Source organism: Silene latifolia, chromosome 3 (assembly GCF_048544455.1).
Source record: "Silene latifolia isolate original U9 population chromosome 3, ASM4854445v1, whole genome shotgun sequence".
Taxonomy (NCBI): Eukaryota; Viridiplantae; Streptophyta; class Magnoliopsida; order Caryophyllales; family Caryophyllaceae; genus Silene; species Silene latifolia.
In genome coordinates, this window is record NC_133528.1 from 149610599 (window position 1) to 149721922 (window position 111324).

At 38.1% G+C, this 111324-nt stretch overlaps 9 protein-coding genes across 18 annotated transcripts in view; 7 read left to right on the forward strand and 2 right to left on the reverse strand.

The window, feature by feature from the left end:
* Positions 1–4230, forward strand: part of LOC141648445 (putative acetyltransferase At3g50280) — a 4688-nt gene extending 458 nt beyond the window's left edge. The window contains exons 1-2 of the mRNA XM_074457107.1: positions 1–78; positions 3021–4230. The exon at positions 1–78 is cut by the window's left edge and continues 458 nt beyond it. Coding sequence (XP_074313208.1) covers positions 1–78; positions 3021–3932 — 990 coding nt within the window. The 3' untranslated portion in view covers positions 3933–4230. The remainder of the gene's footprint in view (positions 79–3020) is intronic.
* A 16576-nt stretch (positions 4231–20806) lies between these two features.
* On the reverse strand, positions 20807–64731 carry LOC141648448 (uncharacterized). 10 transcript variants are annotated; one of them, XM_074457117.1, is made up of 15 exons: positions 64643–64731; positions 60443–60500; positions 57930–58019; positions 45923–46012; positions 43071–43160; positions 40710–40799; positions 36762–36851; positions 33875–33964; positions 32194–32268; positions 31782–31894; positions 30124–30238; positions 27756–27839; positions 25661–25745; positions 24609–24686; positions 20807–21155 (listed from the first exon to the last, which is right to left on the reverse strand). In XM_074457117.1, the coding sequence occupies exons 3-9, from the start codon at positions 57994–57996 to the stop codon at positions 32258–32260; spliced, it is 528 nt and encodes a 175-aa protein (XP_074313218.1). In that variant the 5' UTR covers positions 57997–58019; positions 60443–60500; positions 64643–64731; the 3' UTR covers positions 20807–21155; positions 24609–24686; positions 25661–25745; positions 27756–27839; positions 30124–30238; positions 31782–31894; positions 32194–32257. The 10 variants fall into 10 exon arrangements, with proteins under 10 accessions (XP_074313218.1, XP_074313220.1, XP_074313219.1 ...); XM_074457119.1 differs by lacking the exon at positions 31782–31894; XM_074457118.1 differs by lacking the exon at positions 31782–31894 and having other exon boundaries at positions 32181–32268.
* Positions 25344–26083, forward strand: LOC141648453 (auxin-responsive protein SAUR20-like). The gene has a single exon (XM_074457125.1). It carries the CDS (start codon positions 25502–25504, stop codon positions 25790–25792), a length of 291 nt encoding a protein of 96 aa, XP_074313226.1. The 5' UTR covers positions 25344–25501; the 3' UTR covers positions 25793–26083.
* Positions 64556–65125, forward strand: LOC141649963 (auxin-responsive protein SAUR21-like). Its single transcript, XM_074458627.1, has one exon. It carries the CDS (start codon positions 64556–64558, stop codon positions 64844–64846), a length of 291 nt encoding a protein of 96 aa, XP_074314728.1. The 3' UTR covers positions 64847–65125.
* Positions 65126–66074: 949 nt separating this feature from the next.
* Positions 66075–71823, forward strand: LOC141648450 (auxin-induced protein 15A-like). Its single transcript, XM_074457121.1, has one exon. The coding sequence runs from the start codon at positions 69747–69749 to the stop codon at positions 70041–70043; it is 297 nt and encodes a 98-aa protein (XP_074313222.1). The 5' UTR covers positions 66075–69746; the 3' UTR covers positions 70044–71823.
* Positions 71169–73687, forward strand: LOC141648451 (auxin-responsive protein SAUR21-like). The gene has a single exon (XM_074457122.1). The coding sequence runs from the start codon at positions 71415–71417 to the stop codon at positions 71703–71705; it is 291 nt and encodes a 96-aa protein (XP_074313223.1). The 5' UTR covers positions 71169–71414; the 3' UTR covers positions 71706–73687.
* Positions 73688–80335: 6648 nt separating this feature from the next.
* LOC141648452 (auxin-responsive protein SAUR21-like) lies at positions 80336–80852 on the forward strand. Its single transcript, XM_074457124.1, has one exon. The coding sequence runs from the start codon at positions 80448–80450 to the stop codon at positions 80736–80738; it is 291 nt and encodes a 96-aa protein (XP_074313225.1). The 5' UTR covers positions 80336–80447; the 3' UTR covers positions 80739–80852.
* Positions 80853–81381: 529 nt separating this feature from the next.
* On the forward strand, positions 81382–82499 carry LOC141648447 (fatty acid elongase 3-like). The gene has a single exon (XM_074457110.1). The coding sequence runs from the start codon at positions 81630–81632 to the stop codon at positions 82458–82460; it is 831 nt and encodes a 276-aa protein (XP_074313211.1). The 5' UTR covers positions 81382–81629; the 3' UTR covers positions 82461–82499.
* A 1080-nt stretch (positions 82500–83579) lies between these two features.
* LOC141649964 (uncharacterized) lies at positions 83580–88545 on the reverse strand. The gene is made up of 6 exons (XM_074458628.1): positions 88397–88545; positions 86784–88287; positions 86377–86671; positions 84712–86333; positions 83912–83972; positions 83580–83656 (listed from the first exon to the last, which is right to left on the reverse strand). The coding sequence occupies exons 1-6, from the start codon at positions 88543–88545 to the stop codon at positions 83580–83582; spliced, it is 3708 nt and encodes a 1235-aa protein (XP_074314729.1).
* Between the last annotated feature and the right edge of the window lie 22779 nt (positions 88546–111324).

The following is a 111324-nucleotide window of genomic DNA, read 5'->3' on the forward strand; positions in this document are numbered from 1 at the left end:
ATTAGATCATTTATCGACTTGGGCGAGACGGGTGTGGTCAATTACGATGGTCACACTCGAGCTCTCTTGAACTTACAGGTTAGCTTCTTTTTTGCTCAACACTACCAAGTTAAGAACCCGTTTTTACAAAATAGTACCAAGTTAATTAAAAATTCGTGAACAACCAAAGTATTAACTCCGACCTACTAACATTACCAAGTCGCCTAAATTGCGCAACAGTACCCCGTATATGTGAATTGGGATGAATGGATGTTGTCTTCATGTTATTATCACAACTAGTTTAGACCCCGTACAATAAATGCACGGTATATATAGTTTTTTTTTTTATAAATAAATTACTTATAAAATAGTGATATTTCATTAATTGTCCATATTTGTCGTTATTGTATTTTGCTTTGTTGATAATTAATCAAGAGAGTTGAGTAATGTGCTGAAATGAATTTTAAACAAAATAATTTTTTTATCCACAGGCTAATGATTTCAATTTTTAAACTCTTTTAATTTTTTTTTGTCACGAAAGTACCGGTGATCTTAAAGAATTCATCAATGATATGCAGCTAGGGCTAATAATAGGGATTTGCAGTTTTGTTTTATACTCCCTCCAATTCAGTGTTTTCTTCCCTTTGTTTTGGGGCACAAGAATTAAGGAGGGAGTTAAAGAATGAATAAAGAAAGATGGTGGGGTTTGTGGATTGGAGAGAGGAATGAATAATTGAGAATTAAATAAGGAATTGTGAGTTATGTGGGGTATGGTGATAGGAGAGAGGAATGAATAAAATAAGGGGGCGTTTGGTTGGGTATATTGGAATGGAATGGAATGGATTTGATCCATTCCATTGTTTGGTTGGGTGATTTTGGAATGGAGTTAGATACCCAATGGATTCTAACTCCACCTCAACCCCTTGGAATCTCATACCACCCTCCCCTCTTTGGATTCAAACTCCATTCCCTCCTTCTATAACTTGTAGTGAACCAAACAACATTAGACAAGTATGGATTTAGAACCCCATACCACTCTAGTGTCAAACTCCATTCCATTTCATTCCGACTTGTTGAACCAAACGACCCCTAAGAGTAAAAGTTAGGTGGGTTTGGTGATAGGAGAAATGAATGAATAAAATAAGAGTAAAAAGTTTCCAAAATAAGAAAGGGGAAGAAAACCTGAATAATCCGTTTAAGGAAATAGGGAAGAAAACAGTGAATAAGAGGGAGTATGTAGTATGTGTCAAGTCATCCTCAAATAATAATATCAATAAAATATTTAGCAATTTATACTTTTATGTAAATTTTATTTATATTTTAATTAAAAGATTATAGTTTAAAGTTAGGTGAAAATAATATAATTTGACGAAAAGATTAATTTTAATTAAAAGATACTCCCTCTGTCTCGGTTATTTGTTGTCCTTTTCCATATTGGGATGTCTCAGTCATTTGTTGTCCTTTCTATTTTAAGATTGAATATGATGGGTAATTTGATCATCCACATTCAATTTGTTCACTTGACATTTAGTAATTGGCCCCCTCCTCTTTCCTTGGTCTTTGTACCAAAACAAAAGGACAACAATTGACCGGGACGGAGGGAATAATAGTTTAATGAAATAAAAGTGTAATTATCAGTTTCTTTTTTTGTGAATGCACATAATTGTAATTACTTTCTTTATTTACAACGATACTTTTTGGAGGAAAAAATGTCAGAATTCATATTATTTTAGCAAATAGGGAATTGCTTTGATTCTATTTATTATTTCCTCCATCCAAATCATTTATTTATAACATGTGTGACTAGGTAGGTCGATTATACACATAAAACTCAATTAAATTGTAGTTTTTGTTATTACGTATGCGGGGAAGTGGTGATTGACTCCCATAACTTTGAGCAATAATTGTGAAATTAACCCTCATAATTTTCAGTTAGAGTGATTTGGCCCCATAACTTACATAATAAGTGAAATTAAACCCCTTTATCAAAATCTCACGAGAAATTCAATTTATCATATCAAAAAAGTGAAAATGGTTAATGTTTTTATAAAAAATACAAAATAAAAGTTTATAAAAATAAATTAAAAAAAGCATAATTAGATTAAAAAAAATTAAAAAAATTTACAAAAATCAAACATTTTATTATTTTTATATAAAGTACAGATTTTTCAACTTTTTTTTTTACAATTTTTGTAAAAAAAATGTCAATTGCAAACTATTTTGTTAGGTAGTTGTGTTAAAATCAGAAGTCGGAATAAAATATTTTCATGACAAAAAATATAATAAAAGGGCAAAAAAATATTCAAATTTTTCTATTTTTCAACATTCAAAAAAATTCACATAAAATTGTTAATTGTTTTTTTTAACAAAAATCACACTGAATTACATACGTATGTAAAAAAAAGTTGAAAAAATATTTTGCAATTGAATTTTTTTTACAAAAATCGTAAAAAATTGTTGAAAAATCTGTACTTTATATAAAAATAATAAATTGTTTGATTTTTGTAAAGTATTTTTAATTTTTTTCTATCTAATTTGTGCTATTTTTTTTTTGTAAACTTTTTTTTTTGTATTTTTCATAAAAATATAGCCATTTTTACTTTTTTTGATATTATAAATTGAATTTCTCGTGAGATTTTGGTAAAGGGGTTTAATTTCACTTATTATGTAAGTTATGGGGCAGTTTTATTACCTTATCAAAAAAAAAAAATGTAAGTTATGGGGCCAAATTACTCCAATTGAAAGTTGTGGGGGTTAATTTCACAATTGCACAAAGTTCCCGATTACGTATGTATATACCGTGTTATATTCATTTGTTTTTGTTTTTGGTCTAAACCATCCGGTAATCCGAACCACATTGGGCCGACTAATCCGGATTTCGGGGCGTGTCCAAGGATTACGGTATTTAAACCCCTCCCAATCACAGTTGTGGGGGATCGATCCGCAGACCTCCCTACCAAGCGCAACCCCATGCTACCACTGCGCCAACGAACTATTGGTATATTCATTTGTTTTTGTTACGTATGTATTTACCGTTTCAGGTAACGGAGCTAAAAGATGGGGTGTTTATTGGATTTGGCCTGAACCATTCAATAGCCGATGGAGTCTCGTTTATGAATTTCCTCAACTGCTTGTCCGAGATATCTCTGTCCGAAACTAGCGATAAATTGGATATCTCGGTTTCTAGTATACCGATATTGAAACCATATATTCCTGATGGTTGTAATCTACTACAAAAACTACCTTACCTCGAAGAAAAAGAGTTCATAAGTCGAGTCAAGAACGACCCTCGACTCCAAGAAAAATTTTTCCATTTCTCACCTTTATCCATATCAAACTTGAAAAAACGAGTCAATTCAGAGTGGCCTGAAGGGCTTGGAAAGGTCTCGTCTTTCCAATCCCTCGCCGCACTCACTTGGATTTCCATTAATCGAGCCCAAAAGGCACCAGCCCAAAAAATAGCAGTTTGTCTTATTCAGATGGACTGTAGGTCCCGGTTCAATCCGCCCTTATCACTAGCCCAATTCGGAAACCCTAGACAAACTTTAGTGTTGAACCAAGATGTGGGTGAATTAATCGAGAACGGCTTGACTCATGCCGCAATGGTGATCCACCAAGGTATAACGGGCTACGATCACGAAGTAGCGACCGAAAAAATGACGGAATTTATGAAAAACCCATTTGTGATACGCTTAGATGAGGACTTTGCGAATTTCGAGCACATAAATTTAACCCCTTTTGCATGGGCAACGAGATTCAATATATATGGAGTTGATTTCGGGTTGGGTAAACCGGTGGCTGTTCCAACTGGAGACAATGATAAGAAGGAGGGCATTGTATTTACCAAGGCAGCGCGTGACGGTGGCGTTGATTTCGAAGTGTCCTTGTTTCCTGAGAGCATGATCGCCCTTGAGTCCGACCGGGAATTCATGGAATATGCGTCTTCTGTTTAATCTACATCTACACAATCGTTATATGAATAATGATTGCAATTTCAATAACATATAGTCAATCGAAGTCGAATAAAGTTGCATCTTAATAATACTCTCTATCAAGAAGGAATAAAAGATATTATATAATGGCATATACCATATATTTTATCATATAAGTTATACGAGTATTATATTACTGTCTAGCAGAATAAGTTAGTATTCAGATCTAGGGTTAAGGTTTGAGCACAGTATTATAAATACGGTGTCATGTATTCATATCAAAACACAACATTATCAATAATAAGAATCATTTATGTATTATATCTAGCAGCCACACAAATTTTGAGAAGTAACAGAAAACATTTGAGCGTGCTGTTACGCAATAAACAAGTCTCGGACGATAATCAGGTACTCCTTTAAAATAGATGAATACTTCTTATTTAGGAGTGAAAATCGAAATACGGTAATTCATGAAGCAACCCGAGACACGTGGTACAAAAATTGGTGGGAAAAGAAACATGACCAGAGACGGTCTCCCAAACGGCTCAAATGTATGTGTATAATACACAGTTTTCGGGATTTAAAGATCCCGCAACACAAATGTCTGTAAAACATATGGATGGTTCATCGGGTCATAAAAAGTAGCCACAGAAATTTTGAGAAGCAACAGAGCGCATTTGAGAATGCCGGTACGCGATAAACGAGTCTCGGACGAAATCAGTCGCTCATTAAAAATAGATGAACACTTTATATTTATATTTATGGGTGAAAATCCAATACGGTAACTCATGAAGCGACCCTAGACACGTGGTAGAAAAACTGGTAGGAAAAGAAACATGACCCGGTACGACCCACCAAACGGCTCAAATTTAAGTGTAAAATACACGATTTTCGAGATTTCAGAGTCCCGAAAAAAATGTATGTAAATCATACGGACGGTTTCTTGAGTCACATAAAGCAACCACACAAATTTTGAGAAGCAATAGAGAACATTTGGGGGTGCCAGTACGCGATAAACGAGTCTTGGACAAAATCAGGTGTTCCTTAATATAGATGAATAATTCTTATTTAGGGCTGAAAATCGAATACGGTAACTTATGAAGCGACATCTGACACGTGGTAGAAAAATTGGGAGGAAAAGAAACATGGCCCGGTATGAGCTCCCAAACGGCTCAAATTTAAGTGTATAATACACGATTTTCGGGATTTCGGGGTCGCCGGAAAAAAACGTTCGTAAATCATACGGATGGTTCCTCGGGTCAACTAAAGTAGCCAGACAAATTTTGAGAAGAAATAGAGGACATTTGAGTGTGTCGGTATGCGATAAACTAATATCGGACGACAATCCGGTACTCCTTAAAAATAGATGATAACTTGTTATTTATGGCGAAAATTGAATATTGTTACTCATGAAGCGACCCCAGACACATGGAGGAAAAACCGGGAAGAAAAGAAACATGACCGGGTACGAGCTCCCAAATGGCTCAAATTTAAGTGTATAATATACGATTTTCGGTATTTCAAGGTCCCCGGACAAAAACGCCCGTAAATCATACGGACGGATCCTCTGGTCAGCTTATGCAGCACCACAAGTTTTGAGAAGAAACAGAGGACATTTGACTGTGCCGGTATACGATAAACTAGTCTTAGACAAAAATCGGGTACTACTTAAAAATAGATGATAAGTTGTTATTTAGGGCTGAAATCGAATACGATAACTGATGAAACGACCCCTGACACGTGGTAGAAAAATAAGAAGGAAAAGAAATATGACCTGATACGACCTCCTAAACGACTCAAATTTAGGTGTATTATACATGGTTTCGGGATTTTATGGTTCAGCAACAAAAATGTCCGTTAATCTTAGGGATCGTTTCTCGTGCCACATAAAGAATCCACACAAATTTTGAGAAGCAATAAAGGACATTTGAGGGTGTCGGTAAGTGATAAACGAGTCTCAGACGAAAATCAAGTACTTCCTAAAAATAGATCAATACTTCCTATTTACGTTTGAAAAATGAATTTTGATAAGTAACAGAGGATATTTGAGCGTGCTGTTACGCAATAAACAAGTCTCGGACAATAATCAGGTATTACATGAAAATAGATGGATATTTCTTATTTAGGAGTGAAAATCGAATACGGTAACTCATGAAGCAACCTGAGACACACGATACAAAAATTGGTTGGAAAAGAAACATGACTCGAGACGACCTACCAAACGGCTCAAATATAGGTGTATAATACACGGTTTTCGAGATTTAATGATCCCGCAACAAAAATGTCTGTAAAATATACGGACGGTTCCTCGGGTCATAAAAAGCAGCCACAAAATTTTGAAAAGCAACAAAGCACATTTGAGAATGTCGGTATGCGATAAACGAGTATCATACGAAATCAGGTACTCCTGAAAAATAGATGAACACTTTATATTTATGGGTGAATATCAAACACGGTAACTCATGAGCGACCCTAGACACGTGGTAGAAAACTGGTAAGAAAAGAAACATGACCCGGTACGACCTACAAACGGCTAAAATTTTAAGTGTATAATACACAATTTTCGGAATTTTAGGGTCCCGAAAAAATGTCTGTAAATCATACGGACGGTTTCTCGAGTCATGTAAAGCAACCACACAAATTTTGAGAAGCAATAGAGAACATTTGGGGGGTGTCAATACGCGATAAACAAGTCTTGACAAAAATCAGGTGCTCCTTAAAAATAGATGAATAATTCTAATTTAGGGCTGAAAATCGAATACGGTAACTCATGAAGCGACACCTGACACGTGGTAGAAAAATTGGGATGAAAAGAAACATGACCTTGTACGAGCTCCAAAACGGCTAAATTTAAGTGTATAATACACGGTTTTTGGGATTTCGGTGTCCTCAAGCGTCCGTAAATCATACGGATGAATCCTCGGGTCTTAATTATTGGAGGTGTGACTGCAAATTTGTTAATGCATGTAAATGTGTTTAGATGTAATGGGTCTTAATTATTTGTTCAAATATGAACCTTTAATTACTTTAATTGAAGTAACCCAATTTTTCAATTTGGGGAAAATTAATCTACAAAATATAAAAGAGAGAGAATGAAAAACATTAATTATTTTGAACTTGTAATTAAATAATAGAATTCAGTTAAATTAATTAGGGTAGATGTTGAAGAAAGGGAGAATTGGGAGATTGATTAGGGGAGATGTTGAAGAACTCCTCTATAATACTAAGAGAATAAAAAAGCTAGAGAATTTTCCGCATAAAGTATCAAACTAGAAGTTGGGCCTAATTTGGTGGGGGTTATTCTAGATTTATGTTGGGTCTAATATTGAAGGTTTTATGATTGAACCTAATACATTTTAAAGTGTCAATTTTATTCCTGATAAGTGTCAAATTTTATCTATTCTATCTCATAATATTACGCGTCAGCAATTATAAATGTTAAAGATAAAAGGCCGCATTTAAATTTTAATTGTTTAATAGTTAAGTTCTCAAACAGTACAACCTAAAAAAACCGTGTTTTAGTATGATATCTATACTAGTTGCTAATTAAGAGAGAAGTTTGCTAACTGAAATATGTTGAACATAAAAGAGTATGAAAGAAGAAACGATATGAAGGTAAAGGCAATTTCATCATAAAAGATGAACTTAAGTGAAAGAAATTCAAATTTGTATGAATTTTCTACCGGAGTATATATTTTGGGAGTAATTTCTCATCAGAAGTGATATGTTGGGTATAGTTTACAAAAAAATTATACAAGGTTGTAATTTTCAAAAAGTGGTTTTTAAAAGGTCATAATTAACAATTTTCTCTTTATTTGAATATTTGTATGTTGTATTTTAAATATGTTGAAGTTATACCGAAAAAAGATAATAGCTGATATATTTCAAACTATTTTATTTTATAGTATAATCTTAAACATCATTATATATTGACTAATTTTTTTTTCTTTTTTTTTTTTTTGCAATTACACTAACAAAATAAACAAACAGGTCGTGCGAAACACGGGATACTATCTAGTATTTTATATGAACGTTCTTTAATTTTTTAAATTTGAGGCCTCAATTTTTTTGTGACATCGGGCCTCCACCTTTCTAGAGATGGCCCTGTTTATGCCACATTTACTTTCGTGGCACAAGTGTCCAATTCTTGTTTTTTGGTTTGTTTTGTTTTTTTTGGTACAAAGTGTCTAATTCCTGTAAATAAGTATTTTGTCATAGAAAAACACTCATAACCCAAGTCTCCATCATTAGAAAATAGCTAAAAAAAATTAAATGTGGCAAAAAGCAGTTTACTTTCCAAATATCGTGGCAAAAGTTATATATTCCGAATAATTAACTAACTAGTTTGAATGCCCGTGCGTTGCAACGGGGTAATTAACTTATTTATAATGAAAAAAAAACGTTATAAGGATTTAATGTTTACATTCTATGTCTAATGATTTGTTTACATATTATTAAAATATCTCTTTTAAAAAAAATCCAAGATTAATATATACGTGGGTTAACTCTTATTTATAATCATATAATCAACCCACCTTATACTAATCTTTCGATGTGGGACAATTCTACTATTTATAAGTAATATATTCACCAAACTTGGATTATTTTTCTGATGTGGGACAATTCTACTATTTATCCGTAGTATATCATCAAACCTGCATTGTTTTTCAATGTGGGACAAATAACAAACTCAGAATTACACCATCTTTTTTGCACTTAGTTCGACATTCAACCAGATCCCGAATACCGAATACGGACAATTGCTACTCATTATATCTAATAGTTATATTTAAATTTAATAATATGATCAAGTACTATCCATTAATATTTGTCGTTGTTTTTCTTCATTTTTTTTATCATAGTTGAGATACGAAATTTCCCGTCGTACCTCTTAATTTTGTTAGATTTTCCATGTTACCCCTACTTTTAAGAATCTGCCTATGGTATCCTTGAGATTCCATATTTTTGCCCATGGTATTACCTAATGTAAAGGCTGTTAAATGGACGCTAAGTTTGATGGCGTGGCAATAAAATAACAATTAAAAAAATAATACCCCCTTTATTGTTTTATTGGTACGGATGTCTCTCTCTTTTAAATGAAAATTTAATTAACTACGGAGTATATCATTATAATATTGGAAATTTCTCATGGTAACCTTGAACTTTGATATATTACACATGATACCCCTAATTTTAAGTTTCTACAAATGGTACCCCTGTGTTCACCTTTTTCTTTCCCTGAATACCATTTGACAACTTCTATCATAACGTCATTACTCCTATGACTTTTGACTCCTTTTTCTTTTGTTATCTATTACACAAACACTTCATAATCTAATTCTTAAATCCATATTTTATTTAATAAATTAACATTTAATACCTAAATAACAAAACACAAATAGCATGACATGCTCAATTACTCCTCTAGCTACTCATAGGAGTAACGGCGTTATGAAAAAAGTAAACATAAGGGTATTATATGTACAAACTTAAAATTAGGGGTACGATGTGTAATCTAACAAAATTACCATGAAAAATTTCCGTTATAATATTAACCATTTTATCGATCTTTCTCACACCTAAAAAAATGTTACAACTTTAAAAATTTAACATTTAAATCAAGATTATGTTTAAAGTTTCTTATATAATAAGTATACTTTGAGAGATTCAATACATTTGGGCTGATACCTAAGTTCCAAGGATAAATCCTATTTATAATCATGGGATCACCCCACCTTATGATAATCTTATGATGTGGGACAATTCAACTATTTATACGTAGTGTATATTTATCACATCTACATTATTTTTCAATGTGAGATGAATAACATATTTAAAAGTACACCATATTTTTTGAACCTAATTCGACATCCAACCCGATTTAATAATAAGCAAATACTATATTATCTATTAATATTCATACGTTTATTTTTATTTTTTTTATCATAATTAAAATATGTGCAAATGATATGAACCTATACTCTAATGATAGAATTTTTTTAACACAATTCTAATTATATTATTTAAACGTAGTATATTTACCACACCTACATTATTTTTCAACGTGGGACATATAAAATCTATAGGTAGAAAATATAATGATATAAACTTTTAAGAGCTCTCCAAGACAATACTTAAGAGACTCAAAAGGTTTTGGGTTGATGCCTAAGTTCCAAGTATGCCTCCTATTTATAATTATAGAATCACCCACCTTATACTAATCTTTCGATATGGGACAATTCTACTATTTTTTATGTAGTATGTTCACCACACCTACTTATTTTCCAATGTGAGACAAACATACTAAAAAGTACACAATTTTATATATTAAGAACTATACCTTCTTTAATATGTCCAAATAATATGAAATTTATACTCTAATGATAGCATTTTTTATCACAAAGCTAACTATATTATTTTCATAATTTTTTAACGATATTTTTTTGACAAATGAAATGTAAAAGTTTGATATAAAAATTGGAAATATCACTTGAATATAATTTAGGAAATATACATATTATAATAATTAAAAGATTCTCCACTTTATTTTTTACATCAAAAATTATACTTTCCTAAATCTATTTTTGATGATGTGGACGCTCTCAAATCGCTCGAAAAAACTCTCTTTTATATATATATAGATTTAAGGAAAGTAAAATAACAAGATAATTTAAGGAAAATAATTTTAAAGTTATTCTTAAAATAATTTAAAAAAAGTATTTTAAGGAAACTCCTAAAATAATTTAAGGAAAGTTTTTTAAAGAAAAGTCTTACTCCCTCCTATTCACTAAATTCTTCCACATTGCTTTTTCGGTAGAATTTAGTGGTATAGTGATATGTGGATGTAAATAGTAAGGGAGAGAATGTGGGGTTATAAATTATGATAACCACAAATAATATACTAATAAGAAAAGTGAAAGATTTTTGTGAATTTGCCGTTTTAGGAATTGTGGAAGATCTTAGAGAATAGGAGGGAGTAAATTATAAGAAAAGTAATACGATTATGAAAAATTATAAAAGGCACTACCTATCCCATGTTTTTTTTTATATATGTCAGCTAATTAATTCGTTGGGTCAACGACACAAAACACAAAATAAAGTTCATGTAATTTTAACTCAAAGCAAAATAAAAAGAGTTCTGAGCAGCAATTAAAAGATAGGCAAGTTCAAGAAGTCAAACAACAATTAAAATATAAGTTAGTCAATAATGGGGGTGAACCTTACTATGAATGGACTATGAATGAGGTTAATAGAATATGTTGTATTGGGGCCACCACTACAGGGGTTTTGAGTATATTGGTAGATTCAGATTATTGACCGGTAAAAAAATTTCATAATCGTAGACCAATCAGCAAGAATTCAGAAATGGCAACCCCGGGTTTGGAACATTATGAACCTGGATTAAAGACGATGACCATGAATCGAATGAATGCAAACGTCCAATTTCGGTCGCGAAATCATAGTAATCAAGAAATAAATGTCGCCCAAATCATCATTATTGCAGCCAATAACAAGATCAAGAAATATGGGTTGGGAAAGCGAAAAAGGTTGGATATGAGTGATCGGGATCGAGAAATGAGAAAGGTACTTGTCGAGGCGAATAATGCGAAAATTATAATCATGAAATCTCAATTGGAACCGGATTGTGCAAACCAGGGTTAGAAAACACGATTAACAGTTGTAGGGCGATAAATCAGGTAGCAAATCAACACCACATCTTTTTGGTGCCTGAGTTTTACTCCGCCGGTACAACATTTCACAATTTGAGACATCCCACCAGAGTTCTAATAACGGCTGGTTATCCGGTGCTTGCTCCAAATACAGACGTAATTGCGGAGTTCTACGTACAACCGGGTTGGGTGTTCAACAACCAAATTATAACTACAAATGTTTCAGCAGCAATTATGAGAACGATTGGAGTTAATATCGTTTTAGCTCTTAGAGGGATTGTGATGAATATGATAGTAGAACTATGCGAGAAATTTCGGGTAATAATATTGATGAAATCCAAGAAATCATGCGTACTGACCCGCGTATCAATGTCAATGGCATCAACCTCTTAGGGTGAGTGCTGGAATTGGGGGTCCCACATTAATACGAGACTTAGAATTTCTTTCTCATTTAGCAGAGATACATGAAAAGAAGGGCATGGTTGCCTTTTTTCAAGGGTGTTATCAGGAGCAATTTAGAACACCAATAAAGTCTTATTTTAAAAATCTTTAGAAACGTTAATTGTTTGAAAAGGAAGTGTGTGGAAATCTTGGGCTTTTCGTATAAGGAAAACACCGGTTATGTCATAAATTTTGCCGCGATTGAAAGATGTAGAAAATTGTTGTCGGAGAAAGCCAAACAAATAAGGATTTATGATCTCGAGGTTCAACAAAATGATATACGGTAATACGGGCATGTTTCCACCCCAGATACTTACAAGGGAATGGCCCGCGAATTAGGGTGGTAAATAATTTGGATGACTTGTGGCTCCACTCTGAAATACTTTGTTTCTTGCAGCATAAGCCACAATTTGATAATCTAAATTGGCCACACGTTTATGCCCGAACCCAAATACAAGGTATTACCAGACCCAATAGAGAGGTACATCTATTTGATACCTGCAATGTTCTCCAATCCCAAGTCGGAAATATACAGCAAGTGAACAACATTAACAACAATGGCATAATGTGATTCAGAATCAATATACTTGGACGTTCACAATTAGTTTAGTAAGGCTTATCGATAGAAACACTTTATTCTTTTATTTTTACAAAACTTTGAAGTCTGAATGCAGAAATTCTTTTATTGAGATTCTATAAATAAAATATTACGTTTTGATTTGGCCTCTTAATATCCTTCCCTATTATCTTTATAAGAAAATTAAATCATCTTCATTTACCCACAAAAAAATCCAAAAAGTCTTTCATCATAAGCATTTACTAAAGTCTGAAGATGTACATATTGTCAATGATAATCCTACAATATAATCCTTCTTATGATTTGAATCTCTTATTTTTAGTATATATTATCCTTGTATCAATTAGTTATAATTAGTTGTAATCTTTTCCTATTGTTGTGCCCCCATATCTTGTGTAATCTTAGCTAATTATGTATAGGAGCCCCAACTCATCTCTTGTATAAATACTAGCCTTATGTACTCATGTAATAAACACACAAATAATAAAACTCTTTATAATGTTTACATGGTATCAGGAAAATCGATCCTAACACTTCTTCTTCTTCTTCGCCTGCTTGTTGCTACCATTACACTCAAAACGCCCATGACTTCCTCCAATGCGTTAATCCCAAATTCCGACGAACCAACCAAGCCTCTTATCTCCCTTCACTTTCCCAATTGCATAAAATTGATCGCAAACACATACCGCTCTTGGCAATTTCAGATTATCCGCCTTTTCCAAGGCTATGGCCTCTTCTCCTATCTTGACCGCACCTGCCCACGCCCGCCAAAAACCATCAACCCACCCTCCTACACTGACGCTAAAGCCACTGAACCCATTCCCAACCCGGCGTACAATACCTGGTTTTGCCAAGACCAACTCATCCTTGGTGCCTTTGCTAGCGCTCTCGATGATGTGATCTCACCAATCATCCTTAGGTGCTACAACATCCCAAGACGCACGGACCACCCTCGCAGCCACATACGCGAACCGATCACGTGGCCATATATAACAAACCAAGGATCGGCTTAACAGCATCGTCCTTGGTGATAAATCCATTTCTGATTACACGCTCTCTATCAAAGCATGTACAAACCAACTAGCCCAACTCGGCAAACCCGTTAATGCCGAGGACATTACTGCCAAAATCATTCACGACCTTAATCAAACTCTTTACAAACCGGTTATTGATGTCGTTCGAGCCCGAGACACCCTAATATCCTTCGATGCCTTCAATGAGAAACTCATTCAACATGAGTTAACCGTGAAAAACGAAACCCTTACATCACATTTTCAACCCTCTGCCCACGCTACCACCACTCGCTCTTATCAGTCCTACAACCAACCACCCTACTACCCCAATAATCGCACTATCTCCCAACCCCAATACACCAACCGTGGTGCGTGGTATCCTTCCCACCCCCAGCCAAACCAAACCCTTCAAGGGTAAATGTCAATACTGCCGAGAGCTGGGTCATGTCACTGGTGACCTGACTTTCGCCGCCTATACCCGAATGTAGTCTTTCCTCCTCCACCCTCGCACAACAGAAACCCTAAACCACACGCTCATGCCGCCACACAACTGTTGCCACTCCCTCATCCTACCTTATTGATAGTGGTGCCTCTCACCACATAACCAACGACCTCAACACTCTCTCCCTTCACGCACCATACGATGGACACAGTGATCTTGTCATTAACGATGGATCCTCGCTGCATATCATGCATCTTGGTTGTTTTTATATCTCACATTCTTCTTATACTCTTATTTTTAATAATGTCTTTATTGTGCCATCAATTTCCCGTAAACTTTTATCCGTCTCGCAATTTTGTCGAGACAATAACGTTATTGCTTTATTCCCACTTATTCCTTTTGTTTTAAGGAAATATCGAAGGGATCTGTCCTTCTACAAGGTAACTTCCATGACGGCATCTATGAATGGCATCATCCACCTCTGCAAGCTTACACCTCAACCGTCTCTTCTTCCAACGTGTGGCACCACTGTCTTGGCCACCCCTCCAATGCCATTCTTCAGCTTCTTAATCGTTCTCTTCACTTAAAAGTTCCTGATTTATCTCATTGTAATGCTTGCTTATTGAATAAAAGTCACAAACCACCTTTCTCCACCTCCTATCTTCACTCAAGTGCATCTCTCGATCTCATTTTTTCCGATGTTTGGACTGCTCATATCTTGTCTCATAAGTCCTTTAAGTATTATGTAACTTTCATAAACCATTTCACCCATTATATATGGTTATATCCCATTAAAAACAAATCTGACACTTGATAATTCTACTCGGATAATGGTGGTGAATATATAAAATTAAACCAATCTATACTTGATAATGGCATTACCCACCTTATATCTCCTCCGCATATGCCCGAACATAATGGCTTTGCAGAACGTCATCATAGACATATTGCTGAAACCGGTCTCTCGCTACTCACACATGCCAATATGCCTCCTATATTCTGGCCCATACGCTTTCACAACGACTACCTATCTCATCAATCGACTCCCCACACCAACTCTTAAAAATCAATCTCCTTACCAAAAATTACATAATCAGGTTCCTAACCATCGAAAACTACATCCTTTTGGATGCTTGTGCTACCCGCGGCTCCGACCCTACTCGAACCACAAACTTGATCCCAAATCAAAACCATGTGTCTTCGTTGGGTACTCGACAACTCAAAGTATCTACCTATGTCTTGAACCAACCACCAATAGAGTCTACACATCCCGTCATGTCCGCTTTGTTGACTCTGAATTCCCTTATCAAACACGAGCTAAACCCGTCTCCTCATACACTCACATCCATGTCGACAAGTCGTTCACTCTCTCCATAACTCTCCTTCCTCCTCCCAAAACCACCAGCCCCACCATAGCCCTCACTGAATATCCCTTGTCATCCACAGACGTTGCCATGGATATCACACCCTCACCCACGAGCTCAACCACTACACCCATCTCCCTTTGCCTCTACACCCATTTCCCTTACCTCACTCACGTCCTCCCTCATCACTACTGCCCCCTCTACACCCAGATTCTCACCTGCTCCTCCTCCTCCTCCACCACCACCACCACCACAACAATCCCCTCGTCACAACACTCGCCTATCCAAAAATATTTTTAAACCCAATCCAAAATATGCCAGAGTTGTCATCGCTCCTAGCCCTCATCTCACCCCTACCACCACCAAACAAGCCCTCATTGACCCCCGATAACGGGCAGCCATGATCGAAGAACACCATGCTCTTCTTCGAAACAACATGTGGACACTTATTCCCCGTCACCTTGCCCAAAACGTGATTGGATGCAAATGGGTGTATAAAGTTAAATACAATCCCGATGGTAGCCTCAAGCAACACAAAGCTCGTCTTGTCGCAAAAGATTTTCATCAACGACCAAGTATCAACTATTCTGAAACTTTTCAGTCCAGTAATCAAAACAACAACTATTCGTCTAATTCTCACTCTTATCGTCACAAATAATTGGCATCTCCACCAAATTGATGTCAACAATGCATTCTTACAAGGAAGACTCAGTGACACGGTTTTTATGGATCAGCCACCACGTTTTATTGACCCATAAAAACCCGATCATATATGTCAACTCACAAAAGCAATTTACGGCCTAAAACAAGCCCCTCGGGCATCGTATACGCAACTTTCTCCTTATATATGGCTTTCAAATTCTCTATCTGACCCTTCTTTATTTATCTTTCACAAAGACTCCGTAACACTCTATGTTCTCGTCTATGCTGACGACATCATAGTAACCGGTCCAAACCCAACACTCATTACCCAATTTATCAAAACAATTTCTAACACGTTCTCTCTTAAAGACCTTGGTTCCTTATCCTATTTTCTTGGCAGCGAGGTCACGTCCACAAAGAATGGTTTTCATCTGAACCAAACTAAATACTTATCTGACTTGTTGCACAAATTTAATTTGGAAAACTGCAATCATGCTCCCACACCTATGCTACCGTTCCCGCCACTCACCAAACAACCTGATAAACTCGTGGAAAGCGAGTCAGACTACCGTGCTATCATCGGAAGTCTACAATACTTATCTCTTACTCAACCTGACATTTCTTTCTCCATAAACAAGCTTACTCAATTTCTCAATCACCTCACTGCTGACCACTAGTCAGCTCTCAAAAGACTTCTTCATTACCTCAATGGAACCCTTCAATATGGTATTCACCTCGACAAAAACTCCTCCTTCTGCCTTGCTGATTACATCTCCACCAGTGGTTATATAGTATATCTCAGTCACAATCCTATCTCATGGGCGTCAAAGAAACAACATGCGCTATAAAGATCATCCACAGAAGTAGAATTTCGAGCTATTGCTGACACGACCTCCGAAATTTTATGGCTCACCTCACTCGTTAAAGAACTCGGCATCAACATAATCTCCTCACCAACCACCTACTATGAAAACTTAAGTGCAACCCATTACTCCGCCAATCCGGTTTTCCATTCGCGCACTTTATCATTTCATTTTGTCAAAGAAAAGGTGCAAAATGGTGCTATTAGAGTTCAACATATTAAATCGCACCAAAAAAAAAAGAGTTCAACATATTAATGTTACAGACCAACGTGCATATGCTCTCACAAAACCGCTCCACAAGCCCAGATTTATCAAACTTATTATATCCAAGATTGGACTACGCCAACGCCCGTCCATCTTGCGCAGGAATGCTAAAGATAATCCTACATTAACTGTGAATCCTAGCTATCGTGATTCGCTACATGATAACATAGCTTCTATGATCACTAATTTCTTTCCTCTCCTTGACCGGTTGAGTATTTCGTTAATAAGACTCACAATTACGGGTATGTCCATGATACTGGAACACCACAAGAATTTATCATATCTTGATATAAGGCACGTTATGTTTGTTCCTCATGATGTTATTCTTGGGCGGTCCATCCTTCTTACTCCACTGAATTATCCATGGCCTAAAGACCTTTTGGAGAAGATTGCAAGGTCTTTAGGCAATGGATAATCCACTGGAATAACAAGTAAGGACCCCAGCTGAACAAACATTACGTGCCTCAAATCTAGATATGATAAATTTTTATGGTGTTCCAGTATCATGGACATACCCGTAATTGTTAGTCTTATTAACGAAATACTCAACCGGTCAAGGAGAGGAAAGAAATTAGCGATCCTAGAAGCTATGTTATCGTGTATCCAATTACGACAGCCAGGAATCCTAGTTAATGTCAGGCTTCGAATTGAGTTGGAGTGATAGGCCAATTGACTTACCGCGGAGACACCACAATGTGCTTCTTCCAACATCTTCAAATGTCCAAACATAAAATTGTTACAGTAGTCATTGAAACACTGATAGGAAATTGAACGACAATGATCACAGCGGTAAAAAACAGCAGGCAAAACAAGACTTTTCAGTGAAGGTAACCTACAATAAATGAACAAAGCACAAATTCGTAAATGAAAACTAAAGGGAATGAACGCTCAAAAAAAGCGACATATTAATTGAAAAACTTACAGTTGTGCTATATCCATGTAAGCCAGTACGTGCAAGGTGGTATCAGGCAAGATGAGCTTGGTATATTGATTATTCTAGGATCTGCGAAGAATATTGCGCTTCAAGTGAGGGAAAAAACGTTTCCATATGTCTTTAAAGCTTTTCCGCATAGCACCACATACAAAACCAGACATGTGATCAAGAAAACGCAAGTCAAGAACATCTCCTGGCGGAAACAAGACATCGAGAAATGTTGATAACCATGATTTGCAAATCAGGAAATCATTACGGAGGCCCCATTCATACCATCTATACTTGCTCAGTATCAAAACCAATATCTCATGGTCCATCTCTTCCCATCTTCTATTATTACAACTCCTTTGTACCATCAACTTTCGATTTTTTTCCATTCCTCTCAATAATACAACTTTTTGTAGAACTTGTCGCCATTACGAACCAATCTACATTATCATGGTTGAAAAAGTTAAGTAATCAAGCGCTCACTCATAATATCTTCGGCATCTAATACTTGAAACAATAGTCCTACTGATTATACCAATATTATACAACATACTTCAGTCCAATTTCGATTGACAAACTCATACATTAACAACAAGAACACCATTTTACCAAATCCAAGGGTTTCGGCTATCGACAATGAGGTCAAGTAAGGAATACCAAGCAAACAGTTCAAATTAACAAACACTTTTTTGAATTACAGAAACTCTGGAAGTAAACAAACAATTGAAACATAGATGAATAATGTTAGAAACTTGAAATCAATCTCTAAATCAGCATCAAATGATCCATCAGCAAAAGTTCATAGTATGAAATACATCAACGAATTGAAATCAAATTTCATATAACAGGACGATAAATTGAAATCGATTTTCATATACGACAGGTTTTAGATTATTAACTAATTTATTTCTTTTTTAGTGCAAGTTCCATTGGTATGAAGTTTTGATCACATTTTTCAACTTTATCGTATGTATTTGTTTTGTTCTCATTTAGGGTCTACCAAGATTTGTGGTGTTGACCTATTCAAATGTTAACATACTTTTCTTTCTCTATTTAAGAGAAAATTTAAATTAATAACGATAATATTGTATAAAACAAATTCCACTGTTTGGTTGGTTAATTCGCACTAATTACTAAGTTACTTTTTTATAGGGAGAAAGAAGACTATATGGAGAAGTAAAATATTAGGATTGCTTAAAGGACCATATATTAAAACTAAGTGTAAGATTGACGACATCAACGTGGGTAATAGTTTTTTAGTTTTTTTTTTCAATTGTATTTTTTATTTTGGTATTTGTTATTTTCTTTACTTCCCCCCAAAAAAAAGAAGTTTCCTAAAAAAACTTTCCTAAAAAAAATCGACAGATTTCAGGTGATAATGTAATGTAATAGTGGTAGTAATTTCTTTGTTGTTAGATTGCGGAAGTATAAGCTTTGCTCTAGCCGCGGTGATCTCGTTGATATTCGATCTGTGAGTTAGTGTTCATTGATTAATTAGAGGATGAGATTATTAATAATTACTTCATCTGTTTCGGTCAATTGTTGTCTTTTAGTTTTGACACAAAAACCAAGGAAAGAGGAGGGAGACAATTATAAGATGGTAAGTGGATCAAAATGAGTATGAAGGATCAAATTGTTTATCAAATACAATATCCTAAAATAAAAATAATAACAATTGACTAAGACATCAAAAAATGGAATAGGACAACAAATAATCGAGGCGGAGGGAGTAGTTGCTCATAGATCAACGTTGATACTTATCACTCAATTGTTCGTTATTACGGTAATTTCTTGATATTTGATCAGTCGTAAATTATGTATGAATTAATTACAAACATGTGACATTTGCTATGAATTTTTGCTGTGAACATATGGATATGGGATTTGCTACGATTTCTTAGTCAATTTCAATATTTCATCCTTTTTTAATTTATGTGGAATCAAACTTATGGAATTCATTTGAAAGGAAAAGTACATGTTGAAGATATTATAAACGCTCCGTTACTAATTTTTTCAATCACGATGATGTATTATTTATGAGCGCATTATTGAGGGAAAGGCTGGCTCGTTTAATCATAGAGCGGATGATAAAGGTACACTTTTACTCGGTCAGTCTGTCGTAGTTCTTGCAACAGAGAACCAGTCTCTTGAAAAGATCGTCTCATGATAATATAATGTGTGACCAACTCATTCAACCGTTACCCTTATGACTTAACCCGTTTATTCGGTGCTTGCAAAAGTTACCCTTATGACTTAAACCCGTTTATCCATTTATCTACAGGTCTCGTCGTAAGAGGTTAACTGGTTAAGGCTTCACAAAAGTGATGTTTATGTACCTCAGACTACTCCTGTATTTCTGCCAGGAAACAGTTTGCAGAACGAGTGCCTCCCGTTTTCATGGTCACTAACGAGTCAAACCTAGCCAAAACTACATGCTTGTTAGTTTCAAAACCCGACGACATCAAAAAAAAAAAAAAAAAAAAAAAAACCGGCATGAACAACCAAAACTGTTGTGGTAAATCTTGACAAAATTCAAAATTCAACATGATATATTTTGATATCCTCAGACCAAATTGTACCAAAAGTTCCTTGCATTCATTTTCATTCCTGATTCATGTTCACTCATTTAGCATTATTCAACACGGGTGCCTATCCACAGTGTCGGAGCCAGGATTTTAGACCATCGGGGGCGAAAAATTTCAGCGGGGGCGAAGGGGTTAGTTATACTAAAAGGCAACCTCCGAAAAATCGAAAAATTTCGAAATTTTCAAATGTCAGCGCTCCACCACTGCCTATCCAAGTACCCAACTCGGCTATTTTAAATAAAAAATCCACATATTTTGGGTTAAATTGATTTTCGATAGCATCAAAAGACTCTCTTTATACAAAAAGAACACATGAAGAAGACACAAGGGTGGCCGGAGACATCTGGTTTACGACAAGGATGGTATGTTCGACAATGATGTGCGTTGTTCAAGAGATCCATGGCTCTGAAGTCTTTAGAAATAACCCAAAGCTGAAGTCATCTGCTTAACAATGAGAGCACCTGAAACATAAACCAAAGCAATCATTTTTTACTGAATATCACAGTTAATTAAAACTCGAGTGCCAAACCAGGTCAGTATCGGCCACATTTATTGCAGTAAGACCGGGATTAGGACGCAAAACATGTATCTGAGATAAACTAAAACCGATATTCAATACTATGAATGCATCCGAGAAAAGCAGAATATTCATTTTGTTTTTGTTACGGCAGAGCATTAATAAGTACCGTAAGCCGAACAATGTACTATGTACATGACAGTGCATGATTAGAACAGGGGAAATGGATCAGGTCTTGATACTGACTAATCCTATGCATGAATTAAGAGAATCAAACTTTGTTTATCCAACTAATTAATAAATTAATAGTAAGATTAGTGACTTAACAAGCGTGGACAATGCCAAAATTAATTCCGAATCAAAATTAGTTACGATAACTGGGTCGATAAACAATGAAAGACTGCATATGATTCCATACACTGAACCTAACAAGCTTGAAGACAGAGCAAAACCCGAAAAAAGACAAAATCCGAAAATTTGAAAGAGAAGGACAAACAATGCTGCAAACGTGCAAAATGACATAATGACAATGATGCTTATATCAAAGTTTTTAAGAACAAATTTCATCTGAATGTTAATTTTTCTTCTTGTCCTACTTGAAATGTCCTCGTTTAGCCAGCAAAAGTCCCAATCCCTTACACTCCATCCGTCACAATCATTTGTTTGCTTTTTTTAAAAAAAAGGTATGTTAATCATAGATAAACAAATGATTTATACGGAAGGAATAACTCTTCACATGGAAAAATCGGACACATTGTTACTAATCAAATATGCTTAATGTCAAATGCTCAAGGTCTAATAGTTACGCTAATGCATACTCCTATAGTTACCGAGTCATATATACATATACACACACGTTTAACACTTTAGCTAGGGGCTGGGGCCGAGCTCAGAGAAAATCTAAGGGAGTCAAACCGTTGTTTAACCCCGTACATAAGTCTAACGACTTCATTTAGCGTGATTTTCAAGAAATACAAGAAACGAACAACATTGTTCAAATCATACAAAACATAAACATTCGAAAAGATTTTCCAATAAATCAGGCAAATGGGGGTTATATAGTTTAATCAGGAAGTCAGAACATGGCCAAGAACATCAAATATACGGGATTTTCGGCGTTAATGAGTTGCCATTCATGTACAGGTTGGCTTATCAGAACTAATTAGCAAAAGATTCTGCAGAAATGAAAGAAGTTTCTAATAATGCAAAGATGCAGAAAAGTACATACGTTCACTGCATGGAGCATATGCTAAACTACTTAGTCAACAGTCTCAACACAAGTAACGCCGCAAAGAATGTGTACTCAAGAAAATAATAATACTGAAGTCAAAAGATTCAAAATCAGATGTATATAGTATTAAAGACTCAAATTTTCCTGGCAATAATCGGTTTTAAATTAGCTGACACAGAATTAAAATCGGAAAAAAGACGTAAATTGTTTATTATGGTTTCAGCCTCGCTCTTTTACCAACATTGAGACGTTTTTGAAAGGTCTTCAATGTCGAACGAATCAAAAGTTTAGAATATGAAGAACTGCTGCAAGGCAAAAGCCAATTCTTGTGAGAAAATCACTATTATGTATAAGTAATAATAAATCGCGATTTTACCAAAAAAAAATTAAAATTTTATTTGGTAGCAGCTTCTATTTTTTTAGCACCTTCTTGCATCAATTATCATGCATGAAATCAGTCGATATAAAGCAGTGGGGAAGTACAACAGAATACACAGGTAAAAAGAAAACAAGTTTGTTATGCATGAAGTCACTTCACTTAGTCTGGTAGAAAACTTGCATAAGCAAATGTAACACATTCCCAATGCTTATGTGACAGATTACAGTAAAGTGAGTACACTCCCGTAGTTCGGTTATAAACTTCAGTGCCACAAGGGCTCCCGTAAATTATGGGTAAGGAAATTGGATGTATGGGATCTTAGTCCTATGTTAGCAACATAAAGAGAGCATTTCCAGATGACCGATGAAAATTGCATCGAACGACTTGTACTATACAATATAAAGAAGCACCATCAATTTAATGAGCTTTACCCATGTGTTACGGGCATGAACGAATTGTTCCCAAATGACCTAAAATAAACATTGCAACGAGTTTTGCATTGAGTGATTAATCAGTTTAGTAAGACTTTGTTCTCTATTAGCAAAAAGTTCATCTAATGATCATCAAGCGGTAGTATTTAAATCCGCCTTACCATTAAAACAGATACTATCGTCTTAAGCAATATCGTCTTAAGCAAGACTAGACGTACTATTATAACTTTACAATCTTCACATGGATCTGTTGCAGTTGTACATCAGATGCACTTGCAAGTGACCACAAATTCCTCAAATTAGTTTATTCACAGTTAGTAATTCAAGGCCACACATGTGAAGCAATCAAAATTACTAGTTGTTTTTGTCTAGAAATCAGAGCCATGTGAATATTGATAGGGTGGGCCATGTTCTATTCTTCATACACCCAAAAAAAAACCATGAAAAAAATAAAAGAAAAATAAAATCCAAGTTGGCAACTTCCCTATCCTCTAAAACTAGTATAAATATGACCAAAAACAACTAAATTCACAAAACATAAGAACCTTCATCCAAGTATAAACTATAACATCAAAAAAAAAATGGTTTTCAGGCTGCCTTCTATGACTTCACCCACCAAACAATACTCAAAACTCCATAGCAAAACCCAAAGAGGGGTTCCAAAGGGCCATGTCGCGGTATATGTAGGGACCTACAATGAGGAAAAGAAACGGTATGTGGTGCCGTTATCTTGTTTAAGCTACCCTGCATTCCGGGACTTGCTTAACCGGGCTGAAGAAGAATTCGGGTTTGATCATCCCATGGGTGGTCTAACTATCCCTTGTAATGAGGAAACATTCATCAATGTTTGCCAACAATCGAGTCGTGTGCTAGTGAGATGATGTAAGATTAAAAGGGTTAGAGGAGCCATTAGGAAATTAGCTGCAATTTTGACATGAAAAGGCTTCTCTTTTCTGTTGAATTTTTAGGTTGTCAAGTGCTAAGCACGAGATCGATTGTACATTTAGAGTTTTAGACTCAGATTCTCAGAATCACTCATTTTAAGTGACTGGGTTCATTTTCAGTTGTTATAGCAATTCAATTTGGAATTTCATATCTTACTGATATTCTTACAGCTTATGAATGTTTATAGCAGTATAGCAATAGGCCATATTTGACAATCTACGGGCGAGTAGACCCTCATGATCAAACGTAATTATTTTGGGTCATCCGAAAACAGTTTCTTACTTTTGAACATTGAGGTAATGTTTTCATATACCACCAACTACGCGCAAAATTACACTCATGATGCAACATATCCCATACCAGAAAGGGCTATATACGTTGACAAAAAAGATGAGCTAGATAAGCAAGTACCTTTCAGAGGTGTAGTGATTTACTTTGAGCTATAAACAGAATCTGTTCGTTCTAATCGAAATCAAGTTCCTACAGTCCCTGCAGCCAAACAGTTAAATATATTATCATTCTTGGTGTTAGAGTCATGTAATCCTCCAAAAGCAAAGATTCCCAATCCAAATTAGGATAACCAGATAGTAACACCAAAACATTGCATTAAAGATAGCAGAGATTCCCAATGCAAATTAGGACGGTCCAGCACCTATCGCTCTTATCAGCTTGAAATAGAACCCGCAGTCGTGCAGAAAAAGCATTCAATGTGTTCAATTAATTCCAGTGCCAAGATTAACCAGGTGGAAAAATGATTAAACTTGTCGCTCGTAAACTTTAAAACCTGCAATTTTTAGATTAACCATGTTGTGGTCGTGTTCTTCCTACTTAAAATCAGGGGAGAATTATATCTAACTAGTCGAATCAAACAACTTCTTTGAACACAGCAACATCTAGAAGATTAACCTGGAACTGCTGAACCAACTCATATTTGTGAACTGTCAAGGCACCACCATCCAAAGGACTAATGTGCCTATATCCACCACCGTACTGCCGTGACATTCGTACTTGTGAGCCCAAACAACAGGCGTGCCCACTGAATGTAAGAGACACTGATCAAGTGATCATAAAGCTGACTGAAGACATGTGAGCCTTACTTGGGTGGGTCCTTCAAGCTAAATAAACAAATGGCTGCATATCTGTATAAATATTGAGATCAAGTTTCAAGACCGTACATTACAACTACAAAGCTTCATTTATTCATCAAATCCTCATAAAACAATCACATTCTCTTCATCTCTTACTAACGCAAAGCAACTCCTTAATTCCATAAGCAACTCCTTAATTCCTTAAGTCCAGTCAATATGGCGGGAACAAGGTTAAATTCCATAATTACTAACGCAAAGCAACTCCTTAAGTCACCATCACGTAATACCAATAACCAGCAAGGAGTGCCGAAAGGGCATTTCACAGTTTACGTTGGAGATTGTGAGAAAAAGAGATATGTTGTGCCACTTTCTTACCTGAACCAACCTGCATTCCAGGAGCTGCTTAAACGCGCTGAAGAAGAGTTCGGATTCAATCATCCCATGGGTGGTCTAACAATTCCTTGCAAAGAAGAAGCATTCATGGATATAACCTGTCAGTTCAGTTAACAGAACAAGAGCAGATGCCTGCACACTTTTTCCATAAGCATTTTATTTGTGTCAATTGTTTAGATGAATAGACGCCCATAGATGGAATGAAAAGATGATTCATGTCAGCCGACCCCAAATCATTTTGGGATTAAGGCTCTGATGTTGATGTTGTTGTTGTTGTTGTTGTTTAGATGAATAGACGCCCCTTCTAAGTAGTTAGCATCGGTTGTACTCCGTATGTATGATTATTTTGAACTTATGTACTCAAATAACTTAAGGAAGGTCTAAGATGAAAACTTTCCAAAGTTACTTTAGCTTAGTAACTTTCGTCATGCATCACAAGAAGATGGAAGTAAATGTAATCACTAGAAACATGCTCAGCCATAAACCTACAGAATAAATGCTACTAAGTACACTTTAAAGGTGTAAGTAACATCCTAATGTGTCAAGAATAAGATCAACCCCAATCTGAGATTACCTAATCATTACCTTTGTCGGAGTGACTTCTGAGCTACCTAAACACTACGGGTATAGTTTCTCTTTTACTACCTAGTAAAGTCTCAATATTTTTGCACAAACAACAAACATTGCGACTTCTGAACGCCTAAATTTCATGGTGCTTAGATTGTCATACACAGTATCAACCTTACAAAATAATCAGTGGTCTATTATTGAAACCACAAGATGTAGATTTAAAAAGGCCAGTGGGGCACAAAAACTACAAAATTGTATTTCCGTCACCCCATATGACTTTGGTGGTCATCTGATATCAACTTTGACAATCAAATTTTCCAAATGTAGAAAGAGATTCAAATTTAAAACTCATCGTGCTTGATTTATCAAAATACTCCCTCCGTCCCGGTCAATTGTTGTCCTTTGTTTTTGGCACGAAGACCAAAGAAAGAGGAATGAGCCAATTACTAAATGACAAGTGGAACAAATTGAGTGTGAATGATCAAATTACTTATGAAATTCATTCTTAAAATAGAAAGGACAACAAATGACTGAGACACCCTAATATGGAAAAGGACAACAAATGACCGGGACAGAGGGAGTAATTGTTTTCACTTAAATCATTCTAAAGACTATTGTAACTTATATTGTGATAAAACTTGGATCAAAGTCAACATTGTTGACCAGTAAATTGTAATGAGGACAATATAAATGGGATAAAAGGAGCAACTTTCTATTGTAGTTAGCACAACCGAATCACTCGCTTCGAGAGTGTAGTAATTAATGTGACACTCGCCCACGAGAGGTCACATCACATGCAATATGTTGCTCGGAATCTTTAATATTCCGGACCTGTGGTCGAGTTCAAGCATTACTACACATGCATGTACTATACAAGAAAACGCATCTTCAAGACAGACATAGAAAGGCGGAGGGAATGATTACACTCATTATCGATGCAAAATGCCATGCTTCAATTTGCATGCATAATGATATGCAATGCAAATAACCACAGGTTATTTATGACCTGTATATAAGAGTCTGCAACAATACAGTTATGCAGCTCCCTTGTACAAGTTTTCCCTCCTGGAACTTTTGAAGTCCTAGTTGTACACAACATGCAACCAACTAGTTAACTGTAGATATGGTTACTGCAATTAATCTGAAAAGACTATTTTCTTTTTATTCCAAAGGGAAAAAGAAAAAAAAGAAGTGGAATTACTAGTGGCTAGCTTATCATATACAGTTAGTATCCTTTAAGATGGAGATATCCGTTTTATAATTAAGACGGGTTAAATACGAACCCATTTAGATAGATAGGACAAACTTTTACTATTACCTAGGTTGTAAGCTTTTGTCTCATTCTATCTAAATGGCTAGTATTGACCTGTTGTAACTATAAAACGGGTACCTTCGTCGTAAATAAGAAATTATGTATCATATAATAGAACACAACATGCCCAGCAAACATGGTTGCCTCATAAGTGTGAGTGAAACAATGGGCTACTTTCTATTTTTATCCACATACCTTTGCAACTTGGCCTCGTTGATATGATATTCTAGTTGGAAAAATGTCGTTATTTCCATGTGCTGCAACCAGGTCTCATAAAACCTGCCAATAATGTAATGTAATGGATGTCATGAGATATTGCATGTCTTTGATATTTGTCCATGCAAAATTATCCAGTAGAGTAACAGTGTAAACTGTAGAACATTTGTAAAATAAGTTCTACTACGGCCAACCTCAAAAAAAAAAAAAAAAAATTCTACTATGGCCCTATTCTTTTGTACTTAATTTCATTTCAATTCAGCCTTCAGTCCACTTCACTCCGGTTCATTTTCACTCTTCAATTATGTTCAGTTCGGTTTTGAGATTTTCAGTGCAAAAGAATGAGGCCTACATTTCCCATATTCCTATTTTTGATATCCTATTTTTATTTCAATGGACAACTTTGACCATTAATCTCTGCAAATATACATAAACGTACAATATCTGATTTAACTTTTTTTATATTATCTTTTTTAAAGTTGTAATAATTATATATTGTGAGCATATAACAGTCATTCGGTAATGCCCAAGACAAAGGGGGTAATAAATTGGAATACAGGAAGGGTTTTTTCTTTTCTTTTCTTTTTTTTTTTTTGTGCAAGATTACCTCCCTTATTTGTATATATATATAAACACATTCATAGAGGCCAGGTGCATCCCAAAAGAGTATACATCTAAAACCTCTATGCTTTTTGCCTTGCTCCTAAACCTCCCTTGGTTTTAAAAGGACATGGGTAATCATTCAGAAAGAGTTGTCAAATGTGCTAAGAAAGTCATAAAAAAGGGCTCAATCTGCCACCAAAAGCAACAGTATTCATACCAAGAACCAGTCCCTAAAGGGCATTTTGCTATCTATCTCGGGGAAGAGGGCGAGAAGCGTTTTGTGGTTCCTGTATCATATTTGAAGCATCCTCTGTTCCAAAGACTCCTCAAGGATGCCGAAGAGGAGTTTGGTTATGATCATGGGATGGGAAGATTAACAGTTCCTTGTACCGAATATTACTTCACCAATCTCATTTCCCGGTTAAATGGCTCCTAGGGATTCTTTTACTGTTTATTTGATTGACCTTGTACTTTCTACTTAAGGTTGTAAATGGTATCCTTTCAGGTTTCTCCACCAACATATCATTCTTAGGAATGAAAAATTGGTTTCTGGTGTGAAAGTAAACCATCATGTTATAGAATGCTACATTTGTACAGTGCATCATTTAGCACATTCAGGCTGGTTCCCTTAGTCCTACACTCCTACCCCTTGTTTTAGGGGAAGGAGATAAGTGATGGCGACCTATAATAGGGACAGCATCCGCTTCTCGACTTTGAGTAAGAATAATTGCGACTAATTTAATCGCAATATTTAAAATCTTGAATTAATGCTTGTACTTGCCTTCTAAGCTCTCAAACTCAAGCCTGACTTTTTTTTTTCCTGCCAATCTTATTGTTTGCCTTCGGCCTTATGTTTATCTGTCTGTGCTTTAGGAGCATTTGATGAACTTCACATGTTCGCAAAAAGCTGCGTTCCTACCCAAAATCAAATCTTTTCCCTTAGGTCAAATTATGAAAGATACAGCAACTGAAACAAGAAAAGGACTAAAACTTGAAAAACTTCCAGCATGTCAAAGCATGTTCGTCTACAACATATCCTTTCCCCTCGGAGACTAGGACTCTAGGGCATAACATGATCGTGCTTTAATAGTATTATCCACAATATCACTACCAAGTCACTCAAATCACAGACCAGTAGTTGCTTTAAATCATACAGAGTAGTACATTGTCCAAAAAAAAAAAAACAATACATCCCATTTCATTTCTCTTTCCTAAAACTTATAGGGAGTATATATTTTTGGGTGTAAAGGGCACCTCAAGCCCACAAGGGCACTCTTGATGTTGACGGGTTTTAAACCCAAGTCATGTGTACCACATCTTACCACGCAATGTAGCTGAATTAGCTTCTAATACTCGTATACTCGATTACTTGTATGTGGAGGAAAAAGATTAGAAGCAAAAGGCAATAAGAAAACCTAGTTATCAAATGAATGACAAACGAAGATGATACAATGATGGGTCACAATACATTGCCTACTTTTTTCTCGTCTCCAGTCTATCTGGATTTGTTTCCTATCCCTTTCCCACCTTAGATCATGGTTATCCAAGTGTCGGTTTGTTAGAGTAAGCACCTTCAGAGACCACAAGCAAGTACACAAGTATGAATCAAAACGAGTACAATACAGACTTGCACAAACACTTTAAAGCACTCAACCAAGCAACCCCATGTGAATGTTAAATCAGTATATGTATTTCCGAAAGTGACAGCATTTTGTATGGAACAGAGGAAATAAGACTGACATACGTAATTCTGACGGCTTACTTGAGATTTGAGTGCCTTGTATTCCGAGAGTCGCTTTTCCGAGAACTCGGAAGTCGTATTTGGCCATCATCCCATCGTAGATCTCTCTCACAATGCACTGTCATGAAAAGGCATACTTTATTTCTTGATTAAATACTTGATTGTGACCAGAAGAAGTACAGCAAAAAGATAATGTTCTAATATTATCTTTTTAATTTGTATTTCAAACATCTTATCAAAGTAGCAACTCAGAATTGAAGAGCTTTTTTCCGTAATACATCAAAAGCATCAGTACAGCAACAGCGACAGCAACAACAACAACAACAACATCATTACCTCATTGCCTCAATGGCTCCAAATTGCAAGGTAAGGGGGAATCGATGTACAAAAGACCAGTACTAAAATAAATTCAAATTAAACGATGCATTACATGTGAAGGACAGTGCAAAGTTTAATTATCTAATAGCTAGAGTTCACCGTTATTTACTTAATTCATTCCGAAAGAGGAAAATTCAAAAAAAAAAAAAAAATAGTAAATCCAAATGAATAGAGAGTAGTTCTTATCGAGTGTGATGGCTGTCTTTATCTTGATTACCAATACTCCAGTCGAAAAGTCTTTTCAATAGCCTCATTTTCGTTTCCTCTTGTCAAAGAAGATGAAAAATGGCAGAACTTTTGGTAGTCCTTATCAGCGTAAATCTAATGCTAGCTACAATACATCATAAGAGTGATAAGTCCTAACAACATTAGATACTTTCAATCCAAAGAACACCTAAAGGTTAAGCTTCCAGGAGTTTGGATATTACGGTTTACCTTCAAATTTCTACAAATTTTTGTTTTATCAGTAAGCTATAATATTACCATCATGGGATGCCAAGGGGGTGACATCCGTGCACAAAAAGATATCATAGAGGAGACCCCAGTCTACAAACAGAAACCATGAGAATTAGAGAATGACACCTATATATATACAAAAAGACATCTATCCGTCACAGGCTCTGTATTACAATAGCGCTGTAGAAACTCCCCTGGGGTAATGTAGTAGTTACTCTGGTATGAAGCAATGCACAAGCATAACTGGTAAGCGTAGATTACCAGCATGTAAAGCATCCTTTAAAAAAGTATAGGAAGATGGTAGTAGCTAATCATTGACAACAGAAGTTGGATTCCATTCGTCAACATGGAAGATTTGCAGTAACTAATCATATTTGAATAATTAGATGAGAAATTATTGACACTTAACAGACTAGAGAATCAACCACCCTCACTTCAATCAAGTATCATAGCATAATGTGACAGGAAGGAAAAATCAATATAGTATTCTACTTGTATAATTTTGGCCACAGAAATTAGGAGGAAACTTTACTAGAAATAATGCCCATATCATGGGATATACTATAGCCTAATTTTTCCATGATTTACTGACACAAAGAACATGATTCAATCAAATAAAAGTTTCCATCAAAGTTTGAAGATAATAGTAATGGTGATTTGTTATCAATTCCAGGTTGGATCCCCCATGTAAGGTATCAGCTTAGGCTCCTTGTAAGAAAATAAAAATGAAATAAAAGGAGTACTTGATTGCATGGAACATCATAGATATCTTTTTTTTCCGGGTAAAAAGGGAGCCGTAGAGGCAAATTTGATGAATTGATGCTAACCGGATTTGAACCTTGTCATGAGTATCACCGCACATGACTCTGAGCTAGCTGACATCTGCAACATCAAAAGTATATGTGCAGCCTAGAAAGGAACTTGCAGCCTCGCCCATGTGCTAACACAAATAGGATTACATTGGAACTTGCATCGACTCATTGTTGCTTCACATTTATATTTAGAAACACAAATGGTTTTTTGAGTCATTCTGCTTTATTCCCATCGTAACCTAAAAAACTAACTCTCCTTAAATGTGTACCACATTACCACTAACCACTTGTATCACCATCTCAAACAGTAATAAGAAAATGAAGCAATTGCAAATCATTTCTGTTTTCAAAATTTTAAAACTCACAAGACTCCAGAATGTAACTAAACAATTGGCTTTAGCACAAATTTCTTACAAAAGGATATTACATGGGCATGGCCAAAGTGAATGTGCTCCAAAAGTTACATTTAGAGTTAACGAGAGAAAGACTCCTCAGATACCTCCTGCAACGAGAAATTTTCAATAAAGAATTTTGCAAGTTAAGTTCTAATCTATATATTTGCAGGCAAAGCTAACAGCATATAATCTACGTTACTCTGACTCCTCTGTTAAAAATGGTAATCATGTCCGACCCTTCATGTGACATTGCAACACAAACAGGAGAGGACAGAACGGAAGGCTGGCATGACTTTCCCCTTATAAAAGGATCGTGGTATCTGAAATTAGAGGAGTACAATGACGTACAATGGCATTTTACGACCTGCCCCCGACCTATATTCAAAAAAAAAATCTGGTGTCCTAAATTTTCGGCAATGACAAGCCAGGCACTTAACCCCACTAGGGGTATCATATAAGAAAATAACCAAGACAAATTGTTAGGAAGAAATGACCTGTTGATATAAATGTCTAATAGGTATCAATCATGTAAAGACTGGCCACGGTTAGATCAACCTGTTTCTTACTGCAAACAAATCAGCCTAATCGTTTGCAAAGTGGGTCATCAATAATAAGCCGGATATAAGGCTGAAAACAACTTCACGTGAATGTAAAGCACACAATTTCAAATGTTGAAGCAATATGCACCAATCATGGCTTCAGCCAAGAAACAGTCCTTCACAGCTTCAATCCTTAGGGGTCCCATTTGGATGATGATTTTAAGGACAATTGGTGGAGCAACCAAACCACATGCTATCTATGTTAATCCGGCTCTTCGGTACTACTCATGTACACATTACGTCGTGTATCTATATGTGACGTCTAATGCCCACACATGAGTATGACACTTGGAGACTTCATTCGAAGCCAAAAATATGAAAAATATCCCCAAAGTAAACGAGTCGAAAGCTTGAACACATAACCCTGTTCGATAAATCAAATGAAACTAGACGAAACCGCGAAACTAACTCGACCGGACCCATACCCGGGCAGGAAAACCGTATATGACCCATAACCCAATCCGACACGATACGACCTGAATTTTGCTGGCTCAGAATTGATCTTTACCCTTAATAATTCAATAATAATAAGCCAACACATACACTAACCCCAGATGAGCCGATTAACCTAATTGCACACTTATCTAAAATGACTTGATAACTAATCCGACTCAAATCATACTCGACAGCCCTGACCTATTTATCTACCTCTAATGGAGTCAAAATGGCATAACATGGTATCAAAGAGAGAGATAGAGTGAGAGAGACATAATGAGGGTGATCTAACAAGGGTGACATAAGGTCAACAAACCCATGTGAATTTTAAATAGGTAGGTCCATCCAAGAATACCCGATTGCCTAACCTTCAGCATAATTGAGTGGTTAAGACTGAGAATTCAGTTTCCTATATATTGGACAGAAACTCATCCTTTCAACAACAAAACTTCCATATCAAACCAGCAAAAAACTCACATAGCTAATAACTTCTTTCCAACAACATTTTTCCAATCAAGTATAACACCATGATTCGTACAAGGTTTCCCTCTATCATCTCTAACACTAAGCAAATTCTCAAAAGTCATTCTCATGTCAAGAATCAAAAGGGTGTTCCCAAAGGGCATGTTGTAGTTTATGTAGGAGAAAATGAAATGAAGAGATATGTGGTTCCACTTACTTATTTGAGCCATCCGTCGTTCCAAGACTTGCTGAGACATGCAGAAGAAGAGTTCGGTTACAATCATCCTATGGGCGGCCTGACGATTCCCTGTAAAGAAGAAGTTTTCATCAATATCACAAGTCGATTGACTTCTCACTGAAAATATATAGAATAAGTCAGGGATTCCCCGTGTTAAAATCCTGCAATTTTGGCAGTCATAGCTTGTTAGATCTTAGTTTGTATAAAATATTAGCATCAGTGTACATGTAGATAACATTCTTTCCTTAATGAAACTTTTGAGGATTAATAACACGCAAGAAACTATCTAATTCTGATCTTTACATTCTCATTTCATATTCGCTTAAACTTATCTGAATCACAATTCTAAAAGAGGTCATAGTTCTCTCACACATAGTACGCTAGTATATCCTTCTCAAGGTTGCAACTAAATGCAGATGGAACCTATTCAGAGATCAAATGCTAGCATCAGTTGCTTACTGCATTCCTCTTAAGATTTAAGAACCAGACAGCAAATGCTCTGATTTGGCTACTTCCCAAAAAAATCATGTTTCTAGCCTCTAATGAGGTATCAGGTGTCTATGTCCGTATCCAAATCTCAAAGCTATATCGTATGATTTTGGCAACAGAAATTAGAAGGAAAATTTACTGCTTCCTCCATCCCAAAATAATCTTCCTAGTTTGACTTTTGAGGTCAAAGTCCAAAAAGTTTGACCATTAATAAGTGTAAGAATAATAAAACCTATAATTTGATGATAAAATATTTACATTCATCATACAAAAATATTTCACAAAAGTATTTTTTGAATGAAAAATTATTTATAGAAATGGAGAAAAATCGAGTCGAAGTGGTGCCTTAGAAACAATGCAAGTCAAATTAGGAAGATTATTTCGGAGTGGAGGAAGTAGAAATGATGCCAATATCATGGAATAGACTAGAGCCTAATTTATCCATGATTTACTGACACAAAGAACATGATCTCAATCAAATAAAAGTTGCCATCAAAGTTTGAAGACAATAGTATGCTGATTTGTTATAAATTCCAGGTTGGATCCCCCATGGAAGGTATTAGCTATTTAGCTTAGGCTCCTTGTAAGGAAATAAAAGAAAATAAAAGGAGTAGCTGATTGCATAGAACATCAAAGACATCTTTTTTTAGTTGTAAAGGGAATCATAAGGGCAAATTTGATGATAACCGGATTTGAACGTGATCCTGAGTATCACCCCACGTGACTCTAGTAGTTGAGTAGATGAGCTAGCTGACATCTGCAACATTTAAGATATATGTGCATATCATATTGTTAGAGACTTGGAGGGTTTTGACAATGGAGCTTCTTCAATTCAACTTTGATAATTGATGAACAAAAAACTCACACAGATTAAGTCATAGAATACATCTCTCATTCCCTTCGGTGGAACAATAATATTACCCCAGCGCCTCAAGAACTCCCACAAACTGCAAGGTCGGTGGGTGGGATGTATACAACCTTACCCATATGCTAACACAACGACAACATTGCCCAGGTGCCTGAATGGCTCTCACAAATTGCGGAGTAAGGAGGGTTCGGATGTACGCAACCGTACCCTTGCGTTAGCGACACAAAAAGGATATTTTCCAAAAAAAAAAAAAATTACACTGGAACTTGCGTCGAATCATTGATGCTTCACTTTATATTAAGAAACACATATGGCTTTTTGAGTCATTCTGCACTGCTTTATTCCATCTTAACCTAAAAACTTAACTCTCCTTGAATGTGTACCACATTACCACTAACCACTTCTATCACTATCTCAAATAGTAAGAAGAAAATGAAGCAACTGAAAATCATTGGATCTGTTTTCAAAATTTAAACACTCTTTTAACTTCAGAATGTAACTAAACAATTGCCTTTAGCACAAATTTCTTGCAAGAGGCAAACTACACGGGCATGGCCAAGTGACTGTGCTCCAAAAGTTACATTTAGAGTTAATGAGAATAACTCCTGAGATATCTTATGCAACGAGGAATTTTTTAATATTTGCAAGTTAAGTTCTAATCTAAATATTTGCAGGCAAAGTTAACAGCATCTATGTTAATTTGACTCTTCTGTTAAAAATGGTAATCGTGTCCGACCCTTCATGTTACATTGCAACACAAACAAGAGAGGAGAGAATGGAAGGCTGGCATGAATTTCCCCTTAAAATGGATCATCATATCTGAAATTAGAGGAGTACAATGACGTACAATGGCATTTCAGGACTTACCCCCAGAGCCCAGACCCAGATCCAAAGTAAAAAATATCTTCTAGTGTCCTAAATTTTCGGTAATGACTAGTCAGGCACTTAATCCCAATAGAGATCATATATGACAAAAAAAAAAAAATCAAGACAAATTGTGAGGAAGAAATGATCTGTTGATATAAATATCTTTTAGGTATCAGTCATGTAAAGACTGGCCCTTGTTAGATCAACATGTTTCTTACTGCAACAAATCTGCCTATTTGTTAAGAGCAATATGCACCAATCATAGGATTCAGGCAAGAATTTTAAATAGGTATGTCCATCCAAAAATACCCAATTGCCTAACCTTCAGCATAATTGAGTGGTTAAGAATGAGAATCCAGTTTCCTATATATTGGACAGAAACTCATTCTTTCAGCAACAGAACTTCCATATCAAACCAGCAAAAAAACCTCTCAAAGCTAATAACTTCTTTACAAACTCTAACAAAAATTTTCCTATCAAGTAGAACACCATGATTCGTACAAGGTTTCCTTCTATCATCTCTAACACTAAGCAAATTCTCAAAAGTCATTCCCATGCCAAGAATCAAAAGGGCGTTCCCAAAGGGCATGTTGTAGTTTATGTAGGAGAGAATGAAATGAAGAGATATGTGGTTCCACTTACTTATTTGAGCCATCCGTCGTTCCAAGACTTGCTGAGACATGCAGAAGAAGAGTTCGGTTACAATCATCCTATGGGCGGCCTGACGATTCCCTGTAAAGAAGAAGCTTTCATCAATATCACAAATCGATTGAATTCTCACTGAAAATATAGAATAAGTCGGGATTCCATGTGTTAAAATCCTGCAATTTTGGTAGTCATAGCTTGTTAGATCTTCGTTTGTATAAACAAATAGGATCAGTGTACACGTAGATAACATTCTTTCCTTAATGAAACTTTGACGATTAATAACATGCAAGAAACCATCTAATTCTGATCTTTACATTCTCATTTCATATTCCCTTAAACTTATCTGAATCACAATTCTAAAAGGGGTCATAGTTCTCTCACACATTGTACGCTAGTATATCCTTCTCAAGGTTGGAACTAAATGCAGATGGAACTTATTCAGAGAGCTACTTAGTAAATTCATTAAGAAGATACTCATGACCTGCGTTCGAACCCCAACGTCATCAAGCTTCCCACATGGCTCGTTTTACACTCGCATAAAAATTGAAACCAAATTATGTCTCATCATTTTTACCCCTAGCCCATACCTAGTAGTCTGTAAAACTTGTTTGGTTCAATAGTAGTAATCATAAATGCAGTTATACTATGATTCATGTAAAATGTTTGCATAAGGAATTAAGGATCCACATGCTTATGCAACTATTCATGAAAAAGAATGATATATTAGGAACTGAAAATCACGATTAAACATCATGACATAATTAAGTTGACATCAGTTGCTTACTGCATTCCTCTTAAGATTTAAGAACCAGACAGCAAATGCTCTGACTTGGCTACTTCCCAAAAAAATCATGTTTCTAGCCTCTAATGAGGTATCAGGTGTCTATGTCCGTATCCAAATGTCAAAGCTATACGTTTGATTTTGGCTATAGAAATTAGAAGGAAAATTTACTACTTCCTAAATCCCAAAATAATCTTCCTAGTTTGACTTTTGAGGGCAAAGTCCAAAAAGTTTGACCATTAATAAGTGTTAAAATTATAAAAATTATAACTTGATGTTAAAATATTTACATTCATCATACAAAAATATTTCACAAAAGTATTTTTTGAATGAAAATTTATTTATAGGTATGGAGAAAAATCGAGTCAAAGTGGTGCCTTGGAGACTACGCAAGTCAAACTATGGAGATTATTTTGGGATGGAGGAAGTAGAAATAATGCCCGTATCATGGGATAGACCAGTTCTATCACTATCTTAAACAGTAAGAAGGAAATGAAGCAATTAAAAATCATTGGACCTATTTTAAAAATTTTAAAGGGTTTTTTGTCAGAAGCTACCTTTTATTTAGGGTCATTTGTGAACAACTACCTTTCATTTTATTTTTGGCTTTCAACTACTTTTTATTTCTTCATTTTGCGAAAGACTACCAAAAATTTACTTCAGGCAAAAAAAAGTCAATTTTCCGGCGTTGACTTGCTCTTTTCTCCCTTTTTCATACATATAACCCATATTTCTCCTTTTCTTCACCCAACAAAATCTGAAAAAGCTCCTATCCATGCCCAACACCTTATCAAAGTTTGTTCAAAGCAATACCAACGCATCAACCATCTCAATCTCCATCTCCGTCTTCACCTTTACTACCATTGTCACCTTCACCCTTACATTTCAACAACCTTATAGACTACTCATGATTCATCAACCTAATATCCATCTAAGTCATATTAAAGTACCTTCTTTCTCTCTTTATGGTAAGATGGTGTTTTAAGAAAACTAATGAGATAGTAGCACACAAGTAATCCTAAGAGTGAATCCATGATTATTTTCGAATAGTTAACATTCGGAGTTAATTTTGCCAACAAGGCCATAATAGATGATTATTGTTGAAAAATTATTTACCATGTTAAGATTAATATCAATGATGATTTTGTTTCGGTGATTAGGACTTTGATTCGGGTAAGAGAGAAACAAATTGAGGTGATTAATGTTGGGTTTAATCAATCTTTATCATCGATTATTAGGGTTATGAAGTAAAGAGTTAGATTGAACATGAAATGTTAAGTCAACGCCGGAAAGTTGATTTTTTTTTGCCGGAAGTGGATTTTTGGTAGTCTTTTGCAAAATGAAGAAATGAAAGGTAGTTGAATGCCAAAAATAAAATGAAAGGTAGTTGTTCACAAATGACCCTAAATAAAAGGTAGTTTCTCACAAAAAACCCAATTTTAAAACTCAGAAAACTTCAGAATGTAACTAAAAAATTGCCTTTAGCACAAATATCTTGCAAGAGGCTAACTACATAGGCATGGCCATAGTGACTGTGCTCCAAAAGTTACATTTAGAGTTAACGAGAATGACTCCTGAGATATCTTATGCAACGAGGAATTTTCAATATTTGCAAGTTCAGTTCTAATCTAAATATTTGCAGGCAAAGTTAACAGCATCTATGTTACTTTGACTCTTCTGTTAAAAATGGTAATCGTGTCCGGCCCTTCGTGTTACATTGCAACACAAACAAGAGAGGAGAGAATGGAAAGCTGGCATGAATTTCCCCTTAAAAAGGATCATGGTATCTGAAATTAGAGGAGTACAATGACGTACAATGGCATTTCAGGACTTGCCCACAGACCCATATCCAAAGTAAAAAAAAAATATCTTCTAGTGTCCTAAATTTTCGGTAATGACAAGTCAGGCACTTAATCCCAATAGAGAGATCATATATGAAAAAAAAAAATCAAGACAAATTGTGAGGAAGAAATGATGTTGATATAAATATCTTTTAGGTATCAATCATTTAAAGACTGGCCCTTGTTAGATCATCAACATGTTTCTTACTGCAACAAATCTGCCTAATTGTTAAGAGTATGATGTTTGTAAACCACACAATTTCTAATGTTAAAGCAATATGCACCAACCATAGGCTTCAGCCAAGAAACAGTCCTTCACAGCTTCAGTCCTTAATGGTCCCATTTGGATGATGATTTTCAGGACAATTGGTGGAGCAACCAAACGACATGCTATCTATGTTATTCTGGCACTTCGGTACTACTAGTGTACACATTATCTCGTGTATCTGTATGTGACATCTAATGCCCACACATGAGTATGACACTTGGACACTTCATTCTAAGCTAAAATATGAAAATTATCCCCAAAGTAAACAAGACAGACACTTGAACACATAACCATGTTGGATAAATCAAACGAAACTTGGCGAAACTAACTCGACCGGACCCATACCCGAGCAGAAAAACTGTAAATGACCCATAACCAGATCTGACACGATACGACCCGAATTTTGCTGGCTCTGAAGCTATCTTTACCCTTAATAGTTAAATTATAACACACTATCACATACATGAACCTGGGATGAGCAGATCAACCTAATTGCACACATAACTAAAATGACTTGAGACCCAAACAAACCCGACTCAAGGCATACCCGGCTGCAGTGACCTAATTATCTACTTCAAACGGAGTCAAAATCACATAACAAGTTATCAAAGAGAGATATAGAGTGAAAGAGACAGTAAGAGTGTGATTTAACAAGGGTGACACGAGCTCAACAAACCCATGTGAATTTTAAGTAGGTAGGTCCATCCAAAAATACCCAATTGCCTAACCTTCAGCATAATTGAGTGGTTAAGAATGAGAACCAGTTTCCTATATATTGGACAGAAACTCATCCTTTCAACAACAGAACTTCCAGTCTTCCATAACAAACCAGCAAAAAATCTCATAGCTAATAACTTCTTTACAAATTCCTACAACAATTGTCCAATCAACTATAACACCATGATTCGTACAAGGTTTCCTTCTATCGTCTCTAACACGAAGCAAATTCTCAAAAGTCATTCTCATGCCAAGAATCAAAAGGGCGCTCCCAAAGGGCATGTTGTAATTTATGTAGGAGAGAATGAAATGAAGAGATATGTGGTTCCACTTACTTATTTGAGCCATCCGTCGTTCCAAGACTTGCTGAGACATGCAGAAGAAGAGTTCGGTTACAGTCATCCTATGGGCGGCCTGACGATTCCCTGTAAAGAAGAAGCTTTCATCAATATCACAAGTCGATTGAATTCTCACTGAAAATATAGAATAAGTCGGGATTCCCTATGTTAAAATCCTGCCATTTTTGCAGTCATAGCTTGTTAGATTTTCGTTTGTATAAACAAATAGCATCAGTGTACATGTAGATAACATTCTTTCCTTTATGAAACTTTGAGGATTAATAACATGCAAGAAACCATCTAATTCTGATCTTTACATTCTCATTTCATATTCCCTTAAAACTTTATCTGAATCACAATTCTAAAAGAGGTCATAGTTCTCTCACACATAGTACGCTAATATATCCTTCTCAAGGTTGCAACTAAATGCAGATGGAACTTATTCAGAGAGCTACTTAGTAAATTCATTAAGAAGATACTCATGACCTGCATTCGAAACCCAACGTCATCAAGCTTCCCACGTGGCTCGTTTTACACTCGCATAAAAATTGAAACCAAATTATGTCTCATCATTTTTACCCCTAGCCCATACCTACTAGTCTGTAAAACTTGCTTGCTTCAATAGTAGTAATCATAAATGCAGTTATACTATGATTCATGTAAAATGTTTGCATAAGGAATTAAGGATCCACATGCTTATTCAACTATTCATGAAGAAGAATGAGATATTACTATATTAGGAACTGAAAATCATGATTAAACATCGATGACATAAATAAGTTGACATCAGTTGCTTACTGCATTCCTCTTAAGATTTAAGAACCAGACACCAAATGCTCTGACTTGGCTACTTCCCAAAAAAATCATGTTTCTAACCTCTAATAAGGTATCAGATGTCTATGTCCGTATCCAAATGTCAAAGCTATATCGTTTGATTTTGGCAATAGAAATTAGAAGGAAAATTAACTACTTCCTCCATCCCAAAATAATTGTCCTAGTTTGACTTTTGAGGGCAAAGTCAAAAAAGTTTGACCATTAATAAGTGTTAAAATAATAAAAATTATAACTTGATGTTAAAATATTTACATTCATCATACAAAAATATTTCACAAGTATTTTTTGAATGAAAAATTATTTATAGGTATGAAGAACAATCGAGTCAAAGTGGTGCCTTGGAGACTACGCAAGTCAAACTATGGAGATTATTTTGGGATGGAGGAAGTAGAAATAATTCCCGTATCATGGGATAGCCCAGTTCTATCACTATCTCAAACACTAAGAAGTAAATGAAGCAATTAAAAATCATTGGACCGATTTTCAAAATTTTAAAACTCAGAAAACTTGAGAATGTAACTAAAAAATTGCCTTTAGCACAAATTTCTTGCAAGAGGCTAACTACATAGGCATGGCCATAGTGACTGTGCTCCAAAAGTTACATTTAGAGTTAACGAGAATGACTCCTGAGATATCTTATGCAACGAGGAATTTTCAATATTTGCAAGTTCAGTTCTAATCTAAATATTTGCAGGCAAAGTTAACAGCATCTATGTTACTTTGACTCTTCTGTTAAAAATGGTAATCGTGTCCGAGACTTCGTGTTCCATTGCAACACAAACAAGAGAGGAGAGAATGGAAGGCTGGCATGAATTTCCCCTTAAAAAGGACCACGGTATCTGAAGTTACAGGAGTACAATAACGTACAATGGCATTTTAAGACGTGCCCCCAGACCCAGATCCAAAGTAAAAAATATCTTCTAGTGTACTAAATTTTCGGTAATGACAAGTCAGGCACTTAATCCCAATAGAGATATCATATATGAAAAAAAAAAAAAAATCAAGACAAATTGTGAGGAAGAAATGATCTGTTGATATAAATATCTTTTAGGTATCAGTCATGTAAAGACTAGCCCTTGTTAGATCAACATGTTTCGTACTGCAACAAATCTGCCTAATTGTTAAGAGCAATATGCACCAATCATAGGCTTCAGGCAAGAATTTTAAATAGGTATGTCCATCCAAAAATACCCAATTGCCTAACCTTCAGCATAATTGAGTGGTTAAGTATGAGAATCCAGTTTCCTATATATTGGACAGAAACTCATCCTTTCAGCAACAGAACTTCCATATTAAACCAGCAAACAAAACTCTCAAAGCTAATAACTTCTTTACAAACTCCAACAACATTTTTCCTATCAAGTATAACACAATGATTCGTACAAGGTTTCCTTCTATCATCACTAACACGAAGCAAATTCTCAAAAGTCATTCTAATGCCAAGAATCAAAAGGGCGTTCCCAAAGGGCATGTTGTAGTTTATGTAGGAGAGAATGAAATGAAGAGATATGTGGTTCCACTTACTTATTTGAGCCATCCGTCGTTCCAAGACTTGCTGAGACATGCAGAAGAAGAGTTCGGTTACAATCATCCTATGGGCGGCCTGACGATTCCCTGTAAAGAAGAAGCCTTCATCAATATCACAAGTCGATTGAATTCTCACTGAAAATATAGAATAAGTCCGGATTCCATGTGTAAAAATCCTGCAATTTTGGCAGTCATAGCTTGTTAGATCTTCGTTAGTAAAAACAAATAGCATCAGTGTACACGTAGATAACATTCTTTCCTTAATGAAACATTGAGGATTAATAACATGCAAGAAACTATCTAATTCTGATCTTTACATTCTCATTTCATATTCCCTTGAACTTTATCTGAATCACAATTCTAAAAGAGGTCATAGTTCTCTCACACATAGTACGCTAGTATATCCTTCTCAAGGTTGCAACTAAATGCAGATGGAACTTATTCAGAGAGCTACGTAGTAAATTCATTAAGAAGATACTCATGACCTGCGTTCGAAACCCAACGTCATCAAGCTTCCCCACATGGCTCGTTTTACATTCGAATAAAAATTGAAACCAAATTATGTCTCATCATATTTACCCCTAGCCCATACCTACTAGTCCGTAAAACTTGCTTGGTTGAATAGTAGTAATCATAAATGCAGTTATACTATGATTCGTGTAAAATGTTTGCATAAGGAATTAAGGATCCACATGCTTATGCAACTATTCATGAAGAAGAATGAGATATTAGGAACTGAAAATCATGATTAAACATCGATGACATAATTAAGTTGACGCCAGTTGCTTACTGCATTCCACTTAAGATTTAAGAACAAGACAGCAAATTCTCTGACTAGGCTACTTCCCAAAACAATCATGTTTCTAGCCTCTAATGAGGTATCAGGTGTCTATGTCCGTATCCAAATGTCAAAGCTATATCGTTTGATTTTGGCAATAGAAATTAGAAGGGAAATTTACTACTTCCTCCATCCCAAAATAATCTTCCTAGTTTGACTTTTGAGGTCAAAGTACAAAAAGTTTGACCAGTTTGACCATTAATAAGTGTTAAAATAATAAAAATTATAACTTGATGTTAAAATATTTACATTCATCATACAAAAATATTTCAAAAAAGTATTTTTTGAATGAAAAATTATTTATAGAAATGGAAAAAAATCGAGTCAAAGTGGTGCCTTGGAGACCATGCAAGTCAAACTATGGAGATTATCTTGGGATGGAGGAAGTAGAAATAATGCCCGTATCATGGGATAGACCAGTTCTATCACTATCTCAAACAGTAAGAAGGAAATGAAGCAATTAAAAATCATTGGACCTATTTTCAAAATTTTAAAACTCAGAAAACTTCAGAATGTAACTAAAAAATTGCCTTTAGCACAAATTTCTTGCAAGAGGCTAACTACATAGGCATGGCCATAGTGACTATGCTCCAAAAGTTACATTTAGAGTCAACGAGAATGACTTCTGAGATATCTTATGCAACGAGGAATTTTCAATATTTGCAAGCTAAGTTCTGAACTAAACATTTGCAGGCAAAGTTAACAACGTCTATGTTACTTTGACTCTCTTCGGTTAAAAAATTGTAATCGTGTCTGACCCTTCGTGTTACATCGCAACACAAACAAGAGAGGGGAGAATGGAAGGCTGGCATGAATTTCCCCTTAAAAAGGATCATGGTATCAGAAATTAGAGTAGTACAATGACGTACAATGGCATTTCAGGTCGTACCCCCAGACCCATATACAAAGTAAAAATATCTTCCAGTGTCCCAAATTTTCGGCAATGACAAGTCAGGCACTTAACCCCAATAGAGATATCATACATGAAAAAAAAAATCAACACAAATTGTGAGGAAGATATTGTTGATATAAATGTCTTTTAGGTATCAATCATGTAAAGACTGGCCCTTGTTAGATCAACATGTTAAAGCAACAAATCTGCCTAATTGTTAAGAACATGATGTTTGTAAAGCACACAATTTCTAATGTTAAAGCAATATGCATCAATCATAGGCTTCAGCCAAGAAACGGTCCTTACAGCTTGAATCCTTAGGGGTCCCATTCGGATGATGATTTGAAGGACAATTGGTGGAGCAACCAAACCATGTTGGTTAAATCAAACGAAACTTGGCGAAACTAACTCGACCGGACCCATACCCGAGCAGAAAAACCGTATATGACCCATAACTAGATCCGACACGATACGACCCGAATTTTGCTGGCTCTGAAGCTATCTTTACCCTTAATAGTTAAATTATAACACACTATCACATACATGAACCTGGGATGAGCCGATCAACCTAATTGCACACATAACTAAAATGACTTGAGACCCAAACTAACCCGACTCAATTCATAACCGGCTGCAGTGACCTATTTTTCTACTTCTAACGGAGTCAAAATGACATAACAAGGTATCAAAGAGAGATATAGAGTGAGAGAGACAGTAAGAGTGTGATTTAACAAGGGTGACACAAGCTCAACAAACCCATATGAATTTTAAGTAGGTAGGTCCATCCAAAAATACCCAATTGCCTAACCTTCAGCATAACTGTGTGGTTAAGAATGAGAAACAGTTTCCTATATATTGGACAGAAACTCATCCTTACTACAACAGAACTTCCATAACAAACCAGCAAAAAATCTCAAGCTAATAACTTATAAATTCCTACAACATTTCTCCAATCAACTATAACACCATGATTCGTACAAGGTTTCCTTCTATTATCTCTAACGCGAAACAAATTCTCAAAAGCCATTCTCAAGTTAAGAATCAAAAGGGCGTTCCCAAAGGGCATGTTGTAGTTTATGTAGGAGAGAATGAAATGAAGAGATATGTGGTTCCACTTACTTATTTGAGCCATCCTTCGTTCCAAGACTTGCTGAGACATGCAGAAGAAGAGTTCGGGTACAATCATCCTATGGGCGGCCTGACGATTCCCTGTAAAGAAGAAGCTTTCATCAATATCACAAGTCGATTGAGTTCTCACTGAAAATATAGAATAAGTCAGGATTCCCTGTGTTAAAATCCTGCAATTTTGGCAGTCATAGTTTGTTAGATCTTCGTTTGTATAAACAAATAGCATCAGTGTACACGTATATAACAATATAACTTTCTTTCCTTAATGAAACTTTGAGGATTAATAACATGCAAGAAACTGTTTAATTCTAATCTCTACACTCTCATTTCATATTCCCTTGAACTTATCTTAATCACAGTTCTAAATGAGGTCATAGTTCTCTCACAGATAGTACGCTAGTATATCCTTCTTAAGGTTGCAACTAAATGGAGATGCAAGTCATTCAAAGAGCTACCTGGTAAAATCATTAAGAGGATACTCATGACCTGTATTCAAAACCGACGTCATCAAGCTGCCCTCATGGCTCGTTTTACACACACGTAAAAATTGAAACCAAATGATGTCACATCATTTTCAAAACTTGTAACCCCTAGCAAATGGCATATGACCTACTAGGGTTTAAAATTTGTTTGGTTCAATAGTAGTAATCATAAATGCAGCTAGAATTCATGTGACATGTTTGCACAAGGATCCACATGCTTATGTAACTATTCATGAAGAAGAATGAGAAACTAGGAACTGCAAATCAAAATTAAACATCGATCGTCGATGACATAATTAAGTTGACATCAGTTGCTTACTGCATTCCTCCGGCCAGCAAATGCTGTGACTTGGCTACTTTCCAAAAAAAAATCATGTTTCTGCCCAGTAATTATGTACCCACTGTCTATGTCCGTATCCAAATGTCAAAGCTATATCGTAACTAGAGTTCTTACATCACCACTTACAACTACAACAACAAAGTGCTACCATTTTTCTAGATACAAATTTTTTGGGATTCATCTTGCTTTGTACTTTACCATGCTCCCAACTAACAATATATCTTCATTCTGCATATATGCCAACTACTTCAATATCTGATTCTTAGTTATATTACATTTCATACATGATGATTAATCCCATGATCACCATTGCTGACAATAAGTGCCAGAGGATCCGCCGCGTTAGGTACAATTATGATGAATTGCAATTAAAAAAGTCAATCTCGATTCTCAAATGCATTATTTATTCTAGCAATACTATAATCTTCCCTTTCCATGATTACTAACATCCAGAACGCGGCCAATATTAGCAATCAACCAACTATTATTTATGTCATACAACGCATAGGTTTAAACTAAGGAGTTAACACATATTCAATACAGATCCAGAAGTAACCGAAAATGGAATGTACGTCGTAACACTAAAGCATTTAAATGCTTAAATGAAAATTCATCTGTATGCAGAAGCTGTTCAATAATGTGATTAATATGTAAGCGAAAACTGTCGCCGCCAGCTAAACCACAATTGACGGCCAAGTTAACATTTATTTCCACTCCGGTCATCCATTTGGCAAGTAGACTAGATTCCTCAGAACGGCTAATAATACGGAGTACAAGGATGTGTGAATGAGCATTAGGTAGTATCAACTATCAATGATTTTCATTCGACAACGAGTCTTATAACTTTACCCGATAATAACTCAAACTAAACCCAAGCTCACCTCTTACAAGAATTGACCTGAGTAGCTAACGAGCCAACCTAAAACCGACCTAAGGATGATATTTACCGCACAAAACACAGCCCGATATAACCTCACCCAGGCTCACAAATACGCATTATTATTACATAAATAAGTCAAATTTATACTAGGGTCTACTAGGATTGAAAATAAATTAAGATGAGTATTTGCAAGCTGAAACTAAAAGGCAAGCAAGGCAATCAAGAGCGTTTGTCCTACTAAGTCAAATATCAGCTCTATCACAACTTAGCAACCGATACAATAAACACTTCAACGACAGGTTTTAGCAATTGGCGGTAGCCCTTGCCAACTTAAGCACAAGTACCCAAGGAAGAAGATTACGTACAACAACAACAACAGAAACAACAACAACAACAACAACAGAGCCTTAATCCCAAAATGATTTGATAATGACACGAAAAACTGACGAAATAGTCATGTTGAGTCCCAATTTGATAATGACATTTAATGGAAATTGTTAGAGCAACTAACTACATCCTAGCCCACAAACTGGAAAAGAGCTAAAGAAAGATTAGAGATTAGTGATGTAAGTTGAACAAAGCCATGTAAGCCTTAGCATAGTAGGTCCTCCTTTACAAACTTTGGATATCTAAAATCCCCTTCAACTTTGGAAAATCGGAAGCACATCAAATGAAAAACCCTCCTTATAAATAAGCCATCAAAGCACTTTAGCAACACACATCGATAAATCGTCTACAAAATCATATCATTTTGTTTTGTATTCTCGCTATCCTTCAACAATGTTGTGTACAAGGTTGCCTTCAATCATCTCTAATGCTAAGCAGGTGCACAAATTACATCATCTAAATGAGAATAATCAGAAAGGAATTCCAAAAGGGTATATTAGGGTTTATGTAGGCGAAACTGAAATGAAGAGATTTGTTGTTCCTCTAAGATATCTAAGCCATCCTGCTTTCCAAGACTTACTCCGACATACTGAAGAAGAATTTGGTTACAATCATCCGGCTGGTGGCCTAACTGTTCCTTCTAAAGAGCAATCATTTACTGATATCACAAGCAAATTGAGTTCTCACTGAAGCAAGAAGAGTTATTCAGGGAAATCCTATGTTGAGTTTTGAAAGACATTTTTCCCTTCTTAGAAATAGCTAGGCTTTAGGTTCTATGAGAAGATTGAAACTGAAACAATGTAAATATAAATGATTTTTCATCCTCTGATGATATGCAGCTAATCTAATAGCTTTTGCAATTCTCTATCAGCTTTCAGCAATTTCCCCATAAAAAAAGAAATATATGGTCCGAAGTAACGTCGTACCTAGAGATAACCAGCATAAGCAGACTCTTTAACATGTGCAATCAGTGCAAATCTACCTGAATAAGAAACAGAAATCAGGAAATCAGTATAATAGTATGTAAGAATAAAGGAATACAACTACCACCAATGCAATTCAGAAAATTTATTCTAGTTGCCTCACAACCATTTTCGCGTAAAAAATTCTACATTCTTTCACTTCATCTAATTCCCCATCATTTTGGATGACGAATTTAAATACCAATTAAGTCAAAACCTAGAAAAATTTCACATCTAAGATGTTCACCCTTATGCCTCCAACCCGCTACATTTACACTCCAATCTTTGATCAAACTCATGATTAGCCAAAAGCCTCGATTTTTCAAAGGTCTGCTTTCATAGTTTCAACAGTCTAACTTATTTCATCTCGTCAACTCAACCCAATATCATTTGCAAAATATTACACATCATCGTAAAGTGTTAAATTAACCCCTTCAGTTCCTCCATTATTCAATAATTAAGGTATTATAACCAGCTGAATAAAAACAAACAAACAAATCATTATCTATTCGCTATTCTATTGTCCTAAAAGCCTAAAATATTGATTTATAGCTTTATGGAGTCGCTATACTTTAATCGGATCAATAATAACCTAAGAACTGACTAAAAAAGTGGTTAACATATAACTACATAAGCAAATTCTGTTGTCAGCCATGCGCATAACAGCTACGAGTAAGGTACCGATGGATCATCCATTTGATGAGTAGACCAGATTCCTGTGGCCGGTGAATTATGCAAGGACATGGGTATTAGGTAGCATCCATTATCAACAAAATGCCGTACAGACTTCTTAAGACACATAAAATAAAGGAGAATATGACGAATAAATGGAGGAACTCAGCAAGACGACAGTTCAAAAGGCACGGCCATCTATTATACAATTCACAAATCAATAATTTACTTTCAAGCGCATAATATCAACTCTTTTTCGCATAACGTCAACTCTTCAGTAGTAGGGAAGGTTAGTTTCTAAATTACAAGTGGTAGGTAGCTAGTTCTTTAATTTTCCTTCTTCAAACTAAATAAAGCAGATAGTGAATACTGACAGTGACAGCAGCTTATGAGTACTAAACTACTAACTATGGAAGAGGAGTTAATGGGCAGAATGGCTCATTAGACATGACTCGACCTGCTCTTAAAAAAAGCATTTATGGACAATGCATCTTCAAAAACTTACAATGGCCTACTCTGCTCACCCGTCACAAACCCACTAGCCTCTTCTTACTACGTTCCTCGAGCAAACATTTTGGTACATAAAGATTCATGTCACTCTCTATAAGTAGCAAATGTCCACAAGGAGCAATAATGGTTCTCAGTTGCTTCTCCGAAAAAAAGTACTGAAAGTCTGAAAGTGCAAAATATAGTCCTCGCTGTTTTCATTGGAGATGGATAAGTAGTCCTAATTCAATATACCTACAAAGAAATTTGATAAGACAACTCGTTGTAACTTGGTCTATGACGCCAGACAACCAGAACTTCAGGGCCCATTGAGCATAAATGCTGGAGCAGTATATGCTTGCGTACAACAGATTTAAGCAACTGGGGTCACCATTATCACAATAGAGCAAAGGTTCACCATTCAAGTAGGGAACTGCAAATTAGCTATACTGCCTAAATGCAGCATTACAACTTCACATGGGTCGACAACCAACTACCCAACAAGGAAAACCAAAGGAAATGGTTTACATAGACTCCTGAAATTAAAATGAATTATGAGGAGACCCCATTGGAAGAGATGGTTTTAAATGTCGGTCGCGACACTGATACGCGACCGAGTTATATAGGTTATGGAGGTCACTGTAACCGCATTTTATCGCATTTGGCGACAATATTGACCGCATTTAGCGAGATTAGGCCGCAACAACCAATAACATGACCAAAACCGATATTTAATACTATGTTAGAAGATGACATTTCATAGTAATTGATAGTGCAACTAACTACAGGTCTACAGCCTACTCCACAATCTGATAGGTGATGTAAGCTGAACAAATGCATGTGACTTTCACAAGGTGGGCCCTACTGTCCTTATAACAGACTTAGAATATCTATATGCAAATTTCTATGTATAAATAGGCCACTACTCAACCTAGCAACACACAACAATCCATCAAAGCTCGACAGCTCTTTCCAAAGAAAAAAATTCTCATCTCTAACTTCTTTAGAAAACCATCTCCTTCTCATCATCCTTAAAAATGTTGCGTACAAGGTTTCCTTCAATCATCTCTAATGCCAAGCAAATGCTCAAATTACATCGTTTAGACGACAAGAATCAGAAAGGAGTTCCAAAGGGGCATATCGCAGTTTATGTAGGACAAACTGAAATGAAGAGATTTATAGTTCCGCTATCATACCTGAGCCATCCTTCATTCCAGGACTTGCTCAGACATGCTGAAGAAGAATTCGGTTACAATCATCCAATGGGCGGCCTAACGATTCCTTGCAAACAGGAAGCATTCATTGATATCACAAGTCAATTGAATTCTTTTTAGAGCGAGAAGATTAGGTTAGGGACGAATCTTGTCCAGTTTTGACAAAAGAAAATGTTTGTAGTTATGGATAGGCTTTAGGTCTAATTAGCAGTTTAACATCAGTTTAACATCAATTTTCACTTTCAAATGCAAATATACACTTAATTTGAAGCACTTCGCAACTCTTTGCAACATTTCATCAATTGTATGGTTACGATCTATGTTCACTCTGAATCTTCTTGTTACCTCATATACCCGTGTTTGAAACAGGACACTTGAAAAATCTCTAACTTAAGTCAAAGCGTGAGGGTTTTTAATAATTACTCCGTAGTTAGGTCTGACAGACGGGATCGGCCCTTTGTCGAGTAAAATCTAACCAAGTCTAAGTAACAGAGTTTTACCATCTAATCAATCATTAATGTAATTGACATGACTGAGAAGTCACCAGTCCATAATTAGGCACAGAACCATGTGCGAAGCTGCTAAAAATAATATCTTACCAGATTATATTTTTTTTTATTTTGAAGAAAAATATCTTTCCAGATTATGAAGACTTGCATACGTCATATAACAGAAATCAGCAATAACTGCATAAAGACTAACAGTCCGGACTTTCTATTGAGGTTAACTAATAAGCCATGACCTTGAAAATTTGAAATCTTAATCGTGCAAGGACGTTAACAGTACGTTACGAGAGACCATCACTATATCAGCATGATTGGAGCATCATTCTATAATTTTGTAGCATATTATTGAGCAGTTAGCTAAGGGAGTTTCTTTCTTTCTTTATTTTTATTTTTCTCAAAACAATGAATTTTAATTCACCATGCTTTTTTTATCCTTTAGACTGATAAATGAGTGTATTATAGGGACATCAAGGGGGAGTGACGCATTGACGTCCAAATAGAAAGGAATTAAAGAAACGAATACGACCCCTTAGACTGTCATGCTTAACACTAGACATCGAGAGTACAACCGCCAACCTCAAAGAAGACAACTCGACATATTGAAGATAAGACTATTTCCCTCAGTTAAGTATCTATTCTCCGCCAAAGATACCATCCTCCATCTTCCAAAGATACCATCCTCCATTCCCAACATTTACAGGAGCTTTTAGATATTTGCCTGTTATTCAAAGTTTGAAAATCGCCTTACAAGCGCTGATCGGTTCACCAAATATAAAAGCTTATCTCAATGCAACCACCTTTCTTTTTTTCTTTTTTCCTTTCCGCATTAATTAATTTTCTCGAGTAAAACAACCTTTCTTTCAAGTGGAAGCAATATCAGATAACAAATTATCTCCCCACTACTTGCCCATCAAAGTTTCAAGTACAGACGTACAATATTAAGATTTGCAAGATATTATCCTTTTTCTAATATACGGTACTTCAATTTCCCATATCCTGGAAAGCCAACTGGCATTATAATATACATATTTTAGCGTACGGCAGTTTCGTGAACGTCAATGGGCACATGTAAGGGGCAATAACAATACAGTTACGTTGAATGCAACCATGTGAGTACTGATAATAAAGGTAGGGTCATTACATTATTAAAACTCAATTTGCCAATCTCCAGAATTTTAGTGCATTTTGAAAGCTTCAGTTCTTTACCTATATATACCAATCATCAGGTTCAAACTCTCAGGCACCTATCTAGATTCTTGAAACCATCCTTTCAAAAGTACTAACAGAAACTTAGAAAAAATTATTTTTTTCTAAATTCCTAATAGTCTTATATAGTTAATACTTAATAGTATGGGTTTCCGGGTTCCATCAGTGATCTCAAGCACAAAAGAAATACTAAGACGGTATAGCAAAAACCAAGGAGTACCAAAGGGTCACCTTGCAGTATATGTGGGTGATCATAATGAGAGCAAGAGGCGGTATGTGGTGCCTCTATCTTGCTTGAGTCATCCCACGTTTCAAGAACTTCTAAGCCTTTCCGAGGAAGAGTTTGGCTTTCATCATCCTACTGGTGGTCTCACAATTCCCTGCGATGAAGAAACATTCATCCATGTCATAAACTGTCAATTTACTTCCTCATGACCACGACTCTATTGCTAGTCATTGACAGTTTCTCACGTTAGCCAACCCCGATTCATTTTGGGAGTAAGGCTCCGTCATTGCTGTACAATCAAAGAACAAGACTACAAAATTTTGCCATAAGATTACTTTATTTATCAGAAATTTTTATTTGGTTTTCAGATAACATCACGAGGACCAGATTGCTCACATGTGAATATATTCATCTAACTTTGCTACTCGAATGGAGTGGTTGATTACTCAATAGATATATATGAATTACATTCTTCATTTGCAACACACTGGTTGTTAACATAATACATTGTTTGATTTTTGCAATGCGCTAGCAGCTTTCCGCAATTTGTCATTGAAAAAAATATATGGTCCTATGTGACGTTGTACCTCAAGATAAGTATTAAAGCAGACCCTTTAACAAGTGCAAATCTGTGCAAATCTACCTGAAATGAGTCAGAAATAAGAAAATCAGTATAATGTGTAAGAATAAAAGAATACAAGAACCATCCCGCAATTCAGAAAACTATTCTAGTTGCCTGAAATCGTAAAAAAATAAATTCTCCCACTTAATCTATTTCCCCATCATTTAACAGATCTAGATAGCAATTAAGTCAAAATCTCGAATAACATTCACATCTAAGATGATGGCCCTTCGCAATCTACTACATTTATACTCGAATCTTTGGTCAAATTCATGATTAGCATAAAGCCTCGAAAAAAAGTATGTTCTCATAGTTTCTACTTTCTAACTTATTTCAACTCCTTCTGTTTCAATCAACCCATTGAGGCATTGAGCTCGTCAATTCCTCCATGACTCGATAATTGAGAATTTGAGATTATATAACCAGCTGAAGAAAAAACAAACAAATCATCATCTATTCACGGCTACTCCATTATCCTAAAAGCCTGAAATTCTTTTACTCAGATCAATAATGGCCAAACAACTGACTAAAAAAGTGATTGACATATAACTATATAAGCAACTACCGTTGCCAGCCATGCGCACAAATGCGACTGGTAAGCTACCAATGGAGTCACGAATAGAATAGATTTCTATGGACGGTGAATTATGCAAGGATATGACTATTAGGTAGCATCCATTCTCAGCAAAATGCCTTCAAGACTTCATAAAACTTGTAAAATAAAGGAGAACACGACGAAGAAGTGGAGGAATTTAGCAAGAAGACAGTATAAACCCTATTATACAATTAATAAATCAACAATTTACTTCCATGCGCATAATGTCAACTTTTTTTCACAAACCATCAACTCTTCAACAGTACGAAAGGTTAGTTTCTAAATGATAGAAGAGGTAGGTAAGTAGCTAGTGAACACTGACAACAGTTTATTTGTACTAACTACGGAAGAGTTGTTAATGGGCAGAATGGTTCATTGGACCTGACTCGACCTGCCCACAAAAGAAGCGGACAATGCATCTTCAAAAGTTTAGAGCAGTATGGTCCTTTAGACCGCCGTAAATCCACTAACCTAAAATTAATAATTTACCAGGGCAAGCATTTTGGTGCATATAGATTCATGTCCTTGCAGTTGTCACTGGAAATACAGCATAATAAATTGGGATTGATAGTAGTCCTTATAATATATAACTACAATTGCTACAAATTAATTTGATGAGTCGAGTCGTTGTAACTTGGTCTCTGAAGATAGACAACCCAGAACTTCAGGGCCCATTTAGCATAAATGCTGGACCTGTAAACGCTTGGCGTTCAACAACATAATTTAGCAGCTGGGGTTCACCCTTATCAATCAAATAGAGCAAAGGTTCGCCATTAAAGTAGGGAACTTCAAATCAGCTATACTGCCTAAATGCAGCATTACATCTTCACATGGGTCTACTACCAACTACTCAACAAGCAAAACCCAAGGAAATGGTTTATATTAGACATGAAATTAATCAGAATTGGACAATGCAAAGGCGCAACCGGGTTGTACTATTCCACCATCTCACATGCCCTTATGTAGGGTCCATCATTAAGTGGACCCTGCAAATTGTATCTGGTATATGATAGTTCGGTACCACCAGGGCGTCATCTCATTTTCCATCTGGATTATGTGGAGTCCCTATTTGAAGGTAACATTGCATAAAAATTGTTAATGCAACTAACTACACCCTACTCCACAAACTGATAGGTGATGTAAGCTACACAAATGCATGTGAAGTTTCACAAAGGTGGGTCCTACTGTCCTTATAAAAAACTTAGAATATCTACATGCAAATTGGTATTTATAAATAACCCAGTAGTCAACACACAACAATCCATCAAAGCTCTTCAACTCTTTCCAACAGAAAAAACTCACATCTCTAAAACCTTTAGAAAACAGTCTCACTTTCTCACCATATTTACAGAATGTTGCGTACAAGGTTGCCTTCAATCATCTCTAATGCCAAGCAGATGCTCAAATTACATCATCTAGACGGCAAGAATCAGAAAGGAGTTCCCAAGGGGCATATTGCAGTTTATGTAGGAGAAACAGAAATGAAGAGATTTGTGGTTCCGCTGACATATCTGAGCCATCCGTCATTCCAGGACTTGCTCAGTCATGCTGAACAAGAGTTTGGTTACAATCATCCAATGGGAGGCCTAACAATTCCTTGCAAAGAGGAAGCATTCATCGATATCACAAGTCAACTGAATTGTTTTTAGAGCAAGAAGATTAGGCTAGGGAGGAATCCTGACTAGTTTTGACTTTTAACAAAAAGAAAATGTTTGTAGTTATGGCTAGGCTTTAGGTCTAATCAGCAGTTTAACATCAGTGTACAACTGTACATATATTAATTTTCACTTTCATATGCAACATTACATCAATTGTATGGTAACGATCTATGTTTACTCGGAATCTTCATGTTATCTCATATACTGTGTTTGAAACAGGACACTTCCCTAACTTAATTCAAAGCATGAGGATTTTTAATAAGACTAGTTAGGTCTGACACCCGGGATCGCCCATTTGTCGAGTAAACTCTAACCAAGTCTAAGTAACAGAGTTTCCCATCTTAACTAAAAATGCAAAAGCCGGTCAAAAAAACACCCAATCAAATCATTAATGCAAAGGTCAGTCAAAAAAAGAAAAGACCTATCCATAATTAGGCACAGAACCATGTGCGAAGCTGCTAAAAATAATATCTTACCAGATTATTTTAGCACTAAAATATAAAATTGTACAAGTCATTTAAAAATAACACCTAATTAATCATTAGTGTAATTTGACATTGCAACACAAACAAGAGAAGAGAGAATGAAAGGCTGGCAAGGATCATGGTATCTGAAATTTGAGGAGTACAAGGACGTACAAATGTACAACGGCATTTTACGACGTGCCCAATACCCATATCCAAAATAAAAATAACTTCTAGTGTCCTAAATTTTCGGCAATGACGAGACAGGCACGTAACCCCATTAGAGATATCTTATAAGAGAAAAGAAAATCAAGACAAAAATTGTCAGGAAGAAATGATCTGTTGAAATAAATATCTTTTAGGTATCAATCATGTAAAGACTGGCCCCAGTTAGATCAACCTGTTTCTTACTGCAAACAAATCTGCCTAATATACACCAATCATAGGCTTCAGCCAACAAACAGTCCTTCACAGCTTGAATCCTTAGGGGCCCTATTTGGATGATGATTTTAAGGACAATTGGTGGAGCAACCAAACCACATGCTATGTATGTTATTCCGGCTCTTCAGTACTACTCATGGACACATTACGTCTTGTATCTATATGTGACGTCTAACACCCCCACACATGAGTATGACACTTGGACACTTCATTTTAAGCCAAAAATATGAAAATTATCCCTAAAATGAACGAGTCAGACGCTTTAACACATACATGGACTTGGGATGAACCGATCAACGTAATTGCACACATATCTAAACTTACTAGAGCCCCAAACTAACCCGACTCAAGTCATACCCGACCGCCCAGTGACCTATTTATCTACTTCTAACGGAGTCAAAATGACATAACAAGGTATCAAAGAGAGATATAGAGTGAGAGAGACAGTAAGAGGGTGATTTAACAAGGGTGACACAAGCTCAACAAACCCATGTGAATTTTAAGTAGGTAGGTCCATCCAAAAATACCCAATTGCCTAACCTTCAGCATAATTGAGTGGTTAAGAATGAGAATCCAGTTTCCTATATATTGGACAGAAACTCATCCTTTCAACAACAGAACTTCCATAACAAACCAGCAAAAAATCTCATAGCTAATAACTTCTTTACTAATTCCTACAACAATTGTCCAATCAACTTTAACACCATGATTCGTACAAGGTTTCCTTCTATCATCTCTAACGCAAAGCAAATTCTCAAAAGCCATTCTCAAGTCAAGAATCAAAAGGGCGTTCCAAAAGGGCATGTAGTAGTTTATGTAGGAGAGAATGAAATGAAGAGATATGTGGTTCCACTTACTTATTTGAGCCATCCTTCGTTCCAAGACTTGCTGAGACACGCAGAAGAAGAGTTCGGTTACAATCATCCTATGGGCGGCCTGACGATTCCCTGTAAAGAAGAAGCTTTCATCAATATCACAAGTCGATTGAATTCTCACTGAAAATATAGAATAAGTCAGGGATTCCCTATGATAAAATCCTGCAATTTTGGCGAAGTCATAGCTTTTAGATCTTCTTTTGTATAAACAAATAGCATCAGTGTATATCTATATAGCAATATAACCTTCTTTCCTTAATGAAACATTGAGGATTAATAACATGCAAGTAACTATTTTATTCTGATCTTTACATTCTCATTTCATATTTCCTTGTACTTGTCTGAAACACAATTCTAAATGAGGTCATAGTTCTCTCACAGATAGTATGCTAGTATATCGTTCTCAAGGTTGCAACTAAATGCAGATGCAACTCATGCAAGGAGCTACCAAGTAAAGTCATTAAGAGGATACTCATGACCTGCGTTTGAAATCCGACGTCATCAAGCTGCCCTCATGGCTCGTTTTACACACATAAAAATTGAAACCAAATGATGTCACATCATTTTCAAAACTTTGACTCATGTGACATGTCACATGTTTGGATAAGGATCCACATGCTCATGCAACTATTCATGAAGAAGAATGAGAAACTAGAAACTGAAAATCAAAACTAAACATCAATGACGTAATTAAGTTGACATCAGTTGCTTACTGCATTCCTTTTTAAGATTTAAGAACCGGACAGCAAATGCTCTGACTCCGCTACTTCCCAAAAAATTTCATGTTTCTGGCCTGTAATGATGTATCGGGTGTCTATGTCTGTATCCAAATGTCAAAGCTATATCGTAACTAGAGTTCTTAAATCACCACTTACAACTACAACAACAAAGTGCTACCATTATTTTTACATGCAAAATTTTTAGAGATTCATCTTGCTTTGTAGTTCACCATGCTCCCAACTAACAATTTATCTTCATTCTGCAGCTTCCAATTATTTCAGTATCTGATTCTTAGTCATATTACAATTCATACATGATGATTAATCCCATGATCAGCGTCTCTGACATTAAGTGCCAGAGGATTCGCCGCATTAGGTACAATCATGATGAATTGCAAGTAAAAAAGTCAATTTCGATTCTCAAATACATTATTCATTCTAGCAATACTATAATCTTTCTTTTCATGATTACTGACATCCAGAAAGCGGCCATTATTAGCGATCAACCTCCCTTTTTTTATTTCATAATTCATACAATGCATAGCTTTGACATTAAACTAAGGAATAAACACATATTCAATACAGATCATGAAGTAACCGAAAATGGAAAGTACGCTGTAACACTACAGTATTTAAGTGCTTAAATAAACATTCATCTTTATGCAGAAGCTGTTCAATAATGTCATTAACATTATTTCCACTCCAGTCGTCCATTTGGTAAGTAGACTAGATTCCTTAGAACGGCTAATAATACGGAGTACAAGGATGTGTGAATGAGCATTAATTAGTATCAACTCTATATCAATGAGTTTCATTCGATAATGAGACTTATAACCTTACCCGATAATAACTCAAACTAAACCCGATCACACCTCTTACAAGAATTGACCTGAGTAGATAATGAACCAACCTAAAACCGACTTGAGGGTGATATTGACCTCACAAAACACAACCCGATATGACCTCATCCAGACTCACGAATAGGTACTATTATTACATAAATAAGTCAAACTTATACTAGGGTCTAGGATTGAAAATACGTTAAGATGAGTATTTGCAAGCTGAAACTAAAAGGCAAGCAAACAATCAAGATCTTTTGTCCTACTAAGTCAAATATCAGCTCTATCACAGGTTAGCAACCCGGTTAAAATAACACTTCAGACAGGTTTAATTGGCGGTAACCGTTTTCAATGTAAGCATGGTCCACCAGTGATGAGCTACAATACTACATAAAGGATAAAACTTCATATGGGTGTACTACACAGTACAGCAAATTAATAATCCAAGGATGAAGATTACATAGACATGAAATAATCTGGTAATGACACGAAACAACCATGTTGAGTCCCAATTTGATACCGACATTTAATGAAAATTGTTAGAGCAACTAACTACATCCTAGCCCACAGACTGGGAAAGAGCTAAAGAAAGAATACTCCAACATGCTGAAGAAGAATTCGGTTACAATCACCCGATGGGTGGCCTAACTATTCCGTGTAAGGAGGACGCATTTATTGATATCACAAGCGAATTGAGTTCTCACTGGAGGAACAAGTCAGGGAAATCCTATGTTGAGTTTTGAAAGACTTTTTTACCTTAGAAATAGCTAGGCTTTAGGTTCTGTGAGAAGATCGAAACTGAAACAATGTAAATATATACTGTCATTTTCCATCTTCTGATGCAAATAGGCAGCTAATCTAAGAGTTTTTGCAATTCTCTATCAGCTTTCAGCAATTTCTCCTTAAAAAAGATATATGGTCCTAAGTAACGTCGTACCTAGAGATAACCAGTGTTAAGCAGACCCTTTAACATGAGCAAATCAGTGCAAATCTACCTGAAAAAGAGACAAAAATCAGGAAATCAGTATAATATGTAAGAATAAAGGAATACAAGTACCAACTGTGCAATTCAGAAAATTTATTCTAGTTGCCTGACAACAATTTTCACGTAAGAAATTCTATTCTTCTTCCATTTCATCTAATTCCCCGCCATTTTGGATAACAGATCTAGGTGGCGATTAAGTCAAAATCCCAGATAACTTTCACATCTAAGATGTTCGCCCTTCTGGCTCCAATCTACGACATTAACACTCTAATCAATGTAAATGTATCATTTTCCATCTTCTGATGCAAATTGCAGCTAATCTAATAGTTTGTGCAATTCTTTATCAGCTTTCAGCAATTTCTCCTTACAAAGGATATATGGTTCTAAGTTAAGCCGAACCTAGAGATAACTAGTGTTAAGCCAGCCCCTTTATCATGTGGAAATCAGTATAGATCTATACGAAAAAGAGAGACATCAAGAAATAAGTATAATATGTAGGAGGATGACCATCCCTGCAATTCAAAAAAATTAATCTAATGGCCTGACATCTATTTTTCACGTAATAAATTCTACACTCTTTCACTTCATCTAATTCCCATCATTTTGGACAAAGGATCTAGATACCGACCAAGTAAAAACCTCGAAGATTTTTCACATCTAAGATGATCACATTTATGCCCCCAACCGCTACATTTACACTCTAATCTTTGATCAAACTCATGACAGCCAAAAGCCTCTAGGTTTCAAAAGTCTGCTTTCATAGTTTCAATTTTCCAACTTATTTCATCTCATCGACTCAACTTAATATCATTTGCAAACATTATAAATCATCGTATAGTATTAAGTTAAGCCCATCAATTCCTCATTGACTCAATAATTAAGGTTATATAACCAGCTGAAGAAAAACAAACAAATGATTATCTATTCGCTATTAAAAGCCTAAAATATTGATTTATAGCTTAACGAAGACGCTATACTTTAATCAGATCAATAATAAGCTAACAACTGACTAAAAAGGTGGTTAACATATAACTATATAAGCAAATTCTGTTGCCAGCCATGCGCATAACTGTTAGTCATCCATTTGATGAGTAGACCAGATTACTCTGGCCGGTGAATTATGCAAGAATATGGGTATTAGGTAGCATCCATTATCAGCAAAATGCCTTACAGACTTCCTTACAACTTGTAAAATAAAGGTGAATACGACGAAGAAGTGGAGGAATTCAGCAAGACGACAGTTCAAAAGGCACGGCCATCTACTATACAATTCATAAATCAATAATTTACTTTCATGCGCATAATATCGACTCTTTTTGGCATAACATCAACTCTTCAGTAGTACGGAAGGTTAGTTTCTAAATGACAAGTGGTCGGTATATAGTTCTTTAATTTTCCTTCTTCAAAATAAATAAAGCAGCTAGTAGATACTGACAGCAGCTTATGACTTCGTGGGCAGAATGGCACATTAGACATGTCTCGACCTGCCCCCAAAAGAAGCGTATATGGACAATGCATCTTCAAAAAATTACAATGGCCTAGTCTGCTAACCCGTCAAAAACCCACTAGCCTTTTCTTACTACTTTACTCAAGCAAGCATTTTGGTAGATAAAGATCCATGTCACTCTCTATAAGTAGCAAATGTTTATAGGGAGCATTAATGGTTCTCAGTTGCTTCTCTGAAAAAAAAAAAGTACTGAAAGTACAAAATATAGTCCTTGCCATTTCCATTGGAAGTGGTAGCATAATAAAATGGAGATGGATAAGTAGTTCTAATTTAATATACCAACAAAGAAATTTGATAAGACGACTCGTTGTAACTTGGACTTTGACGCTAGACAAGCAAGAACTTCAGGACACATTTAGCATAAATGCTGGACGCATGGACCTGTAGATGCTTGTGCTCCACAACAGATTTAAGCAACTGGGGTCACCATTATCAAATACAGCAAAGGTTCACCATTCAAGTAGGGAACTGCAAATTAGCTATACTACCTATGCTGCATTACAACTTCACATGGGTCGACTACCAACAACCCAACAAGGAAAACCCAAGGAAACGGTTTACGTAGACTCCTGAAATAAAAATGAATTATGTGGAGACCCCATTGGAAGAAATGGTTTTAAATATCGACCGAGTTATATAGGTTTTGGAGGTCACTGTACCCGTATTTAACCGCATTTTACGGCAATATTGACTGCATTTAGCGAGATTAGGCCGCGACAACCAATAAAGTGACCAAAACCGATATTTAATACTATGTTAAAAGATGGCATTTCATAGTAATTGATAACGCAACTAACTACAGCCTACTCCACAAACTGATTGGTGATGTAAGCTGAACAAATGCATGTGAGACTTCACAAGGTGGGTCCTACTGTCCTTATAACAGACTTAGAATATCTATATGCAAACTCCTATTTATAAATAGGCCCCTACTCCACCTAGAAACACACAACAATCCATCAAAGCTCTTCATTTCTCTCCCAAAAAAAAAAAAAAAAAAAAAAAATCTCATCTCTAACTTCTTTAGAAAACCATCTCACTTTCTCATCATCTTTAAAAATGTTGCGTACAAGGTTTCCTTCAATCATCTCTAATGCCAAGCAAATGCTCAAATTAAATCGACTAGACGGCAAGAATCAGAAAGGAGTTCCAAAGGGGCATATTGCAGTTTATGTAGGAGAAACTGAAATGAAGAGATTTATAGTTCCGCTATCATATCTAAGCCATCCGTCATTCCAGGACTTGCTCAGCCATGCTGAAGAAGAATTCGGTTACAATCATCCAATGGGCGGCCTAACGATTCCTTGCAAAGAGGAAGCATTCATCGATATCACAAGTCAATTGAATTGTTTTTAGAGCAAGAATATTAGGTTAGGGAGGAATCCTGACTAGTTTTGACAAAAAGAAAATGTTTGTAGTTTAACATCAGTGTACATGTATCAATTTTCACTTTCTTATACAAATATACACTTAATTCGAAGCACTTGGCAACTCTTTGCAACATTTCATCAATTTTATGGTTACCATCTATGTTCACTCTGAATCTTCTTGTTATCTCATGTACCCGTGTTTGAAACTGGGCACTTGAAAAATCTCAAAGCATGAGGGTTTTTAATAACTGGTTAGGTCTGACACCCGGGATTGACTCTTTGTCGAGAAAAATCTAAGCAGGTCCAAGTAACAGAGTTTACCATCTTAACAAACACCTAATCAATCATTAATGTAATTTGACATGACTGAGAATACGTAGTAGTAGATTAGTAGGGATAAAAAAAAAATCTAACCATGATTAGGCACAGAACCGTGTACAAAGCTACTAAAAATAATATTTACCATTCTGTATCCTAAGAGATGCAAAACTTAGCCAGACTATGATGACTTGCATATGTCATATAACCATGATTAATGCACCAAGACTAACAGTCCGGACTTTCTGTTGAGGTTAACTAATAAGCCATGACCTTGAGATCTTAATCGGGCAAGGACGTCAACGACATGTTAGGTCAGAGCATTACTATATCAATATATCAGCATGATCAGTGCATCAGCCTAATTTTGTATTACATAATTGAGAATTTAGCTAAGGCTTATTTGATAACAAATTATCTCCCCAACTACTTGCCCACCAAAGTTTCAAGTACAAACGTACATATTAACATTTGACAGATATTACCCTTTTCCAATATACGGTACTTCAATTTCCCATATCCTGGAAAGCCAACTAACATTATACTATACATAATTTTAGCGTACGGCAGTTTCGTGAGTGTCAATGGGCACATGTAAGGAGCAATAACAATACGGGTGACGTTGAATGCAACCATGTGAGTACTGATAATGGAGGTAGGGTCATTACATTATCAAAACTCAATTTGTCAATCTCCAGAATTTTAGTGCATTTGAAAGATTCAGTTCTTTACCTATATATACCGATCATCAGGTTCAAACTCTCAGGCACCTATCTAGATTCTTGAAACCATCCTTTCAAAAGTACTAAAACAGAAACTCGGAAAAACTTATTTTTTTTCTAGATTCTTAATAGTCTAATAGTTGAAACCATGGGTTTCCGATTGCCTTCAATAATCTCAAGCACAAAAGAAATATTAAGACGGTATAACAAAAACCAAGGAGTACCAAAGGGTCACCTTGCAGTATATGTGGGTGATTCCAATGAGAGCAAGAGGCGGTATATGGTGCCTCTATCTTGCTTGAGTCATCCCACGTTTCAAGAACTTCTAAGCCTTTCTGAGGAAGAGTTTGGATTTCATCATCCTACTGGTGGTCTCACAATTCCCTGCGATAAAGAAACATTCATTAATGTCATAAACTGTCAATTTACTTCCTTATGACCACGACTCTGTTGCTAGTCATTGACATTTTCTCACGTTAGCCAAACCGGATTCATTTTGGGACTAAGACTCCGTTGTTGCTGTACAATCAAAGAACAAGACTACACAATTTTGAAATAAGCTCGCTTAATGTATCAGAAATTTTTATTTGGTTCTTAGATAACATCAAGAGAACCAGATTGCTTACATATAAATATATTCATCCAACTTTGCCACTCCAATGGAGGTGTTGATTACTCAATAGATATATATATATATGAATTACATTCTTCATTTTGCAATACTCTGGTTATTAACATATTGTTTGATTTAGCAATTCTCTATCAGCCCTCATCAATTTCTCCATTTCTCCTTAAAAAAGATATATGGTCCTAAGTAACATCGTACCTAGCGATAACTAGTATTAAGGAAGACCCTTTAACATGTGCAAATCAGTTTTCGCGTAAGAAATTCTATTCTCCCACTTCATCTAATTCCCCATCATTTTGGATAACAGGTCTAGCAGCGATTAAGCCAAAATCATGAATAATTTTCACATCTAAGGTGATCGGCCTTCTGCCTCCGATCTTTCTAACCATATGTTTACACCCCAATCTTTTTGTCAAAATGTCAAATTCATGATTAGCCTAAAGCCTCGGAAAAGTGTATTTTCATGATTAGCCTAATTCCTCCATGAATCAATAATTAAGGTAATATAACCAGCGGAATACAAAAAAAAAAAAAAAAAAAAAAAAATCATTATCTATTCAAGGCTATTCCATTATCCTAAAAGCCTGAAATACTTTAATCAGATCAATAATGGACTAACAACTGACTAGAACAATGATTTAACATATAACTAAAAGCAAATACTCCTGCCCGCCATGCGCAGAAACGCGACTACTAAGCTACCAATGGAGTCGCCTATTTAATGAATAGACTAGAATCCTCAGGACGGTGAATTAGGTAGCATCCATTACCAGGAAAATGTTTTACAGAGTTGCAGACTTCATACAACTTGTAAAATAAAGGAAAACCTGACAAAGAAGCGGGGCAAGTTAGCAAGACGACAGTTTCAAAAGGCAGATCGTCTATTAGACAATTCATAAATCAATAATTTACTTCCGTGCGCATAATATCGACTCTTCAACAGTACGGAAGGTTAGTTTCAAATCATAGTAGAGGTAGGTAAGTAGGTAGCTAACTAGCTTAGCTATTAAATTTTCCTGTATCAAACTGAATAAAGTACCTTGTGAATACTGACAGCGGCTTATGGGTACTAACAACAAAATGACAAATGAAGCGGACAATGCATCTTCAAAAATTTACAACACTCCGACTGCTAAACCGTCGCAAATTCACTGGCCTTTAATTACTAACTTACCAGGGTAAGCATTTTGGTGCATAAAGATTCATGTCACTCTATAATCTATAAATACCAATTTTTTTATAAGGAAGCATTAATTAATGGTTTTCAGTTGCTTCTCTGAAAATATAGGCCTTGCAATTGTTATTGGAAATACAGCCTAATAAAGTGGAGATACATAGTAGTCCTTTCATTATACCAACAAAGAAAAATGATGAGGCGACTCATAACTTTTTTTTTTTTTTTTGGAGTTAGACTTGTTGTAACTTGGTCTTTGATGCTAGACATCCAAAGTTTCAGGACCCATTTAGCATAAATGCTGGACCTGTAAATGCATGCGTTCAACAACAGAGTTAAGCAACTGGGGTCACCATTATCAAATAGAGCAAAGGTTCACCGTTCACCATTCAAGTAGGGAACTGCAAATTAACTATAATGCCTAAATGCTGCATTACAACTTCACGTGGGTTGACTATCAACTACCCAACCAGGAAAACCCGAGAAAATGGTTTACTAAGACATGAAATTAATCTGAATTATGTAGAGTCCCCATGCTTCTTTTTATTAAGGGGTCGTTTGGTTCACTACTTAGGAATGGAATGGATTGGAATGAGAAACCATAGGAGTATGGGGTTCTAATTCCATACCTTCCAAAACATGTTTGGTTCATTAGAAAAATAAACATGAAGGAATGGAGTTTGAATCCATGGCGAGGAGGTGGGTATGGGATTCCAAGGGGTTGGGGTGGAATGAGAATCCATCAGGATTCTAACTCCATTCCAAAACACCCCAACCAAACACTAGAATGACTAGAATCCATTGCATTCCATTCCAAACCTCCCAACCAAACACCCCCTTAAAGTATCAGTCATTCGGTGCAGTTGTTGACGCAATTTTTATCTTGGATTGTTCCGAAACAGCCTCTTTGTATTGCGAGCATCAGGGTAAGACTGCGTACACCCGACCTCATTACCCGGCAATTTGCAGGAGCCCTTGAGGCACTGGGCTAGCGGTGTTGTATGTGGAGTCCCCATTGGAAGATGACATTTCATAGTCATTGTTAATGCAACTAACTACAGCCTACTCCACTAACTGAGAGGTCATATAAGCTGAACAAATGCATGTGAGCTTCCACAAGGTGGGTCCTACTGTCCTTATATCAAACTTAGAATATCTATGGGCAAATTCCTATTTATAAATAGGTCACTACTCAACCACAATAATCCATCAAAGCTCATCAGCTCTTCCACAGATAAAATTCTCTTCTCTAACTCAAGAAAACTGTCTCACTTTTTCACCATCTTTAAAAAATGTTGCGTACAAGGTTGCCTTCAATCATCTCTAATGCCAAGCAAATGCTCAAATTACATCGTATAGACGACAAGAATCAAAAGGGAGTTCCAAAGGGGCATATTGCAGTTTATGTAGGACAAACAGAAATGAAGAGATTTGTAGTTCCACTAACATATTTGAGCCATCCTTCATTTCAAGACTTGCTCAGACATGCTGAAGAAGAATTCGGTTACAATCATCCAATGGGCGGCCTAACAATTCCTTGCAAAGAGGAAGCGTTTATAGATATCACAAGTCAATTGAATTCTTTTTAGAGCAAGAAGATTAGATTAGGGAGGAATAGTCTCTAGTTTTGACAACAACAAAAACCAACGAAAATTTTTTGTAGGCTTTAGGTCTAAACAGCAGGTTTACATCAGTGTACATGTATCAATTTTCACTTTCTTAAGCAAATATACACTTAATTTGAAGGACTTGCAACTCTTTGCAACATTTCATCAATTCTATGGTTACCATTTATGTCACTCTAAATCTTCTTGTTATCTCATGTACCCGCGTTTGAAACTGGACAGTTGAAAATTCTAACTTAAGCCAAAGCATAAGGGTTTTTAATAACTAGTTGAGTCTGACACCGGGATTGCACCTTTGCGGAGTAAATCTAACCAAGTCTAAGTAACAGAGTTTACCATCTTAACTAGCACTAAATGCAGAAGTCAACGAAATCAAACGCCTAATCATTAATGTCATTAAACACAACGAAGAAGTCACGATCCTAGTCAAATTACAAGGATTAGAATACCAGGAATCGTTGCAACCGGGGATTAAAAAAAACTATATTTCCATGATTAGGCACAGAACCATGTACGAAGCTGCTAGAAATTATATCTACCATTCTGTATCTAAGAGATGCCCAACTTAGCCAGATTATGATGACTAACATATGTTATATAACCAAAATCAGCAATAACTGCATTAATGTATAAAGTCTAACAGTCTGGACTTTCAATTGAGGTGTAATTAATAAGCCATAATCTGAAATTTTAATCAAGCAAGAATGTCAACGACGCGGTACGTCAGAGCATTATTATATCAGCATTACCAGCGCATCAGTCGAATGACATAGCACATCATTGAGAAGTTAGCTAAGGAGGTTTCTTTCTTTCCTTACTTTTTATTCCCTTTTTTTATGAAAATCATTTTTGTAATCCAAATTCCAGAGGATGTTTTTATTTCTCATACACTTATTTGTCTCAAAACAATGGGTTTCTAATTCACCATGTGCTATTTTTTTTCTTTAGACGAATAGATGAGTGTATTACAGGGACATCAAGGGAGTGACGCATTGACGTCCAAATAGAAAGGAATTAGAGAAACGAAATATCAACTTCTTACACTCTCATGCATAACACTAGACGTCAAGTGTACAACAGCAAACCTTAAGAAAACAACTTGACATATTGAGATACGAATATTTCCCCCCAATTAACCATCAATTCCCTTCCTTCCAATATAGCCACCAAATTTCCGAACAAACCATCCCTCATTGTCCAACAGACCAACATATATTACCATACCATGAAGGGCATGAACTTAGTTACTTCATAACACAAAGCAAATGGCATTTACAGGAGCTTTTGGATCTTTCCCTTGATCCAAAGTTTGAAATTCGCCTTACAAGTGATGATTGGTTCACCATATATAACTATATAAGTGCTTATCATAATGCAATCATCTTTCGTACTTTCATTCCACATTAATTTTTTCGAGTAAAGTAACCTTTCTCTCAAGTGGAAGCAAAGGCTTATCAGATAACAGATTATCTCCCCACTCCTTGCCCATCAAAGTTTCAAGTAGGCGTATAATATCCAGATTTGTCAGAAGTTACCCTTTTCCAATGTACGGTATTTCAATTTCCCATATCCTGGAAAGCCAACTGGCATTATACTATACATATTTTAGCGTACGGCAGTTTCGCGAAAGTCAGAGGGCACATGTAAGGGGGAATAACAATGCAAGAAGCGTTGAATGCAACCATGTTAGTCCTGATAATGGAGATGGGGTCAAAATATTATTAAAACTCTATTTGCAATATCTCCATAATTTCAGTGCACTTGAAAACTTCAGTTCTTTACCTATATATACCAATCATCAGGTTCAAACTCTCAGGCACCTATCTTGAAACCATCCATTCAAAAGCACTAAAGCAGAAACTCAGAAGAACTTATTTCTTTATAAATTCCTATTAGTCTAATAATTTATAGCATGGGTTTCCGGTTGCCATCAATGATCTCGAACACAAAAGAAATACTAAGACGGCATAACAAAAACCAAGGAGTACCAAAGGGTCACCTTGCAGTATATGTGGGTGATAACCCCGAGAGCAAGAGGAGGTATGTGGTGCCTCTGTCATACTTGAGTCATCCCACATTTCAAGAACTTCTAAGCCTTTCTGAGGAAGAGTTTGGCTTTCATCATCCTGCTGGTGGTCTCACGCTTCCCTGCGACGAAGAAACATTCATTCATGTCATGAATTGCCAACTTACTTCCTCACAAAGTTAGAAGAATGACCATCAAAGACCACTGCTCTATTGCAGTTATTGACAGTTTCTCATGATGGCCAACCCCGACTCATTTTGGGACTAAGGCTCTGTTATCGCTGTACAATCAAAGAACAAGACTACACAATTTTGACATAAGACTATATGAGTAGTTTATTTCTTAGAAATTTTTTATTTGGTTCTCAGATAACATCATGAGAACCAGATTGCCCACATGTAAATATATTCATGTAATTTTGCCACGCCAATGAAGTGGTTGAGATTACTCAATAGATATATATGAACCATATCCTTCTTTGGCAATACTCTGGTTGTTAACAGAATACGGAGTACATTGTTTGATTTTGCGCGTTAAACCTTTACAGCCAAAGGTGGATTTCATGTATAAACTTATTTTACTACATTGTAAACATGAAAAGGGATTCTCTCACTTCTCAGCAAGAGATTACTTAGAACCAATGTAAACAAAAAGTCTCTCGAACAAATGAAAACTTTCATTGTTGCTAAATTCATGGCCATCCGTCAAGAAAACAAAATTCATGTCAAGCCAACAAACATGGTGGGATTTCACCACCAGCGTTTCTATTTTACACAGAAAATTGAGGTCGTCTTTTGTTCTTCCTCCACATTCTTCCAATATCGCCTCCTAACCCTAAATATTAATATTTGTCCCTCTTTTGCAACTATTTAACTCCCCCACTGCTAACAATAACAACGAATAGAAGCAGTACTATCAGACAACAAAGCCATCAAAAGCACGATGAATAACTTTATGTAGTCAACTAGCCAGAAATACTGAAACCCCCTTCTCAGATAGATTACCTCAGAAACAAAACGCGACATCTGTAGCTATCGAATTCGAGGACGGTTGGTAAATGGTTGTTCTAATTCATAGTACAAGTTTCAGACACTAAAAGTACTCCTAGGTACTTGATGTTGCTAGATTAACAAATTCCCACATACAATAACAAAGATGAGTCATTACGACGACAGACTTTGACAAGTTGGGTCACCATTCCCAAAACTAAGAGAGATCGAAACTGGGATTTAGAGCTCAATAAAATCTCACATGGGTCTGTTGCGCGTCATTTTCCAATGTGAACATAGTAGTTATCAGTACCAATCTATTCCCTTCAGTTACATAATTGAAAGACTAAAAGAAAGATAAAGGATAGAAGAAACCCATGTTACCCTTAATGAGGTGGGACCTCCCTAACAACCAATTGTACAACCTCAACCAATTAAAAAATTGAACCTCAGTTTCTATAAATACTTTACTAACTACACCTTCCTACAGCATTGCTGAGAATAATCTTATACACTCATATCCCATATATTTTTCCTCAAAGCTACTCATATTTTTTAGCAAAAAATGTTGCGTATGCGATTGCCTTCCGTGATCTCTAATGCAAAGCAAGTTCTCAAACTACAGTCCTCCAAAAATGGGAATGGAGTCCCAAAGGGACATGTTGCGGTTTATGTTGGTGAACAAGAGATGAAAAGATACGTGGTTCCACTATCGTATTTGAGTCATCCTTCGTTTCAAGATTTACTAAGACATGCTGAAGAAGAATTCGGCTTCCATCATCCAATGGGTGGCTTAACAATTCCATGCAAAGAAGAAGCATTCATCAATCTTACTGCTGAACTAAACTCTCATTGATAAATGTATAACATCTTCAATAGCTAGAACAGTAGAATTAGAATTGTTAGGCCTAATCAGTGTACATAAACTTCTGTCTCATATTAAGAGAAATGAAAACAATTTTCGCGATTCATAATATAGTTGTGCAACAAACTTGCAGCTATCTCTACACTTGATTTCTAGAACAAGTTGTATATTCAGATAAAACTCATTGCAGGTGTTTTGTATCCTCTGACCTCTTTACATCTCTTTGAAGGTCCTAATCTCATAAATTTATCTACAATCGATTTAATGACAGTACCTTCAAAAACCTGGAAAATTAGTCATGTTGTAAAACAGAAACATCAAAACTTACTCGTTGCGCATCAGAAGAGTAATACAGCAGGAGCTCAAAACTCGGATACATACCATTATTTGATACTAGTAGTTAACTAGTCAAGTAACATAACATCATAAACAACAAGCAATCGGCATGAACTCCCATCCAATAGTGAGTCTTGTATGAGATGACCTCACATGTGATACCAACCCAAATCCTCCTAACATTGTCTTTTAATTAAAGGGTTAAACAGATTGAACTCATATGCAAAAACGTCTCATATGTACCTTTGTGCACATCAAATCAAAGACTCTTAACAATCCAATAAACATTACAGTACCACCTATTCCAGCCCAACAAAATTTGCAAGAGGATTAACTATTCTAGATGAAGGTCTTGAGGGTGCTACAAATTTGAGTTATTTTCCAAGTCAACAAATTCAACAACAATAACAACATAACCTTTAGTGAGCAACACAGAAAACTGTTGTAACAAATTCCCATAAATAGTGCAATAAGGGGGGTACGATGTACATAACCATACCCTTGTGTTGGAGCAACACAAAAACTGTTTATAAATGACCCAAAATGAAAATTGTGTAGAGAATTCCATTAAATGACGGATACTTCACATTACAAAGAACCCCCCACAACTCTAGTGAGCCATTTTGCCTTATTTCGTCATGATCCAGCACCAGAGAATGATGAGTTTTTGGCTCCACCGGAAATGGAATCTAAACCAACACGTTCTATTAACTGAAACGCCAAGGTTTTATTAAGTCAAACATAATAAAGTCTTGCAACAGCCAATTAAAAGTCTATAGTGCAGCATAATGGACCATCTCTTGTCAACTTGTAGTAGTCTAGTGCTACATAATACAGCTACGATCATTATCCAAATAACATACTACACCAAGAGTCCTCAAAAATGTCTTCTTATGCCTAAATCCAATATATGTGGTAGAAGAACACAAGCAAGAAAGCAGAGAAGAACAAACAAGGCATTAAAATCATGTGGTGGGTGAGTGACCAAAATGGGGTCAGATTTCTCAGCTTGCTACCAGAAACCCTCACATGGGTCTGTTTTTCGTCGTTGTCGCGCTGTTCAGGTGTTCCTTATCAAGCATTACATTCACCAAAAGAACACAATTTCCATCAACCTAACCTTGAATGCAGCATGCATGGTACAATCTGTTGGAGTAAATGATGCAGTAACAATGAAAAACAAGAAAATCAGAAGAGAAATAACCCGATTAGTAGTGACGTGGTATGAAGGCCACTGCCTTGAAAACTATATTCCGGTACGACCGTGGTGGCGATCAGGTAATGCCGTCAGTAGAAAAAGATTAGTGCAGCATTATACAGGTCCACTGAAATAATAGTGCAGCAATAACTCCTCCACTGAAGCATAAGTGCATCATTAGCAGCTCCACAGCAGTCCCACTGAAGCAGTCAAAAGGACTAAGCTTCTGGATACTTCAGTCCAAGGACTGTACGACCGTGGTGGCGATCAGGTAATGCCGGTAGTTCCCCAAGGATAACACTACAGTCTCCAACTCAGTTTCGCCCACTCGGAACTGTGAGACTTGGAACGACAGAAAGCTTTTACTTCACCCAGAAATTTGTAGCAGAGAAGACAAGAGAAGAAGAGATTAGAGAGAAGGGAGAGTGTTTGTTGTTATGATTATGCTGAAGAGTAATCATCTATTTATAGCAAAATAGATGAGCAGAGGAGCCTAAAAACGTCCCTCTCAATCAGTAGAAAAAGATTAGTGCAGCATTATACAGGTCCACTGAAATAATAGTGCAAAGAATAACTCCTCCATGAAGCATAAGTGCATCATTAGCAGCTCCACAGCAGTCCCATGAAGCGATCAAAAGGACTAAGCTTCGGATACTTGACCCAAAACAAACAAACGACTGCCCAAAAAGATAGGCAAAGCCCGCCGCAGCGATTGCCAAATCCCAAATCCCAAATCCCGAATCCCGAATCCCGAACCGGATCCGGCCGGGCCGGCCGGCCGGCGGGCTCGGGCTCGGGCACGGCACGCGCGCGTGTCGTGTGCAAGGAGCCGAATTAAGACTCGCAAAGCTTCCACAAAGCCTCCCACGACCCACTAGTGATATGGTAAGGAGTGTGGTCATATATAAACACAACACAAACACTATTCCTCACCAATGTGGGACAAGAGATGGAAAAAGACTATGCAAATAGTAGCCCCTATTTCCAACAATCCCCCACTAGGGGCGCCAGAGAGAGAAAGAAGAAGAATTCCTGGGTAAAGGAAGGATTGGATACTTAGGTATCAATATCTTTCGATTTGAATTGACACTTTAGTGAAATGAGGAAACAACTTACTTACAAATGAGAGAATATCTTGCGATTTGAATTCTAGCCGAGCTTCGGTCGATACCCCCACAACACATATCATACCTTGATTAAGATCGTTCGCGAAAGTGCAACGCGCTCTTTTAGAGTTATGCGTTTACCTCGTGATCGATAGATGTGTTCGAAGACTTCTCATAGTCTAATGATCGTTACACCTACGTAGGTGACTCAAGTGCTTCTCAATAGCACTTCTCACATGAGTCATTAAGGACCTAAGTCCAACCTGGTGTATGATTCATCAAATGCGTCTCAAAAGCACCACCATTAAGGCTATGAATCATACAACGTCATATGAATATAAGCTTTAGACCTAGTCAAGTCTTACTCTTGACCTAAGGACTTAAGCCCCATTCCCCTTGACGTATCAACGACTAGTCTCTAGCTTGACCCTTTAGTAAAGGGATCAAGCAAGATTGTTTTCGGACTTCACATAGTCCAAAGCAATTACTCCATTGTTTTGGAGTTGTTTAACTGCAGCGTGTCTTATTCGAATATGTCTCTTTTTCGAATTGTAGACACTGTTCTTTGCAACACCAATTGCTGCCTGCGAGTCACAGTGCAGGGAGACCGGTGTTAGCCGTCCGCCCCCCACCTTTGGTATATCGGCCTAAAAGGTTTTTCAACCATTCAGCCTCTTGCCCTGCCAACTCAAGAGCTATGAACTCAGATTCCATGGTAGAGCGTGCAATACAAGTCTGTTTAGAAGATTTCCACGATATAGCACCTCCACCCGTGGTAAAGACATAACCACTAGTAGAACAGATCTCATCGTTACCTGCAACCCAGTTAGCATCACAGTATCCCTCTAACACAGCAGGAATTTTACTATAATGTAGACATAAGTCAATTGTTCCTTTCAGGTATTTTAGTAAACGACGAAGAGCATTCCAGTGTTCTTTGCTAGGGTTATGTGTATAACGACTCAGTCTACTAACTGCATAAGCAATATCTGGTCGAGTACAGTTCATTAAAAACATCACACTACCTAGGATTTTAGCATACTCTTCTTGGGAAACACTCTTGCCCAAGTTTTTACACAACGCTACACTAGGATCATAGGGTGTTCTGGCAGGCAAATCATCAAAGCAGTTAAACTTTCTCAACACTTTTTCAACATAATGAGATTGACTTAGACAGATTCCATTGGAGTTTCGGATGACCTTAACTCCTAGGATAACATCAGCTTCTCCTAAGTCCTTCATCTCAAATTGTGATGACAAAAAATCTTTGGTTTTAATTATCACTTCTAAATTATTACCAAGTATTAACATGTCATCAACATAAAGGCATATGAGCACACAATCAGATTCTATTACCTTTGAATAAACACATGAATCAGAATGGTTAACCACATAGCCATTACTTATTAAAGTGTTGTTAAATTTCTCATACCACTGTTTAGGTGCTTGTTTCAGTCCATAAAGAGACTTGTTCAGTTTACACACTTTACTCTCTTGACCCTCAATCACACAACCTTCAGGTTGAGACATATAGATCTCTTCCCTTAGTTCACCATTCAAAAAGGCAGTTTTAACATCCATCTGATGTATAATAAAGTTATGAATAGCAGCTAAGGCGACAAGAGTCCTAATAGTCGAGATTTTGGTCACAGGAGAGTAAGTATCAAAATAATCAATACCCTTCTTTTGTGTAAAGCCTCTAACTACAAGTCTAGCTTTGAACCTCTCTATTGTACCGTCAGGTCTCATTTTCTTTTTAAAGATCCATTTACTTGTAATGGGTTTACTACCTTTAGGTAAGTCAGTCAACTTCCAAGTTTGATTTGACATAATAGAGTCAAGTTCATTTTTAATAGCATCTTTCCAAAAATTAGCATCAATGGATTTCATTGCCTCACTATACGTTTTTGGGTCATCTTCTATTAAAAAGGCTGAAACAAATTCATCACTAGCACAAACAGTGTGTCCATGTTCAGACAGCAAAGTTGAAACAAAATCAGCTCCAAAGTTCTTTGGACATCTAGGTCTCTTACTCCTTCTAGGTTCAGCATCATGATCAGTAGAAGTGCTACTACTAGCAAGTGAAGAGATATCAATAGATGTAACAGGTAAACTAGGAGATGAATCAACATTCTTCTGTAATGGAAAAACATGCTCAAAAAACACAGCATCTCTAGCTTCGGATATAGAACGATCACTTAAAGACATGAATCTATAAGCAGAACTATTTTGAGCATAACCTATAAAAACACAATCATAGGTCTTTGGTCCAACGGTAGGTCTCCTGAAGTCAGGTAAGCCCACTTTAGCCAAACACCCCCATACTCTAAGGTAACTTAGGTTAGGAGGATAGCCCTTCCACATCTCATAGGGTGTCTTGTCAATTTTCTTATGAGGTACACGGTTAAGAATATGACAAGCAGAAAGTATTGCTTCCCCCCACATGTCGTCAGATAGGCCAGAACTTAAAAGCATAGCATTCATCATCTCTTTTAAGGTTCTATTTTTCCGTTCAGCTACACCGTTAGACTGAGGTAAGTAAGGTGGACTAGTCTCATGTATTAAACCATTAGCAGCACAAAAGTCGGCTAGATAAGTAGATTTGTACTCACCACCTCTATCAGACCTTACCCTTTTAATTTTCCTGTCGAGTTGATTTTCGACTTCATTTTTAAAGTTTATAAACGATTGTTCTGCTTCATCTTTAGTCTTAAGCAGATAGACACGGGTGTACCTTGAACAGTCGTCTATAAAGGTGACATAATAATTCTTTCCACCTCTACTTGCAATATTTTTGAAGTCAGCCAGGTCGGAGTGAATTAACTCAAGAAGACTCGTATTCCTAGTTGTGACAGGTTTACTAGGTTTCTTTGTAAACTTAGCCTCAACACAGCTAGCACATTTAGAGAATTCTTGACTCGTCAAACTCGGAATTAAACTCATAGTTCTAAGTTTTTTAATATAATCCACATTCACATGACCTAACCTACCATGCCATATATCAATAGACTCAGCAATATAAGCAGAAGTAGATGCAATATTATTAAAAACTGAATCAGTGTTCAACACAAAAAGACCCCCAGACAGATAACCCTTGCCCACAAATTCCCCATTACGCGACATTACCACCTTGTCAGCCTCAAAAACAAGCTTCAACCCAGCTTTGTTTAATAAGGCACCAGACACAAGGTTTCGACGTAACGAGGGTACATACAAAACATTATTTAGAGCAAGTGTCTTCCCTGAGGTGAGTTTGAGAAAGATCTTGCCTTTGCCTTTGATCGGTGCGGATGAAGAGTTACCCATGTAGACGCATTCCCCATCAGCAACTTCCTCGAACTCAGCAAATAAACCCCTATCAAAGACAGAGGTGTCTTGAAGCTCCAGTATCCAGGACCCATTCAGCAACATTACCCACCAGATTAGCTTCCACAACCACAGCTGCAATGACATCATCAGTCACAGCAACATTGGCCTCAGCAGATTTCTTCTCAGAGCATTGGTAGGCTTTGTGCCCAGGTTTTCCGCAAACATAGCAGACAAAAGGACCCTTAGCAGGTTTCTGAATCTTAGGAACTGGTTTGGTGTGCTTCCCTGGACCATTCTTCTTAGCCTGACCTTGGTTCTTACCCTGACCAACCTTAGCCTTACCCTTACCCTTGAACTTCTCAGTATAAGACGGACCACTAGACTCAACCAGATTAGCATCAACATCATTAATAGAAGCTTTAACAGATTGACTAACAGGTTTGTCTTTAAGGCGATTTGCCTCTTCGGTCCTCATGTGTCCTACTAGTTCTTGGAGAGACAGGTCTTTTTTCTTATGCTTAAGGTGGTTCCTATAGTCTGACCAGGAGGGAGGGAATTTTTCTAATAGGACATTAGCCACAAAAATGTCATCTAATTTCATACCCTCATTAACAACATCAGCACAAAGGTTCTCATAGATATGAACTTGTTCCATGATGGGTTTCCGTCAACCATCCGAAAGCTCATGACCACTTTCCCACAACATATTTCTTTTTCCCCGCATCATCAGCCCCATACTTAGCCTCTAAGGACTCCCATATAAGTTTAGAGGACTTATGAACCATAAAAAGTCGAAGAGGGTGTCGGTCATGTTGTTTAGGAGCTGGCATCTAACAAGTTTATTGTCCTTATCAAATTTCTTAATCTCCTCTTCGTTTGACTTAACAACAGATTTAGAAGGGGGGGTATTCTCTACGGTGTCAGTAATAACAGCCTCTTTAACAGGAGCAGGCGGGTCACTAAAGAGCACATAATCAATTTCAGATTTTCGAAAAACATCGTTAGATTTCGTGACCAACGCTTATAATTATGACCGTCAAGTTTTTGAAGTTTAGTCAAATCAGGAAGCGTTTTTGCTAAAACAGACGACATTGTTACAGCAATTAACAACAACAGATATATATAGTTTTCAAATTGTTGGAGTAAATGATGCAGTAACAATGAAAAACAAGAAAATCAGAAGAGAAATAACCCGATTAGTAGTGACGTGGTATGAAGGCCACTGCCTTGAAAACTATATTCCGGTACGACCGTGGTGGCGATCAGGTAATGCCGGTAGTTCCCCAAGGATAACACTACAGTCTCCAACTCAGTTTCGCCCACTCGGAGCTGTGAGACTTGAAACGATGAAAGCTTTTACTTCACCCGAGAAATTTGTAGCAGAGAAGACAAGAGAAGAAGAGATTAGAGAGAAGGGAGAGTGTTTGTTGTTATGATTATGCTGAAGAGTAATCATCTATTTATAGCAAAATAGATGAGCAGAGGAGCCTAAAAACGTCCCTCTCAATCAGTAGAAAAAGATTAGTGCAGCATTATACAGGTCCACTGAAATAATAGTGCAGCAATAACTCCTCCACTGAAGCATAAGTGCATCATTAGCAGCTCCACAGCAGTCCCACTGAAGCAGTCAAAAGGACTAAGCTTCTGGATACTTCAGTCCAAAACAAACAAACGACTCTGGCCCAAAAAGATAGGCAAAGCCCGCCGCAGGCGATTGCCAAATCCCGAATCCCGAATCCCGAATCCCGAATCCCGAATCCCGAATCCGGATCCGGATCCGGCGGCCGGGCGGGCTCGGCTCGGCAAGACGCACTTATGACGCACATGCGTGTCAAGGTGAATTAAGACTCGCAAAGCCTTCCACAAAGCCTCCCATGACCCACTAGTGATATGGTAAGGAGTGTGGTCATATATAAACACAACACAAACACTATTCCTCACCAATGTGGGACAAGATGGAAAAAAGACTATGCAAATAGTAGCCCCTATTTCCAACACAATCAAATAAGCAAGAAAATGGAAGGCATCAATTTTGTTAATATTGAATTTGGACCATGACCCTGAAAACAAACAACCAACATTTAAAAACAATGCAATGAACAAGATTAATGTGTGTGAACAACTAACTAAAGTGGGCCAATCCCAAACATCAAAAAAATGCAAAACTGGGTAAAAGTTCTGCAGTTTTACCTAAACAATTAACCCAACATTTCTAGCCCTTGAAGTCGACAGCGGTTGGTTAAATGGTTAGTGTACTAGTTCTAAATCATAGTAAATGTTTCAAATATTAAACGTACTCCTAGAGGACCAGATGTTGATGTTGCTAGATTAACAAATTCCCACATACAATGACAAAGATGAGTCGTTACGAAGACAGACTTAGACAAGTTGGGTCACCATTTACATAACTAAGAGAAACCTAAACTGTGATTAAGAGCCACATACAATCTCACATGGGTCTGTTGCACATCATTTTCCAATGTGAACATAGTAGTTATCACTCTTATCAGTACCAATCTATTCCCTTCAATTACGTAATTGAATGACTAAACCAAAGAAGAAGCATAGAGGAAACCCATGTTAGCCTTAATGAGGTGGGGCCTCCTTAACAACCAATTGTACTACCTCCAGTCCTCAACAAATTAAATAATTGAACCTCGGTTCCTATAAATACTGCACTAACTTTACCTTCCTACAGCATTGCTGAGAATAGTCTTATACTCTCATATCCATACTCTCATATCCCATATACTTCATAAAAATCACTCATACTTATAAACCAAAATGTTGCGTATTCGATTGCCTTCTGTGATGTCTAATGCAAAGCAAGCTGTCAAACTACAGTCCTCCAAAAATGGACATGGAGTCCCAAAGGGGCATGTTGCAGTTTACGTAGGTGAACAAGAGATGAAAAGATATGTGGTTCCGCTATCATATTTGAATCATCCTTCATTTCAAGATTTACTCAGACACGCTGAAGAAGAGTTCGGCTTCTATCATCCTATGGGTGGCTTAACAATTCCATGCAAAGAGGAAGCATTTATCAATCTTACTGCTGAATTAAACTCCCGTTGAGAAACATTTTCAATAGTTAGAACAGTAGAATTAGAATAGTTAGACATCATGAGTGTACATAAACTTCTATCTCATATTTCAGAGAAATGAAAACAATTTTCACGATTCGTAATATAGTTGTGCAACAAACTCATAGCTATATACACTTGGTTTCTGGTGCGAATTATATATTTCGATTGCGGGTGCTATGTATCCTCAGACCCCCTTTGTTTTTACAAATGACAACTCTTTCAAGGTCTAATCTCTTTAATTAAACCTTGGGGAGTCTGGCATTCTGGCGAATTACAGTCATCTTGTAAAGATTAACCTAAGAAGGGGAGACATAGTTTACAAAGAAAACTATGTGTCCATTCTCATTTAACATACCATGGATTGTCACTAATCAGGTTTCTAAATTTGGAGTTTACTGCATTAGCCAACTGACACTCGATTTCATGGTTAGTGTACTAGTTCCAAATCATAGTAAAAGTTTGAGATACTAAAAATACTCCTAGAGGACCAGATGTTGATGTTGCTAGATTAACATATTCCCACATACAATAACAAAGATGAGTCATTACGACGACAGACTTTGACAAGTTGGGTCACCATTTCCAAAACTAAGAGAGCTCTAAACAGTAATTAAGATTTAAGAGCCACATACAATCTTACATGGGCCTGTTGCACATCATTTTCCTATGTGAACATAGTAGTTAACAGTACTAATCTATTCCTTTAGTTACATAATTGAATAACTAAACCAAAGAAACAGCATAGAAGAAACCCATGTTAGCCTTAATGAGGTGGGGCCTCCGTAACAGCTAATTGTACAACCAAATATCACCCTCACATCTTGTTCCATATCCCACCCCTCATTTGGCAATTCCCAATCTTCCACCATCAACATTCACAATGCCCCTTCTGGAAACCATAACATACTACCTAGTCCACCACCCAATTATCGCCACCTTCGACTGGAACCACACCACCAAACCCTGCTCCACCTTTCCTTTTCTCATCCTAACCATCCTCACCTACCTCACTCTCACCCTCACCCTCTCCTACCTCCCTATCCCCCTCCCACCACCCCGACTCCTTCGCCGCATCTCAACCGTCTACAATCTAGTCATCCTCCTCCTCTCCTTCACAATGTCCCTCGCCACCACCCTCTCCTCTTTCCTCCACTTCCCCTCTCTCTCCCACCTCTTCTGCTTCCCCACCTCCACCCCTCCACGTGGGCCGGTCTTCTTTTGGGCCTACGTCTTCTACCTCTCCAAAATCCTAGAATTCTCAGACACCTTCCTCATCATCCTCTCACGCTCCCCTACCTCCATCCGACGGCTCTCATTCCTCCACGTCTACCACCACGCCACTGTCCCCGTCATGTGTTATGTATGGCTTTCCACATCGCAGTCGCTGTTTCCGGTTGCGTTGGTCACTAATGCTTCTGTTCACACTGTTATGTACTCGTATTATCTTTTGTGTTCACTTGGTATTCGTCCTTCTTGGAAGAGGTTGGTCACTGACTGTCAGATTATACAGTTTGTGTTTAGTTTCGCGGTTTCATTGGTTATGTTGTATTATCACTTTTTCGAGTTTAGGTGTTCAGGGATTTGGGGGTGGTGTTTTAATGCTGTGTTTAATGCATCTCTTTTGTATTTATTTCTTGATTTTCATTCTAACAATTATAAGCAGAAGAAAGATAGGTTGAGTAATGAAAGTGATAAGGATAAGGTTTTGTAATGATATGATTTTGTTATATCCACTTGATTTCTGGTTAATTATATGTTCCGAATTCCGATTGACCCCCTTTGTTTTACAAATGACACCTCTTTGAAGGTCTAATCTCTTTAATTGAACCTAGGAGAATCTGGCGAATTACAGTCATCTTGTAAAGATTAACCCATAAACTTACTCGGTCTCAAAGCTATCTTACAACAACCTAAGGAGGGGAGACATAGTTTACCAACAAAACTATGTGTCTATTCTCATCTAACATACCATTGATCGTCAGTAATCAGGTTTCTAAATTAGGAGTTTCCTGCATTAGCCAATTGACACTCGACTCCATCTTAGACAAAAAACCTAAGGAATTATAGAGAGTCTAAAACTCGGGTACATGCCACAATTGGATACTTGTAGTAGTCCCAAGTATCACAACTTCAGGTACAATGAGCCAGCACTCAGCATAAGGTTTCAATAAACATTGTTACATGAGACGATCTTACATGTGAGACCAACTTAAATCCTCAAATTATTGTCATAAATTCATATGTAGACTTTGTGCTCAACAATCCAAATATCCAAATATCCAATTATCACCTACTTCAACCCCAATACGATTAGCAAGAGGATTAACCATTCTAGTTGAGGGTGCAAGGCTCGAGTTAAACCAACACTGCAACACATTCTACAACACCACCAACAACAACATTACCACGGTGCCTTAAGGGCAACCACAAATTGTAGGGTAAAGAGACAGATACTCGGATGCACGGAGTTTTACACGTGTTGCTCCAGAAAAGACTCTAGATGACCTTGAATGAAAAACGCGTAGAGCATTGCACCGAAATACTAGTACTTTAGTAAGTCATTTTGCTTTATTTCATCATAATTCCAACGCTTTATTAAGCCCAACACGTTAAAGCGAAGCAACAGCCAACTCAAAAACTAAAATCCAGCAGAACAGACGGTCTTTTGTCGACTATTACTACATAATACACTTATGATCATTACCCAAACAGCATAATAAATACAGCAAGAGTATTCATATACGTCTTCTTATGTCGAATATATGTGGTTGAAGAACACAAGCAAGAAACCAAAGTGTGGTGGGTAAGTGACCAAAATGGGATCAGATAACTAAGATTTCTCAGATTTCCTACAAGAAACCCTCACATGGGTCTGTTTTCCATCGTTGTCGCGCCGTTCAGGTGTTCCTAATCAAGCATTACATTCACCAGAAGAACACAATGCAGCATTCATAATACATATCACAAATTACAGAATAAGACGGTTTCACACTAATTATTGATACAAATACAATCAAATAAGCAAGAAAATGCAATGCAACAAACAAGATTAATGTGTATGAACAACTGATTAAATTGGGTTAATCCCTAAAAATATGCAAAATTGGGTAAAAAAAAATGTACAGTACAAATTTACTTGCTGTAAATAAAAATGATGATCACCTGTGTGTCCAATTACAGCAGATATAGAGGTAATTTTTGAATCCACCTTCAAATTTGATCCCTAAAACAGACAAAAATCATAATTTCAGTAAAAAAAATTACACAAAGGATAAAATTAAAACCACATTTAGGTCAAAATTCAGTAAAAAAAAATTGGGCAATTACTTTGTACTGTATTACTTTAGCAATAAGGGTGATCATAATGCCGCTCCAAAATATACCTTGTCACTCGTTTTTATGCTTGAGTTAGATAATTCGATAAATTAACTCTCTTACAAAACTGGAGGACTAAGCAATTACCCTTTAGAATTCCCCAAATAATTTTAGGCGTAGTTTTATACTCTTTTCGTCGTATTTATTTGTTTACTTTGAATAAAATACGTCTGTAATAGAGAAAAAAGGTAAATAAATGATCGAGATGGAAGGTTGATGAATGTATGAAGTTTGGACTTTGGCGTGTAGATGTTGCGTTACTTGTTGTTTACGTATTTTGTGTGACCAAGGCATAAATCTACTTCGATTTCCACACTTTATTGGCCCAAGTATTTTAGAGAACACATTACTCTCTTGTGTTGGCCCAATTGTTGCAAGTTGAAAATAAGTTGGATTTTGTACAATTATAATCCATTAAAGAATTTAATGTTATCTTTGATATTTTTCCTTTTTTTCAAAAATTAATTGTTTATACGGCTCTCTTTTTTTTTTTCGACAATTGTAAACCATTATATTAAAAGAAGAAAGAAATAAACATCTTACAGGTATAGTAAATAGCTTACAATCTAACCAGTAGCAAGGCTAACCGACCAGTTACGATGAAGACGAAGCAGTCTGCGAATTTCGCGTAATGAATTACGCGCAACTATTGGGACTGGCCTCTGAGAGACCAGAACTGAACATAATTTTCGCGATGTTACAGCAAAGGTAACACCAGTGGAAGTAGGGAACTCTCGGGTTGTCATAAGTTGAAGCCGTGCTTGTGAGTAAGCAGCAAAGGAAGACATTGCTCGCAAATAGTAGATTTCAGGCAAGCAAGATTCAGTCGAAACAGTAGCCATGTATCCATTCTGAAAAGAACTCCTGCAGACGGATATCTTGTAAGGTGAGGAGAATGTGAAAGTTGAAATAACATTACCTGTCGTACGGTAAAAATGTCGGGAAGGGACATTATCAAGGCGGGGAGAAGGCAGTCGAGTATGTGAAAGGTGCAAAGCTTCAGCTAAATGAAGTATCCGTTCAGGCTCAAGTGTATGATCTTCAAAAACAATGGAGTTGCGGGTGAGCCAAATGGAGCGGAAGATGCAAAAGAAATAAAGCAAACAGCTGAAATCCGTGGAGGAAGACCGGTTAAGGTATGAAATATGATCAGCAAGCCATCGGGTAAACGAGACAGTTGGATCAGCCATAGATTGGATGCCAAGCGACGAAGAACGCCAGATATGCTGAATGACCTCACAAGATCGGAATAAATGTTCCGGAGTTTCCAGTTGAGATCGACACAGCGGACAGGAAGTGTCAAGATGAGATCCTCTATGAGCTAAAATTGTCATAGTCGGGATTATCTGATGAGCAATCCGCCAGATAAAAATAGGAAATTTACTTGAAAACGGGAACTGCCATATCAATTTCCAAGGGAAAAAATTTAACTGCGGTAAAGTTGTCGACCGCTGAGATAACAGATATGTGTAGCCTGAACGTATGTTGTAGCATCCATCCTCAGTGTACTTCCAGTAAAGGTAGTCATCAGCTGCAATTAAAGGTGGTTCCATAGCCAGTATGGCTTTTGCAGTTTGATTATCAAAGAGCTGAAAAATAACTGATTTTTTCCATGATCCATTTTCGTGCACCAAGTCTGAAAGTGTAGGACTGGTATTATGGTGGTCATGGCGGACACCTGGTGATTTCCCTTGTACCCACGGACTAGACAGAAGACTAACCGAATTGCCATTGCCAATTTTCCAAGCCAAAGCCGCAGAGCAATTTGCAGCAACTTTACAAATACCTTGCCAGACAAAAGAAGGTTGTGTAACCTTGGACTTCAGATCAGGGATGGGCAAATCTTTCTGATATTTTGGTGTGAGATATTTAGCAAGAAGACCAGCCGGTCTATGATGAAGGCGCCAAAAATTTTTCAAGAGATAAGCTTGACCTAGAATGGTAACCGATTTAATACCAAGACCTCCCGTATCTCTTGGAATATGCAAGTGCGGCTGAGAGAGCCAGTGAATAGATCTTCGAGAAGAGTTTTTACTCCACCAGAAAGCCGCAATTAAGAAGTCAATTTTCCTGGAGACAGAGAGCGGTAGGGGTACAGCAGCAAGGATGTGAACCAGAGAACCAAGTAGAATAGAGTTTATAATAACAAACTTACTAGCTTGAGACAAATGAAGAGAAGACCATGACGAGATGCATGTGGTAACCTTGTCTAGTATATCATGAAAAGAAAACCGGAACACCCAAATATGTACCAAAGGAATCAGATGTGTTCATACGCAAGATAGAGGTCATGTGGGACTTGAAATCTTCCGGTGAATTGGGACTAAACTTGATAAAAGATTTCTGAAGATTAATCATCTGACCAGATGCAGTTTCAAAAGTCTGAAAAATATCTCGGATGGCCTCAAAGGAAGCAGGCGTTGCCTTGCAGCAGATGAAAGCGTCATCAACATAAAAAAAGGTGCGAAAGAGGCGGAGCATACCGAGAAATCTTGAGTCCAATAATGTGATGACAGGACTCAGCTGCTTGTAGTTGGCGAGATAGAACTTCCATACACATAATAAACAAGTAAGGAGATAGAGGATCACCCTGACGTAGTCCACAAGAAGGATGAAAGGATGGAGAAGGTTCACCATTTATCATGATGCTATAGGTTACAGTGGATATGCATTCCCATATGAGATTACGCCAAGACATAGGGAACCCAAAAAGATCTAAAACTGACATGAGGAAGTGCCAGGACACCCGATCAAACGCTTTATGCATGTCGAGCTTGATCACAGAGTAACAATTTGTGCCTTTCTTGGTCTTGTTAATATAATGCATTATTTCATGAGCAATAAGGCATCCATCAGACATGAGACGATCAGGAACAAAAGCCTGCTGGGAGTCGGAGATTAAAGAAGGAATTACCAATTTGAGACGGTTAGCCATACACTTTGAAGCCAAACGGTATATGACATTGCAAAGGCTAATTGGTCGAAACTGCGAGACCAACTCCGGTTTGTCAGTTTTTGGTATAAGAACAATGATGGTGTTGTTCCATTCTTTCAGCATGACGCCCGAATTAAGAAACCGAAGGAGCGCCGAAGTCACTAAATGTCCAATCTCAGGCCAGAAAGTTTGAAAAAATTTAGGTGTAATGCCATCAGGACCTGGAGATTTTGATGCATCCATACCTTGGAGAGCATGCAGAATATCAGTTTCCGAGAAAGGGGCTTCTAATAAAGAGCATTCAACGAGTCTTAGCTTGGGCAAAGCAAGTCCATTAAGACATGAATGCAAAGACGCCACGGGACTGGGAGGACCGTGTAAGTTATTGCTGCAAAGAAGATTCTTGAAATAACTAACAATCTCATTTGTAATGGATTCAGGTGATTCTAACCACACGCCATCAGCAGAACGAAGAGCCATAATCCGATGTTTTGTTGCTCTTTTTTTAACACGGCTATAAAGAAAGCGTGTAGGAAACCCGTCCAAAACCTCAGTTCTGAATTTTGAGCGTTGAACCCAGTAATGGCGTTTATTGCGCAGCATTTGTAAACGAGAGGAGCGAAGATGCATGAAAGAAGATGCTGATGTTTCGTCAGTAATATGTGTAGCATTTAAATCCAAATCAGCTTCAATTTCCGACCAGTTAATCCCATGAGAAATCCGGTGATTTATAACCCATTGCAAGATAGCAAATCTAACCGTGGACAATTTACGAGACCGCACATACATAGAGGATCCAAAGAAAGGAGTTTTCCAAGCTTGTAAAACCATGTCACGGACCTCAGGGTAAGATAAGCACCAATTATCAATTCGATATGGTCTCTTACGAGATTTTGAATCCGGACATATTGAGAGAATAATAGGTGCATGATCTGAGACCAGAATAGGAAGATGCAAAAGAGAAGAAGATGGGAACAGAGTAAACCATTGTTGGTTGGCATAAGCACGATCAAGACGTTCCATTATAAAATTGCCATTGTATTGGTTGTTCATCCACGTAAATCGAGGACCAAAAAAAGGAACTTCCGTAAGGCCATTGTTAATTTTCCATGTTATAAAATCAGTTTGACCGCGAATGAAATCAGTACCTCCAAGCTTATCCGCAAACAGTTCCACTTGGTTTAAATCTCCAATTAGCAACAAAGGAGAGAGGTTTAAAACCTTCAAACTGATATGATTCCATAACGCTTGTCTATATTCAACCCGTGCTTCACCATATATAAATAAAATATATATTACATAATTTGTACAAGGTGTTTTAAGGAGTACTAATTTACATAAGATAAAGCGAGGTTCTTGGCACAATATTGCTAATTGTAGAGAACTTTCCCATCGCAAAAGAAGGCCGCCCAGCTGAATTAACGCCACAAGAGTTAGGCAGGCCTAGATGAGAAGTTTTGGTAATAGCCGAGTCAGAAGAAGTCATGGTTTCTTGCAAAAACAAAATGGACGGATGATATTGGTGGACGCTTCGATGTAAAAAAGGAATTGTAGGATCATCCGTCGAACCTAGCCCCCTACAATTCCAGCAAAAGATCTTCATTGGTAAACGGGTGGCGAATTAAGGTCCACCACCAGACCTAAGTCAGGAACAACAGCTTCATCTCTGGAAAAATAAGAAGGAACAAGCGTTAGGTTGTGTCCGTCCATAAAATAAAAGGAACCAGCTTGTTCCATACTTCTTTTCTTTGACGTAGGTAAACCAAGAACAGAGAACTCCAAGAGTTCAGGCGGACGTTTTCCAGTCCAACCAGAGACTGAGGAAAAACGTTCCCTGTCAGACTTTTTGTAAATAAAAGGCCGCGAAGGTAAGATACCCAACAACTCAACCAGAGACGGTTCAAGACCAGAGTCTACAGCCAAATCCATAAAACTCGCTCTATTAGAATGCTTAAAACGAGTACGGCTGTAGAAATTAAAACCAACTCCTACCTTTCGTTTAAACACAAACTTCACCGTCCTACCAAGAGAGTCCATAGCAGGACGGTGAGTGCCAGAGGAATCAACAAAGGGACGAAAAAGGCAACTAACATCCACAACATGTGGAGGAGTTGATGGTTCAACCAAGCCAAGGTCAAGTGAGGCATCCACCTCATCCTCAGGCACTGTCATACGGAATGACGGGGAAAGAGCCCTAGCCTGAGATGGTTTACCACCATGAGATGGTCCTCCTACATCAAAAGTAGAAGGAGCATGTCCAAATGGGCCTGGCACAACGGATCCTCTGACTAAAGGGAAATGCTCAAGTAAAACTTCACGAGATTCATCCTCATGAACACAGGTTTCCGGTGGAAAAGCATAGCCATTTCCATTATCATCATCGTCTGAGGTCGATGAAGAGAAAGAAAAAACTGGTGATGCACCACCGAGTCCACATGAACAGGGTCAGAATTCGAAAGAGTGTTAATGTCCGAGTTTAAGTAAATGAGACGGGGAGGGAGTCCAAAAATATCAGGAGTGTAAAAAGCCGACCCTGGAGGGCCATGTAAAACCAGCAATCCACGAGCTGAGAGCTCGTCTAAACGAGCCTGAATAGCACGGGCACCATGTATCTTCCCAGAGGGGCAGAATGACACACGGTGGCCCAACTGACCACATGTTTTACAGAATCGAAAAACTCCTTCGTAGGAGAATCCAATCCACTGGTGCTCTCTTTCATTAAAAGCCAGGTAACAGCCTGGTATGAGGGGTTTTGAAAGATCAACCCATACTTTAACACGCACGAAATTCCGAGGTGGAATTAGAGAATTGTAATTTTCCTCCTCACATATATCCCCAACATGCGAGAGGAGAAAAGCTGCCACAGATGTGTTCATAAGCTGAATGGGAAGATGTTTCACACGGATCCAGAGAGGAACAATGTGAAAGAGTAAATTATCAGGAATTGTGGTAGCTGTTACAGTCCGAAAAACAAACAAGCTTCCTTCAATATTCACCGTTTGTCTTTGGCGGAAATATGCTAGATCAGCAGACGAAGAAAACTCAAAGATATAATACGGCATCATAGGACGAATAGAGACGGAACCTTGAAGTCGCCAGTGTTCTGGAATTCTGGCATAAAGACGAGGAACATCCAAAAACCTTTGATCCAGAAGCTTGACAATGAGAGCTTTTGAAAAATCCACGCCAGTGAATCAGCGCAAAGATGTAAGGGTAGCTTAAAGGTTGCACCAGCACGACAAAGATTATGCGAAGAAGAAGATGCCATAGTTTAAAGTTCTGATGGAAAAGAAGGAAAAAAAAACAGGGGTTTGTAGGTAGGTTAGGGTTAGACAGTGGTTTGGTGGTGGTTTTAAAGGTGGAGAGGGAACATAGGATGCTGAGGTGTCAAGCTGAGTTCATGCATGAATGACAGCTCATGAAGGTAGGGGAAATTAGGCGGTTGAAAAGCTGGGAGGTGTTTGATGGTGGGTTAGGCAAGAAAAAGGAAGCGGTGGAAGACCTTACAGAGTAAGGAAACTCAAGATTTTGAGAGACTCTTTATTTTAGAGAGAAATGTAAAGATTTTTTATACGACTCTCTTTACAGCAAAAACAAAAACCAAAAACAAAAAAAAAAAACTTGAAATAGGATTTACAATAAAATGGGCGTGTAACATTGGTCTTCTTAAGTTGCGGACTGTTGTAGTATCAATTTTTAGTTTTTTACCGTGTTAATTTTAAATTTGTTTGTAAAAGTAAAGTAAAATTCATAAATCATCAACAATTTTTACTTCAAAGTCGCTTTTTTTTCGCTTTTCTATCTATTTCCAACTCATGAAAGTCGTTGAATCATTTTGGGAGTTTAGGTACAAAATCATTGAGTGATTTGGTAGCCTTCAATCGAGGATGAAAACGAAAAACCAGGCCTACATTATATTGGTCTATTTTTGATAACTTTCTTCAATTAAGGGATATTTTGGTAATTTTGTAAATATTACGCATTATTTAGAATAAAACTTCTATTAAGGTATTAGAATCAATTAGGGGTGATGATGATGTAACTCCCCGACCCAAATCCATGTGTCGAAAGCGGTTACTTATAAATTTTATGGTAACACGTCAGGCTGTATACTTAGCACACAGATCAACAAAAGTCCTTCCTTCTCATAAGTTCATCTATCCTAAAACTACTCCCTAACAAACACGCTTAACTAGTTGGAGTTCTTATAATGAGTTTCTAGAAAAATAAGTGCATTTTGTTTATATAAGTAGGACTTTCAATATACAGTATTTAAGGACTAGTCATTTAAGTTTATCAATCCGCTTCTTCAATTAACGTGGGGTGTTACAGATGAACTTAACCGAGTGGAGTGCGAGCCGAGGGTTGCTCGGTTTGCGAATCATGGGATCGAGCTCGACATTGGAAATGTGGCTCGAGCTGAGCTCGACTCAAGCAAGCCAAAAATGTTTATAGTAAGGTTTGAACTTTGAACTATGGCAATTTACTTGGAACTTGAACAACAACACCACTACATATGATTAAGCAATTTGGATCCTCTATATTTTTCCTCTCCCTTTTTTCCGTCTCCTATTAATTGTTCAGATTCTTTATTGATACGATCTAACGACCACAATTCCAAGCAATAAATGATTAGGTAGGAGTGAAATACTATACTCCGTACTAATTAAACCTATTAGAGAAAATAAATCTCTCCATTTCTTTCAGAAAATTAAGAAAACCCGACCCGTGATCAGGGGCGAGGCCACTAAGGCCTTCGGTGTCGCAGCCGCTACACCTAAGGCGGAAAATTCGGTTAGAATTTTGTGATTTGCTACACCAAAATATAACTTTCATTCTAATTATCTATACATTTTACCTTGAGTATATATTTTGCTACACCGAAATCAAAATCCTGGACTCGCCACTGCCCGTGATTACGTACGACTTTAATTAGCTGTTAGCAACCTCTATCAACATCAAAGACTCAAAGTCGTCTTCAATTTTTCAGACATTACGTTGAGAAGTCACGATAATAACCTCAAACTCAACAGTATTTGCATGTGCTTGTAGCCTATGAATTGCGAAGGTTATCCATCAAAAATGACTAAAAACAAGCATGACTTCTCAACTATCATAATTAGCAAGTATAATTGTCAATTTGTCATCTTTCTAAAGTGGCCCTATTAAGGCACTTTATATTGTCATCCACGAAATCTTATTTAAGAGTGTTATATCCGTCTTAAGTTTAAAATCACTTAAATAATATGAATAAGACAAAAACAGATTGCATAGACAACGGTAAAGGGTAACATATTTGTCTTTATATGCATAAGTACGTGAGGAGATGATATTCGTTCTGATGTTGAGATTGATACCACCCTTTTAAGGAAGATTAGCTGATTATCATTATAGTTGATGCATTATTGTTTGGGAAATTTATAGTAAAAGACCTAGTATATGGTCGCTTCGTTTTACTATGATTTTCCTGCTTTTTAACTGTTTCATTAAAAGGTTCTTTCTTTTTTACACAGAATCTAACACCACGCATCATTTCTTGAATAAGAAGTACAAATTCGTTTTCACTTAAATATTTCCAAAAAAAGTAACATAAACATCAACTTCAACTGACTTTGTGTTAGGCTCGACTTTTTCAAATATTTTTACATATCTCGTTAAAATGAAGTGTCAGTTGTTCGTATCCACATCCAATGTCGAACCCATTACATAATTTTATGAGAAGTTGAGGCTTCTCGGCGACCACAACCATTATAATTTATAACTTTACTAATTATTCTTATAAACCAAAATTTTTGTAGGGATGTTGTTAGAAGTTATGTCAGTGATAAAAATAAACGTAAAGAATCGGTTCAATAAGAGCCTAAAGAGGGAGTGGTAGGCAAGAGTAACATGGATAGCATGTGGTGAGTGAGAGCTTCAGTCACTATCAATTCTACAGAAATATACAATTGTTGTTTACTACAATAGTCTTGTGGGCCGAGACAAGGTTTATTATTGGGCTGGATTGGCCTTTCTACTATTTGAAGTGGGTGCTACACTTACAGATGACAATCGGGTCAATCGGCCTAAGCCGGGTCCGGTCATATAGGTTTTGGGCACACAATCCACCGGGTCAACCTACCTTTTCAAGTCTGGTCGTTATCATGTGGGGTCATTCAGATTAATTGATGTACCGAGTTGGTCCCGTCCTTTATCGGGTTTCTAGCTACTTTATGGCATTACTTTAAAAATTTTACCATTAAATTTAGTTTTCGACTATTATTCAATTTAGTTAAACGTATCAAATTAAACACTAAAATTTTCGTTTTGATCATTATTTAATCAGTCAACATCGAGTTTAGATCATATCGTGTAGGGTCCAGGTTCAAGTTCGAGTTCGTGTCACTGAATATGTGGTCGTATTGAATGTCGGGTCGCAAACGGTCTGAGTCGTGTCAGTTTCAGGTTATTAATTTTCCAGGTCTTCTTAGATCTGATCAACCACGTCTCCACCGAGATGCAGACGTAAATGGATCCTCCCATTTCTTTCCGAAAATGGAGAGAATTCCAACCCTAAGTAACATGGATAGCATGTGGTGGATGAGAGCTTTGGTCACAAACTCACAATCAATTCTACAGAAATTTACGTACAATTGTTGTTTACTACAGTAAGTCCTGTGGGCCGGGGACAAGTATTAATGTTTTGGGTTGAATGGGCCTCTGTCTACTATTTGATGTCCACAGAACATGGGATAGTTTCCAACTTAGACAGCAACATCTGACTGCTTATAGTACATTTTGTTGTACAAACATACCACTATTGGCTCAAACAAATTAATAAAAAAAATTACTCCCTCCTATTCATTCATTTTGTCCCTCTTTCCTTATTGAAGCTAGTCGGATTTTTGTCCCTCTTTCCTTTTTTGGTAACTTTTGTGTGGTCCAAATTTAATTACATTTGGGGTAGAGTGGAATAGAGTGTTTTGTGTGGTCCAAAATCATTTTCTTAATTCTTGTGCAAAATAGAAGGGGGACAAAATGAATGAATAAGAGGGAGTAAGAAATAAATGAAGAAAATAAAATAATGGAATTCAAACGAAAATTACACCCAAACAAGTAGGAAAAGTCAAAATTGGTCAGTACATTTTTGGTACTTCACTACTTCTATATGAGAAACAATGTGTTTGACCGATCTTGAGCCGAGATCAAACCAATTTCAAGGACTTTTCGAGGAGGCTCAGCTCATTTACAATTGAATACCACCAACATATAGGCCATGTTTGGTAATCAGCAGTGATGGGGCATATTCTGCAGCCGCTGACCAAGTCAACATATTGAGCAAGGTCAAAGATACCCACAAGCAAGTCAACGACTTAGACAGCCTAACCGACGCAGCCTGTCGGCTTGTCTCTTGGGTCCCGGCCGGGGCAACTAGCCAGCCGGGGCACACATCCGCGAACTCATATCCAAGACCCCTCGGCGAGTCAACGGGGGCCCGGCCGCCATTGGTCCCTCGGCCGAGGGTAGATCAGTCTTTCCACCTGCTAGTCACTTGGCCACTACGTGACAAAAGGTCAAAGTCTATAAATACTCCTCAACTCTCATTGAGGAAATGATCCACAATTTAACCTAAGAATCACTATTCATCTGGTAATATCTTCCTTATCTCTCTACAAAATATACTTCGCCAAGTAACAACAACTTATCTCTCTAAGTTTACTGACTTGGGCGTCGGAGTGAGTTCGCTCGGTGCAAAGCCGAGCCCTCAGTTTGTTCATTGTTTCAGGAGACCGAAAAGAGGATTCAATCAAAGACGTCATTCTACAAGCACGGGTGGTAACAAGAAACTGCTCTGGAATTACACCCGGAACAATTGGCGCCGTCTGTGGGGAAAATATACTAGAAGCTAGTCACATTCATTCCCAAACAAAAAAAAAACACAAAACAAAAACCCACCCAAAAAGCTAAGAAGATGTCAAAACAACAAGAGGTATTCGTGACTGACGAAACCGAATTCTACCAAGATGATACCGTCCACAATTCTCGGGAGTTGCGCAGACCCTCCACCTACGGGTAATTCAACCGGAGTACGGATGCCAATAATACCAGATACGCCGCCGCCGTCGACAGTGTCACCATCATGGGACATGTGGTTGACGCAAAGAAACCGAAGCTACTCCCGTACCTAATTGGTAGTACGCCGGCTCACACCGTTACACCGACAAGAGCGGCGGAACCCGTCCAGAGACCAGAGCCCGAGAATGTGACTCCAAGAGACTTGAACGAGCCTTTGGAGGAAGCGGCCCCGTCAAGACGCCGAGGGAGCCCGAGTGCTAGTGGTAGACTGAGTCCTTCCCGCACTCGCGGGAGGACGCGCGCCGCCGCAAAGACCGACGAGGCATGCCCCAGAGGAGTGAAAGAAGTCCGACTCACCAGAGTCGGAGAAGAAGCCCGACTCACCAGAGTCGGAGAAGAAGCCCTTCCCGCCACGGGGAGAGGAGCCGGACTAGGGATGCGAGGAGCCGATCGCCGCGTGTCGTTCGACACGTGGCCAGACAGCCCCTCAGCGCCTACGTCCTAGAGACCCCGGTGCCGACTAAGCTGAAGTTGCCACCCATAGCATACAAAGGAGAAGGCGACCCGACCGACCACGCCGAGGCTTTCGAGTCTCACATGTCGGTGTGGGAGCAACCTGATGAGGTTTGGTGCCGAGTCTTCCCTACGACTCTGCAGGGGATGGCACAAAGTTGGTACAAGGGGCTACCCGATGGGTCGATATCTTTGTTATGCCGACCTAAGGGACACATTCCTAGCCCAATATTCTTGCAACAAGAGGAGGGCCGTCGAGACATCGGACCTCCCGACTATCGACATGAGGGAGGCGAGTCTCTCCGGATTTATGTGAAGAGGTTCGACGCCAAGGTTCAGCAGATTCGTGAGTGAGCAATGAACCGGCGCCTTCGCGCGATGAAAGGCCTCCCAAGAGGAGACTTAAAAACGAGCTCATCAAGTGCGGCGGCTCGAACTTAGACTCCGCCGGGAAGATGGCCGACCAAGCCATAAAGGTGGAGGACTATCACAAAACCTGGGTAGGCCCCGGCGAGGGCGGGCACTCGAGAGAGAAAGAGCGCCGGGAGGACAACCGGATGAAGGACGCCGTGACAATAATAGGTCACGGTCGACAGTCCGCCAGAAATGAGAACTCGGCGGGCGCCGGGGAGTTCGGGACCGTACTTCCAAAAGCGGTACAATGATCACACCCCCCGGTCGTATCGCCGCCGAGGTCTTCGCCCCGAGCAAGAACGAGGGCCGAGAAGTGGGAAAGGCCCCCAAGCCGAAGGGGGACGGTGACACGAGCGCATCGTGAGTACCACGGCCACACCGGTCACCTTATCGACAAGCGCATCCGAAGAATGTCATTGAAGAGCGATCCGGAAGGGGAGCCTCGGCAAGTATGTTGCCAAAGGCCAAAAGGCTGATGCCGGCGGTTCAAATAAGAAATCCGTCTTTGAACGGATAGGAGTGATCCATGTTGTCATCGGGGACAACGAGAACGGTGGGTCCGCTCATGGGCACAAACGGCACTCGAACGAGCCGTATCGGGCCATCAACTTTGTGCCCAAAACAGCGATCCCCGCTTCCAACGTCCCCGATATGACTATTGGGAAGAAGGACTACGAGGGAGTCATCGCCCCGCACAGCGACCCACTCGTAGTCCACTTGGACATAGCCAACCACCTGGTCAAGAGGTGCCTGATTGACACAGGCGCCTACACGAACATCATGTTCAGGGAGTGCTTTCTCAACCTCGGTGCCGAAGGTTGAATACTTGAGCCCCCGCACCAATCCGTTGTACGCTTTTTCCGGGGCCGGCCCGGTACCCCTGGGGTTGATCAGATTGCCAGTGATGTTCGGCGAGGGAGATGCGGCTAAGAATGTCCTAGCTGAGTTCGTGGTCATCGACGGCTCGTCCGCCTACAACGTTCTCATAGGCCGAGTCACTCTGAGCGAGGCCGACGCGGTGATGTCCATCCGGGCCCTGACACTGATGTATGTCTCGGACCGGGGGGAAGCGCATAAGCTCGTCTCCAAGGACGAGAAGGACGAGGTGGTCAACATCCGATATATCGCGCGAGGGTGCAACATGCAATCCCTCAAAGTGGCAAAGAAGTCAGAAAAGGGGAAAAGCCCATCCTTACAACAGGAGGGCGACCTCATGGATGCAACTGACGGCTAACTGGGAAGGTCCCTACAAAGTGGTTGAAGAAATGAGGCCGGGTACATACCGGCTGACAGACATGGAGGGTGTGCCTTTGATGAGCCATTGGAACACTGATAATCTCGGGAAATATTTTGTATAGCGGCGGAGGTGCCCAAGACAACTGTGGGCACCCCGACGCATGTTTATATCTAATGAAGAATCGTCCAAGTTTTCCATCAAAGTGTTCATTTCCCCCCCATAGTCACTATCAAGAAGCAGACGCCACGACAAGTCACCCCAAGAAGTAGACGCCACAGCGATCACCCCAAGAGGTAGACGCCACTAGCGATCACTCCAAGAGGTAGACGCCACGACAAGTCACTATCAAGAAATAGACGCCACGGCGATCACCCCAAGAAGTAGACGCCACGGCAGATCACCCCAAGAGGTAGACGCCACGGCGATCACTCCAAGAGGTAGACGCCACAGCAGTCACTATCAAGAAGTAGACGCCACGGCAGTCACCCCAAGAAGTAGACGCCACGTCAGTCACTCCAAGAGGTAGACGCCACGGCAGTCACTCCAAGAGGTAGACGCCACGGCAGTCACTATCAGGAAACAGACGTCACGGCAGTCACTACCAGCGCAGTCGATACTCGCGAAAGCGATCAACATGCCTTAGAAACGTTAAACGCAATTGAGATACGCACTCTAAAGCGCCTCGGCCAGGCCGAGGCGAGAAACAAAAGAAGCGCTCAATTAATAACGTAAGAAGACAACTCGGACGAAGACAAGAAAAGACCTCGGCCAAGCCGGAGGCAAAATAAGCAAACTCTTATTAAAAATGATAACAAAGTTACAAGTGAGGAGAATACAGACGACGGCCGTCCCCATAGAGATAAGCCAAAACGCAACCTACCAAAGTTTTACAAAAACAAGGAAAAGAAAAGCAAAAGGTTACAGACATATCATTTGAAGCGCCAAAAGATGGCAGGGAGGAAAGGCTTAATAATTGGCTCCCGACAGTGAAGCTATCCGAGACGCCGGTGAGCCTGGTGACGACCGCCCGTCTCCCTATGCCATTCTTTGCTTGCCATCGCGGCGTTAGCAAAGCATCATCTTTGATGGGCGACCCAAGCTGTCTTGGCGAGTCTCGGCTTTCTCGGCGGCCTCGGCCTCGGCTTTCTTGGCGGCCTCGGCCTCGGCGGCCTGTGCCTTCATCCTCTCGGCTTCCTCCTTGGCCGCCTTAGTCTTCTCAAAGAAGGGTCGCCTTCTCCGCGGCCACCTCTTCCTCCTTCTTCACCCTTACCTCCTCCTTGGCCTTCTCCTCCGCGGCTTTCTCCTTAGCTTCGAGCTTGTCATCAAACAACTCGTCAAATTTGTCCCACGGAAAGGAGCCATCAAGAGGGAAGAGCTCCCCAATCACTTCCCCGGGCGGCTTCTTCGGCCGGTCCCAGATTGGGCGCACATGTTAGGGAGGATAACGGTTTGGAACGTCTCAATGTCCTCCTCCCTTTGGGCGATGATAGCATCCTTGTTCCGAACCACCTTCCCCTGGGCCTGAAACATGCCCCTCCATTCGTCCCTCTGCTTAGCATAAAGGTCGGCGTGCTTCTGAACGAGGTCACGCCCCTCCAGCAGCTTAGCAGCTTCAGCCGCCGCAGCCTCGGCCTTGGCTCTCTCAGCGAGGACCTCCTTTTCAGCGTCCTCCCTGAGTTTTCTCTCAAAGACGGATCGCCTCTTGACCTCGGCCTTGGCCCTCTTAGCCTCCTTGTTCGCTGCGTCGAGTTCAAGCCTTAGCCGCTCGAGCTGTGGGGCAGCGTCAGCAATGGTCTTCACTTGCTCCACAATAAGAGCACCGGCCGTATCAGCCCACTTCGCCAGTAACCTGGTCAAACTTAGGCCCTCCGACTTAATCTGGAGGGGGGTAGGCTTCGGGAAGGAGGTGACAACGGTGGCATCTTGACCACTTGCCTGTGCAGTTTTCTTCTCGGCACGCCGTTCAATAGTGTGACCGGTAGACGGCAGCGGTTGATCTACAAAAAATTCAATTAAAGCATCCGTGTCAACATACATGGACATACCGAAGAGCCTGTCATCAGGAACGCCTAATGAACCGGCTAAGTCTGAGCCACAGGATAGATCTTTACCATGCTTGGCCTTCTTGGTCGGAGGACGCATTTCCTTGCCGACAGCAGTAGAAGCAGTAGCGGCAGGGGCAGACTCTTTCCTCTTACGGACGAGGGGAGATCCCTCCGCATCGGAGTCCCCCCCATTGGTGATATCAACGATCACCACCGTCTCCTTCTGGACTGAAGGGATGGGAGGTGGAAATGATGTCGACGCCGACGCCGCCGAAGACTTTGTTTTCCGCGTTCGGCGCGGCATGTTACTAGCAACCTTCGCCTGGGCCGCCTCCACATTCAAGCCTTTCAGCTGCTGATTCATGAGATCATTCGGCGACGTTCTGCGATCACGGGCTAAAGCCTTAGGATGCAAATCAGCAACGGTCTTGTCCTTGGCAAGCCCCATTCTCCGGAGGATATCCTCAGACAGGTCCGGTCCAAAGTGGTCTGCAAAGGAAACAAAGCAAGAGTTAAATAGAAGAAATGAATCAAAATTCAAAAAACAGAAACATTGAGAGCAGAGATGGGCCTCACACCGACCCCACTCACCCTGTGCTAGGGCCGGTATGAGGCCGACATGGCAGAGCAGCTCATCCTGAAGAATGATCTGCGTTGGGGGAATCCATCTTTCCGGCACCCCACTCTTGTCCGCCTCAAAAAGCCTCATCGCCAGCTTCTCATCCGCATTAAGAGGGACCTTGCTGGCGTCCATCTTAAGCTTACTCCGGGTGAGCCACTTGTCATGCTCCGCCTTAGTCTCGCACCGCAAATTAACTTGGTGCTGGAAGGAACGGGGCAGCGGATAGTCATCCGGCACCTCAACATACACCCACCGATCTTTCCAGTCCTTGCAGGAGGAAAGCTTGTCAACGGAGACGTAACCCGGCTCCATTTGCACGCTGTACCATCCGACGCGGCTAGGAAATGACGGCCGAAGGTGGTGAAGCCGACGGAATAAATTAACCGTTGGGACCTCCCCCTTGAAGAGACAGAGCCAGACAAAGCCGACTATGGTTCTAATAGCCAACGGGTGCAGCTGGGCCACGACGACAATCATGGCTCTAATGATGGCCATAACGTAATCATTCAGCGGAAACCGGAGCCCGTACTCCAGGTGCCGGATGTATACGCCGGTGCAACCCGGGGGAGGGCAACAGACGGCCTGACCCTCCTCAGGGGTAACAATTTTGTACCCCCTGCCGAAGTAGAAATGGCCCTCGAAAAGTGTTTCACGGAGCAGTGGCGAACTTATGGGTCCAAGCACGGTCGGGCGGACCTTACAGGGGTCGCCGTGATCCATGATGTACCGCCTCCCCTCATTAGGACGAGCCCTTTCAAGATCATCATCATCGTCATCATCAACATCATCATCATCCTCCCAACCCTCCAAAGCTTTTGGATCAACTTCGGGAGAAGGAGACCTAGGGCCCCCAGACCTTATCGGGATGGCGTCTAGTATCTCCTCCTCATCAAGACGCAACGGGGAACCCCCCCGGCGCACGGTTACTAGGTCCGGCATCAGCAGAAGACATGGTAGCAACAATTACTTAACAAAATAAGAGATTGAGAAAAATTTGTTTGTTTATCTTGAAAAAAAGCACTAGCCGAAGTAACGACTTTGAAGATTAGAAGAGAAAGAAGCCCTTGAAAGTTTAGAGAGAAGAAAATTTTAGAGAAAATGAAATTGGTGGCCAATTTCAGGGACTAACTGCCCTATTTATAGGGGAAAGCCCATGAAGAAGGACCAATCAGGGCACAGCCCATGAAACGTCAGCCAATCAGCGAACAGACACGTGTCGGACATGCAACCACAGAATGTCAATCGTTGCAACAGTTGAACGTCAATCAACGCAACAGTGACCAAGCGTCTTCAACACGCCCCTTCATATCTCTTTGCCTATTCATCTTCCTCAACAAATTCCTAAGTATCTGTTCTCCGCCGACCACATGATCAACCAAGCTTGTCAGCACCGGCTGGGGGCAATCAAAAGCACACGGCACTCACAACCCTGGTCTCGGCCAACGTCACTCTCGTTTCCACATCGGATGCCCTTTACACATCCATGTGGAGGGGGGATATGGTACGTGTAATACTCCGTATTTATAAGTCTTTGGGTACTCTATCGAGTAGGCCTTACTCTGTCGAGTAAGGGTATGTTGCGAAATAAAATAGTCTCTGACCTGTTGGGTACTCGATCGAGTAGCTGGGGTACTCGATCGAGTAGGGGGGTACTCGATCGAGTGCCTTGGGTACTCGATCGAGTGTCCGGTTTTACGGGGGAGTTTTCTCGGGTTTTGTTAATTACGCGATTAAGGTATTTAAACATATTCGTAATTGTTTTAAATCACTTTTTACAAAACCTAAAACCTGTTTAAGAGAGAAAGCAACTAGTTCTTCTTCCTAATCGCGTTCTTAGCAATCCCCGGAGTTCAGACGGTCGGTTCTTGTCGTTATTCGTATCGTTGAGTTCCTTGCGTCGAGGGTAAGCTTTTAATATAATTTTATAGTATTTCGTCAAGTTTCGTGAAACCCTAATTTAGGAATTGGGGGTTTTTATGAGTAGCATTTGAATGGTAGCATCTATGTGTTGTATGATAGGAGGAGAATTCGTAGAGGAGCCGTTTTGATACAGCTGTAGATACCGTCTGCGTGTTGTGCTTTCCAGGTAGGATTTCCTACTCAGTATTAGTCCCATAATGGGATATTGGTGATGTGCTGTAGTTAGTTGTTTGATATGATGATTGTGATTGTGATTGTGATTGTGGTTGTGTTTGTTGATGGTTCTCGATATGCGTTCTCGGCTGAGTGGGGTCACTTGCGGGAGTGATCTCACGCCCTAGTTTCGCCTTCTGTGGAACCCGCCACGAAAGGGGATGTGCACATTAATGGGACAGGGTTATCGCACGTACGATGAGCGGGGCTTAGGTGGGAACGGCTGCGGTCCCCCATCGCGGGTGGTCCGGTGGGACGATCGGTGATTGAGATTGATGGGATTGGAGTAGTTGTGTGTATGTGTGACGGTTGAGCTGTCTGTGTATCTTATTGTTGATATATATATATAAGTTGTGTGATTAGTACCGACCGTTTAAATGTTTTAAAAATCGTGGTGATCCATTCGGGGTGGTGAGCGTTGTCAGCGGTATATCTTGGATACGCGTGGGATCTAGTGGGATGGAGTCATCACATATCGTAGTCTTTAGTCTTCCATTTGTGTTTGTTAGGACAGTTCCTTTCAGTTGGTTTATAGTTTGAGAACAGTTGTATTTTGCTTACAGTTGGTTTTGTAATGTAATCACTTAAACTTATTTAATTAAGTATGTTTCTTCATTGTCTTATGATTATCATGCCTCGGGTAACCGAGATGGTGACATCCTCATACCTGAGTGGTCCTGGTAAGGCACTTGGAGTATGGGGGTGTTACAAATGGTATCAGAGCGACGATCCTGAAACCTGTAACCAATGAATCTAATGAATCTAGGGAGTCAATTAAAATGAACCCGGGGTAAAGGTTGTAGGAGCTAATGCAAAGACTTGGGAGACGTCCTAAAGTCGCGAACTCGCCCTACAATTTTGAACCGGTCACCATGGGATATGTGTCGGGATCGTTATGTGCTTATTGTGTGCTGTGTGTATCTATGTAGTAGTATGTTGCATGAATTGATGATGATGACGTGAATTATATGTTGGTTGATTGTAAAGCATGAAAGTATAATGATGGATACATGTAATTTGGCATGTTATAGTTATGTAAGGAAAAGTGTTTTGTCTATATATATATATATAAAGCGATGTGTAAGTATACATGTTGTTGTTGTCGTGTTGAGTAAAAGTACAGAAGGTTGGGAGTGTGAATTGAACAGGTGTTGGGTGAATGTGTTGAACGAATGTGGTGGGTAAATATGTGGTATGATGGATGAATCAGTGGAAAAGATGAATCATCGTGGTAGTAACATGTGAATAGGGGACTTGATGTCATGTATTTGTGATTTTGTTTACGAAAAGTGATAGAATAAAAACATGTGGGTAAGTCATAATTGGCAAGTTAGATAAGTTATGTGCATGATGAATGTTGTTGTTTGGCTTTTGAAAATAGTAACATATGATTATGAATACTGGTTTTATGAGTTTTGGACTGGTTTTGTTTGCTTGGTTGTTGTTTAAGTTGTTTGGAAGTAAAATCAAGTAGTTGTGTTTTTCGATTATAAAGAGGTTGTATTTAAACTGTTATAACTTGAGATTCATAAATGATTTTGATGTGATTCCAATTGGAGGTGATAGCTTGTCCTTTTACGATTCTAACGATAGGTCACACGCCCAAAACGACCAAGAAATGAGTGAGTTATGACTGTTTTACGAAAACGGACAGTCTTGAGAATTGGGGTACTCGATCGAGTATCCTCGGTACTCGATCGAGTAAGGGGGCACTCGATCGAGTACGTTAGTTACTCGATCGAGTAGCCCTGGTGATTTGTTTTACGTGCTTCGGATCTTGACCTACTCGATCGAGTAAGTCCCTTACTCGATCGAGTGGCCCGTACTCGATCTAGTGACCCTTGTTTTGGGTCATATGCTTATCTTTTGACTTCGTTGCATATTATGTTTAATTCAAAGTTATTATTTTGCTTCTTTATGCATTGTTTTACATGTATGTTGGTCTTGACGCGTAAGTTACCCAATCTTGTGGTGTAGTGAGTGACACCTGTGGTGAGTATGAGTTCGGTGGGAGGACATGAGTTATACGTGGTTGTAATAGATAGTGGAAAAAGAAAAGGAAGATTGTTATGGCTTAATTGAGACATAGAGCATGTTTTCTGAGACGAGATGAAATGAGATGAGTAATATGAGTGTGTGTTGAGTAACGTAAAAGTAAGTGAATGTGGGCAATGGATGATGTGAGTCTAAGGAACGTGAGAATGAAAGGATTGAGAGTAAGGATATGGATAGTGACAACTTGAGATGTGTAAAGAATTATGGAGGGAGGTAGTTAAAAGCCGTGTGGGTTAAGAATATACATAATGAAAGTTCGTTTTAAAGGGGTTGAGAAGAGTGGTATATAGTGAACTTTGTGGAGACATGTCGCGGGGTGGAGATTTGGCTTTTTAAGAGATGAAACTATTGTGGGTTTTCCTTGGGCAATTAGCGGTATGAAAGGAATTTTGATTTCTAGAGATGTAAGAAGGAAGATGCAATTGTTGAACAAGAACGTTGATTCTATGGATGGATTAGTGGCAAGGGTGATTGATGACATAATAAGAGAATATTTGTGGTAAGAAAGAGGGAGATGATATCGATATGAAATAATGGGATTTGAGTTTTGGAGCAATGAAAAGATAATCGGAGCACTAAAGAGTTAGATAGAAGTAATAAGGAGCTGAGCTATTAATGGTATTTTTGAGTATAACGAGAAAAGAAGGATAAAAGTAAGTTGAGAAAAGTTCACCGGAGTTATGTGACATAAAGTAAGGAATCGTCGAGACGTATGATACTATCAAGGGTAAGTAAGTTAATAGTCATACAGAAGTTTCAGGACAACATGATTAATCATGAGTTTCGAGGAATTAAGGGAGTATGAAGTTGGTGGGGTGTTTGCACGATACGAGATTTTTGGTGGAGAGTTAGATGATGATACAATTAAGGATAGTATTGGGAAGAATGTTGAGGTAATTTTGTTAATGGATTGGATGTTCGTTATTTGGGATGTCAACCAAAGACAGGAAACAAATCGTGATGTTTAGAGATGAGTGTAAGAGGTTTGATGCCCGGACAGCGGTAGTGTTGTGGTGTTATCACTAGTGGTTAAGAGTGATGGTATGTTAGAAAGGTAGAAATTCTAAAGAGGCTGATTTGGTAGGGACCTGATGTTGTGTATGATTGTGAGAGGGTATAAGATGTGGTTAGATGAGGCGGATGCTAATAGTTTAATAGTAAAGGTATGGTTATATTTGGCAGGAAGTGATGGTTGTGCGAATGGGGGAATGTGTTATGAGGGGCATATGAGTTAAACTGACATGTGTAACCTTTATCGAGTGGTAACTTACGTGGTCAGGATTGACTAGTTGGTTGTGATTACGGGTCTATGATATGTGTAAATGTTTGTGTGAGGTTCTGACCTCACAAAAAGTGGTATGGTGTGATAATTATAAAGTTGTTTTATGAATGTTCTGTAATATATATGTTGGACACGGTAATTTAATTGAATGATATCCAAAAGGGTAATAATGTGGTTAATTGACATGGCTAGTTATAATTTTATGTGTATTAATAACACATGTGTATTCCATGAAATGGTAGAGATGATGTTCATGAGATGCTTATCTGTGTATCCATATAATATGTTGCGTGGTGACTTAATAAAGTGGATTTGAGTAAGTTTTTCTTGTCTGAGAAGTTATGCTGAGTCAGTGTTTATGGGAATGGTATGCAGTTGTGATGTCTATCAGTGTGGTTGTGGTGCTTCGAGTGGTGATTCGGGCACGGTACATAGTGCTGTGATACGGGTATTTTCGCACTACGGTGTGGCTGTTGGTGGCGGTGTTGTGATGCCGTCACCGGTTGTGGTAGAGTAGGCGGGATGATTATGATTCGAGTTTCGAAAATACATACCAGTCATACATAGATTGTTGTTTTATTTGTTGTTGTTTCCTGTGAGTTTCAGTTTGGACAAATAGACTATTGTTTTGTTTGCTAATGTTTCTTACAAGTTTCAGTTTGAGAAGGAGGGTAGAGTTTAATATAAAGAGAGTTGTATATGTTTTCGTTGTTGTCATGGTATAGTGACATTCTGTTAATGGGACACGGTTGTGAGAGGTTGTTACAATAATTATGATCTTGTTCTAGTTAAGGTTTCAGTAGACATGGTAATGGCAAGTGAGTCGTAGAACATGTGTGGTAATGACCCGAAAGATGCAGGTGGTTCATAATCTTTTGTTGAGACAATGAGTGTAGGGTATTGGGAATTAGTGTCATGTTAAGTTGTGTATGAGTTTTGCGGTAATGAAGGAAAGAACTTGAGGATCTAGTGTGAGTATACGTAACGAGTGTGGATCGGGAGTCATGCTTCTGGAAGATAAGTGCTTTACATAGTGAGGTATGTTGGTTTGGCAGTAATAATGAAGAGTGGGTATGGCGACTTGCTACGAGTTTATGGTATAGGTTAGGTGCTATGCCGAATGAGTTGAGGAATGAGAAATGTTTATGTACGGGAGCCTTGGATATAAGAATAGTGAGTGTTTGATTTATAAACGGTTATCTTTGACATGTAGTGGTAAAGAGGGTAATGAAATATAGCTAAGGATTTAGTATTAGTGAGTTACGAGGACGTAACATTTTTCATGGTGGTGCATGCGGTAATATAATTGGAAGTAGAGTGTTAGCGTAGCGTAAAGGAGAGATTTGTTTTGTGGATAATACTTATAAAAGGCCATGGCCGTGCTTGTAGTAGGGTGATGCTTCGGAGTATGAGAATATTTTATATAGTGTTGACAGTTGGAGGATGATGTTATGAGTCTGAGTAAACTTCGAGGACGAAGTTCCTTTTAAGGGTGGTAGAATGTAACATTCCGTTTGATGTCTATGAGTGTCTTAGTATTGGGTTTGATAGTTGATGATATTATGGAGCTAGCAGCATTAGAGGATGGTAGTTGATTATGTATGGAGTTGGTGTCGTGAGAGATATATATGTGGTAGATACGATATAGTGAGTCATGTTGTGGAAGTAAACATAGTTGGTAGAATGGGGGTTAAGAGTTGATGTTCTATGTTCGGTCGAGTTCTTGAGTCCTTAGCTAAGTTGTTGTGTCTTGGTCGAGTCAGTATGGTTGTTTTTATGTATGGGTTGAACTTCGGGGACGAAGTTCTTTTAAGGAGGGAAGACTGTAATACTCCGTATTTATAAGTCTTTGGGTACTCTATCGAGTAGGCCTTACTCTGTCGAGTAAGGGTATGTTGCGAAATAAAATAGTCTCTGACCTGTTGGGTACTCGATCGAGTAGCTGGGGTACTCGATCGAGTAGGGGGGTACTCGATCGAGTGCCTTGGGTACTCGATCGAGTGTCCGGTTTTACGGGGGAGTTTTCTCGGGTTTTGTTAATTACGCGATTAAGGTATTTAAACATATTCGTAATTGTTTTAAATCACTTTTTACAAAACCTAAAACCTGTTTAAGAGAGAAAGCAACTAGTTCTTCTTCCTAATCGCGTTCTTAGCAATCCCCGGAGTTCAGACGGTCGGTTCTTGTCGTTATTCGTATCGTTGAGTTCCTTGCGTCGAGGGTAAGCTTTTAATATAATTTTATAGTATTTCGTCAAGTTTCGTGAAACCCTAATTTAGGAATTGGGGGTTTTTATGAGTAGCATTTGAATGGTAGCATCTATGTGTTGTATGATAGGAGGAGAATTCGTAGAGGAGCCGTTTTGATACAGCTGTAGATACCGTCTGCGTGTTGTGCTTTCCGGTAGGATTTCTACTCGTATTAGTCCCATAATGGGATATTGGTGATGTCTTGTAGTTAGTTGTTTGATATGGTGATTGTGATTGTGATTGTGATTGTGGTTGTGTTTGTTGATGGTTCTCGAGATGCGTTCTCGGCTGAGTGGGGTCACTTGCGGGAGTGATCTCACGCCCTAGTTTCGCCTTCTGTGGAACCCGCCACAGAAGGGATGTGCACATTAATGGGACAGGGTTATCGCTCGTACGATGAGCGGGGCTTAGGTGGGAACGGCAGTGCGGTCCCCATCGGCGTGGCCGGTCCAAAGTGGACGATCGGTGATTGAGATTGATGGGATTTGAGTAGTTGTGTGTATGTGTGACGGTTGAGTGTCTCGTGTATCTTATTGTTGATATATATATATAAGTTGTGTGATTAGTATCGACCCCGTTTAAATGTTTTAAAAAATGTGGTGATCCATTCGGGGTGGTGATTTGATTGCTTAGCGGGTATATCTTGGATACGCGTGGGATCTAGTGGGGATGGAGTCATCACATATCGAGTCTTTAGTCTTCCATTTGTGTTTGTTAGGACAGTTCCTTTCAGTTGGTTTATAGTTTGAGAACAGTTGTATTTTGCTTACAGTTGGTTTTGTAATGTAATCACTTAAACTTATTTAATTAAGTATGTTTCTTCATTGTCTTATGATTATCATGCCTCGGGTAACCGAGATGGTGACATCCTCATACCTGAGTGGTCCTGGTAAGGCACTTGGAGTATGGGGGTGTTACAGTACGGCCTAAGCAGAACCAAGCCGAGGTAGAAGAGGCCGAGAAAGAAAATTTTTACTTGCGCAGAATATACGCTCAACATACATCGGAGCCCATACCACGGCATAGACTACGCTGGGGGCAAATTGATGGGGCATATTCTGCAGCCGCTGACCAAGTCAACATATTGAGCAAGGTCAAAGATACCCACAAGCAAGTCAACGACTTAGACAAACGGCCCTAACCGACGCACTGTCGGCTCTGTCTCTTGGGTCCCGACCGGGGGCAACTAGCACACCGGGGCACACATCCGCGAACTCATATCCAAGACCCCTCGGCGGCGAGTCAACAGGGCCCGCCGGCCTGCCATGGGTCCCTCGGCCGAGGGTAGATCAGTCTTTCCACCTGCTAGCCACTTGGCCACTACGTGACAAAAGGTGAAAGTCTATAAATACTCCTCAACTCTCATTGAGGAAAGGATCCACAATTTAACCTAAGAATCACTATTCATCTGGTAATATCTTCCTTATCTCTCTACAATAAATACTTCGCCAAGTAACACATAACTTAATCCTTGGAGTTTACTGACTTGGGCGTCGGAGTGAGTTCGCTCGGTCCAAAGCCGAGCCCTCAGTTTGTTCACTGTTTCAGGAGACCGAAAGGAGGATTCAATTAAGGACGTCATTCTACAAGCACGGGTGGTAACAAATAACTGCTCTGGAATTACACCCGGAACAAGCAGATTGATATTAGCAGAAGCAGGTTGATCAAGCAAATTATAAATGACAGATTGGATTAACAGGTTTGACTGTTATATTTCAATTAGCAGATTTAGTAGAAGTGTTTGGTAATTAGCAGATTTTGGTTAATAGATTGTTGTATTTATGTGTAAATTGTTGACGGATTCATATTTCACAATCTACTAATGTGAATATGCTAGGTAGAGCAGCATATTGGAAAACAGTAGATTGAGCTCCAATCTACTCTGTCAATATGCCATTTACCAAACACTCAAAATAGTAGATTGGTAAGTTAAACATGCTAAAAGCCTTGAATATGCTGAAAATTTTCCAATCCGCCGTTTACCAAACACCCCCATAAAGTGCTACAAAGTACAGACTACAAAGTACGGAGTAAATTTTAAAGAAATCGTACCCTTGACCTTGAATTTGAAATATTCATTACTTCGTCATTTAAATTTGACATTTCATTTGTAGAAATCCAAATTGAACTCCGGATCACTTATTTAAAAGATGAGACCTTAACATTTACACCAACCAACTTTGATAATTTACATAATGATACATACATATATAGAAAGCTTCCAGATAAAGGGAAATTCAGATTCAAATGTAAGGGAATAAGATTCCATGATACCCTGATAATTATTTATATAATATTAAAAATGTCCTTTATCCTTTTCATACTTACGTACAATGATCTTAAGAGAGACTTACTGCTATCAGCTTAGTTTTTAATTTCGATCGCCGCCACTAAGGATCGAGCCCTTCAACGCCGGTAGACGGACAAACCTTAGGGCTTAGCCTAGTTGCTACTTGCTAGATAGTTTTTCTCTAGATGTTGATATGTAGTGATGTATGCATGGTGGACCGATGTTATTTCATGTGCTATTGCTATAGATTTAATGAGTCCTAACCCTACAAAATAAGGGAGTGTTCCGTAGTACATAAACTACTTTGTTTTTAAGGCTTAAAATAGAGATACCATCTTTGTCATTTTGAAATTTAATGTAAGATAGATGTACTAATTAAGACCATTCAAAGTGGTAGTTCATTTGTGCCTTTGTTTCTCCCCATTTTGGTCAACATTTTTAGGACCACTTTTATGGGAATAATAATCACAAGATATTAGATATGTTAGTCTAGTTGCTTGAAGTGTTAAATAAGTATATTAGAGGTGGCTAAATGCGGGTTTGGGTTAGATATGGGTCAGCCAGGTGATATATAGATTCTTTCATTTGTAAATTTTGAAAATATGTTATTGATACTTGTTCTTTTTTTCGAAGAGCGCGGGTCAAAGGTATTCGATTGTTCTGTTCATAAACAACTCCAAAGTGAACTAGCTACTCTGTTATCATACGTGTTCTTTACTTTTAACTTTACACGATGTTAAAAACAAAACTCAACGATCATGTTATTTCACATTTATATATTATTCCATATTAAATCACACAAATTTCAAAAAAAAAAAAAAAAAAAAGATTTGAATTGTGATCTCTAAGATTGACTTGGACTTCTTTTTTTTTGGTGTGCAAATTGACTTGGACTTGTTAGAGTCGTAAGATCGTAAATTCATAACTAGTGAAGGACAATTTTAAAATAAAGTTTTCCTCTATTCTTAAACTTACCTTAACCTGAAATTATGGAAACAACGTGCTAGAGTATCATTTTGGGACAAACACATAAATAAGATCAAAAGAAAACAAAGAGAAGAAAATTAATCATAGTAATAATGTAACTTGACCATGGATGAGATCCTAGAATAAACAAGAACCATGTTGTAAATAATAATGTTACTTCACTATACTAATTAAATATAGTTAATTCTGGTTTTCAGACTTAATTTCAATTCTTATAAGTTCAATTTAATTCAAGTTCATTAGGTTTAGTTTAGATCAGTTTAGTATTTCGTTCAGTTCAGTTCTGAGCTCAACTTATTATTATCCGCATTATTCCATAGATGTAGTTCAATTTAATTCAATTTAGATAAGTGTAGGTCCATTAAATTCAGTTTACTTCATGT

Coding starts and splice junctions, on each gene's coding strand:
- LOC141648450 (XM_074457121.1), top strand. CDS start 69,747: ATGGGTTTCCGGTTGCCATCAATGATCTCGAACACAAAAGAAATACTA.
- LOC141649964 (XM_074458628.1), bottom strand. CDS start 88,545: ATGACTTCTTCTGACTCGGCTATTACCAAAACTTCTCATCTAGGCCTG. Junction 86,334..86,376: donor GAACACATCTGATTCCTTTG/GTACATATTTGG, acceptor ATGATATACTAG/ACAAGGTTACCACATGCATC. Junction 83,657..83,911: donor TGCTGTAATTGGACACACAG/GTGATCATCATT, acceptor ATGCTTGATTAG/GAACACCTGAACGGCGCGAC.
- LOC141648452 (XM_074457124.1), top strand. CDS start 80,448: ATGTTGCGTATTCGATTGCCTTCTGTGATGTCTAATGCAAAGCAAGCT.
- LOC141648447 (XM_074457110.1), top strand. CDS start 81,630: ATGCCCCTTCTGGAAACCATAACATACTACCTAGTCCACCACCCAATT.
- LOC141648448 (XM_074457111.1), bottom strand. CDS start 57,996: ATGATTGTAACCGAACTCTTCTTCTGCGTGTCTCAGCAAGTCTTGGAA. Junction 46,013..57,929: donor ACGAAGGATGGCTCAAATAA/GTAAGTGGAACC, acceptor TCTTCTTTACAG/GGAATCGTCAGGCCGCCCAT. Junction 29,295..30,141: donor ACAAGGCACTCAAATCTCAA/GTAAGCCGTCAG, acceptor GATTTTGGGTAG/GAACGCAGCTTTTTGCGAAC.
- LOC141648451 (XM_074457122.1), top strand. CDS start 71,415: ATGTTGCGTATGCGATTGCCTTCCGTGATCTCTAATGCAAAGCAAGTT.
- LOC141648453 (XM_074457125.1), top strand. CDS start 25,502: ATGGCGGGAACAAGGTTAAATTCCATAATTACTAACGCAAAGCAACTC.
- LOC141649963 (XM_074458627.1), top strand. CDS start 64,556: ATGGGTTTCCGATTGCCTTCAATAATCTCAAGCACAAAAGAAATATTA.